Here is a 141383-nt window from a genome sequence, read left to right on the forward strand (position 1 = left end):
TGGTGTAAAGCACAAAATCTTCAATGGAATCCCTGATTGGGTGTATCAAGGTAATAATGCCAACTGATTATTAGTCTTTTTCCATTCTCAAATAAACTTCTTTATCAAACTCTTACCAAGTGTTACTACCTTTGCCAACAGAGGAGGTGTTGAACTCTGACCACGCCCTTTGGTTCTCTCCTGAGGGTAAATACCTGGCATATATTCAGTTCAATGACACTAGAGTTAACTGGTACCAGTTCCCCTGGTATGGACCTTCAAGTGATGCATACACCTCCATGAGAAAGATTGCTTATCCCAAACCAGGATATTCCAATCCCACAGTTGCCATTTATGTGATTGATCTTGCGACTAGAAACCAGGTTGAATTGCCAGAACCTGCTGACTTCATGAAAATGTAAGTATTTGATGTAAATTCAGTACAATAACTGGGACGTGAAGTGGCCTTGGCTAATGTTTTTAAGTGCATGGAATTCCAGATGAACTGGTCTGGGTTTGAGTGGATGCTTGCATGGTCCACTACAATATCTGCAATCTCAATTTGTATCTCGAAATGATATTACTTCGTATCGACTGAGGAATTCTGAGAATAAATTGGCTCTTCCACAGCCCTGCACCAATTATTTAAAGGGAGGTTTTCCCTACAGGGGTGCTATGTTGTGGAACAGCCTTTCTCATGAACTCCAATCTACATGTAGTGAATTTAAATATCAACTTCATCATTACAGCTTTGAGTGAGACATGGCATCCTTGAAAAACAGCTTTAGTGTTACGATAGGTTTTAAGCCTTACATGTATAATACTTTATTAATTATTAGCTTACATGTACCTATGCATACTTAAATATTAAATATATTTTTAAATTATGCTGAAGGAATTTTTACTGTGTATAAATGAAGTTATCAATCAATCAATCAATCAATCCACTGTGTTGTGTTACTGCACAAGACACTCCTTTCGTAGTAGCTCAGTCTCTCTGCCCTGGTGTACCTGCTGGTTCTCTTACTGGCAAAGGGAGTAGAGTAGCAATGGTCCAAGTTGCAGTGGACAAGTTTTTGCAATGTTTCCTTGGTTCTATATTTACTGCTCAAAGCAAGGTATCACCTCTTGTCGTGTAAGGGTCAAGACTTGTCTCAATTGAAGAGAGATACATCTTGTTCTTCTTTAGAGTCATCGTGCTTCTATTGAGAATCTGGGCCAAAAGGTAGACAGTACTGCCAGATTTTAGAAAATGATGAACATGTGATCAGTACATGTAGCTAGGACTCAAACCATTGAGTGTCAAGTGTAGCACAAAGCCTCGTGACTACCTGACCATGCCTCTGCAATGTTCACCATATTTGGAGACTTTTGAATAAAACAAAGACCTGAATTATCTAATATTAATAATACTTCTTCTTACTTTTAAAAATATTGCTCACTTGATCTAAAGTGCTTGGTTATGATTTAATTGTGTGTTTGTTCATTTACAGTGATCATTATGTGGTCAACGTAGCATGGGCATCAGAGGCAGCTGTAACTGTGACTTGGATGAATAGAAATCAGGATGAATCTATTCTTCATATGTGTGATACAACATCTTCTTTATGTAAACTGGTGCGTTTTTCTTGATTACCACTACTCCATCCCTGAACCCCATTATTTATTTACTTGAGCTGGATAGTTCAACTCATGTCAAACCTTTCACAGTTAAGCTATATGCTGATTGCACTTGTGTTTTTTAGAATTCTGTTCTTAGAGTGGAGAATGGCTGGGTAGATGACAAGGTGAGCTGCCATTATGTTCTTACTGACTTACATGTACATATATATCCTCAGAGAGTTTGATTGTAATTTGCTTCAAGTTCCAAAAGGATGGTGTACAATTAAATGTTAGTAGAGCAGCCATTCTTCCCACGAAACTGAGTAATCTGAGTTTGCAGAAGTTTTGAGATGGGCTCAAAAAAAAACACTAGTGAGACAATCTCAGATAGTGCAGAGTGCAATTTACAGCTCTGATGCAGTAGTCACATAAGTCCTCACTCCTGCTGTTCTCTCCCTTGGTAGTCAAATAGACCTTTCCCTCTTGCAGAATATTAGGGAACAAAAACTTGATACAGTGTAAGATATAATCTTAGCATTGTGTATGTTCCATGTTTGTATTTTCTTTCAAGGCCCCAAAATAACTTACTATTACTGTTTGTCAAGATGGTTTTGAATTGTATTGTGGTGTTTTACGCTGAGTTTCGGTATTTTAAATTCAATAATAAGCAAAAGTAGCAAATGTGACAATTTTGCAGCTAAATATCTGATGAAAAATGGAAGAGGAAAGATTTTGTTTTATTCCAAATGCAAATTTTCATCTCACTGACAAACAAGAACTAATCCAATTATCAAATAGTCACGTCACTTCATGGAATAGTGCTCTCTTATTTATGTCAAACTAATATACATTGCTATCGATTAATACAACTGAGGAGCATTTCAACAAGAAGTACTGAAGGTAGAGATTTCAATTATCTCCATGAAAGAGACCAAAAAGTTCATATCTAGCCTAAATTTCCCAATTTAGTGGCAGTAAAACTTGTCAAATTGTAAATTTGCGACAAAAGAAACCAGGAAAGTGTTCAAATAGTGCTGCAGACTCTGTGGCACATAATGACAGCATAAATTAATTTAATCAGTCTTTGAGGGGACTCGTTCACCGATGTAGTGCAGGTCTGCCTTCAATACTTCTTGTTGAAACACTAACACTTTTCAGTTGTATTAATCAGTATCATTGAGGTGGCAACTGTATAAGAACGTGATATTCTGTGACTGTTTGATAATTAAATTACTTGTTTTTCAGTGAAAAGAAAATTTGCATTTTAAATAAAACAAAATCTTTCTTCCATTTCCTCATGAGATACTTAACTTTGTTCCATTTCCTCCTAAGACATTTTATCTCTTAAGTTCTCGAGAAAACAAGGGTTTTACATGTATGTTACATACCTTGCGAGGAAAACAAAAGAATCAAGTTATGAAATTAATGTTGGCGGGAAAAGTAAAATTGTCACATTTGCTACTTCAACGTATTATTGAATTTTGAAATAAACAAAAATCAAGGTAAAACACCAGTGTAAAGTTTGAAAGCTATCTCGACAAACAGTAATTGTAAGTTATTGTTGCACATCGAATAAAAGTGCAGACATGAAACAAACGCACTGCTAAGATTGTGACAAGATTACAGTGTATGTCTTATTGATCAAGGTTTCTGTGTGATCATATTCTGCAAGGGGAAAAGCCCAAGGTACCAAAGTAAATACAGACCGGAAGTGAACATGACACGTGTGACTATTGTTCCATAGCTATACAATGCACTCTGCACTATCTGAGATTGTCTCACTACTGTAGTTCAGACTAATTTCCTTCTGGATATTCTTAAACTCAACTTAAGGAAATTGATGAAAATAATATTTCAATCTTTCTTTGTACCTCTTTATTCAGTACACTACTCCTCAATTCTCTGCTGATGGGTCATATTATATTACACTTTGGCCATTTACACAACCTGATGGTGCTGGAAAATTTATCCATGTAGCAAAGATGAGCACAGATCCACCTCAGGTGTGTATCAAGATCACAAAATGATAAAAAAAAATACATGACTTTGTATAATTAGTGCAATACTGCGATTTGAAGAATGGTGCATGGAGTGTCTAAAGGGGCCAGCCTCTCACTGGCAAGCCCCATATAAAGCACCATCCATGTAACCCAGTCATGGATGACCAACATGCATCCATCATACTAAGAAAGGCTGCAGAAAAGGAGAAAAGGAAGGGGGAGGGTCAAGAAAACACACAGGTGCTGAACAAGTCAAAGTGGGCAGCATTGTGGACTACGTGTCTCACCTGTGCATACACTGCACTGCTAAGACCATCCTGGGACCATTTTAAAACAGCCTGCACTTGGTTAAATTAGCTTCAGTTGGTTAGTTGCTTTTAACCATATACCAGGGCTTGAAATTAACTTTTTCGTTCGGGAGCCAGCTGGTGACTAACGGAAAAATTTTGGTCGCCAGATCGTAAATTTTGGTCGCCAACTTATTTTATATAATTATAACTTACACAAGAACACGATTTTATACGTTACTTTGCATGCAAGAAAAGTCACAATTGAAGAGCGAAAACAATTAAAAACAACACAAGTAACACTTAGTTATAAAGCTACTGTTGCTCTCAGGTGATATGTCTTTGGTCCTAAGGTGATGGTTGTCTCCATAGTCACTTTAAACGAAGCGAAGCATAAAACGTTTTAAGTCCGTGGTTTTCATTGTCAGACAAACACGGGTCCTTGTGTATTTTCCCTTTGCTACTTCTTCGAAATGCCGTTCTTTATTTTCGACTTGCTTTCCTCGCCACCTTTCGCTGCCGACAAACAACACCATGCTTGAATCTTCATTCCCCGCACGTAAAAACTCATGTATATTCCTTCAACTGATTGGTATCTGCTGCCATTTTCGCGGCAAACGAAAAGCACATGGTGTTGAAGTGCGCCTGCGATCCCAGTTTTGGAAGAAGCCGCTGAAACAATATGGCGCGCCGTGAACGCAGTATCGACATGTCGAAATACATTCAATTTTTTCGATTATCTTGTAATATTCAGACATTATTTTACTGGGGACGGAAAGGTGAGTTGTATACTAGCCACCATATCCAATTGATTTCCTAATATAAAGATTTAAAAATAAAGTTGTGTCGTGGTTTTCTTTACTTATCGGACAAAACGCGAGTCACCAGCTGGTGACCAGTTCTGAAAATTTAGTCGCCAGTGCTGAATTTTTGTTCGCATTGGCGACCAGTGAGTCGCAATTTCGAGCCCTGTATACATGTAGATTATTGTCTACTGTTTGTCACCAATATTCCTGTGTTTCTGACATTAGCTTTGTTTCATTTCAGGGAAAAAATGTCCCAGAAGCATTAACAAGTGGAAAGTGGGAGGTTCAAAAGATTCTTGCTCACGACAATATCAACGAGAGAGTGTAAGTAAACAAATTTATTTGTTTTGATATTTACTAGTATACTTTGGAATCCTGCCCAATCTTTTGGTTGGCCAGATGATAGTCTGGGTATTTAGTTACAATTTTGATGAACATGGAACAAATTTAAAATTGTTTTTATTACAATAATAATTATTATTATTATTCTGGGAAACAGGAAAACCCTGCTTCCAATAAAAAAAATCTGATTATGTGCTTGTAGCTGAGCTTCTTCTGTCAATATTTACTTAATTTACTGGATACATAATGAGGAAGAAGTCTGAACTTTTAGGATCAGCAATGTTATTAAGACATTTTTTGGGAGAGCAAAGCATACATGTACATATAGAAAGCTGATAAAATCTTAAAGGTAACATGAAAGCCATATCATGAGTGTGATCATCTTGGGGATTGACACTTCTAAGGTTGTATCTGTGCTGTTGAAAGGGTGTGGAATAATATTACTTGCCTAGATTCAGGTACCATCTGGTGTGCAGATTAGGGCCCTGCTGAATCCAGGCATTAAAGTGATTGTCATTTAAATTCCTCATTTCCTTCAACCTTAGGGTGCTAATTTTTTTAAATGTTCTTTCCTCAATACAGATACTTTACAGCCACTAAGGAATCACCAACCCAGCTTCATGTTTACAGGTTAGTTGCTACACTTTTTGAATGATTTCATGCTATCTTTTTTAAAAGAACGTTTGCACTGGGAGCATGTGGCCCGCATTGGCTTTGCATAAGCATGCAGCAACTGCGCTGTCTGTCTGTCTGTATTTCTGTCTGTCTGTCCAGGTGGGATGTTGCATGAGCCCCACTGCAGGCTTAATCCCGTATTTAATTCAGTGGTAAGCACAGACAGGGTGGTCACCATGGCTAATCATTAGCACGCTGGTCTCTGGATCAAGCGATCTGGGTTCAAGTCCTGTCAAGACACTTTACTCTCAAAGACCCCATCTCTACCGTGCTTTTGCCGGTTTCCATTGATCACTCAGCGAGTTCACTAATTTATTCTTTGTTTTAATTTGCAGCGTGGACATAAAAACAAAACAACTTTACTGCTGGAGTTGTGTACCAACAGTAATCGGTGAGTACTGTGCTTCAATTTAAATCATCATGACTATTGTCAGAATTTAAGTCCATTCAAGTGACATTAATGAAGATTGTATACCATGAAATATCACTGAAGACATTGTTTCGGAATACATACATGTACATGTCTGTTTATTTGTTACGACTTTGAAAGGAAGGTATTTGTTGAACAGCAATGGGAGTGGGGGCAAGTGAAACAGTAAGATGTCTATTAACTTGAAGTTGATAGCTAGGTAAATATTCGTTAACTGTCAACACAAGTTTGTCAAGCTCACATTTCTAGTGGATGTAAAAAAATCATTAGTAAATGGCCTCCAGTACCTCTGGTCTGCAGCCAGTGAAATTCCTTCAGCCATTTATCCAAAGATTTGCCATGTCTGCTACCCATTGCCATTATCTCAGCCTAAAAATATACCTATTCACTTGAATACACAACACGTGTTTCTTCGTGTGAGAAATCAATTCAAAATGGTGGATGCTTATACAATTGTCCCGGATGTACAATTGTTCTGAATTTTGTGATCGTGATCTGTTCAACTTTTTCTTCATTTCTCAAACAACAGGAACTAACTGACTTGTCAAGGCTAATGTAATAAGTTCTCCAAGTAGGCTTTTACATCCTGGGATGCATAACAATTTTGAAAATACACTTTTGAGGATTTTTTTTGGCTAAAAAATGCACAATTTCTGAGTTACATTCATACAACAAGTTACATTCATACAACCCATATTCTCTCAACCTATCTTTTTTTAAATTTTTTTTTCTCCTCGTCTATTGCCCAGTCATGTTATCCCTTCCTTGTGCCCCCCCCCCCTCCCTTTTTTTGTCTCTCTTTTCTTCTTTTCTGTTCTTTAATATTTTATCTCGCTGATTTGTATGTGATGTTCTTCAGAGGGAAACTCTTGTAATTATTATGGCGCAAGTTTTAGCCTGAAGGGAAGCTGGTACATCTTGTATTGTAAAGGTAAACTAAACTCAAAGATAGATCTATTAAATGTATACTGAATTTGCATTTGTTACCATGGACAGTGCTCCAAGACGTGGCTACATCACTATGGTTGCTGTGGCAATGGGAAAAACTTACTGACGTTGCATTCTAAAAATTCACAAATTTGGCTTCCAGTGCCATGCAAAAGATTGACCATGCATTAAACATATCTTTTTGATATAATCACTTAGGGTATTTTCCATTCAACCAAAGATTGCAGATTTTTAAAACAAGGGAAAATATAGTTTTGAAATGTTCTTGTTATCAGTGCTATTCATAGCTACATGAGATATACATGTACAGTTACATGCATTGAACTCATGAGAAGGACTTTATGTTTCACAACTATGCTGTTAGTGCTATTTAAAAACTCTAAATGAGGGGAAAAAGTCAATGAAGAGTTTTCTGTTTTAGAGTTGAATCTGAATTGGAACATGAGATAATCCTCTTTCCCGAGTGGATCAAGCAAACACTTTGTCAACAAAAATTCGGAGATTTTGTTCTCTGTTTTTCCGTTTAGGGCCAGGAATACCTGAAATAACATTACGTAGTACAACAAATCCCGACAAAGGTAACAGTAACTTGTCTTGAGGTTCAATTTCAGGTGTGTTGTTTTGTGATACAGTGAAGAATGTTAACAAATATCAAGCCAGTTCAGTATTTTATCAGGTTTAAAGTGCTTATTCCACCTGGTAAAAGATGCACCATGAAACTATTTAATGACTTTTTGTATCCTTGTATGTCCACCAGTTGATACCCTTCAAGACAACAGTGCCCTACGAAAGAGAATGGAGGGCGTGGTTTTCCCCCAAATAGTTAATTACACGGTTAAAAGTGACGGCTATGGTAAGTTGTTGAGTGTGCTAAAATACTCTGTACCTGTGTGCAATATACATGTACCATTTAAAAGTCGTTGATCAGCTTATTTCAGAATTGACATTAGCAGCTATGAAGGGGTTATATACTCATTTTAAGAAAAATAACATGAAAACGCGAAAATGTAAAAGTTTGAAAACGTGTCATCTTTGAAATATTTCTATTTAGCTGTAATCCTAAACTGTACATGTAGCTTATTTTGCAGTTCTTAGTGCATAGCTTGATGTGGAACATATGCATCTAAAAAATGAAACCTGATAACTTGTGGGGTTGCAGTTTCATGACTTCAATGAGTAGATCTTTACCGGACAATTTTAATAATAATTGCGTTCACGTAGTGTAACGCAGTCCTAATCCAGTTTGTATCGAGAATTTTTCTTACAAATTTTTCTTTGTTCGATGATTTGCCCCCCCCCCCCCCCCCTCACACACACACACACACAGCAGGGGCAAATTTCATCGTGAGCGCATGCACGCAGTCACGAACTCACGTATTCGCCGTATAGATTCAAAGTGTCAGAAGTGTGTATGATTTCTGCAAAGCTGCATGTATTTTGACCCGCTAGCCTTCGTCAGCAAGTAACTAAAGCCTGCGTCATTAGGAAAGAATGTTTTGTAGCTTGGCGACGGCAAATGGCCCTGAGTTGTGGTTAGAAGACAAATCTTCCGTGTAGCTCGGCAAATGACCATGATGACCCTCAGATCTGTGGTCAGGAAATAAATTTTGCGATTTGTAGCTCAGCAAAGTCGTTGTGGTCATAACTGGTTGTCAGAAAACAAACTTTCCGTGTTTTGTAACTCGCCAAAAGGCCGTGTTTTGTGGTCAGAATGGTTAATTCACCTTTTTCATTTGTGAAAACAAGATGTAAATTCAAGCAATGTAAACAAATACAAACACAAAATATAATTTGGCGACGCGCTGTTTTGCGGGGTCGCTGGTCAAAACTTATTTTCTCAAGAAATATTTGTTCCAAGTGTGGGCGATCTGAAATTGAATTCTAAGTGTCGCCAAGAGTTCAAATGCCTTGCCTGGAAAATATTTTGCCCAGTACAAGTAAATACTTACTAACTAAAGACACTTTTACCACAATATATAATCTACTCACCCCTAGTTCAACTTCACGTGCAGATCGTTATCTGTCAATTGAGCAAACTTAGTTTCAAACGTCACCAAAGTAGACCAAACATGCAACGTATATGCGTGAACTCACTGCTCTAATTTTTGATGACTACTAGTGATGATAAATATTTAAAGATATTTATGCAGGATGACCAATTCAGTTATAAAAATGTTATCAACATGGGTCCTGCGTTCTGTATGGCAAAAATGCATTGAATTCTATCAGTTCACAAAGTTGTGTGGAACATGACGCTGTGTGCCAGTTGGTACTCTCAGGGAGTAAAGAGTAAAAGGCATATTACTTTTGTTCATAAATTAATGGGGTTGTAAGTTTACAATGGAGCTTTCTTCATTAGTATTATCATCATGTGAGAGAATGTCAATGATGAGAAGGTCTAGAAGGTTGCGAGAAATCTTTACGTGTAGTTTACTGGTTGTAAAATTGCGTTGTTTATTCTTTCTTTGTGATTTCTGTCATTGCAGTCATCTATGTAAAGGAATACCGCCCTCCCAACTTTGATAACAAGAAGAAATATGCTGTGTTGTTTTCAGTGTGAGTATTTCGACTGGTAAACTTGGTTAAGACACTACACCACAGTACCTGCCCAGTCTGCATGAATTACAGTGTTGTTCCAATATTGGCACTGATAGGGCGGCGTCATAAACATGCTGGCAGAGGTTAACTACCTGCCTCGGGCTAGTGTCCCATCTTGGGGGAATTAGTAATACTCGTAATCGCCTCATGCTCCAGAACCAGGGATTAGTTGTAGCCTGATCTATGAGCCAGCTATTTGTAGGGCTGTTGGCAAACTAAATTCTTTACCACAGCTACTTGCATATTTGCATTCTTTCAGGATATTTTGTGTCATTAATTGGTTTTGAGGTGTTTATCCTAAGTCAACACTTAAGCAGCTGTAAGATTTAGCTACTCTAAAAACATCGAGGTTTGAATTTGTTTACTAAGAAATTCTTAAAAATGGTTTGACTTTTCTCTCGTAATATTATGTATTATTAGGAGCACTGACGTATGGAATTAAACTGCTATATTAATCTTGGAAGCGTTTTGTTAATCTAAACTCTCATTAGTTATTTTAACTAGATTGCTTAAAAAGAAATGTTATCATGTAACGAAACAGTGCAGTTTAACAAAACAAAATATTATTCAAACACATTTTAATTTAATATTTACAGGTATGGTGGACCTGGATCACAGAAGGTATTTCAAACAATTGTAACTACATTCAGTAGCAAAGCCCTATTACAAACTTGTTGAATATCTAATTATTTTAGTTAACCCAGGACTATGCTGTTTAACAACCCTCTTGAGGGATCTGTTGTTGTATGATTTTCGTAGTTTATGTGACACAGTAACGGCTTTTGGCTCGAGTATTGGGGAAGTTTGAAATAATCGAGGGTTGGAGAAATTGGGAAGCCACCGAGTCTATCATTGTCAGAGGATGAGATTGTATTAAATTATTGTGACGTAGTTCAACAGTCATTAGTCACCCAAATTTAAATTCAATTCGATCAGGATAGAGGACCTACTTGAAAACCAGCTAGGGCTGTTGTAGCTTCCTCTCCAAATATTATAATTTATTAATTTATTTTAATTTAACCAATTTTTAATATTCATCTATGGCATCACTCAAATAATAAACTTTTCAAATAAAGTTGTAATAACAAAGATTTTGCAGTATTGTTTTTGTATAATTTGTGTTGTCTTATCGTAAACAGGTTGTGGATAGTTATGGGTATGGATTTGACAGTGGTTATCTAGTAAGCAACTATGACTTGATTGTGGTGAATGTCGATGCAAGAGGAACTTGCTGCAGAGGGGAAAGGTAAGTAATAGTGTAACAGCCCGACTACCCTACCCCACCTTAAAAAAAAGAAGAAAGGGAAAACAATTTTAGTTGCAGCCATTTCGAGAAAGGTTTTCCCACAGGAGCGTACAAGCAACAATGCTGAAAGGGATTTTGAGGATAAGTCATTTCCCAGTTACCTTAGAATCAAAAATAGGCTACTATGGGATAAAATAACTACTGATAGTGCTCATCCCCTTCATGAACTGCTTTCACCCCAGAGATCAAGGAGCCTTAGGAAACTGAGGGGACACCCTTTCATCCTGCCACGCGTTAGAACTGAACGTCATAAACGCTGTTTTGTGAACTGATGCCTGTTCAATTATATTTCACTGTTATTCATACATTTGTAAATAGTTTGTAATTATTTTTTTATGTAGCAGTTAGTTATATGAAATTGTAAGTACAGACATATGACTCTGGGCATGTTTCTTTTGGCATTTACTATTTGTTAATAACGAATTCTTCATCTTCGTTACCGTATGTCCTCGTGCAAAACCTTTCATATGAAAATGAGTTTGATATCCATGAAAATGAACCTGTAGGCAGAACACATTTTCATATGATTGGTTTCGCGTGAAGACTCGTTTTGAAACAGAGGCAAAAGGCAACTCGGAAATGGCCTGTTGGCAGTTGCATGGTGAAAGTTTGACTGTTCACGCATTCTCCTTCAATGGCGTTGAAACAATGAACTTTGGTCAAGCAATGGCAAACAAGCACTTCCCTTAACATCCTTTTGCTTTGATTACCCTTGGACAAGGTTTCTCGAAACAGCTGTACAAACAGTTCTGCTTTAAGCAAGAAGCTTGTGAAACCATGGAATAAACAAAAGCAATCCCATTTAAGTCGAAAAAATCAGCTTGCAGAAATGTGGTTACAGGAATGATTTGGATTTGGTTGTAAGGTTTGGTTTAGTTTGGTGAAGTTCAATTGAAGTGAAGGTGATATTTTATCTGTGTTGTAGTTTTAAGCATCAAGTTTATAAACAGTTGGGAAAGTTTGAGGCAGTGGATACAATTAACGTTGCCAGGTAAATATTGGCTTACTGTAGCTTGTTCCTGTAGTTTTTATTTTGGATATTAATGTACCCAAGGTGTTGTTGTCGTTGTTTTCTGCACTGACTCATTGTTTTGTAATCTTTACTAGGGATATTGCAGCCAGAGACTATGTGGATGAAACAAGGATAGCCATCTGGGGCTGGGTAAGGGTGTTATTGCAGATACAATTTGCCCTTTTTTACAATTTTCAACCATTATTTGCTATGCACACAGCTATAGAATGTGTGATGCGCTACGCTCTGAGTTCAAGCTTGATCGATGTCCTCGTCAAGTGCTCTCTTTACCAGGAGCAAACCTTCAATGACCGCGCGAGTCGAATCAAATCTTCGTGAGTTTTAAAACCTTCTAATCGCTGTGAAAATTTACAGTCAGGGCCGTCCACACTACGCTGGAGGAATTTAAAAACGTAACTTTATTTCTGCGGTTACGCCTACCGTCTACACTCGTAAGACCGTCACGAAAATGGAGCTTTTCGAAAACGCTCTTGAAACCGGAGGATTTGAAAACGGCTTTTCGTTGTCGTGTGGACAGAAAACTTTTTGAAAACGAAGCTTTTCCAAAACGATGACGTCACGATGATGATGTGATTTCCCTGACGGAGTTTTCCCCAAAGATAAAATTAATTCAAAATGAGCGCTGATTGTTGCGTTTTTAAATTCTTCCAGCGCAGTGTGGACGCCGTCTCGGACTCTGTGGCCTCACAATTGTCAGTTTCAGTTTGTCTGTTTAACAAATCGAATGTGGTTCAGCGTGGTCTGTACTCCTATCGAGCGGCCGAGTGAGTCCACAACAAATTTTGACCACTGTGATGACGCATATCGTTGTCGATAAGAGTGCAGACAACCCTAAACCACATTCGATTTGTTTTTTACCACAATATCAACGTCAAAGAAAACGTTTTTTCAGACCGTGACCATGAGCGTGACACATTGACGCAAGCAGCGTTGTCTGAACTCTTATCGATAACGGCAAATTAGCGAGATTAGTAGCAAGTGTGGTAAAGTTAACAAATTGACGTCAGTTTTTTATGCGTCTGACCTCCTATTGGTAATAAATTGCGTCATAACATTGTCAAAGTGGCTGTGGAACCACGAGCCGCAGCCGAGTGGTTCCGCAGTAAACATTGACAATGTTATGACGAAATTTATCATCAATAAGAGGACAGACGCATAAAAAACTGACGTCAATTTGTTTTTTACAATAACAAGACCCCAAAATGGTCAAATGCCGGGAATAAATGAGGGCAGAAGATGCCATAAACAAAGATATGTGACGCGTACATTGTCTGTAGCTTTTCTCGCTTTTGGATTGGCTATTTAAAAAAGTCCATACAATCTCATTGGTTAAAAAGTTGACAGTTTGACAACTGAAAGTTGAAATTGAAAGCTTGCATAAATTAAAATTTTATCCGTCTGTACTCTTATTGGTGATAAAAATGAGCCAATCAGCGCGCGAGAAATTAGACAGTTACTGTAAAATTTAATTTCTACTATAAATTTCCTTCTACGGCCATAGCTATGAATTGCAAATTAACTTGCCACAATTCTTTGCAGAATACTTAGTCTGTCCTAATAATTAAGCGAACATTTTCATTTCTCTTAATGCAGTCGTATGGAGGATTCTTGACATCGTATGTGCTTGGTGTGAATTCTGGTGTGTTTAAAGTTGGGATGGCTGTGGCTCCTGTCACTGACTGGCGGTATTATGGTGAGTGTCACGTGAACGTCATGCAGTGTAGTATGTCCACATCTTCTACTTTGAACAGAACAGCTATTAGTGTGTGTGGCAGGAGGCTTTACATGCATACTTATAATAACTGACCTTAATTATGTTAAAGAAGTATAGTTTAGCAGATGTTTTGCGTTTCTATTTTTAGATGTAAACATTGAAGTTTCTGTGAAGGAACTCATTTCACATGACGTCCTACGTTTTTCAAAATGGATGTCCTGTTATGACATGCTATGAAAACAGCAACATGTTTTTCGTTCCTTCAGTATAACTGTTTATTGTATTTTGCAGATTCTATATACACTGAGCGTTATATGCTCACTCCACAACAAAACCCTCGAGGATATGAGGTAATTTAAATTTGCTCTCGTGGAACAGTTTTTGGTAACGTTGAAAAACTACAGTGCGGATTAGTTTGTTCAACTTACGGCAGTTTTGAGTGTGGACTAGCATTAAAATTCTGATCTATATTTATTGTTAAAATACTGTAGTACTTCTTTAAAACCAGTGACTTGCTGTGGCATGTTGTGGTGTTCGGTCTGTGGCCCGAAATCAATACCCTGGAAATGTTGTGTAGTTTAATGCCGTTAATGTAACTCGCCTGGAGACCAACATAAGTTGATGCGAGACCCAAAGAGCAGCTCAAGACCGAAAAAAGAGGAAGGCAATAGTAGATGTCCTAATTGTGCCCCATGGAACATAGAGGACTAGACGATGATGATGAATGGAACTCGCCAGATATATAGCGTGTCTTTGTTTTCTCCTGCAGATGTCAAGATTAAGTGAAAGATTAAGATGCGTTCTCGCGATAATAAACATCACGATGTCTCCCCTACTAAAAAATGTTCTTTACTGGACATTTACTAGATTTTTTTTTTGCCAAAACACATAATTCTGTCAAATACACCATTGTTGAATAACCCTGTAAAACTCAGTAAACCATATTCGTATTCAAATCTTGCCATGTAGTTGAGCCCCTCTAGGTGTTAAGTTTTCAGGATTAAGTAGAGAATCAAAAGTAACACTCGTCATTAATTTATTTCAGACGTCGTCCGTATTACCTATGACAAAGAATTTCGAAAATGACAGTTTTCTTCTTGTTCACGGGACAGGAGATGGTAAGTTAGGTCGTATTCATAGAGGTTTGATGTTAGAAGAAAAGAAATTTCACACTCTCTTAAGGGTAAAGGCTAAAAATACTGCATAGCATCTGCATAGTTAAACCCGAAATGATGAATTAGGTCTTAAAATAAATATGGAAAAAGCAATTATTGCACGCAGTTTTCGCATTCTAGTAAAATTATCGAAGACGTTGTGTTGTCAGAACAAGAGTAGAAGAGAAAGAAGTCCAGGATTCATACGGGAAAAAGCTACAAAAGTACTGCACGCGCAGAGTTAAGCCCACATGCTTAAAATTATCAAGGAGTCTATGTTGTCAGAGCACTCAGCCTTTATTTCCCTCTCTGTGCTTTGTTTCTTTGCAGATAATGTACATTTCCAGAATACTGCACAGTTAGTTGCTGCTTTGACAAAGGCTGGGGTCAAATATCAAGTCCAGGTTAGTTGCAATGGTAGTGTATATAGAAAAAAGTTGTATTGAATTGTAAGAATAGAACATTGACTCTCAAATCCCGGAATTAGGGGTTTTAGAAAACAACAGACATAATCCCGGGTTCCATGTTTTACGACTCAACAAGTAAAAACGTAAACAAAACTTTTAGGTGTACTGTCTGTATAGTACGACATGAAAGTAAGATAATAAAGTTTAATTCACCAATGTGGAGGTGCGGTGGCCTCATGGTGAGTAGGTTCGAGCCCTGGCCGGGGGCATTGTATTGTGTTCCTGGGCAAGACACTCTACTCTCACAGTGCCTCTCTCCACCCAGATGTATAAATGGGTACTGGCAAATTTAATGCTGGGGGTAACGCTGCGATGGGCTAGCATCCCATTCAGGGAGGAGTAGAAATACTCCTAGTCGCTCCATGCTACAGAAACGGGGATAAGCTCTGGCCTGATGGGCCACTTGGCTCGTATGCAGACTGCTTTTTATTCACCAATACCGAAAAAAGTGCTGCTCTCTAAACAACACTCTCGTTCTTACAAATACTAACTGTACTTGTTAGGTCCCTTTTTAATGACCTATCTTACTATTGAATAATTGTTCCTATACAGTTTTACACCGACAAGAATCACGGACTGTTAGGAGACAAGACACAAAGACACTTGTTCCACCTGCTGACAGACTTCTTGACAACTGAACTTAAAATTTAAAAGAAATGTAACTTAATACTTTCATTGCTTGTTGTGACCTATCAGCTCAAAAGATAACACTTTTATAAATGTGGATGGTGAATGACTAACGGCTAAGTGACCCACTAATTGACTGGCTGACTCCCTCTCTATCTGCCTGCCTCTTTGTCGAATAATCAGTCATTTATTTCCCAATTATTCATTTATTTCCCAGTTGTTCAATATAATTTCGTCGGGTAACGGGGTACAGAAGACTTGATAAAACTCCCAAATACAGATTAAATGTACTTTAATTTTAACAATATTAAAATTCTTGAAACAAGTTCAACGGTGTTATTGAATAAGGTAGAACAGATTTACAACCCGCTTGATCACTTCAGTCTTTTGTGTAAACAAGTATCATGAATGTAAATTTTGACCTTACTAATTTGTTTCTGAACTGGACTGAACTGACGGACGGACGGACTGATAAACCGATAGGGATATGATTACACAGAGACAGACAACTCACTTTTTTTTAACCTGAACAGTTACCCTGCATTTTTCTTGCAAGAAGAAAAGACGAACTCATGGCATGCAATACGTTTTTTTTTTTTTGGACAGTTTTATCCGGACAAAAACCACGGTCTGAGTGGTGGAGGGACATCCGAACACTTGTACCATTTGCTCACAAGTTTCCTGGCTGAAAAGCTCTCTCTGAGCAGTTGATGCTAAGAGAAGACTGAAGTATGCTGAGGACTAATAAACAATTGTACAGTTACAGAAGCTATTAAAGCTAAAACTTAAGGGCTATTGGTAGATTCTATTGTTCAGAAACATCCATCCGACCAGTTTTGATAAGCTCTTCTGGCAAGAGGTTTTAGCTGGTTTGTGACTTCAGTTTTTCTGTTTGTATTCTTAAAACAGACTAGTAGTTAAAATTGCAAACGTCTCACGTTGACTCTTTTAATCCTAGCTCTCTTGACTCAATGAAAAAGAATTCTTATCGTATGTTATGACTCTCGGCAGCTTGAGACCCGAGGTCACATGACCCACTTCTAAACGAACCAGCCAGAATCATTAGAATACCAGAGGTGAAAAGAAAATATTAGCTAATGCAGTCTGTAGATTGGGTAATTTTATGAAAATATTGGAATGTCACCAGGTACAAGAAATTGTGAGAATGAAACTTCTTACATGAGAATTTTAATGTTCCCTTAGATTGAATAATATGATGAGACAGAGTGGGATTTTTTTCTGAACTCTAGGACATTGGTTTAGTTATAAAGTTTGAATTAAATGGTAACAGTGCCAAAGATGGGGCTAAATGAATTTATTTTAACTTCGGGGAAAGTGTAAAGCTTAATTTAAAATATTGTAAAATATTTCACTCTTAACTTAATTACCTTTATAAATATGTGAAAGTCATATGGGAATGCTTTCAGTAACATTTGAGTGGTACATAGGGTATGCTTTAAGCATAGTGTAATTGTTAATTCCTTTTGGAACTTGGAATGTTAAATTCAATGTGTGTTCCTGTAGTCTTGAAAGACTGCTATGCACATGAATACAAATATAATTTTCATTTGCCATTTACCCGGATGTGAATGGTTGAAGGCTTTTCAAATAATAATTATATATTTTTGGTTCATGTTTTTTACACTAACTTCAGATTTGAAGATTTTAATTATCTTTTTCAAGACTTCATATTTGAAAAAGAATTAGTGAATAGACAGTTTATTTAAAGTTATGTTTACCAGTAGGTGATATTTTTGCTGATCGGTTCCACCGATTTTAAATTTCTAAATGTCTGAAGTTAACTTAGTTTGAGTGAGACTGCTGCACAGCAAAAAGAAGTAGCGTTGTAATTTGGGTGAAGGTGGACTTGCACAAGAAGCAGGGGCGTACCCAGGCCCCCCCTTACTGACTGGGAGGAATGGGGAGTACACAAAGGGGACCTAGCCGAAGATGACTGTTTGTCGGTTTAATGGGAAAAATTAGACGTTATTTGTCTTTTCTTATCAACTGAACTTGGGGATCTTTCCTGTAATATATTTATTACTCGTCCAAAATTATGTGTATCAACCCTAGAGTTCAACATAAACTGGGCATTCGGATGTGTGGGTAGTAGAGTCATCTAGCGTGTGTTATGATAAACTGAATAAAATGTTAACATTCTAGTCTGTCTTTGTGAGCCTGTTGGTCCGAGCTGAGCGACAAAGCTTGATAGTGAGGAGTTGACAACTCTCACGGGAGATCTCGAAGTCACTGAACATTATTATTGTAGCGGTATCGTATTTCTTTCCTAGCATACGGCTGCTGCCTCTGTTGTCTATACGGTGGTAACGTCAGATGACCACGTTGAAAATTCACGAAAATGGACTCTCAACGCTAGAGACCGTAATGTTTGCCTGTTTCTAAGGTTTTCTTCGTTACCTCTAGATTGGAGTCAAATCGTCACGTATTTGTAGATGTGGATTATTCCTTTTCCTATTGCCCTCTGTGTGCTGCCCCTTGGGGAAATTTGCTTTCTGAAGCTGCTCGCATTTTGTGAATCTCTTGTTATCTGGCTCTTCTCGTTTATCAAAGGAAGAAAACGTTGAAGTTTTTTCTCGCGTTCAACAATTCATATGAGTCCAAACGCTTTTGTTTTTTGTTTGTTTGTTATGATTTATCGCTAGAAGAAGGGTTATATGCCTCTGTCACTAGCTTATATCATCCTTGAATTTGGCACGCTCATCTACTATGACAAAGTGGGCACAAAGTCACATTTTTCTGCTGTTTAAGCTTTAGAGCTCAAAGCGTCACCGAAGATTGTAATCTGCCCCCCAATAAACGATAATCGAACTTCATTATCCCCGGTGGATTTCAGGAGACTCGAGGTAAAAAAATCCAGAGAATAAAGCTTCATAAGTAGACAACTATTCAAGGAGTTTTGCTAAAGAATTTGTTGATGAGCAAGGATCCTGCTTGACATCTACGGCGATCAGTAATTCAGCTTAAGGCCTGTTTCCAAAGAGGGAGGGTTACCCTAGCAAACGAGTTAACCCTATATCCCGGGTTTACAAGCACAATTTCACAGCTAGGGTAACCCTACAACCCGGGACAACTTAAGGTGGCCGAACACAGTTTTCGCGCGCGCTTTTGCTTATGCAGTCCAGCGCGCGCACAATAAAGTATTGCAGAAAACAAACATGCCGTCAATAGAGTGATCATTTTATTTACTCAACACCCGCACTATCTGTGCTATTTTTTCTCTATAATTGAACGCAGTGTATTGATGGCTTTAGTCTTTAATTACAAAGATCTGTTAGAAAATGTAACGATGCAAAGAACCGAGCAATTCTCAGCTTTTTCTTTGTTACCGAAAGAACCCAGTCAAGTGCAGCGCATGCGTAGTAAGTCAAAAAATTGCGGTTAAATTAAAAATTGCACTGTCGGAATATGCCTATTTCTCGAGAACCACTCATTAGAATTTCACGAAATTTGGTACGAAAATACTTTAGGAAATAAGTAACTGGAATATTGAAAATAATTGAATTCTAACAAGGAAATTCTAGATATTCCAGTGAGCCTTCAACAAGGGATGATTAAAGATCTCTCTGTTAAATTATTAGCAAAATGGTGTTAACTTGTGAGAATCGTTACAAGCTTGTTGCATGCAAATTATAAAGAAAATCTAATGACTAGATTTTCTACAAATAAATGAAATCGATTTTAAAGGCCTGTTTATATTTATTCATGTTGCCATGGTAACAGCACATACGTCAGCTTCACCATCAAGAAACCAAAGTTTGTGTTGTTAACGTGCTTGCTGCCATTCATGGCGACCGCGGGATCAAGGGTTTTAGAGAAAAAGGTGAATGAAACACAGGTATCAAAAACTGTGTTCAGCCACCTTAAGCGTCATGACTGCGCACCAGGTTTTGTAGCTGCGCAATATGAACTCTGCATTCTTTCTCGTGCTTTCTCACATGGCCAGAGAAATGTGAGGGATGATTTTTTCTGAAGTGGCGTCTTTCCCAGTGGTGCAAGAGGATCCCCTTAGTACAGAAGTTTCTACGGGCTGTAGATGGCTCCTACCCAGGTGCCCATGCAGGTACTAAACATGGGCGAAGTCTTAGACAAGGTTGCTCTCGCAGGCAAAGTTGTTTTCCGATGGGCAGGCGGTTGGCAGCGATCTTTTCAGCTCGAAGGCCCATGCTTTAAAAGGGAGCTGCAACCGCCATTGGTGCCGCTCTGTATGTCGATAGACAAAATGCTCGATATGATAGATCTCTAGGTGAAATCTCCCGTTTTCTTAGTTTACGGGAAAATCTTTCTCTCACACATCCAGATTTTCAGACTAACCGTCTTAAAAATTCTCTCATTCAATAAATATCTTGGATTTGCCTGCAACCATACAACTTGGCAAAATGTGGCGCCGACAATCAACAATTCTCAAGCGAAAGGAAAATTTCAAGCGTTCCGGTATTAAAACAAGGTCTACAAAAAACCGGTAAGTGCTTTAGTTATAAAACAAATCGTATTCAAAATATAATGATTAAGACTGGAATTTCTAGGTAAACTCTTAGGAAAAATAGCTTTAAAAAGCTTAAGTCGCCATTTTAACTATTTTTCTTTCATTGCAGAGAGTCGCTTGCTGGTGTCATGTTGGATTGAAGTTTTATGTAAATATTTAAGCTTACTGGAGAATTGTTAAATGTTCTTCTTGATTCCAGAAAACATCCCGCCAACTGCCCCCGACATCAGGTAAGTAGAACGACTGGCACTGCTGTCTCGGTTGCTAGCAGCTGCTGTGTTACTGGGCGGGGCTGAGCTGTTGAGAACAATCTCCATTAAAGTATGACCTCAATCGCTGTTGGTAATTGTCGTGCCTGGGTTAAAACCGGCCAACCTATTCGACTTTCGCTGCTGTTTTTCCAGAGGATTATGGTGTAGCTGGATATGGATTCCGGATTGGTGTGGCCAGTCAGCTCTAAGATCTCCAGTGGGTCGAAATCATCACGGAGCACTTAAATGACTGTTTTGCGACCACTCGAATTTGTGAATTTGCCGTCCAGGGAAGCAATGGACGTAATACTCTGCGTTTGCTTTGCCAGTGTATCTCTACTAATTGGAACCATCTTGTACCAGACGTTGGATTTTGGCATGTCAACTGGACTAACCCTTCGGACGATGGCCAAATGCCCTGTGCGGATCTCGCTGTCGACCATCTGTCCTCTAAATCTTGTTGTTATACTTTCTCGCCCGTTTCGTCGCAGTCGGTTCGTCTCCGTCTATCTTTGTATTCGATGTACTGCTCTGTCACGGTGAAATTACTTAGTTGACAGTCATGTTGTTCTCATTCCTAAGTGTGTGACATTGTTCCACCATACCAGATGGAGAAGAGAGCGAGGATTTTGAAGGCCGATTGCACCTGAAGACCAATCTTTTCAATATCTTCTGTTTCAACTGGTTGAGCGGCATTTGGTTTGCTGCCAAGACCTTTTTGCTTCAAATCTACTTTCTTCGTGGATTGTATCGTTGAAATTTCTCCCGAAGGTTTTTCGAGGTCGAAGTTGTCTACCGCTGGTGGACATGGAGACTCCAGAAAGTACCTTCGTAAGCCATTGCGTTAAGTTTGTAATGTTCCTGGTTCATATTCTTTGCCTTTGTTTTCTTTTGTCGTCTGCCTTTTGTTTGAGAAGCTGCGGTGCTTCTTGCTTTGAAATTGCATCAAGATTAATTTGTTTGCCGTGTTTTTCCTAGAACCAAAACTGCAAACAGTGTACGGATGCATGTAATTGTACTTTTTTTTAGTGTTTCAAACCATGTTGTCCTTAAAAGAGACCAGTTCGTCATCAGAATAGGTTACAATGGTTTCGTTTTCGAAATAGATGTTTGACTTTTTTCCGCGGTGATACCTGTTTGGTTTTCTTTCGTGACTCTTGTTTGGTTTTCCTCGGAAAGAACTGTCGTTTAGCTTTCTTCCCTCATCTCTGCCATTTTGTTTTTTTCTTCAATGCGTTCTCTCGTCCTTTTGAGTGTGAGTGGTTTCCTTAAATTTTCTGAAAATTTCAATTTCAATTCGAAATTTCGCATTCACTTTCTGTAAATTTGTTCATAACCAAGTTGATTTTTTCCAGCACCAGTTACATTTTTTTTTCACAATAGCAACAATTTTTCCTCGCGACTCACGTCAGCAAAATCCCTTCATGCACAAGTCCAATTCCACCCCGAAGACCCTTTCTTCGATAGCCAATCAGACCGCGAGTTTGCCTTTAGCGATGCGATTGTATCACGAATGCCTGTCTCTGGTTGGTTACGCTTCTTACTGCCTATTCTGGTATGGATAGTGAGTAGTCCAGCAGTGTGTGGTTGTTAACAAACTGGTGGCCGCTACTTTCTGTTTTCGAAGTTTCGGTGAAGAGGATTTAGATAAAGTTTTGAACGACCAACTGATTTATACGAAAACAACTTAATTATTCGCCCTCGATTTCTATGTGTGAAAATCGACTCGGGCTGCGCCCTCGTCAACTATCACGTGATATAAATATCAAGCTCTTAACCTTATTTTTACATAGACAACGATCCCGCACGCTGCTCTTGAAACTGGAAGTTATTCTTTATTCTAGAGCTCATAATCTAATTGTTGATTAGATAGAAAAAAATACAAAGTATTATGATGGTACCCATATAACTTTAGCAGTGAAATCGATAACGTCAACGATAAGATTAAACTCAACATTTTGCACCCTCTTCCAAGGACGTATATGAACACAATTACACCGCACCGATAAGCACCGAAAAACTAAAATACACATACAACCCTTGGTAAATAAATTATTGAACACCATCTCACCGTAGCCAAACCTCAGTTCCTTCCGATCGGAACTTTTTCGGAAGTTTTCGCGACATCTTCGGCTGATTCTCACTGCTTTAGACACTGTTTCGGGTGTCATCACCACATATCGGAAATCATCAGAAATTATTTCAATTATTAAACTAAAAACAAATAAATATAATTTAACGCATTTGCTACTGAGTGTTTTGTGAGAAACAAACAGAAGTGTAAAAGTTCATCGGTAAACTAGTAAATGTGCAGAATGTCATTGCTCATTTCAAGGAATTTTGAAAGAGGACAGCATACTGACAATGAGTACTACACAATTCCAGTACCAATGCCAGGCTGTTTGAGTCCCCACCGAAAATATATTGACTAAGATTGGACCAAACATTTATGATCTGAGCTTCGTTTATGATCCGTGATCCGAACTTCAAGACAGGAAAAGACTGGAATTCAGACCAAAATTCACAGTTGATTCGCGATCAGTGGTATTTCAATCTAAATCCACGAATCAGCTCATTTGATCAGCAAAGTCCGCAATCCATGCTCTTTCTTTCACCAACTCGGTCGATCCAAAACCTATCCATCCCCGTCTGGACAGCATGTAGTTATTCAGTTTAATTGCGTGGACATTTCATTGCAAGTTACAATATTTTGCCGGATACCAGCCAAGATGAATACAAGCCGCGTTTCCATTATCGTTTTCAATGTCTTCATAAAATTAAACTTAAATCAACTTTACACTCTAACCTGTTCCACAGTAGTTCCAGCTTAGTCAGAGGGTCATGTGATTCTAAGCATACCACGCAAAAACATCAACACATGTTTTTCCATTGTCATTGTTATGTTCGCTACAGTCGATCCAATCCTGTCCGTACCATATCTGCAACTCCTGGTTGCAGGAAACCGACAACGGGTTAGCCAGATCACGGAAAACGAGCTCTGAAGATGTGTGGTTAGTTCCATTAAGACTGTAAAAGTGGTTTTTGTATTTACATTCACCTGCAGAGTGCGCTTTCAAATCTCCAGCAGGTGGCAGGATGGCTCCCTTCTTTGCATTGGTAATGATAGTCGTTAAGCCGCTGTTGCCATACCTTGGTTCATATGTGCAGCCCCAGTAGGATGCTGGGTCATCTGGGTTGCATTTGATTGAACCAGACTTGTGGACGAGCTTCATTGTTTTGAGAAATCCACTCTTTGTGATGTTAAAGGCACCATACTGGTTATCTCGTGCTCCAAAGCATACGGGTTCTGTGTTTATCCTCTGCCAGGTCTCTAAAGTATTTGAAAGTAGAATGGCATCACTTTCAGAGGAAACCTGAGAGAATTACTTAAAGGAGCTCAATCACGGTGTTTTGTCTTTTTTTGTACAAAATCTCCTTTAAATAGAAGGAAACCTGAAAATAATAGTTTACCAAGGTAGAAAAAAATTAAAGAGATAATAGTAAAGCATAAAGGAACAGTGATGCTCAAGGATGGCGAAGATTGACACGGATTGCAAACGACGAATTTGAAAAATTTAGGCTAAATTTTTCAAAATGTGCAAACCGCGACTGAGCTCCTTTAAGATTTAACCAATCAGTTCGGAGGTGGGTATATCCCAACTATCCTTATAATGATTAAAATCAAACTATCGACTTTGTTGAACCCAAGCGGATCATGGGAATGGGAATAATAATAATAATAATAATAATAATAATAATAGTAATAATAATGATGACGATGATAATGATGATGATATTATTATTATTGTTATTAATATTAATAATAATAATGGTAGATATTTATATAGCGCCAATCCAGATCTGTTTTAGGCGCTTTACAAAAGTAACAGAGCTAAAAAGAAAGTTCTACGAGATAAATACACAGAGTACAATGACAAAATGGCATGGAGATAACAGGTCTGTGGACAATTAGATTTGTGATTTGTGATAGAGAAATAAAAAATCCAATGTTGTCTTTTTTGAATTGTGTTTTCAATTTTTGCTCTACCTTCCTCTCCGCATGACAATAGACCAATTTCGATATATTAAAATTCCGCCTAAAACAATATATATCAGCACGAGGCTCTGGGGAATAAACCCCACAAACTCTGTAGTTATTACCTAAATCCTTGTCTTGAGGTTTATTGATTTGGGCTGAATTTTATTATATCGAAATTGATCTATTTGGCCGCCACGAAAAAACCACTAAGAAAAACACAAGTCCCAATCCCTCCCAGCCAGATCCGGTCGTTTTGTTTTTCTCTGGACCAATCATATCGCAAGAAATCTTGTAAACAAAACTGTCTATTGCCCGCACTGCAGTCGTGACTCGCTCGCACACGTTTCGCCGCGCTTCGTACCAGCTAGATGAATTTGCTTCGAGTCCTGCGTCCTCTGTGAATGGTTAGATTAATCACTTTGATTTGGTTTTATGACGCAAAATTGGATACTGCTCTAATTGACGTAGATGTGCGTGTATTATCCTCGTCTAACGGATTTTCAACGAGACATGTCTGACCATTTTTTTACTGTCTTACAATTGCACCATTTTGAAAAGATGAGAAAGTTTACCTCTTACATATACTCTTCCGCATTAGCTCCTTAAATAACCACCAGAGCAAAAATCATGTTCTTTAAATGCAAAGGTTAAGGTCGTTAGCATTCGCTTCTCCTTTAAAAACTGGAGGTGATATCACTGGAGGGGAGAAAGGCAAAATTTTCACCGCAAAATTGATTCGTTGATTGATCAATCAGTGATGTGCCGACTTATTTATTATTCGTTTATTAATCACTTTTTACGGACGTGCTACGATGTTGATCCAAATGTGCTTTATCGACAAACCAAATGGTTGTACCTTCACAGCGAGCCAGGATTGTCTGACCATTCCCATCAGAGTATATCCAGTAATCCCCGTTAGCCATCTCATTTCCTTCACTGGCCTTGATCTCACTGCACGATTCAGCAGGAAGCACTTGGATGGAACCAAGAGGGACTGCGCGATCAAAGAAATAAATTCCTTATAAGAAAAAAACAGGTCTTCCACAAGATCTTGCCGGAGTAATTTTGATTAGAATTTTAACACTGCTTCACATTCTCCTGGCGGCGCGAACTCTTGCAATCTATGCGAGCTAAGCTGTAGCATTCAGAATGGCTACGTGGAAAAAGAGAAAACACACAGATAAAGATAATTTAAGTGTACCTCTGTTTTTTGCCCGTTTCATGTAGAACCTTGTCTGATCCGGCATGAAGTCTTCAGGTCTCGCTTCCTTGGTTCGATTGTTCAATTCGCAGACTTCATGATCAATGACGTAATTGTAGCTTTGACACGTGACTTCTTCGGCACACCTGAAATAGCAGCTTTCATGCCATTCAATCTTGTACGTTTTAAAGGTGTGGCCTCTGAGGAACATTCCTCTAATGGAGTATTCTGCTGCAGGTTGAGATTGGGCAGCAGCTTGAAAAACACTTATCCGGGACATCAGGAAACCTACTGAGAGCCAGAACTTGGGATTCATATTGAATTGAAGGCGGCAGTGACTTTGCTATAAGCGAAATAAAAGCGTTCAAAATGACATGTTAATAGTACTTCGTTGTCCTTGTTCATGCACGGCAAAAATTAATGACCTCCTTTGTACGAGAAGTAGTAGGTATAGGTAGACTGTTAAAATCTAAATATGTGTGACAGAGACACATCAGGGAGTTTAAGTTACCACTGAGGCAACGCCGAGGACAGCGTCGATTAAAAAATGATTTTATAGTTTACCTACGAATCTCGCGATGCTCTAAAGTCATTTACTTTGTTTATGACTGCCAAAACTATCAGGAAATTGAATCTGCAACACAGCCATAAATTTGAGATAAAAATTTAAAAACTGAATTATCCGTCGTTGTTCACGTTCTCCAGACAACGCAGCATTTGGTCATTTCACATTGTTGTTTTGCAGAGGACGGCAAAGAAATGTACCAAGAATTATGACGCACGTGCACAGCCACTGTTTTGCTCAGCGACGTTCCCGTTGTCGTTGTCGTCATGGTTTTCTTAAACTCCCTATTTTCTGCAAACTAACAAAACGGGAAATTTTAGCTAAGGTGGCCTTCTGGAAATCGACAATGTGAAGTGACCAAGTTCTAGGTATTTTGAAGAACGCAAAACACAACAACTTATTTTTCAAGTTTCCCATTTGGAATTAGACGCTAGCATTAAATTAAACAGAGGAATAAAGCCCCGGCCAAACGATCCCAACATTTCAACACAACATATCGCAACATTGTTGGCCCAACATTTGCAAGCTCCGGCCAAAAGATCGCAACATTGTTGGCGCAACATCTTGCGTGCGTTTGGCCACTCTGCTGCGACATGTTGGGTGTTGGAAGTCGAACTAGTGCGCATGCTCTGGCGCAACATTGTTTCACGAACCTGGCCAAACGAATACAACATCATGCAACATCTACAAGTGTTGCATGAAAAATTTGACCATTTTCAAATTTGAGCCAACAACACCCAACATGTTGCAACATGTCGAGACAAGTCGCAACGGGGTGGCAAAACGCGCGCAACATGTTCCGATATCATTTGCGTTGACATGTTGCGATCGTTTGGCCGAAGCTTAATGGACGGAGTAATGGCGAGGCACGTGGGTTGGGTAAGTCTACGAAACAACGACCTGGAATTACTACGACGGCTAATTCGTCTTGTTTTCAATTGGAATCAATGAACACGGCCATTAATATTTAGCTTAGGCTAATTTCTTGGACCGATCAACGTGCTAAACAGAAATCTAACTTAAATACGGAATTCGAAGTTAATTTACTTACATAATGCCATTTTTATCTCTGAAAACAACATGTCTACTTCATTACTGAAAGTCCTCTCGAGGAAATACTTCTTCCAGGGGCCAGACACTTTTGTATAAAAAGACTTATCACGAAAGCACCGCCATAGATGCTGGACTTCGATTAGACAAAAAGGTTTCGAATGGGTTCTGGAACTGGTTGGTAAAAAGAGCTTTCTAGCGACCATCTTGGTCGTTCCTGTAAGCTTTGGTTAGCATTGCTTTCGCCTGTTAAATTACCAACTTAGTGTGATTTGCGTAAGCATAGCTTGGTTAACAACAACAACATCTATTATTTAAACACGGTGGGTTTTTAAGCTGGTATAGCTTATAAGGCCGTGTAAAAAATGTTAAATGTTAGATTGATTATAGTGTACTGAGGTGACCTAATGTTTTCCAGTTGGCGAAACTTCGGTTAAGGACGTAAAATTCCCAATCTGGAACCAAACATTGAGCTATAATCAAACTCTTAAAACGATTTTCATCACTGAAACACATATTACTCAGCACGTTATTTACTTTCTAAACAAGAGGGGGATTTTAAAAATAAATAATGATGCTAAGTAGTGAAAAGCGACTGGTAGATATTTCTTACCTTATTCGAAGGAAACATGTAAGTTAAAGACCTGATATCCGAGGTTCTCTGTATTGAACTCCGAAAAATATATTGCCAAAGTGATCTTAAATTAATGTATTCATTACCTGCTGCTGTTGAAGCATAACACCATTATCGGCTCTCCATTGTCCCTTCTGGCTTTGAATCGAGATCAACAGTTTCTTTATTATTAAATTAATGGATGACATTTGCAAGACGTCTGTGTTTCACGGGAGAATACGAATCTTTCACCTGCATTTATTCCTTTTTTTCATTTTATCTTTTTCATCTTATTTACCGGACATTAGATCAACGATGCAATAAAGATTGATTGATAATACGAGAAATATCTCAGCTTTTCAATCGCCATGGAACTCTTGACAATAATGTCGAGTGAAATAACCGATCTCACACTTCTCTTATCCTCGCCAATGTTAGCAGTCATTCCGTACCGTTTTTTTTCCACTTTGGGTGCAACATTATTATTCAACTTTTGGTATTCATATCTTTTCCTTGAAGAAGGCAGGTAAAATCCTCTTCCCTGCCGTAAAGGAAACAAAAGTTGTAGCTGAAAACGACAACTTTAGTCTCAGTCATCTTGTGCTTCTTCACTATCGTTGTGAGCATTGAGGTTTACATTTGAGTCTCTTAATTATTAATTAAAGTAATTAAAGTAAAAGATACTAAACATGAGTATGTTTCGAAACCATTTTAGGCGTTGGTTTGTTTAGCAGACTCGGCCTTCGAATACAGACATGCCTCTTCTTGCTTCCACTAATACTAATGGGAGACTAACTACACCAAACACACCGTTCAGTCATAAATAAGTAGTCTATGTATTCTTTTCGAGCGAAAGGAGATAATTTTTCTTAGGTGTTCCTTCACGCGTTTTTTTGTACTTTTAAAGGCAGTTTTAAGATGAATTTGCTTTCTGTAAGCAAGCCTTTATTAAGTTTGTTTAATTTTTGGTTTGTTTATCGGGTACACTGCACTACAGCCCGAGACAACGTTTAACTCGATCGAATATCCGATGCAATTTTCAGTTCCCTCGATATGCGAGGTACAAGCGGAAACTTCAGAGAACGAACACAAAATTGAGATCTTGCAAAAGATATATTCAAACTGGGGATTAAAATATGCGGTAAAAGGAGGTTGAAGCTTAAATGTTAAATTGCGCGATGAGTTAATAGGATCGGATCAATTCAAATGATACAAACAGTAGGCTTTTAAGCTCGTGCCAACACTTAAATTAGTATTGTAAGAAATAATATCGTACCGCGACTAACTTAATGCAAATTTCTAAAATAGTCCATCATTTCTTACTTACCACCAACGCAGGAATTAAAAGGGGTTGACATCCAGGATTTTCCTTTTTTGAAATTCTTAAATTTAGCTTACCACGTGCCAAATTCGTAATGACTTAAGTTTTTTGCAACTAACGTTTCTTTCAGTCAATCTGATTACTTTGTTATTACATGCGTGACGTTTCCATAACGTCTGTATTGGCAACCTACCTTTCTAACTTTAATGAATGTCCGCTCTTTATCGCCTAACTGCTCAGCTCCTCATAGACCTCAGCACGGGGCCCTGGGGAATAGTCCCCACAAACTCTGAAGTTATTCCCCAGAGCCTCATATTGAGGGTCTACTGCCGCTGCAGAGCGAGCGTAGCGAGCGAGATGCAACATAATCAGGGGTACCAATTCTCAAATTCATCACTTTTTATCAGAATGCATTGCATTTAACCAGGGTGCACTGCGCCAATATTTGCATTGCGCCACGAACAACACGAGGATGTCACACCATCTTCTCGCGTGGATTGCAGTGAAAAAGGTTTAATAGTGGTTATATTTTGCTCTGATTTACCTGTATTTTAAAACGATATGAAGGAGATCGTAATTGACTTGACAACTCTTGCTTTTGGTCTTAATGTAGTATGTGAAAATTTGTAAATCTGGACGATTTATTGTGACATCTTAATTTTAACTAAGTATGTCATTTCTTAGCGGTCTCGCCTTCTTGGTCGAATTCTTAAATGAAGAGAAATCGTCGTTACTAAAGATTGTAGAATAATTACAACAAACGAAAACCGTACAACATGCTAATTTCATATATCCTGCGATCTGTTCCTTTTCATCCAAACATGAATTTAAGCTAAAGCTTCAGCATTTTCACACATCGCGATGGACGCGTCCTCGACACAGTCTGTCAACATTCTAGAGACATTTAATGCGTACAAAACAGAATTTATAAGTTAGATTTCTGCTCCTACAATTTCCACATCTTTCGATTTTCGCGATCTGGTAAAGGGGAGGTTCAGTGATGTACATCGTTCCCGGGGGGGGTACCTCCAGAAAAGTTGGGTAGGGGTGTGCCGCCCACTTCCAAAACCCTTACCCTATTTATGACCAAAATCTGCGATTTTTGCTACCCTATTTATGACCTGGCCAAAAATCGAGACCCTATTTATGACCAAAACGGCTGAAAAACCTTGTCTTTTCTGGTCGCACATACCTATATAGCCCATATTAGGGAGTACCCCCGGGGTATCGTTCTATGTCCCAAACATAGTTCAGATCACTATGTGCCGCACCATTGCTATGTTTTAGATACCCTAGTTTTGGACTGAATTTTAATATATCGAAAGTGATCTATTTACAACCCAGCTGATATAAGTGATATAGTTTACGTTGCTCTCTTTCGCGTTCATTTCCCCGCGTTAGCTCCTGGTGCGAAGGAATATATAATTACTCCAATTTACAAATCGGGAAATAAAAATGACATTACCAACTACAATCGCAACTTGGGTGAGTTTTCTGAGCTAATCGCTGAGCGACATACGGTAAGGCAAGTAAGGGACGTGTCGTGCCATGTATTAAAAATATATACCTCAATAAATTGTTGTTGTTATTGTTGCTGTTCTTGTTGTTGTTATCATAAGGTATCAAATATCAGAAATACATCGCGACTCGGGGTGAGTATGGTTGGTGGCCTAGACGTCACGCGTGGCAACTGGCTAGTATTGAAACCTGAAACGGTGAAACGCCGGAACACCGAAACAATACTTAAAGCCGGAACTCAGTAATACTGAAAACAGGAATACTAAAACCAGGAACACAAAATTACTAAAACCCGGAACGCGTAAAAAATACTAAATGGTGGATTAATAAAACCGAGAATACAAAATTACTAAAACCAGCAACACATAAGAAACTAAGAAACCCTAACGCCGCATTACTTAAACCCGAAACTTAGATAAAAACTCTTACTTCCGGGAATACTAAAACACATGGTTCAAGGAGAAGAAATTGTGCACTCATGGTGATCTTTTCCCACCAAAATATACTTATAATAATGTATCTACTGTACTCAGGTGTGCGTTTATACCGGAGGGAAGGGGGGTGAAGGGTGAACCCAAAAGGAAAAGGTCGGGGATGCTGGTTGGAAATTTTGAATGGCTTGAGCTTTATTTGACCCCTAAATCAAAAGATACCACTTAGAACGAAATAACTCGATCACCAGCCGCTGTTCCAGAAATTTATTTATTTCTTATATTTTCTTGGCGTTCCGTGTTTTAGTAATCCTGCGTTTTAATACGCATTCCGGATTTTAGTAATTGTGTGTTCCGGGTTTTAGTTCCTGGTTTCAGTATTCCGGCGTCCCACCGTCCGTGTGGCCACTTGTAAATTTCCTCAGCCCAGTCTCCTCTCTACAGACTTCATTTTATAGTCCAGGTATACCACAACGGGGCACAAACCGAGATGAGGACCAATTTGAAAAAGTAAATCGTTTGCTGTTTATAGGAAATCGAGGAGTTATCCAGTGGCCTAGAGAGGATATGAAGCAGCTACTATCGGGTGTACGTAGTCGTGGTTATAAACCGTACAGAAAGCTTGAAGTTAGAACCTAACATTTCAAGTGCCCATCCTCTCACAAGGTAAACACAGATTCCTTTTTATCAACAAAGAAAACATGATCACAGTCGCCCTAGTGTGATGCTTTAATTGGAGATGTCACAAGCCTAGTATCTAGTTTATTGAAAATTTCGTAGATCGAGTTGTTTCGAATTCCGAAACAATTTTTAAGAGGTTTAATTAATTAACTTTAAGCTACTTTTAGCTTAATTTTTTGTTTACCATCGATCGAGAGCGAATGAATTAAATAATTAGATGGAAATCACCATACCTGGAAGTCTTTGGTTTTTTTCTCAAGGGTATAAAAGTTCAAGGTTTTAAGCTGTGAAATAATGTTTATACTGTCGCTGGTAGCCCCAGATTTTAGTCTAAACTTGACTCGCGTCGATCTTTTTTATCGATCCGATCGTATGATCTCTTGGAAAGTGACATCACTTCATAAAGATAATTTTAAAAATTAATCTATAATATAGCTTATATGTCTAAAAAAAATTGCAATGGATTTGAGCTGTTACCCTGAATAAAGCCAGTTCTCAAAGGTTTAGATTTTTACCCATTATTTTGCCGGCCATATTGAATACCGTGTTTTAGGAACTTGGGAACTAAAGTAAGGCACGTGTCAAGTTTTCTCAATTTTGATTGGTTGCTTCAAAGGAGCTTCGGTTCTGGCGGTTTGCACGAACTGCGCAGTCCTCACTTCGCGATCGTTAGAGGTGAGGAAGAAGCTTCATCTCAATTTCGCGCCATTTCGGTCGACACACCGCGCATTGGCAATGGCGGCCGAAGCAAGTCCATTGAAGGTAAAAAGATTGTCCGATCTCTACTACTGGGCTATAATTTTTAGGTACTGAAGCACAAATACAAGTGTGAAAATGATATAGAAGTTAGGAATGAAGTATAAGTTTGTTCCCAGGGGAAGGATCGAAGAATAGTACTGATATCCATGCATCTACAGTAGTTGACAAGTTGCACGCGTTGTTCGGCGTGAGTTTATGCTTTCTCTCGAAATGATCGCTGGCATTCTTCAAGATATTCCAAATGACGGTTCCTTTGGCAAATAGAAGGCTTTTTGTTTTTGTAGGAGATAATGAGTAATGACCCAAACTCTACCAACAAAGATGCATTTGCTACCAAGAAGAAGAAACGAATGTCGGTGGAGAGAATATATCAAAAGAAGACTCAACTGGAACACATCCTGCTCCGGCCAGATACTTACATTGGTTCTGTGGAGCCAATCAAACAGAATATGTGGGTCTATGATGCAGAGATGGAGGCCATTGTCAGTAAGGAAATAACATTTGTGCCGGGTCTGTACAAGATCTTTGATGAAATATTAGGTAAGTGTGCACTTTTAAATACTGCCGCTGGAGAGTTCCAGAGTTTATATTTGTTGATGGAGAGAATGTTAATTGGTGTTAACTGGAAAGAGTGAAACTGCTTTTTTCCCTTGGGTGACCTACTCTGCACGGTAGATTTTGAAAAATTAAAGCAATAATATTTGATGTGTTTCTTTCCGAGGGGTATTGCCATTTGAAAAGGTCAGGGATGCTTGTCAGAAAATTTGAATTGAACCAATCTGGGGTAGCTTGAGCTTTATTTTACCACTAAAAGATACCACTTAAAATGGAAATGACTGTGGTTTTCTTATTGTTTCTTTGAGCGCACCCTAAAAGACACTTTGATGATTTTTATCCTGAACACAAATGAGTGGGACTTAGATCCTTGATTTACACCCTAAGTGCAGACTTCCAGAAAAGTCCTTCATCTCATTTATTCTTGACCCACCAGACTGCCCACGGTTTCATCATTCACTTGGCCGCTTTGTGACTTTTGAATGGGCACTTTGCAGCCTAAAACCTGGCAGCTTGCTTCACTCACTTGGTTATTCTCTGTTGAAACTCATAATGTTGACTTGCATTTAGATCTTTCAGTGGCAAGTCTACTCTAAGCGAGACAATGAGCATACCTGGTGTTTTCATATGGGGCTTCCCCACCACCCCTCCCCCATTCCCTCCTGAGGTTTTCCTTGATTCTGAGTGGCAATGTGACCCCTTAATTCTGTTAATTAGATGGTTTAATTCATTTGCAGAAGTCTTATACAAAAGCACAAGGCTTGATTTCTTGAAAATTATGGAAAACTCCTGGAATTTTATTTCATTAGTCAATGAAATGTGATAGTACAAGTATTTAAGGATGGGAGCATAAAATTAATGTAATGTGTACTTGTCAGACTTAAAACATAGTAACGGTCTTATTTCTTATTTCTTGATTCATTAGTTAACGCAGCTGACAACAAGCAAAGGGATCCTTCCATGGGTTGCATTAAAGTCACAATTGATGCGTAAGTTAAGAGTTATTACATTTACATGCATTGGATTTGCTTTAGATCCATTAACACATACAATTTGTTGAATTGTACAATTTTTTCCCACAGGTCATATATGTATAAAAGTATAAGTGAACTGTTCATAATTTTTCAGTAGGGGTTGTTCAGAAAAAAAGACAATGTCCTAATGAATATTGTACCACATTTGTTTACCAATGACTGGCATTTGTTTAGTGCTGTTATTGTGCCATGAACTGAGAATGAGAGGTAGAATTGAGTCATCAAAGCAGAAGTGCTGAAAAATGGCAGAAATTACTGTGAGCTGCGTAAATAACAACTTCAAATATAACATACCGTAATTTTAACCTCTGATTAGCGCATGTATTTTTGGCAGGAAAGATTATTTTTATGGATTGAATATGATGACTTAATTGTCTAGATTAACCTACAAAACCAAGGCTGTGGTCCAAGCAAAATTTTGAGGAGCCCAAAGGTTCCTAACCATAAAATCCTGGGTGCCCAGCACTTAAGCTTATATGAAAAAAAGTGAGTTTTTCCAGTCACCCAAAGTCAAAAGTTAGTTGCCTGTGGCACCCTGGTTCTTCTAGAGCACAGCCCTGAAAACAGTTAGAAACAGGGAACAAAATTCCGAGCTTGTAAATGAAACGGTAAACAAAGGCTAACTGGGTAACAACTATTATACAATGTAGTTTAACCACCATGTATACTTAAATTTTAGTGAAAACAACACCATCAGTATTTGGAATGACGGACGTGGCATCCCAGTTGAAATGCACAAGGAACAAAAGGTGTTTGTGCCAACATTGATTTTTGGCCAACTTCTGACATCAAGCAACTACAACGACTCAGAAAAGAAAGTCACAGGAGGACGTAATGGTTATGGTGCAAAGCTATGCAACATTTTTAGCACAAAGTTTGTTGTGGAAACTTGCTCCTCTGACTCTGGAAAGAAGTTTAAGCAGGTAGGCTTACTCCGTAAAATGATCTTCAGCTACATTCCCACATCCTTTCTAAGGAAATACTCTACATAATATGTGTTCAACAAATTCCTTTAGAGTAATCAACATTGGCATGATAGATCATGTGTACTGAAGGCATCCAGCGTTGAGTGTCGATCAATACCCATGATTGACACTTGATCTACATGTATACTTGGTTGACGCTTGATTGACTGTCATTTGAGAGTTGACTGATTTTTGTAGACACGTGATTGAGTGTCAATCCATACATATGAGTCACTAGACATTGGACCAACTGTCGATCAAACAACGATCAGATGTTGATCGAGATGTCGATCATGGTTAATTCTGATTTAGAAATTCAATAAAATATTGTTTGTTTGTTTATCTGTTAACTGCAGTATTTAAACCAAGGCTGTTGTACACCGACCATTCATTTCTTTGCAGTTAACATAGTTTATATCTTTTTGCGGGGTTGCAGACCTGGACAAACAACATGGGAAAAGCAGCAGAGCCAATTATCAAGGATTTTAGTGGGAAGGATTTCACCTGTATTACATTCAAACCTGATTTAGCCAAGTTCAAGATGGAGACCCTTGACAGTGACACTGTCGCACTTTTGACCAGGAGGGCATACGATGTGGCTGGCTCTGTCAGAGGAATTGGAGTGTATCTCAATGGAAAGAAATTACCTGTATGTTCCATCAAAGGTTTTGTTTAGTGTCAACAAGTTATTGTTAATAGAAAGGGATGGTTTTTGTTTTCCTTTACATCTCATTCTCAGCATTCCTTGATTATCAAAATACTATATTTACAATAGTGAAAAATAAATTTAGTCTACACGTAGACAACTTAGGCTGTGTTTTATTGAGACCAACATTTCAACCCCAGCCTTTTTTGTTTTGGTAAAACACTTTTTTAAAGGCATTTTAGTTGAAACAATAAGGTTGACTGTAGGGGTATGTTCTTCTACATGTATGGCACGATATTTTACAATGTAAATGCATCGTTTCTAACAGGGGTTGACCTATCAGCTTCAAACTTGGCACAATAACTCAATATTGCATTGTTAAGTTTTTTCTTACACATAGATCTGTATGTGATTGTTTTCCTCCAACAGATTAAGTCATTCAAAGATTATGTGGGGCTTTATCTGAAAGGCAGAGAGGACGATGAAGGAGAATCAGGGCTGGACTCGGAGAATTCAAAGAAACCTTCTGTTGTACATGAAGTAGTGAACAAGCGCTGGGAAGTCTGTGTCACAACTAGCACGAAGGGCTTCCAGCAAGCTAGCTTTGTCAACAGCATAGCTACATTTAAGGTACACTATGTGTTTGTTAAACACCAAGGAGGCAGCATGGATGAGCAGTTTGGGAATTGGTCAATTATATGTGGTACAGTTCTTTTAACTGTATAATGACAGATTTTTTTAAACATGTACAGGCTTGAAGCCATACAGTTGTAGCCATCCTGTGACCTCTCACTGTTTAGAGAAAAAGGTTTCTTTCAGATGTTGCTATCAAAAATGTTGGCTTGAGTCAGCCCTTTAGCACATTAAAACATTTACTGGTAATGTAAAAAAAAGCTTTTTGTATTTAGTAATCAAACAGTTTCATTTATGGTCAATTTTACAGGACCGTCATTAAGTTTTGATTCACCTGCAGCCTTGATCTTCACACCATGACACCTGAAACAAATTTGTTACTTTATGGGTTAACTGTTTTGAATTACAACCAAGTTCACCTGTAATAACAAGCATACTCAGCCATAACAGGTGCTATGGGTTACAGCCCTGAATTGATTATGTACACGTATGTTAACATCATTGATAATTGCACCCCTTATCTCTGATTTTCTATTTGAGTCCAGTAGTCCAGTAGTCCAGTAGTTTTTAATTTGTTACTAATACTGGTTGGTAAACATTTAATATTTAAATTTGGGTAGTTCCTTTTTTCTGTTCCTCTCACCCTGATATCCTTCTGTAGGGAGGAACACATGTCAATTATGTGACAGACCAAATTGCAGAAAAACTCATGGCAGCAGTGAAAAAGAAGAACAAGGGAGGTGTAGAAGTCAAGCCGTTTCAGATCAAGAACCATTTGTGGGTTTTTATCAACTGTCTAATAGAAAACCCAGCATTTGACTCACAAACAAAGGAGAACATGACACTCAGAGCTAAAGCGTTTGGATCAACTTGTGAATTTAGTGACAAGTTTATTAAACAGGTTTGTAATTCATATGTGTTAGGATAACAATATCTTGAATTGAATGGTCTTTGGAACATGCTAAAAATTTAGGTAACTGTTTTTCTTAACTCGATAAAAGTTTTATGGATACAGGATTTGAAGCCATAACTTTCTTGATGCCTTAGGACCATCTTAAGTTATCAAGCCTTGTAAAAAAGCAAGCCAGATTTTTTTCACTCACTCGTTGATATTTCTTGTTGCCTTATTGTTGTCAAGTTGATAATGGTCAGGATTTTATAGTGATCAAACAACATGACTGTTCATTGTATTAAATGTTTTCTGTGTCTCCTCTGGCAGGTTACTCAGTGTGGTGTTGTTGAACACATCATGAATTGGGTAAAGTTTAAAGCACAGGTATTTAACATAACTTGCTGTACATTTTCAACTGGTTTAAGCTTACCCCAAGGAACAGATACAGAGTAATATGTGGGCCAGTTAGTAGCTCTTGCAAGGTCTCGCATGATTGGCCAGATACCCTTTAAGAGAACAATAGACCAAACAACAGAAACAATGCCCTATCCCCAAAACAATCACAGCTGCTAACAAGCAAGAGAATTACAAGCTTGCCAGAGCTGCTACACCTCTGTCTCACATAGATGGCTTGATACCCTTTAAGAGGACAATAGAACAAACAACAGAAACAATGCCCCTAGCCCCAAAACAATAACACAGGGCTCGAAATTGCAACTCACTGGTCGCCAATGCGACCAAAAATTGAGCACTGGCAACTAAATTTTCAGAACTGGTCGCCAGCTGGCGACTCGCGTTTTGTCTGATAACTAAAGAAAACCACGACACAACTTGTTTTAAATCTTTATATGAGGAAATCAATCAGATATGGTAGCTAGTATACAACTCGCCTTTCTGTCCCCAGTTAAATAATGTCTGAATATTACACTATAATCGAAAAAACTGAATGTATTTCGACACGTCGATACTGCGTTCACGTCACACCATATTGTTTCAGCGACTTCTTCCGAAACTGGGATGGTAGGCGCATTTCAACGCCATGTGCTTTTCATTTGCTGCGAAAATGGCGGCAAATACCAATCAGTTGAAGAATTGCGTGAGCAAAAGGCATTGAGAAAAGCAAGTACAAAATAAAGAACGGCATTTCGAAGAAGTAGCAAAGGGAAAATACACAAGGGCCCGTGTTTGTCTCACAATGAGAGCCACGCACTTAAAACGTTTTATGCTTTGCTTCATTTAAAATGACTGTGGAGACTACCATCACCTTTGGAGCATAGACATATCACCTGAGAACAACGGTAGCTTTATAACTAAGTGTTACTCGTGTTGTTTCTAATTGTTTTCGCTCTTCAATTGTGACTTTTCTTGCATGCAAAGTAACGTATAAAATCGAGTTCTTTTGTAAGTTATATATAAAATAAGTTGGCGACCAAAATTTACGATCTGGCGACCAAAATTTTTCCGTTAGTTGCCAGCTGGCTCCCAAACGAAAAAGTCAATTTCGAGCCCTGTAACAGCTGCTACACTATGATGTTGCTCTCCTGAGTAAGCATGAGTATTGTCATGAGAAAACTTGGATTTGTAACAGGGCATGTAACTGGGTATCAAACATTACGTTGTATGATTTGTTGGATACTAAAGGCATCCACAGTCGATTGTCGATTGATACCCTTGATCAATTCTCCATCGACATCCCAGTCGAGAGTTGACCAAATTTTTTATTAATTCATAAGAGTCACTCGATACTCAGCCGACTATTGAGCGACTGTTGACTAAGTGTCGATAGAGTGTTGATTGAGTATCGATTGAGATGTCGATGAGGGTATCGATCAACACGACTGCAGATGCCTTTAGTACACATGATCTGATTTGTCATCAAACATTTGAAGTTTGGCAGACTGTAATGCAAATTTTTATATCCAAACTGAAAAAAACACAGTAGGTATTGTGTCATGAAGTTTTATATTTTCATTAAATTATTATACAAGTACAGGCAAAACTGCAAACAACATTTCCTTTGTTCAGGGAACTTGTCATATCATGACGTTTTATTCATACCTGCTGAAAATATTTTGACAACTCTACAAAACAGCACCGACTGTTTTTACAGTGAGCATTATGATCTGCCAAGCTTTAAATGATTGACAATGAATCATACAACATTTCATACTCAGTTAGTAGACACAAATCTCCATTTGCTGATAGAACATGATCACACATGTACGCATAGACCCTTTGCATCAATGACACCTAAATCTAAATAACAATACTTATACATGTACATCGTAAGCCTTACATCCATAAGTACAAGACTAAGGATGTATACAGTATTTTCGTTTGCATTTAAGGTCTATTTCATTGGGGAAAATTAGTCTTACCTTTTAATTTGAAAATTATTAAAACTGTAGATTTTGAACTGCAATCCCTTCAACTTACCCTTGTTTTCTGACCAATAGTCAATTCAGCTGCACCTGAAAATCATTTGCCCCTAAATAGACTCTTTGTAGCTTGGCTTATACGATCTGCTTTGCATTAAGAAATTACCAGACATGTATAATATAGGCTATGGCTTTACAAACAGTACCAGAAGTGAAATGATAATGTTAAAATTTATTTACTATTTAACAATTAGACCCATGGCCCTTGAGGGTGAAGGGTCTAATTGTTTTAGTATCACCCAACTAGTCAGACAGAAAAGACAATAATAAAGTTAGCAAATGCAAGTTGAAGAAATATTTATTTGGGAATAAAATGAAAGAAAGCGTCACGCTCAATTGCACCGATTTTGCTACTCGAGGACTATTACTAATAGACCTCTAGTAGCGTAGCCAATTAAAATTCAGGATTTGCATTAGTCCATTAGTTGGGTGATACTAAAGTAAAATAGCCATGATTACTGCAAATTGTATACTAAAAATTGAAAGGAGTATGGAAATGTTTCTAGCGAACAACAGGATTCTCTGTAAGCACTACAGATTACATCATGATTATGATAAATTTTATTGTCTACATTCCATTCCAGACTCAACTCAACAAGAAATGCCAAAAGAGCAAACACAGTAAAATCCGTGGCATCCCTAAACTTGATGATGCTAATGATGCAGGTGGTAGGAATTCCAAGCAGTGTACACTTATTCTGACTGAGGGAGACTCGGCCAAAACGCTGGCTGTCAGTGGCTTGAGTGTTGTGGGTAGAGACCAGTATGGAGTGTTTCCACTGCGTGGTAAGCTGTTGAATGTCAGGGATGCATCGCACAAGCAGGTACATGTATTCTAAACACACATAATAAAGTATCTCCATAATGCAATGACAAAATGATATATAAAGGAGCAGGCTCTTGGGAATGGTAAGATTTGGCATACAGTTGAATTTGGTTGCAAGAACCACCCTGTGTCAAATTAACTGACGATACAGACAAAAGTACATTGTACAAGTATATACAGGGCATTTGGGTCATCTGTTGCATTGACATTAATTTTGTACCTGTAATAAACTTGTTTGTTTGTGGGTGAATTGTATCAGGAACCAGCAAGTTCACCCGTAACATCAAGGGTCTGTCCTGCATAGTCCAGCCGTACGTCACAGGTGTTACAGGTTATTGCCCTTAATGATAGCCCCCCTATATATATCTTAATTGACCACTTCCAATGGGGCTTCTCAGGGTCAATGTCAGCAAACTTTGAAACAAATACTGGAAATGAACTACATGTAACCTGGTAGGAATGCCAGTTGACTATTTATAAAGAGTGCCCAGTATCTTAAAAAAATTTTTCCCGTAGCCCGGGGCTAGTAGATTCTGTTCTTCACTTGCTCACCGACAAGTGAAGCTTGTTGGGGTAACATTTGACAAAATTAATTCATTTTGTAGTTATAATCAATCATGCCAGTGGGAAAAAGTTTTACCAGAAAAGATGGAAAACTGATTTATATGGTCATGTACACATTCTTACAGTACAGGCCACAGGGATTGCAGCAATGTTGCACATATAAAATGTACACAATATGGTAGCTCACTGTGCATGATTTAGGCCCATGATCATTGACATGAGAGTAAATTTTACACATGTAAAAACTTTGCCTGCCTCAAGCTCAACTCAGAGTAGAATTTTGAAATTTGATGTTTTGTGTGTGATTACAGATTCTTGAAAATGCCGAGATCAACAATCTTATCAAGATCGTAGGTCTCCAATACAACAAAAAGTATACATCTGAAGAAGACCTTAAAAGCTTGAGATATGGCCATATCATGATCATGACAGACCAGGATCAAGATGGTTCTCACATCAAGGGGCTTCTGATCAACTTCATACACAGTAACTGGCCTGACTTGACACGCTTGCCGTTCTTGGAGGAGTTTATTACTCCTATTGTTAAGGTTAGTGATCTGAACTACAATGATAATTATTACTGATCTTAATGCGAAGCTTACAAATTAAAAGAATTCTCATGTAGATAGACCTTTCTTTAATAGTGTATGTTACTTTTTGATAAAGGAATTTTAAGTCAAAGTTTCTATTTTAACCATGTGTCAAGCTAAGCGTACCAAAGTCTTCAAGACAATAATGCCTTTCCTTTGTTTTAGACAAATGTGAAACCCAAAGTCTCCAGCAGTGTTAAGTCTTTGTTTCAATAATCAATTGTTATGTTTTCTCATACATTACTTATTGATTCATTTCAAACTAAGGTCAGCAAAGGCAAAGAAGAGAAGGCTTTCTATAGCATTCCAGAATATGAGGAGTGGAAAAACAGCACAGAAAATGCTAAATCCTGGAAAGTAAAGTACTATAAAGGGTTGGGCACAAGCACTCCTAAGGAGGCTAAAGAATACTTTGCCGACATGAGACGGCATGAGATTCAGTTCCATCACGAAGGTGCTGCGTGTGATGAGGCAATACTCATGGTATGTACAAGTAACACTAACTTAATAATGGATGAACTTAGGATGATATACATATATAGAGTCTTTGTATATGAGCTACTTGTACTTGGTGTTTTATCTTAGATTTTCTAAGAACAGATAAGATAACAAATACCGGTACTTAGTCAGCTGGTAGGTGTACAAAAACTTTGATGAGAATAGGTTAAACAATGAGTGACAAAAATGTCTTTGGTTGGGGACATCAAATTGGCAACGTTTTAATATTAGTTACATGTAAGTGCATGTTTCTGTTGCCTGCAGATGAGAATTGGTTGATTACAAAAAGAACTGCTTATAGAAGTTTTTAAAAAAGTGCCATATGGTTTTTGATTGTAGGCATTCAGTAAAAAGAAAGTCAATGACAGAAAAGACTGGCTTAACCGTGCTATGGAAGATCGCAAATGGAGAAAGCAGCAGGGCTTGCCAGAGGTAATTGAGTAAGAGTATCTGTAGCATTGAATGTAATTCAGGTCAGTCACATCATTTTTTAAAAAGCAATCAGTGACAGGTAATGCTGTTTTGTGTTCCTTCCCAGATGGTTTTAAACATATTGTGGGTTGAATGAAACTGTTTTTTATGGATTTTTTGACAGGTTTACCTATATGAAAAAGATACAAAGACAGTTTCTTACTCAGACTTTGTCAACAAAGAACTGGTTTTGTTCTCAAATGCAGACAATGAGCGATCAATTCCTTGTCTGGTGGATGGTAAGTAATATGGAGCTTATATTATGCATGACACCTTGTAAAAAAATGGAATGTTTTACCTTCAAATTTTGCAACTATCTAGATCTGTTCAGTCTGCCTGTAGCTCTTGCTCAGGCTAAATATGTAATAACAGCATTCAATTCCAAATGGAAAAAAAAATTAGCTGGAGTATGGCTGCCATATTGCATGACATCGACGTTGTGTGTATGTGCCCACAAGCAATACCACTAGTCATTTTTACCATGAGAAAAATCATTCACGGGTCCCTATGACTATGGGTCTCTGCTTGGCCACCTTTCAGGTTCTGGAGCCCTGCCATCATATACAAAATACATGTTGGGAAGAGTGGACACTGTAAGAGTAGTTTCTTACTCAGGGCACAGTTATCATGATTTGTAACCTAATGAGCCAGTTTTCCTCCAGTATATTAGAGTTATTCTCAGTCAAAGTCATCCTTCTTTTTGGAATTGCATCATACAAATATGATCTGTTTTATCACCTCAGGCTTAAAGCCTGGCCAAAGGAAAGTCCTATTCACGTGTCTAAAGAGAAATGACAAGAGAGAGGTCAAAGTCGCTCAACTGGCAGGATCTGTGGCTGAACTGTCTGCGTACCACCACGGCGAGGTAATTTTGTATGGACAATTACCTTCCAGTTAATTATTACAACAGCATTTTTCGTTATCTTATTAAGAAACATCAGAGACTAATGTATGTGTCAAAGTTCAAAACTTCATCTTGACCAGAATAAGAATAATTTTTTATTGACAGTTTTGGTGGGCAACACAGACATGAAAATGTCAGGGAAACTTGAAGAGTTTGAAAGTGGTATTCTGTGTCAGGAAATGATCTATTAGAATTTGAACACAAAATTCTGGATTTTGGATTTAGGATTTTTACCTAAGTTGATGGAACGATACTTGTACTTAAAATTAGTAGGTTAATAGCTCAAATTGGAACATTTGCAACAAATCAACAAATTTTGTGAACCATGTATAACAATTATTTAACACTTATCAGCACCTTGTATTGGTATTCTATCATCAAATTATCACAGAGTGAAATCCAATTATTCAAACCACATAACAGAGCTCGATGTTGCAACGGCTGGGGTCGCCAGTGCAACCACATTTTTTTTTCACTTTTCACTGAAGTACTTTTGCTGGCAACTAAACCTGAAACTGTAGGGGCTAGGTGGCCCCAAGGTTTTTTCTCGAAAGTTGAGCCATGCACAGGGGAATTTGGCTTGCAAAATCAAGGGTAAATAAATCTCCTGACTTTATGCTCATGGCACAAAATTGCTTCAAATGATTGCAAGGTTTGGAATATTGAGGGTTTGAAAAATTGGCATTTCACTGGATCTACACTCAAGTCATGGAATTCTGAATATGTTTTCTCTTGTCCCTCATTTAGCAAAGTCTGATGGGAACAATCATCAACTTAGCACAGAATTTTGTCGGCAGCAATAACGTAAACCTACTTCAGCCAGTTGGCCAGTTTGGCACTCGTATACATGGAGGAAAGGATGCTGCTAGTCCTCGTTACATTTTCACTATGCTGAGCCCTTTGACCAAGCTCCTCTTTCCTGTGCATGACATGCCGAGCCTTACCTACTTATTTGATGACAACCAGCCTGTTGAACCAGAATGGTATTGCCCCATTCTTCCCACGGTTTTGATAAATGGGGCTGAAGGTATTGGTACTGGGTACAGTACTAAGGTGCCTAACTTTGATGTGCGGCAGGTTGTCAGTAATCTGAAGAAAATGATCAATGGAGAGGAACCAGAAGCAATGGTGTGAATTTTACAACCTTAATTAGTCATAATTATATATTATTAAAGCATTGGGACCAATGTGTACTAAAGGAATCCGTGGTTGAGTGCCGATTGATACTCACGATCGACACTCCATCAACACCTCGGTTGACACTCAAGCGACGCTCCATTGACATTTAGATTGACAGTCAATTGAGAGTTGACTAATTTTCAATCGATGCATATGAGTCAATCCTCACTCAGCCGAGGATCAACTGACTGTTGATTGAGTATTGACCAGGTAGTGATTGGGATGTCCATCAAGTATCAATCAAGATGTCAATTGAGAGTATGGATCAACTGCGGATGCCTTTAGTACTCATGATCCAAGCATTGTAGGAGCAGGTGAGCCATTCATCTAATAATGTTGACAAAGAGTGCAAAATCAGCCACCTACTCCAACAGTAAAGCAACTTATTCAAACTTTGTGACAGCCCTGTCATGGTTTTGCTCTATAGGATGCTGTGGCATGTCGGATTGGTCTTTCTCAGTTAAAAATTAATATTTCTTGGCATGAATTACACAAGCAGGGATACTGCATTAATTTTGGTCGAGGTACATGTATGTCATCATTTTAGCATTTCCAGGAAAAAGAACACCAAGTCTTAAGACCTGGACACACAGTGACACACTGCATGTAACACCGTTAGCACCATTTATCACTTCTGTGTTTACCCCTTAAGTTTTTGCCCACAATGTTGAAGAATGGGATTGTACTTTACCATGTCTGCGGTAGACACTGGATGCAGTTTAGGCGTTGCACACAATATGTTGTGCAGTGTTGCACTATATGTCTGGGTCTTATGACATGTGATCAGTGTTGGGTAGTCAATTGAGCACAGAGAGAATTGTCTCCTAACTCAAGGTACATTGCCTTTGTGAAGTTTGCTTCAAAAATGCAGGGGTGCCACAGCAACTTCCTAATTTTCTTTCTTTCTATTTTTTTAAATCCACCTTTAGGTACCTTCTTACAAGAATTTCACAGGCACTATTTCCCAAATTGATACCCACAAATTCCTTGTGCAAGGTAATGTGGAAGTGACTGACAACAAAACTGTGGAAATCACTGAATTGCCAGTTGGTACCTGGACCCAAGTCTACAAAGAGAATGTGTTGGAACCAATGCTTCATGGTACAGAGAAAATTCCTCCAATCCTCACGTAAGTTAAAAGGAAATATTTGTGTATTTATTTATTTATTTATTTATTTATTTATTTAGAGATTCCCTTCACTTTTTGCTGAGGAAGAGACTCATAACTGCTCAATCTCCTATTGTGCATGCTTGAACTATGCCAGCATGTTGCATGTTTTGTGCTTTGTCTTACAAAAGTTTTGCACACCATTAAATCTGTAGTTATTTTTTCGGCAAATTACTGGAATTCCTACTTTTCCACCACTCCTTTCTTAGAGAAACAGAAATTTTGAAAAGTTCCATGAAGTACTGAGTAACAAAGAAAAAGAATTAAACTAACATTGGCTTCAAGACCACGCTCTCAAGTGCGTGCTTCGCAAACTGAAACAAATTGTTATGGAATAATATTAATAATAGCTAACAAGCTCAATAACCTACCTATCAATCCTCACATCATGCTCCATTGACAGTGAATAGCTTGTTATAAAGGTGAATTCATGTACAGCAGTAGTTTTAGGAACTGTGCAAGCAGCACTTGTTATTGTCATCTTTCAGTGATTACAAAGAATACCACACAGATGTAACAGTTAAGTTTATACTGAGCATGACAGAGGACAAGTTAGCTGAGGCAGAGCAGGCAGGATTGCACAAGAAATTTAAACTTGAAACCACAATTTCCACCAGTAACATGGTGAGTTACCTAGAAAATAAATATTGATGTAATATATCAAACACGAGAGACAGTGTTTCGTTGGAATATCCAAACAGCGGGAAGAGAGTTGAAAATACAGCGTGCAGCAGAGTATTTTTGACGAAATTCAAGGTGATTGGATAGCTGATGAAGCAATGTCTCGAGTGTTTAATATATCTTCTCAATCCAAACAAAAACTAAGAAGTAAATGGAGAAGTAAAATCGTCAAAATCTATGCTTATTAAGACTGTATATTGCACTATCCAAACCTCCTTCACCGTTATGATTTTCTTTGTTTTAACTTGATGAATTATTAATGAGTTTGAGGAAATGTCATTCTAACAAGAAATAGACCTTTTTAGCTTGGACGGTTTGTTGTCCCATTTCAGACAATGTGATGATACTCTTGCAAGTTCTTGCTTTAAAATTTTCAAACAGTTGCGTGTATGTGAATGAATAATTTTTAGATGGATAGAAAAACAACTCTCTAGAGAATATCATGTGGTCTGTAATGATAAACAATTGGCCCAAACAAAAAATGTCTGTTACAAAGTCTGCTCGAGTCTTCTTGCAGTTTGTGTGTACTTTAAGATGACAGTGATGTTGTGGTGGTGAGAGTGCTGACCTTGCACTGCAACGGTTTAAGTCCTGGATGCACCCTGAGTTTATTTTTGGTTCTTACCCTGACTTTGAGTGTTTTTCTTTGACTTCTCCTACTTTTTCATTTGTTGGCCTGTTTTTATAATCCAATGGTTTTAGTGAGAGAACAACTGGTAAATATTTTTCAGGGAGGAAAACCAGCATTGAATTATCATCCAGTCAAATCATGTGTCTTAAAAGCCACCTGTTCCTAGTGCCAAGACCCCACCATGTGAGAGAAAGGGGCTTTTCTGGGGTCTCATTTGGTTAGGGCAGTGGTTGCAACCATTTAGAATTTTTAGCAGTACTTGTCAAATGAATATTTCAAGTGAACTTTTCAATTTTGTATGAACTTTTACTCTGAGATGCTGATTTTTTTTCATTTTTCTTGTTTCGCTCTTTCCATGTTCTCTATGGCAGTAAAATTACCATGAATTGTTTCACATGCTTCTGTTCAGGTTTTGTTTGATGCTTTGGGTTGCCTGCGCAAGTATGAGTCCCCACTAGACGTACTCAAAGAGTTTTTCGAGCTTCGTTTAGAAAGGTATGCTATTCGCAAGGCATGGCTGGAAGGAATGTTGACTGCAGAATCATCCAAGCTGAACAGTCAAGCACGCTTCATCTTGGAAAAGATTGAAGGACAGATCGTTATTGGTAAGGGCTTTACTTGGAACTCACAACAAATATATGTTGTACAGGTCACGCTTAGCAAATCACTGAGCTCCTAATTATGCGCATGTTACCTAATTATTTCTGGATTTTGTAATGCTTCATGGTTGCCCCTATTGTCAGAAAACAATACTGAATAGTTCCCTTGTTGGGTTGTGAGGAAATAACAACAACAACAACAAAAACAATGATATCGTTTTGTAAAATCCAATTTGGTGGTACACTGAAAATTCAAAGCCCAAAGACCAAATTGGTTAATAGTTGTATTCAATTTCTTTTCAGTGCTAAAAACTTGTTTTTTCTGTATTCAGAAAAAAAAATGTAAATTGGGTTTATGCAGTATGTGATAGGGATAATATCTCTTTTAGTCAGTTGTACCTGAAATTTTTTTCTTTTTTTTTTCTCAGAAAACCGATCCAAACGTGATATCATCACAACCCTGGTACAGCGAGGATACCCCTCGGATCCGATCAAGGCCTGGAAAGAACTCCAGAAATCAAATGCTCCTGAAGACGGAGATGTAGACGATGCCTCCAGTGTAGCGAGTTCTGCCTCTAGTGCTGGTGGCCCTGACTTCAGCTATCTGTTGTCCATGTCAATGCTGTCTCTTTCCCGAGAAAAGAAGGAAGAACTCTTGAAAGAACGAGATAATAAGGTTAGAGGAAGAAAAGCTTAAGCCAATTAGAATCGTATTCCCAAGAGCTAAAGTCCCCCTCGAGCAACGTTCGGAAAATGTGACTATCAACCGCTGGTCAAGATAGACTTGATAGCTCTAGGTATGAGATTGAGATAAAGCTTAAAAGATGTTGGGTTTGCAATGAAAGTAGGTGCGTGGAGGATGCCAGCAGTGAGCCTTCCTCCTCTACAATACAGAAAGAGCAACACACCATATCCCCAGAGCGGCCATTAGCAAGTGCCTAGCAACTCTAAGTTTACTAAAAGAGACTCCTCGGGGGAGACAATCTTGACAAGCTAGAACATTCCTATCCTGGATGCAGAGCATTATACAGCAGAACATCCCCACTTGGACGTTAAAGCCATACCTCTCAATATTTTATTCAACAAAGTTATAAGGCAGCTAACTGAATGTACTCCCCACAGTAATAAAATGCCATGTTGTAATTTAGATGGAGGAGCTGGAGATATTACGGGGAAAGTCCCCTCAGGACCTTTGGTTAGAAGATCTGGATGCCTTCCTGGAAGAACTTGAGGTGTGTTTATTCAAAAATATGTGCAGTTAAGACTTGGCCAAGATCAAACTATATCCATTGACACAAATGGAAAGTTCCTACTGAGAGTCTGACAAATTTCACCATTTCGCAGGTTATGCTTTGTTTCTGTAGGTAACATGACATCTGTAACAGTTGTATAAGCTTAAAATTGTAAAGGCTTTGTAGCCTTCACAAACATATCAGACAATCGCATTTGGAACACTTTCATCCGAGTTCTTTGGGACTGTGGTTTTAAAGGACATGTGAATCTTCAATTTATTTGTCTTACTTTGCTTTTTTCAATTTTCACTTGTTTCCAGCGAGTTGAACAACAGGAGAAGGACGATCAAGAGTTGTGTGTGAAACCCAAAGGTGGCCGTTCACAACAGCAGAAGAAGAAACCTGCAAAACCTGTAAAGAAAGCTGAAGACAAACCTAAGACTCAGACAAAGAAGCCAGCCTTGGATGCTGAAGGAAAACAGAAGAAGGCTGATGGTAAGAGCAAGGGGGCAGCAGCTAAGATAGCAGAGAGGAACGACGACTTGTGGGAATTTGAGGGAGAGGAAGATGCTGCACCGCCTGTCAAGTCATTGGCAGATAGACTGGCGCAGCGTCAGAAAGTGCTCAGCTCGTCATCATCATCATCCAGTAGTGGTACTGAGTCTACAAGTCGCTCTGCAGCAAGATCTAAGAAACAAACTACACTGGAGATGTTTAGTGCAAAGAAGAAAGCAGCTGACAAGGCAAAGAAGGCAGATAGTGATGATGATTTTATTATGCAGTTTAGTGATGAAGAGGATGGGCCACCACCTGTGAAAAGGACGGCTAGATCTACTGCTCCTAAGGTTTGTGCAGCTTTTTGATAAGAGGCTAACAAGCAAAATACAAGTTACCGGTTTTAATACTGTGAAAATTCCTTTCAGTGGGCATCCGGGAAACTCCTTACAATGCATGTACCTCCTCCCCAAACTGTACGAATATAAGCCCAGTGACGTATATTCAACCAGTTCCGATTATTATCTGTGTCTTTTTTTGGTCATTACAATACTCCCTAAACTTGTCACGATGCGCATTTGGCAAAAAGGATGTATTACTTAAGGTGCGCTCATTTGAGATGATCACATCTGGATTAAAGAAGAGAGATCCAAGATCACTCACAACAGTGCATCAACTGATGAATGCAATTTGGACAAGGACTGATCGGTTTCTTTCATGTACCATGATTTGAATGATCTTAGATCATAAATGATGTTCAGATCATCCCAAAGGAACATATCCTAAATTTTCCTATGCAGTATTCCTGTATGAACCCAAACTGTTTCCGACACAAATTTCCATGGAAATATCAATCCAGTCACTGTGAATTGCAAACTCCTTCCTAAAGAATACTTGCCCAAAAAATAAAGCCAACAGAAAACCCTTTAGGACGATATGATCCTATCAGAACGCATACAAAATAAAATTTTTGTACCATAAATTTTACTGATGGAGAGAGAGTTCACCCTTTTGCTCATTTGTTGTTAATATTGAAGGTCTACGCACTTAGTTCTGACGAGGATGATGACATAACCGTTGCATCAGTGAAAAGCGGAAAGCAGTCTGAGACAGCAAGTGTGGAGAGTGACACAGAGTCAGACAAGAGTGATGTACTTGCCACACGAGCCCTGATTCAAAAGCTGTCTCCTGCTAAACCAGCAAAGACTGTTCAATCAAGGGTGAGGGACATGTTTTCATTAACACTTATAAAAAGGAATGAAGGGAAGATAGAGTTATGTTATTTTCCAAGCCAGGCCAAGGCTGGCAGCTAACTCCAATTTTGATGTGACCGGACATCTTGTTATCTTTAATTTAGGTCACTGATTTTCAAAGCATGATTAAGAGGAACCTAGAATGTTCTTTTTCCTTTTTGAAATGTGTTCAGCAGTGTTATCATAAAGTATCAGGCAAGTATCAGGCATTTGAACATTCTGGTCTCGAAAGTCTGACTGAACCCACAATATTTGTCCCGAAATTACAACTGTTCTCCAGTTGATCAGCAACTGCTAGCACCATGATGAGACAAGTTGTTGATTGGTTTTAAATAATAATTGGAACTTTACAAGTGACTTAACGAAGATTTGCAAAAGCGACACTTGTTCCTTTGACTGTAATTGGGACATCTTATGTCCTTGACAGGGCTGTGCTCTAGAAGTGCCTGGGTGCCACAGGTGACTAACTTTTGCCTTTGGGCGACTGGAAAAACTTACCAGGATTTCATGGTTAGGAAATTTTGGGACTCCTTATAATTTTTCTTAGACCACAGTCTTGCTTGAGAGCATACCATTATCTCAGTCATATAAATGTTCAAATGCGTCCCTTGCACTTGTTGAGAAATATTCCAACAATTTAAAACACTAATGATGAGTAGTATAGGGGGTGCTTCTAAGATTCTGATTGGTTACATCTCAGAAGCACTCGTTATACTACTATGATGGTGATGTTAATTCAGATGTTAATTCAGTTTGTAACCTAACAGGCAAAAGAGCCTTCAGAAGATGCTGTACCAGGTAAATCTACCAAGAAACAACCAGCTAAAGCCAAGAGTACTGCAGCAGCGACAAAGAAACCCACCGCAACAAAGAAACCAGCTTCATCTAAAGGCTCCACGGAAGAGGAGAGTTCTGATGCAAACTTGCCAAAGAAACAGGCAGCAAAGAAAGGAAAGCGAGGCAAGGCAACAGTTCTTGATAGCAGCAGCGAAGGATCTGATTCAGAAATGATTTCTGCCAAAAAACCCGCAGCTGCTAAAGGCAAAACCTTAAAGGTAAGGAGGGAAAATACCCACATTGCCATTACCCAGTCTGTGTTTTTGCACGGGTTCGTTGAGTTGGTCTAAGTCTTAGTGTGGCTTCTGAATAGGTTTCAGGAAAACCAGTCTAAAAGGTTCCCATTATTAGCACAAGATTACTTATAAAGGGAGGGAGTCATTTTTGTTGCCCGTGTGTTCATCCTTTATGGGGCCTCTAAATTTTCTTCTCTAATAGTAATTTAAGTTTGTAGAGTAATACACGATGGCTAATCATGAGCTGCTCTTCTCCCTTACACAGGCTAAAAAGTCACCACCGAAAAAGTCAAAACCAAGCTTAGAAAGCTCCAGTGATGAGGAGCCTGTTGTTAGCCGGGCTCCCCGTGCTGGTAGAGCCAGAGCTCCTGTGAAGTATTTTGATAATGACAGTGATAGTGATGACAAGGAAAATGAAAACACACGGGATTGGTCAGGTTCTGATGATGACTTTGATGACGAGGAATAGACCTCAGCAGTGTTGAATGCATGTCCTCAAATGGTTGTGGTTTGTAAATAGTACACTTATTCACTTCCAGCCATTGAAATAATGTTGGGTTTAAGCAATAAAATGGCATGAAAATTTAACATACTGTCTGGACATAATGTTTTTACTTAACTTTCTGCTCTCCATTCCATTTTGTGTCCCAGCTAATAAAAGAAACTGCTGGAATTGACTGACTTCTCCCAGGTTAGTTGAATTAATTACCTGTGGGGGGAATCCTATATGAGGAGTTTAGGGGTATAAATCAAGAATTCTGGTCTCAATCAGGGTGTTCATGACGAAACGCCACTATTTGTTGCTGTCAAAGTATCTTTTAGGGTGCACTTGAAGAAATAATAATTTAAAAAACGCTCTTTTTACATTTTTAGGCTTGTTTTCTGCTGGTCTCTGTAGTCTGCTGTATTAGCGCAAGCTCCTCTCCTGAGCAGCAGAAGCCTATTCCGTTTTACGTGGTATCTTTTAGGGATCAAATTAAGACTGAGCCATGGCCAGATGGGTTTCCTTTAGGGTTTCAAATTTTCCAACGAGCATCCCTAACCTTTTCATATGGGAGTCACCCCCAGGATTAATTACCGTCTAAGAACTCTTGTAAGCGACTGCAACTATGTATACCCGCTAGGCATAGCCTAGGTGAACTATTTCTATGTCTTGTACTACCCACCCTCTGTACAGTAGCAGGGTTTCAAAGAAACAAGTCTTGAAACGATACTAAAATTATGTACCTTTTGAATTCCACCGTAAGCTACATTCCTAAAAATGCTAAAACTTGATTAAGTTAAGTCCAGTGTGTTATGAGTATTCTCAAGAAACGCTCAAGGGTAAGGCTGTTAATCCCCCTTATTATACGACTAGCTCCGTGAGCGGGCAAGATGAATTCAATCCTGCGCTGTGATTGGCCACCCGAGCGGGCAAGATGGAGCTATCTTGCCCACTCGGGACTACCCTCCGTGTCCCGCAAGAAATATTTTCCCGAAAGCAATATAATAAATCCTTTATTGACCAAGCTTGTTTGGTCAAGATGGCTTGTTATTAGCCTCGTTCTCTTTTTGCGAGGTTATGGACCGAGACGGAGTCGAGGTCCATAAACACGCAAAAAAAGAACTTGGCCAATATCCAGCCATCTTGACCTCACACTTGGTCAATAACCCATATATATAATCCTTCAGTCCTAAGGTAACTCAGGGCTCTAGATATTTTCAGATCACTTCCCGGATAACCTGCGATCAGGCGTCTTTTGTTTGGGGGTGGGGGGAGTGTGGGGGAATAAGGGAGGGAGGGTATGATCGCAGGTTACTCCTGGGATGAATGACAGGCCAAGCGGCTTCACGCGCAGTTTCTTCCTCCACGAAAACATCCACGCAACTTGCGTGGTAACTTCTGAGGAACAACTGGGGTCATAAAACTAGTTCAGGTGAAACTCGGGGAAAATCATTTTCTCTTGTTGAAACGCAAAGATTTAATTTTTTAAAATAAAATGCTTTTCGCAAAGCAAAGTAACAGAGTTCTCGGGCTTCCCAAGAGGTACAATGATTTCGAAAAGCATAATATTAATAAACAAGAAATTGAATTTTCAAATTTTTATTCTTAAAGGTTCCTGTCAAATTTGTATGCAATATATTTTTGAAGTGTTTTGCTTCAGCTAGAAAAATTGGTGATAAATAGAATAAAACCCTGAATGTCGCGAAAAGATAGAAGCAGCAGAGGAAGTCTTGAAGCTGCAAGTAGAGAAATACAAATATCCCCAGCAGACACACACATGTAAGTTCTATACTAGTGTTGAATGTCTAAAAACTAGGTCTGAAATAAATACATAAAGGATAATACATGGGCGCGGCCTGGGCGGCACCAGGATTTGGTGAAAGGGGGTTCGGAAAATTGCCTACCGAAGGTGGAACCTTCTAAGGGGTCCAAGGCATGCTTAGGATGAAAGATTTTCCATAAGGCAGTTTTCGCCGCGGCGAGCAATTGTTCATTCGTGTTCTTGAGGAGATTTTTCAACAAGGTGTAACGCTTTCAGAATTGGGCACACAATCTACAGTAACTTGGATTTTTCCTATAATGAGTTTTGTTCGTCGTTTTCAGAATATTGTCGCCGGATATTGCTGCAGAACATCATATCGTTGCTGGTTTATTTTGGTTACCACACATCCCAAACTGCTGTAGGGGCATGCCAGTATAGACAACATTCATACTTGGGCGGCTCAAATTTTCATAAGTTAATAGTTATCTCCGAGATTCCGAGAGACAGGTGACTAGGCTTTTCTATAGTCTCTCTTCTGTTGCTCCGGAAGTGCGGGAAGATGAGAAATCCTGGGAACTAGGTTTACTAGGACGAAGATTGTTTTGTAGTGGCGTTGAAAAGAGCCATTTTTGATTGTTTTACGAAGAGCCTGTTTAAATTTTAAGAAGTTTTCTTGAAGTTTTGTAACGAGGAAGAAATACTTGTTTTGTCAGTTTCTGATCGTACAAAATAACTCAGTGTTTTTGGAATTATAGAGGGTTGTATTAGTTTCATTAGCAGTGGGAATTGTGACCTTTTTTTCTGTAATTTGAGTGCATTGGTATTTAGAGTCACCCATTTGGGTACAGTGTGTCACTTTTCGGGCAAGAAGGTCATTGTTATCTTTCTGTTTCTTGTTCCGAGTCCGAAGGTAGCTGTAGGGTTGCGCTTGGCTTGGCTGTAAGATTAGAATTTACGATTTGATTCATAAGGGAATTTCAAATGAACTTCGAAAGTCACTTGTCAAAGAAATTTGGAAAATGAACTGCCAAGGAACAATTGTTAGTGCAATTATATTTTTAATGTTGGTTTTTAATTAAAAGTCAAGAAAAACGTATTTCTTGCATGGCTGTATCTTGCGGGTTATGTTGAAGAAAAAGGGTAAAAAACGACAGAGTTTGGCGTCAGACATAGTTATCGAGCCTCCATAAAGGAACATTCGGCCTGGGATTTGTAAGAATGTCGAGGCATTAAACACAAAAGATTGATGTTTTTCATGGTTTTAATGAGAACCAAATGGGTGATTTAATGTTACAATTTATTTTTAATATCTTAAAACGGAAATTCCGAAATTTGTTCCGTGTCATGGAAGTGTTCATAACTGCTAAATAGTGTTCCGGTTGTGTTCAATGTAACGTAAAAATTAAAGTAAACGCAACTAATAACTTACGGCGAAGAGTGACAGCTCACTATTCTTATGTGCCATTTAAGAGGGAATTTCGACTAACTGTTTTCGCTGGTGTCAAAGTGAATGCTCTTTACGATTCTGAAGTGTTGCTGCAGTGGAGTGTAATGTTTCGTAGTTGGAACAGTTGTTCATAAATTTTCTTCTGGGAGGACTGGAGGTTGACATCAGTGGATGAGTGGCTAAACATTTCTAGAAGGAGTGGGGTGAAGTCTTTCAGCCGGAGAAGTTGGTGCTTTCATGTTTCGTATGGCGATGTGTAACGGGGCGTTAGTATTGCAGGAAGACGCTGGCTGAAATGCATTGCACTTATATTCGGGGTCGAGAAGACTTGGCTTTTCTGTGATGTTGAGAAGACTGATTGGTTGTCTGAAGTCTTGGAAATCTGCGATGAGGCTTTGCTTGTTAGTATCGTAAGAGACGGCTCGTCGTTTGCGGGTGTCACTAACTTGCAATGAAAAGTTGAAGTAGTTCGTGGATCCTGATCTGCTCTGCATCGTCTGAGTTATGTTATGCACGTAGCCTTTGAGGCGCAGTTGATTCATGGTTTGTGATTGCTTATAGGTGAAGGCGAGTTGAGTGAGGAGTATAGCACAAAGTCTACTTTGGAATGTTTTGTTGTGCTATTGGAGGCTATATAAAAATTAAAATTTAGATCTCCAAAATTTGTTTTGGCGTCTTGACAGTGTTCATAACTGTTAAATACTGTTCCAGTAGCGTTAAGTAGAATATAAAAGGTTGACGTAACTTGTAACTTACTACAAAGTGTGTCGGTTCACGATTCTTGTATGCCATTGAAGAGGGAATTTCGATTAATTTTTTTCGCTGGTGTCAAAGTGAATGCTCTTTACGATGTCTGAGGTGTTGCTGCAGTGGAGGGTGGTGTTTCGTAGTTGGAACAGTTGTTCATAAATTTTTTCTTGGGGGGACTGGAGGTTGACATCAGTGGATGAGTGGCTGAGCATTTCTAGAAGAAGTGGGGTGAAGACCTTGAGCCACAGGAGCTCATGCTTGTTGTCTCGTACGGCGATGCGTACTGAGGCGTTGGTATTGCAGGAAGACGCCGGTTGAAATGTATTGCAATTAGGGCATTTCAGGACGGTGTTTAAAGCGGGTGTTGCTTCAGCTAATAGATTTTGGCATTTAGAGCAGGAAAGCCAGGTCTTCAAAGTATCTGCGAGGCGAATTCTGTCAGCGGTGATCATTTTGGCGTCAAACAAACTGTCGAAGAATTCGTTGGTGGGCGGAGAGTAATGTTCGTCGGCTGGAGTGATGGTTGTGGACGGAGTGGTTGTCAGGTACTTTTGGGAGTCGTTTTTTTTTTTACATGGACGTGCGTAATGGAGTAAGAGTTTTCATTGGCAACTTGCTTGATGAGGTCTCCCCAGAGTGTCAGGGGAATAGTGCCAGAGTTGTCCGTGATGGTGCAGCGGTCCAGCGTTTTTCATAATGACGTCGCGAATGGAATCGGTACGAAGTGTGAGGATTCCTTTGACTGTAGCCTTTGACTGATTTTCGTTTAACAGGCGCACGTTGTCAACGGTGGTTAGGACTGGTTGGTTTTCTGTGGATGCAGTGTCATCGTACTGGAATGTTAGGTCATCGTTGTTGACGGGTTCAATGCGAGATTTTTTTCCGAGAATCATATGTCGTTCGGAGGGGTCGAGAAGACTTGGCTTTTCTCTGATGTTGAGAAGACTGATTGGTTGTCTGGAGTCTTGGAAGCCCGCGATGAGGCTTTGCTTGTTAGTATCGTGACAGACGGCTCGTCGTTTGCGCGTGCCACTAACTTGCAACGAAAAGTTAAAGTAGTTCGTGGATCCTGATCTGCTCTGCATCATCTGAGTTACGTTATGCACGTGGCCCTTGAGGCGCAGTTGATTCATGGTTTGTGATTGCTTATAGGTGAAGGCGAGATGAGTGAGGAGTACAGCACAAAGAGTGTTTTGAAATGTTCAGTTTATTGTGCTATGGGAAAGAACGTTTTATTGAGTGTGGATGGATCGAAAATCACCATTCAGGTGGTCAAGTAAGATGTTTTTGCAAAGTGACCAATGGGAATAGGGAAATAGTAACCAGTGGGATCGCTGTGGTGTAAATTAGATTAGGTTTGGTGTAAACACGGTGCATTTTATCACGTGCTTGGATGTGATAGTACAAAGTTTAATGTGGAGATTAGGGAATGTGGTTAGTGGAATCTAATTCGAACACGTGAAGGGGCGTGGAGATAGGAATGGTTTTCGTGACGTTTGCGATGATAATGATGTTGTAAGAAGAAAGTAAATTACGGAATGGAAAATAAGAGAAAAGAGAATGGAATCAATGATTAGGACTAAGTAGTAGGAAGAGCAGAATAGAACATCCAGAACACCGCTCTTGCTTACAGTGACTTGGCGAAAGCATACGGGTTTTTGTAGAAAGCATCCCTGGTCTTCCGCTTTCGATTCCGTCGCTTCCGTTGGTTCTCAGCACGAGACAGGACGAGTATCTGCTTCTTAATGTCGTCCAGTAGGGTTCTTAGTCCAGCTTTCTCATACTCAGGAGCTTCCTTCCTTCCTTCCTTCCTTCCTGGTTTGTCCGCAGTTGTCCTTTCCTCACCTGCCTTCTGTTAGGTCTCTTCGCTACTCCTAGCCTCCCGTTCTTTGACTCTACCGCACCGAATTTCTCGAGACATGTTTCATATACCACACTACTAAATAGGCTAAGCTGGTTGACCGTACTCCCTCTGAGTCGGGAGCGGAGGATGATACTCAGGTCACTATCTAGGCTTGCCCATTCAGCTTTTGCATTGCCTATAGGCCATTGGATTTTGGCATTGCTAGTGGAGGCACTAGGTGGCTGACGCGAACAGGCTATGGGCTCTTGAGCACTGTGGTTTAAACCCGGGCTCTGGTTCCCATCAATCGACTTATTTCCTTCACTAGGAAGGTTGCGTTGCTGTCGGTTAGCACACCATCGTGATTGATGTGTTCGCAGTCCACGAGCATTGCCAAAGCTCTTACCGCAGTGGCAGGTCGTAATCGTAGGCAGTGTCGGGCCGTCATCAAGACTATCGATGGTGGGTGTTAGATTCTCTCCCCCTGTTCGGACACCCTGGGAGCATATCTCATTTAAGCTGCTAGAAGTCAAAGTTTGTTACAGCATGTGGGGGACTAGCCCAGCACACTGATTGCACCGTCTTTCCGGCTGTCATCTCTTGTGGTTAAGAACGCACCGCCAGTCTATTCCAGGGCGTCACCAGTCTATTCCAAGGCGTCACCAGTCTATTCCAGGGCGTCACCAGTCTATTCCAGGGTGTCACCAGTCTATTCCAGGGCGTCACCAGTCTATTCCAGGGCGTCACCAGTCTATTCCAGGGCGTCACCAGTCTATTCCAAGGCGTCACCAGTCTATTCCAGGGCGTCACCAGTCTATTCCAGGGTGTCACCAGTCTATTCCAGGGCGTCACCAGTCTATTCCAGGGCGTCAGCAGTCTTTCCAAGGCGTCACCTTACTATCCAGGGAGTCATACATAGAGGAATTCAAGTATTGTCATATATTGTGTGCGTTTTTGAAGGAAAAGCAAGTGTCATGTTACCTAGATTTGGAAAGAAAAACAAAAGTGTCATGTTACATGGGTTTTGGAAGAAAAACAAAAGTGTCATCGGCCGTCGATAAAACCAGGAACATGGAACATTCTGGAACATCCCGGAACATTCCGGAACATCCCGGAACATCGAATTATTATCATAATTACGCGAAAAATATGTAAAATTAAATTTTAAAAAATCAATCAAACAAAAATAAACTGGTATTAGCTCGGAAAATAGAAACAAAACAAAAACATAAAAAAAGGAAAAAAGAAAGAAAAATGAAAGTGACTGCAATGAGTGAAGGCCAGCAACTAACAAGAGTAATCAATTCCTTCCAGTCGTTCACTGTCAGTTTAATTACGTGACTGTCCTTTATTCACAGATTTCGTTCTTCACAGAAAGGTGGTGGCGTTCGAACTCCTTAATCAGACCTAAAAGTATGGGTACACGAGTGTGATTTCTTTATTCAATTCATTACGTCAATACAAAGATATGCGTATACACGATTTCTCATGAAAAAATAGTTTCTCCATAAGATAGAAATAGAAACTCTTCGGCATCGAGTTTCTTGTCTAAACTAGTTCGGACTGCTCGACCTCTGATGACAGTGTAAACAAATACAAACACAAAATTTAAAAACATTTGGCGACGCGCGCGCTGTCTTGCGGGGTCGCTGGTCAAAACTTTATTGTCTCTAGAAATATTTGTTAAAAGTGTTGGCGATCTGAAATTGAATTCTAAGTGTCGCCAACAGTTCAAATGCATCTCCTGGGAAATGTTTGTCCAGTACAAGTTAACACTTAATTAATTAAGAATACTTTTATCGCAGGCTATAATCTATTCATCGCTGGTTCAACTTCACGTGCAGATCGTTATCTGAAATTCGATCAACTTAGTTTTCTATCGAGCCATTCAAACACCACCAAAGTAAACCAGACATGCGAAAAACGCGCGTGAACGCGCTGCTCTATAAATCTTTGATTACCACTAGTTTATTAATGATAATTTTCTTGTTACTCGTGCTTCCGGAAAGGCCGAATCTGCAGTTAGTGGGTCATAGTGCCAGGCGTTCCTAGCGGAGCGGCGCGAAAACTGGGGATGATAAATAGCAACATGAAGATGGAATAGGGACAACACTATGAATGCTGACTTAACAAGCAACTGTATGATGCACAGACAAACACCTCAGATGTTGAAGAAATCAGGGATCAAAAGAGGAGACGCAATGAATTACCTGGCATTCATCGTCAGAATCGTCCATGTTTGTGTTGAAAAACAGAGTGCTGAAAAGCGACATGACGCAATTGGCGGGAAAGAAGAGGAGCCTGCACTCATTGTGGTCAGTTGAATGAATACCCAACGCTCCCTACCCCTCTGCTACCGACTCCCCAATCCCCAATAATATCTTCCTATATTTCAAGCTGATACAGTGTACCAGTTTATTTTTGTTTATTTTAGTTTTAAAAATTTAATTTTACATATTTTTCGCATAACTATGATAATTATTCAATGTTCCGGAATGTTCCGGGATGTTCCGGAATGTTCCATGTTCCTGGTTTTATCGACGGCCAGTGTCATGTTACATGAGTTTTAGAAGAAAAACAAGTGTCATATTACATGAGGTTTGGAAGAAAACCAAAAGTGTCATATTACATGAGGTTTGCAAGAAAAACAAAAGTGTCATGTTACGTGGGTTTTGGAAGAAAAACAAAAGTGTCATCACATGAATTTGGAAGAAAAACAAGTGCCATATTAAACGAGGTTTGGAAGAAAAACAAAAGTGACATGTTACATGGGTTTTGGAAGAAAAACAAAAGTGTCATATTACATGAGTTTTGGAAGAAAATCAAAAGTGTATGTTACATGGGTTTTGGAATAAAAACAAAAGTGTCATGTTACATGGGTTTTGCAAGAAAAACAAAAGTGTCCTGTTACACGGGTTTGGAAACAAAAACAAAACTGTCATGTTACATGGATTTGAAAAAAAAGAAAAGTGTCATTTTTCATGGGCTTTCATAAGAGTAGAGCACATCGGGTGTGTGATTGGCTGTGGTAGTTTTGAACTTTGTTCGTCTTCATGGAGTACGTGATAAAATTTAAGTTATTTATTTGTAATGAAATGTTAATTCTGCTGAATGGTTATTCTTATAACATTAAATTTGGAAATACAGTTAACAATAAAGATTAGCGAAAAAACTGAGCAACGACGTTTCGGTGTCATCCTGGCACCATTTTCAAGTTAAAAAATATTTGTGCGAAAAGTAAACTAATTTATACCAATGGTAGAGGTGCGAAGTTGAATAAATTAAGATTAAGATAGCTGTTCAATGTTCATGTTCATTCCAATGAGGTGTCAAACACTGGTAATGAGTTCAGTGTCTGTTCAAAGCCTAAACAAATACTTTTGCGCGAATGGAGTCTGACTGTGTGTTAAGGCTCGGTTTCTTCTTGCGAATCCACAGCATTTCGTGGATCAAGCAATCGAACTTTCCCTGACATTTCTTTAGGATCTTAAAGTTGTTAGTCAGGTCACCAACTGTATCAACTCGGTGTTCATTTTGAAGGTGTTTTCCGATGGCGGTAAATCGGTGTTCCTCAATGCGCTTGTAAAGATGACGGCTAGTGTAACCGACGTATTCTGCATCACACAGATCACATATATAGTTATAAACAACGCACTGTTGATTGATCAAAGGTGGTTTTGGCTCTTGTACTTTGAGATCATCGCCAATTTTACGGCTTCTGAACACCGGCTGTAGTTTGTGATCAAGTTTATTACTCAAGTCCGAGAGATGTTTCTTTACTATGTCCGCTGATTTCTGGTCTTTAAAAGGCAGGACAATGCGGTAGATATTCTCTGTTGGAGGCGTCGATCTTGTGTCTGGTGACATCACTGAATTAACGAAACGGGTGATGGTGGAGTTCACAAGAGAATCTGAGTACTTGAGGTTAGAAAGAAGGAAGAAGGAACTTAACGGAATCTACGTTGAAATACGCCGGAATTGTTCATCGCTCCAATACATGTGCATCCTGAGAACGATGGTTAACCTCCGCAAAAAGCACTATGAGAAAATGATGAGCGGCCATATCAACAAAATCATGAAGCTGCTAAACAAAGATCACGATGTGGACAAACATATCCAGAACATTTCCTCCTACAAGCTTTCATTCTTCTAGAAGCTTGTTCTGTGTCGAGGTTTGAAGTTTTCCTTGCCGCAACGCATCTTTTCAATGGACATTCAAGCTAGCTTCGAGAAAGCGTTCTGGCAATTGGAGCCTTCATTATCCGATGATAAGAAGGAATTAGCTGCGGCGACCCTTCGATCGATCGCGCTTAACTACATCGAGTGCAAAGCCCCCAAACCACCGAAAGCGCTACAAAGAGCTATTGAACAACTAAAACGAAGAGATGACATCGTAATCACGAAACCAGATAAAGGTACAGGAGTAGTTGTTATGGATAAGGCAGAATATGTTCGCCTTTTGAGTGAATCTTCCATCAACGATACAGCTAAATTTACCGCCGTAAGTTCGGAGAGACCCAAGACGCGTGGACGACCGCTCAAAAACTACCACCCTTTACTGCAGAAAGAGAAACACCTTGAATCTGTCGTGCGCAAAATTCTCCCAAAACAGATTGCCGACTCAGTTTGCCCGAAAGGATCACGACTCGCCCATCTTTATGGTCTGCCAAAGACTCATAAAGAAAAACTGGCGATGAGGCCCATTCTATCCGCCACAAGTACTTACAACTTCGCCCTCGCGAGATGGCTCGACGATAAACTGAAGCCCCTGTCGATCAACAGCTACACAATATCTGACACATTTTCCTTCGCTGATGAGATTCGCAACCTGAGCCTCAACGAATCTGACATCCTAGTATCTTATGATGTCTCTTCGCTATTTACGAACGTTCCACTACAAGAAACCATCGAGATCCTTGCTGATAGAGCTTTTGTTGACAACTGGTTCAACAAAACACACCATCTAAACATCAGTAAAGCTGATCTAATTGAACTGTTGTCAGTAGCAACAAAGGACCAGCTATTTCAATTTAACGGTCAACTCTACCAACAAATTGATGGAGTAGCGATGGGCTCTCCCTTGGGTCCCCTAATGGCCAATACTTTTCTTTGTTCTATCGAGGAAAAGCTACAAAACGAGAACAAGTTGCCAGACTTCTACAGACGCTACGTGGATGATACACTAGCCACAATGAAAGACATACCAACCGCAGAAGCCTTTCTGAAGACTTTGAACAACTGTCATCCATCCATATCTTTCACCATGGAGATCGCATCTAACGGTAAGCTACCATTTGTCGGCATTGAAATATGCAAGAAGGGCTGCATGCTGGTAACAAGTGTTTACCGTAAACCCACAAACACTGGTCTCCTCTTACACCACCAAAGTCATGTCGACAACCGCTATAAAAGATCTTTAGTTAAAACCATGTTAAACCGTGCTTACCGCTTGTCCTCAACATGGGAACTATTCTCAACAGAATGCGAACGCCTTAAACTGATCTTTTCTAACCTCAAGTACTCAGATTCTCTTGTGAACTCCACCATCACCCGTTTCGTTAATTCAGTGATGTCACCAGACACAAGATCGACGCCTCCAACAGAGAATATCTACCGCATTGTCCTGCCTTTTAAAGACCAGAAATCAGCGGACATAGTAAAGAAACATCTCTCGGACTTGAGTAATAAACTTGATCACAAACTACAGCCGGTGTTCAGAAGCCGTAAAATTGGCGATGATCTCAAAGTACAAGAGCCAAAACCACCTTTGATCAATCAACAGTGCGTTGTTTATAACTATATATGTGATCTGTGTGATGCAGAATACGTCGGTTACACTAGCCGTCATCTTTACAAGCGCATTGAGGAACACCGATTTACCGCCATCGGAAAACACCTTCAAAATGAACACCGAGTTGATACAGTTGGTGACCTGACTAACAACTTTAAGATCCTAAAGAAATGTCAGGGAAAGTTCGATTGCTTGATCCACGAAATGCTGTGGATTCGCAAGAAGAAACCGAGCCTTAACACACAGTCAGACTCCATTCGCGCAAAAGTATTTGTTTAGGCTTTGAACAGACACTGAACTCATTACCAGTGTTTGACACCTCATTGGAATGAACATGAACATTGAACAGCTATCTTAATCTTAATTTATTCAACTTCGCACCTCTACCATTGGTATAAATTAGTTTACTTTTCGCACAAATATTTTTTAACTTGAAAATGGTGCCAGGATGACACCGAAACGTCGTTGCTCAGTTTTTTCGTGAATGTTTATTGGTTTGTATTTAGCAGTGGTGATTGGTTGGTTTTCACTTAAGTTGTGTTTTCTTTGTTCTTATTGGCTAATTTCGATCTGTACATTGTTTATAAAGGGTTGTATCGTGAGAAAAAGTTAAGTCAAAGCATTCAGGTCATTAGTTAAGATGTGTGATATCAAGGAAGGTAATATAAGTAGGACATGAACAATCAGGTGCAGTTGAAAGGAGAATCAAATTATGACGCTCGTTATATTAGTTTAGATTTATAATCATAACCCTCATTAGAAGGAATTCCACGAATTTCCACAGGCGGGAAGTTTTTGTTTAGAAAGAGGTGAAGTTTGAGGTCCTTTTACAGGTAAAAGCTACGCAACGTAATTTTCGCGTATTTGAAGAACTTGTTTTGATTGGTAAATTCCAGAGTCCGGATTCCAGGTTCCGAATACCGGAAGCAGACAACTGATCGGTGACCATCTAAAACGATGTATGCTTAGTTTGGTGACTTAACTTCAACATATTACAGGTTTCAAAGTACATGCCAATTTGGTAAGCTGAAATGTTGGATTATGTTTTAAGTGTTAGTTTATCGTTTGTAGCGAACTTGAATTAAATAGGTAGTGTTAAACTGGAAGTTGTGGGCGGCGAACTTCGACGAACGTAGCACATTTTCAATCGAATTGTTCAAACATTTCGAACGCTTTTAAACGTAAAGTTTATATATTCAATGTGAGTTTAGGAAATAGTTTGTATCTTTTCAACGCTGGATAAAAGAGTTGTTAAGTCGTCCGGGAGAAGTAGAAAGTTAAGCTCAAGCTTATTAAGGTTGCGTTCCTTTGGGGTGATTTGGATCAGGATCGGTAATCCAAGATCACTCGGATCATAGTGTATCAAAGGAATCGATGAATCCACGCACTCTGATCACGGATTCATCGGTTCCAGATTATCCCAAAGGAACGCATCTTACGTTTCTCATTCTTACTTGCCCGGGTTGGACAATTCAAGTCCAGGCAAGTTATCTGCGATTTAAATCGTAGTTAAAGGAAACTAAAATTTGCTCAAGTCAAGCAGTATGTTAGAGTTGATTGTGTGAAGGGCAAGTTGGAATTTAAGTTTTTTTTTCGTGTTTTCGTGTTGTAAATAATTTTTAGCTTACGGTTGAGCAGTTAAGAGGTTTGTGGAGAGCATAGGGACCGTTCATTTTTTATAAGGTTGGGGGGGCTGGTGGGATTTGGGGGGGGGAGTCCATGCGAAAAAAAATGGCTTTCGAAGGGGGGGCCATCCCAAAAAAAATAAGGGAAAAAGGGGGGGTCATGTGAAATATTTTAGTGAAACTTTAAAATGGCATAATGTTTGAATATCAAAAAAATTGCTATAGAATAAACATAGAAGGCAGGATACAAATTTATTACAAACTCTCCTTCTGCTTTAAAAAAACGTTTGGCGACAAAAAGCATTTGTAGCTACTGAAAAGAAGTATTTAACACTGTTATTTTCGAATGCAACTTTCACTGGCACTCATCTTCATCTTCGCTGTCGTCGAGTTCTTCGTCGCCGCTTGTGCTGCTATGGGAGTCTCTTTCACCAATGCTGCAAGAAGCAGCAATGCTTTCCGTCAGAGTGTACTCTTCAGGGTACACGAAGGTGTAAACATAATCTCTGACTTCCTGCTCAAGGTTTGTGGTGATTCTGCTTCTTGCAGAATTGGTGAAATAATTCCCTTCCAAGAGCTGTGCGATGTATGGCCCATCTCTTCTAAATAACGACGTGGCAACATCCCCAACTTTAATACACTCTTCCGGGACGGCCGTTCTAGGAGGGTACACAAGGCATTTTGGAAAATCATTTCCTAGCAGGTTTCCAACACAGATTCCATAAATTCGTTGGACGTTGTTTTCAGTCCGCTTCCTCTTTCTTTCATTTGACTTTCTGCGGTTTTCTTTTTTCCTTGTCCTTTTGTTGATGTGCTGTTTAAGTAGGCCCTTGAATATGCTGTTATAATTGCTCTTCTTATTTTCTAGTGCTTCCATGTCCTGCGTGACCTTCGTCAACTTAGCTTCCATACATTTGATCTGTTTTACATTAAAACTGTGGGCAAACTCTTCGCCCTGCTTTAAAGCAAGCCCATTGGACTGAAAGAGTGTGGAATCGTGTTCCTTTACATCTTTCAATATGACATTCAACTTTTCCACCACTGCTCTGTGCTCTTTGATGGCGAAGTTCAGTTTTCGTCCATCACTGGGCTTCAACTGGTACCCTGGCATGGAAAACTCACTCGCCCTTTCTAAACAGCCATCCGCACTTAGAAAGATTGCTTCTTTTGCTTGTAAGGTGTCAAACTGCCTGGATCGTTCAGCTGTAAACCTTTTCTTAAACGACTCGTCGCTTTCGCCATTATTGCACATTTTGGAATGCACACAACACATCAACAGATTTCCAGTTTTCTCACAACACTTTGTACTTGGTTCAGTATCACAATGCAGGAGCAAGGAAAGACTCTGTTCCAGGCCACTGTTACTTCCGTAAGATTGAGAAGTTTATGAATGAGCACTATGAGGAGGGGGAGAACCACAGGGAGTTTCTAAAGTTGTCCTGTCAAGAAAATGAAGGAGAAATTTGTTCTTTTTGTTGTGAATGGACTGGACCACCCATAGAAAGATACCCTAAACCAGTTCCTGACCATTCCTGCCTACCGGAATACCACTACCTCTCCTACCAGAAGACCCAAAAGAAGGGCGTGATGCAGATGACTGGTAGCCAAGGGTCCAAGCGAAGAAAGAGCATGGAAGTGGCAGGCTGGTTTTATCTGACCCAGAGAGCGTTGCTCTATTTGCAGATAAGTTTATTGTCAAATCAAAGTTTGTGGTGGATTATCTTCAGCATCTTGAAGTGCTGGAATTAAAAAGGAAAAAGAGAGCAGAAGAAAAGGCAAAGTTAAGTAGGGACGCAAAAGATAAATCATCTGAGGATTATCCTTGGACTGAGTTGTGCGAAGATCTAACCAAGCTTAAAAAGCTACGTGTTCCAGAACTAAACAAGTACTTGAACCACCACGGGCTGAAGCAGCATTTGAAAAGCAACAAGAGTGAGAAAGTAAAGGCAATTGTAAGACATTCATGCTTGCAGCAGAAGAGTCCTCTCAGAGCTGGCCAACCAACACTGAGAAATGCTAGGACATTGACACAAAATGACAACAGGGCAAGTGCTGACAGCAGTGAAACGGATGAAAGTGACAATGATGAGTATGACAGTGATGCCATTGACTCTGGGGGAGGAGATGACTCAAGTGACGTCATTCTTGCATTCATCAATTCAGATGAGGAAGATGCCAATGAGAGGCCAAATGCCACACGCTCAGGGCAAGCCATAATTAGGAGATCCGAAATTGACTTCTCTTTCTTTTGATTTGTTTTTTAAACAACAGCTCACTGTAGTATAGGGATTCTAATTTTGTCTTCATAGTGAGCACAATAACGTGAAGTAGGGGGATAATAGAGAAATATTAAAAAAGTTGAAATCTAAATATTGTTTGTTCAATTTTTTTTTGGGGGGGGGGTCATCCCAAAAACTGACCGCTATAAGGGGGGGGGCATGTGAAAAAAATTGGTAAGCTGAGGGGGGGTCATGCAATTTTTAAATGGTGCTTCCCAAATCCCACCAGCCCCCCCTCCCTCATAAAAAATGAACGGTCCCATACATACGTGGAGAGTACTTTCTAGTAATATCATTTATTTTTGATCTGCTATTGGTGATGAGATTTTATTAATAACTTACTGTGATCAGATGATGTGAGTTTTTTCTTAATTTCTTAGAATTAATAAAACTATAGTCAGTGACTCAAGTAAGGTACAAATAGTTTATTTAATTATCATGTTAATGTTGTAAATATAAATTTTGTATTACTCTACAATGAATTTCTAACCCAAAATTGAGGTCTGGAAAAAATTGTAAGAAGAGATATTTACATATTACATTATTTACATACTCCAACTTGCTGGCCTTATTTTCAAATCAGTTATAGTAAATCAGGATGTGTGTCAGAAATATATCATAATATTATAGTACGAGCACTGCACATAATATGTATTTTATGTGGTCAAATAAGGTATGAAATATATGGAAAACAAAACGCATGGCAATTAATCACTTCGACCACTTGATGGATTAGTAATACCCATCTGCCCACCTCTTAGTTTTTGTGTGTAATAGTCTGTGGGGGTCAACAAATAGCAGTATGTAAATTTACTTAGATTAAAATTTTCGCCTGAGTTAATAACATAATAATTATATTGAATCCAGTGTGCTTATAGATACCATTTGAGGGTATTGAAATTATGCAATCACACAATGCAAATTTTAAAATGGGTGTGACAGATATTTTTTTTATTTGCTTGATTGAATCCACGTGGGATCAATATATGAAAAAAAATTGGTTACATTGTTGTAATTTTCTTTTTTTCAGTCCATTTTAGTTATCTGAAAATGTGAAATTTCACTTCTGGTTGGGTTAAAAATGTGACCTGAAAGTAAGAATGTAGGTCTATAGGTCTTTTGTAAATGTTTACAATTTTGAATAAAAATTGGAATTATTACTTTGATTGTCTGATTGCTAGTATAATTCTCTTAGTTTTTTTTATTTCTATTTGTTTGGTTCAAAAAAATATATTGACTTATGTATCTTTTTGACATCACGGCATGACTTGAAGTTCATGTCTCCATTTCGCATGCATTGTGACATGCTGGAAGTGGAATTTCTTGTGTGCAGTTGGCTAAAATGTGTTGAAGAAACAGCAATATCCAATTTTATTTTTTGATTTCTATACGATAATCTCGTATAAATTCCATTGAGCAAATAAAAAAGATTTCTTTCATAGACACTTAAAGGTAGTAACAGTGTATGATTTATTTAGTAACAGTGCATGATTAGATCTCTTTTCTTGAAACAACAACAACGACTGTAATTTTCGTTAAGCCCTGGTGCAGGTTGTTAAAAAGTTGGGTAACATTATCCAGCAGATCAAATACAGTCTAGTGAATAGTGTTCATAGTTTGTTTACGCTTATCCACTGGAGAGTGATTCATCCAGTGGATAGTATTATCCAACCTTTGAACAATCAGAGCCTAAAGTCTAAGAAAGTATTTAAAATATGATTTGATCTCTTTTTTTTAACAAAAATAAAACTCAGTAACTTCTATTTGTAGTCCTGAAATCTAAAGGCTAGTTTTCACTAGCGACGGAGTCGTAGTCGGAGTCATAATCAGAAGTGTAAAGCGATACGATTTAGTGAAAATCAAACCGACAGAGTCGGAAGAAGAACACCCATTCCGCTTATGACTCCGTCACTTACGATCCAGTGAAAACTAGATTGTTGGAGTCAGAAGCAAAAGCGGGAGAATAAACCAATCACGATGCTCCATTCTGGGCCTTGTGATTGGTTGGTTCTTCTGCTTCCGATTCCGATAATCTGTTTTCACTCGATCATAAGCGACGGAGTCGTAAACGGAATCGGAAGAAATGGAAACGTTCTGATTCTTCCAACTCCAATTCCGTCGTGCTTATGACTCCACTTACGACTCCAATTCTCGATTTTCACTCGGTCGTAAGCACTCTTATGTCTCTGACTACAACTCCGGCTCTGACTCTGTCGCTAGTCAAAGCGAGCCTTAAGACCCCATTTAAATTTAGGAAGTATGATTGTTTATATGTAGACTAAATGTAAACTGTTTCTATTACACAAGATGATATCACTCATGTGCCCTTTTAGTTCTGGGTACATGTATAATAGAATGTTTGTCAATCGGCCTTTGATTTTCAAGTAACTTGTGATAGGTTACTGTGTGAAAATGAAAATAAATTTGTAAGGGGAACTCATTTTGATATAAATGGTTCCACAGAAAGACATGTTTTGATGCAGAAGTAAAAGGTTATTTGAAAACAGCGTATTGAGTATTAAAGGTAAACTCAAAAAATATTCGGTTTAATTTTTTCTTGCTGATCAGGCAGATGACAAGGAAAGTACAGGGCAGAGTACTTGAAGGTTAACAGGCTAGGCAAGTCAAGTGAAAGATATGAATCAACAGGAGGTTTATGAAACAAGTTGAGGAAGCAATGTAAAAGGAAGAGTGGGGGAACATCTAGAAAATCATTGAGTTGTTCTGTGGGAAATATAATGGTAGTGATAGAAGCCTGCATCATCAAGATTGCCCTGTAGTGTGTAAGTTTTCCTTCACTTTTCTATTGGTTGTGACAAAACCATTGGCCAATGAATTGTGAGTGTATTTTTTGTTGAAAGCTGTCAGATTGTATGAAGGGGTATGAGGGGGTATTATGTTCCATTAATTGTATTTTTAAATATCATTTTGTTAAGGTGTTATTACTAGATATACAAAAATATGGAACTAGATATTCTTTGGGTGTTAATTTCGGACTATAGTTAATAATTAGACATGAACTTTGTTGTACAAAATTGTATGGCAAATATTTCTGTCAGTGTGAAGTGTAGGAAATGGGCAGTAAAATTTTCCTTTAAACTCACTTTAGTTGTTTTATTGTAGTTTCTTTCGATTCTACAGCGTTGAAGACGTCTTAATGTTGAATTAAGGCTTTTAGTGAGCAAAATTGACATGCTCACAAATGTTTTTAACCCGCTGCCGAGATGTTTTTAATGCTGTAAAATCATAAGAAACGACAAGAAGAGAACTTCAATGAAAAAATTCACTTGCCAATTTTGAGTAATTTTAAGTGACAGAAGTATTTTTCATGCAGTTTCTTACAATGAAGGTCATGTCTAATTATCACGTACACTACAAATATTTAATTAGGGTTGAACTCTTACACTATATGTTGATGTTGTGATGCTCACATACTGAGCTTGGGCTACCTGTGTTTACACAACAAAAGTTTACTACTAGACTTTGGTCATTTGCTGTTCAATATTGTGGTCCCTCATAGAAATTTCATGTTTCCAGCTGGTAAAAAGACAGAAAACAAAGGATGTTAGTTGAACAATCATGTTTCATTTTTTTCAGATGTGACCATTCACACGAAAAGCCGGGGGCTCAAGAGTTTGAGTGTGAAATGTGAGATTTATTTCATGGTCACGCCAAATTGAATATCACACTTTGTTATTTGGAACCCATATGTTGCGTAAAATTGTTGAAAGTAATGAAGAGAATTTTTTTTGCTCATATTCAATGCAATGAATTTTGCTGTGTATGTGATGAAAAAGAAATAATGGTCTCAAAGTTGTTACAGCAGACATTTGTCTGTACCGGCTTCTCCAATCCAAAGAGTAACACTAAAAAAAGCTGTACACGTGAAATATTGGTATGCAAATTTCAAGGTCCTGAATTTTCACAGTAGACATAGTACTGGCAGCAAGACATGGAAATAGTCATATCACAGGCAGTTTTTTACATCATGAATTCAATAACAGAAGAGTTAGTTGTTAAAAGTTTCATACAAACTATCAATTTTTTCATGTATGTTATTAAATGAATTATTTATTGTTCCCTGGAGAGATTTCTAGAGTCAATTTAAATTGTAATGGCATTGTAAAGTGGTCAAATGTTGACACATGTATTTTGTTATAAAGCTTTTTTGTGTCTGAAATATGGTACATGAAGCTCTTATCTAATTTCAATTCGCTCAATATTTTCTTAATGTAGTTGTGGAGTGTTTTTCTTTTGTTTGTATTGCATTGTTTCAAAGCTCTGTTGGTGTTCTTAGCAAGTTACATTTTTATTTACAGTTGTAGATGTAGAAGTTAAAAAAATACAGATTTTAAATCAAGTCAGATAACACAGTATTGATTTTGTCTTTCAGGTCATGCTGTTTGTTCCTCACTTAGTTTGTGCTAGTGGTTGAAGCTTATGAATGCAGGTATTAATGAGACTGTGCATACAACATAATTTTATAGTACCCGGATTGCATCTGGATTTCCTCTTGGGACAGCAATCTAGAGTGTAGAATTTGGATTTTTATTTAGATGTAGATTAAGTTAATGTGTAGTTCCAGAAAATATCCATACCTCCAGCACAGAGGGAATTTCGTGTAAGCCCCCCTTCTCCCCGGAATTTCCATTTTGTGAACACAGCAATAACCCCCCTCTCCACCCCTCCAGAATTTCCACAAGTATTATTTACACGCCCCATACCCTCTGGAAAAAATAGTTTTGGTAAGAAAGTGTGTTAAAAGTTAAACTTGACACTCCGAACTTGTAGCCGTCTACATTGCACGTCACTGCTGTTTATTCTCGATTGATTGTGGCATTTGAAGATACACTGCATGCAGTGCTTTCAGTAAGATTTGAAGTAGGTCTCTCCCTTTTGTTAGCACCTGCTGGAGCTGATAAAAGGGGCTGAAGGCCCCTTCTCCTCTAGGGGGGTATTGGGACATGCCCCCCAGAAAATGTTTGAAATCGAGAAGCTTGGAAACACGATTTCCAGTGATTTGAGGCAAAATATTAACACTCAAGCTTTCATTATTTTTATCAGCTTACTAGCCCAATTTTTAAGATTTAGTATTAATTTTGTATTTTAGTATTGTTCAAGATGCAAACATCGATACCGATACTAAATAGTGAGGCCCGAACACAACAATGAACTCTTCAGAAAATTAAGTTACATACTGAAGTCAAGACCTTTAAAAACAGTCACTCGTGATATATAAGATTTGGCTTGATGTTAACTTCTTGAACCATAGTAAAGACTTACCTGATTGTGTTTGTGAACTTTTTGAAGTTGAACTAGAAGCAGACAGAAACGACACCATGGCCTGTTGCCGCTTCATCGTGGAACTGACGATGTATGAAAATGAGGCTTTTTAAAACACAAGGTACATCACTATGTAATGTGCTCTGGAGTGTGACCTTTAGTGACGATGATGTTTATGACAACATTGCGTTTAATACGCAAATGAAAAACGACTACTTGTGGCTTTTAAAGTGGTAAAATCACAGGGTAGTGTATAAATTAACTATTTGGTTGGTTTTTTAACGTTTTTATTAGCTTTCCAATAATAACTAACTATTTAATAGCCTAAGGTGAATTGCTAGTTCCTTTTTATTTGACTCCATAAGCACATTAATGCCGGAATACAGCTGGCGATTCCCAAGAGGGTACCCGTCGGAGCTCCGGCAGGAGCCAGATCTTACTGAAAGCATTGTGCACACAAAGAAAACACACAGTAATTTATTCAAACATGCTTTAAAAGAAAATAGATAAAATAATGACTTGTCAAATTACCTTCCCATTTGACTAAGTCCGTTTGCAAATGTGGTTCAATTTCATTTGAAGGAATGATAAGATGAATGTAAATGAAATTGACACCATACTTTTATCATGAAAACAGTCGTTAACACACTTGCAACGAATGCCAATTTTATAACACAATTACGTACAAATGGACAGAGATAAACAAGAATGAGAAATGCTCAAGTTTGTGAAATCATAACATCATTTCTGCCTTTAAAAAGAAAGCAATTTTCATGAAAGAAATCGACTGCCACTCGACAGCTTAGAAGACCGACGCAAAACAAACAATCTAGGCTAGTCACCAGTGCTTTTCAGTCCACAAAGTTATTTCATGTGATTGGTAACAAGTAATGGCAGCCATTTCCACGTAACAGCACATTCTTTACATTTCTTAGCTTCTAAATTGTTTTTTGAAGAAAGAAAATTTATTTCAAATATAATGCGATTCACATAAAAGTATTCAGACAAGCTTCTGTTTTTCCATGTGAAAGATCTATTTAATAGGTAAGAAAGGACTTTTGAACAGTTAGATCGATATTTGAATCCATATTGAAGTGAAGGACGTCTGGAAACTAAATTGACCATCCAACCTCTTACCCCTCCGGAATTCCCTGGGTCTTTGACCCCCCCTTCTCCCTCCAGAATTTCCAATTCCCTCTGTGTCGGAGGTATGGATATTTTCTGGAACCATACAATACAGATTTTAAATCAAGTCAGATAACACAGTATTGACTTTGTCTTTCAGGTCATGCCATTTATTCCTCATTTAGTTTGTGCTAGCAGTTGAAGCTTATGAATTCAGGTATTAACAAGACTCTGCCTACAACATAATCTTAAAGTACCAGAATTCTGTCCGTTTATTTCTCCTTGGGACAGCAATCTACAGTGTAAAAGATTTTAACCAAGCTGTATTATCATTTTGGTTGAAAATGTTTTCATTTACGATAACTGATGCAATAAGAGAACACTTGCAGACCTTATCTTTTCACTATTTATTAGATAGTATTATGATAGTTCACAAGTTAATAAGTGGAACTTGGATAATTTAAAAGGAGACAAAGTGAAGTATGTTTACCTGTTCCCACAACAGCTTGTGTTCTCTCAAAGAAGAACTGATATTTGTGGTGACCTAGATGTATAATTGAGAGATACCTGTAAGAGTGTTTTGTTAAATGTAATCGCATCGTTTTCACAGTTAAATTAGGCTATTTTTTGGATGGTTTAGAATGGCTAGTTTTATTTATTAGACACAGCTACAAGGAATTAACTAAAAGCAAGTTTAGTCTTCAAACTATGTCCAAGAATTACAGTGGTGTAGCACTGTTGAATAGAATTACTGTGAAAGTTTAGCATTTCCTTGATGGTGATTTGAGAATTAGTTTAATGCCATCTATGAAAGCTGCTCTGTACTAACCACTCTATTGCTTCAAAAATTTAGTTTGGTTGGTTAGTAGGTTGACATTTCTGTACAAGAAACATTGAGCTGTGAATCTCCCCTCTTTCTTGGGATGGAATCAGTCCTCTCTTTCTTGGGATGATAATGAGTATTGAATGATATTTTGTGTATTTGCCTATCCTATTTCCTGTAATTCTAATAATATTGCCTGAATTGTTTGGTTATTCATCATCTGATGGTAGTAAATGCTTTGATAAAGTACTGTTAGGGTCATAGATTAGAAGTAATGAATAACTTACATTCTGGCACAAGTCTAGGGTTGTGGTCATACTACATGCATTAGTGCTTTACTTTCTGCAGAAGTCTGAAAGATCTGAAAGAAGAAGACCCTCTAGTTTGTTTTAGAATTTTTTTCATAATAGAGGTATGATAAATGTTACATTTCATGATTACAAGAAATTGAGTTCTCTTTTTACCATAGTGTATGTTGTAGCTGTAGCGTCTTTCAGTAGTTTGACAGCTGTATCCATGAGGACTAAATTCTTCAACGTATCGGTATATAAATTTTCCACCCATTTTCCTGAAAGATAAGTTGAATAAGCAATAACCTCCGTTTGGTCTGAAAATATGCCAAGATCTTTGTCTACAGATGTTGTATAGACATGCTCTGAGAACCAAACAGTTTTCTAAAAGCACTGGCTCAAGGAAAAATATGAGCCTTGAGGGACAGATGATGTCCAAGAGCAAGTATTCAAACATATGGTACAGTGCAAAAGTAGTGCAATTGAAATGCGGAAATTTTGGTTTTTGTCTTTGTCAATTTTCATCGAATAGTTGCCCAAATATTTGAGAGAAAATTCAATGCGACTCGAGCGATATTTTGGTTGAACAATAGGGGAAATTTTGTGGGATTTTCAACACCTCGATGAAAATTTGCAATGAATAACGTTCTTTTGCCAGTAAGTATGCAAAATTTTGCTATGCATAGAGCAGAAGTTTGACAGTGTTCAAGGAAAGTTAATCACGTAATTGATTCAATCGATTGTTCATGTAATTTACATGAAATATATTTTGATAATTGTTGTGAAAAGCTTGCTGTAGTTACTTACCGATACATGTAACTGATTAGGAGGGAATTATAACATACTACTGACACAAAGTTTCTTTTGTCTTGTGTATCTTAAGTTCACTAATTTTGTCAACTTGAATTCAGCGTTATAGTTACCTAATGTACATGTAGGACTCTGAGTTCGTTGTGGGAATGAAGCCAACACACAATTTCAGCTTTTTGAAAAACTAATTCGGGCAAATTAATTCTAAATTGGACTCAAAACCATATGATTACCTATTACCTATATTTTTTGTAACAAGTCATGTGCAATTTCGAAAATTGGGGAAAATCACTTGGATATTCTTTAGAGGATGGAATTTCGATAGGTAACTTAACTTACATGAGATTTTTATGTACGAGGAGGGGAGAATAGTGAGAATTGTTGCGGTATTTTAATTAAATTGTGATATTTACCGTCTCTTTTAGCTTGCATACCAATTGTTGCACATGATGGTCTTGTAGAAGTTTGATGCTCTGTTAGATATAAGTTGTATATATAATAAGTTGTAGAACATCTTTATACATCTGCAACAACATTAAACTATAAGCTGTTTAAATATAATGTTTAAGATTTATGTACACAATACCATACTAACATGACAAAAACAACAAGACAACAAATTTTGATAGACTGGCCATCATCTGAAGACTATAGTTACATCTATATTAACTGTTATTTGAATGTTACAAGATGAAGTATCTGACCCGGGCAGGTTTGAAAAGTGGATAAAGTATCCTCTAGATAAACCACTATCTAGCACATGGTGTGGTTTGTTTTGCCAACACTTATCCACTGGATAGTGATTTATCTGGTAGAAAAGTGTTATCCAGTCTTTGAACAGCTAGGCCATGGGGATTATTGCAAAACATTAATGTGGATACTTTCAGGTTTCTTATTTTATGTTTAACAAACATCTTTGAATCATGAAGGGACATTTAAATTGCATAATACTGTATTTACCTAGATGGGATGTTCTTGTAGTTGTGGATGACGTGCTTGCAGGTCTGTGTTTGTATTTCTGTCGACATTCTGTAAACAGAAGTTCAGTATTGCTGTTATGATGGGGAGGTCACTGCAAAAAAGCTTACTGTACTTTTTTGTCGCCACTTGTGACAAGTAAGCATTCATTTGGCTTTTCCCACATATTCAAGTATGAGCCTCCAAAGTGCCAGCTATTCTGAAGAATTATTCATTGCTAAAGAAGCTCAAAATTGGACTTCAGACACCACTTATTTTGAAACTGCACTTAGCAGCCAAGTTGCGTGTATGTGATGTTATTCCGTCCAACTTGAAATTGGTGAGAAGCACAAAAATCTGCAGATGACTTGCCCTCTTTCATAAGGTCAGCAAAATGCAATTTTTTTCCAACTGATTTATCCACTTCTCTATCTTCATTGCCATCATTTGCGAGGTTTTGAGCATTATTATTTGGCTTGAAATAATATGGCTAAAGAGCAGCCATTAAACCAAGAGTGGTAGTTGTTGGAAGTCGTGGACAAAATCCCTTAGATGGAATGTTGCCACAAAAATGCGGCCTGGTTGCTGAGTGCCGTTCAAATTGGTGGCAATAATGTTGAATTTTGGGCTCCTTTGAAGATGAATTTCGTAAAGAAAACCTGTATTTTAGAGGATGAAACTTCGGTGAGTAGCTTAACTTAGTGTGAGGTTTTTTACATGCATTGACCAAAAAAAACTTGTTTGTTTTTAGGAGTGAACTTCTCATTTAAATTAAACTAATTCTGCACTTAATATTTGAATAATGAATCTTATAAAGGTAAAGATTTAATGTAAGTCAAGTGACCACTTGAGGAATTCATAGAAAAGTGTTATTGTTGTGTTTTAAATTGCGGTATCTCTTTTAAAAACAGCATGTCCACATTTCTAACTTGTAGATGTTCTTGCAGAGATGTTCTTGGTTTGGTGATTGGTTAGATATAAGTTACATTTATATATACATAGTAGGGTGTAGAACATCTGTTTCAATATTAAACAATAAAACTTGTTTAAATATAATGTGGAAGATTTATGTACATAATACCATCATAACAAAACAACAAGACAACAAATTTTGGTAGACTGGTCATCATCTGAAAACTATGTAACTGTTATTTGATAGTTAGGGGCGAATCGCACTAGAGCCAGAGATTTCGAATATCCTGCAGCAACCTCCACAGAATTTGGCCAAAGTTTGTCTTTTGACACTTTGACTGTTATCCACGCACCATTGCACTAACATTTTGTTTACGTTTGACAAGTCGGAAATGTTTTCATTTCGTTGAACAGGTGACCTTTTCAGTATTTGGCGGGAAATCATATTTCATAACAACAAAATGATCCCAAGACATTTTGTCCTACAATTTCAGATGTATGTTCAGTTGAGGATGATGCTGATAATGTTGTCTCTTGCTGAAATTCAACTAGAGGGGAGAGCTTTTCTGATGCTGTATGAGGTTCGAAGGCAAAGACGAAATCAGTGTAGACATCCATACTTTTGGGTTCTCCCTTGATCTGCCGATTCATGTTCGATATTCATTATAATGAGCCAAGAATCCCAGACAAATATTTTTAATTAGGAAACAGCTACAGATGAGAAGAACTACTTTCCATTTGCTTTTGGATGTCCTTCGCCTATACATCACAAGACAAAACACTTGTTTTAGAAGGTGTATTGAGCCAGAAAAGTATTGACAATTGGACTGACACTCTTAGCTAATGAAGGAACATACATTTCAATTGGGCCTAGTTTTAATATTGAGACAACAACAGTAATCGAGGCTGTCAAAGGCATCGTTACAGGACTGATTTCTGTAAAAAAAGGATTATATCAAATTCCCAGAAACTGAAGCACAAGTTGTTGAAATGGGGGAAACTTTCTAACAGCTTTCCAATCTTCCAAATGTGGCTAGTGTTATTGACTGCACACATGTCACAATCCACCAAAGTTCCAGCTGACAGCAGAGTGGATTACTTCTGTTGATTGCAGCGTTACGATATAATTGTCCAAGCTCTGGCTGATGGCAAGAAAAGATTCCTTGATGTTGCAGCTGGTTTTCCTGGATTCCTGCATAATGAACGCATGCTATGAAACAGTCGCCTTTACAGATGATGCGAGAACTAAGAATTATTGAGTGGTCCTAGTATGCACATTCTCAGCCGAGAGATTGGTCCATATTTGGTGGCCGATAGTGCTTATTTTTTGAGCTCCCTGGTTACAAAAAGTTTACTCTGAAGGAAAGCAAGATCCATATAAAATTGCTTTTAATGAGAAACTTTCTTCAGCCAGAGTTTCCATGGAGTGCACCTTTGGAATTTTCAAAAGCCATTGGCGTATTTTGACAAAGCAAATCGAAAGTGGAGTTGGTTCTGTGAGTGATACAGTTGTGGCATGTGCTATTTTACACAATTTCTGTATTAATGCTGGTGCAGATGAATGGGAATGAGATGATGGCGACGATGACAGAGGAAATAATAATGACGGAAATGTTTTCAGGGATGGCGACGATATCAGAGAACTACTAAAAGAGTACATTGCCATATGATTTTATTTATCATTTTTCTGCACAATTATTGTTATGACCTACTTATATTTTGTTCATATTTTCTTGATAATATAAACTTTGTAAAAAATGGCAACGAAAATTGAGAAACTCTGTTATCTAGGATATAGCATTGCTTTGAACTGCTACGTTACTTGACAAATGTAAATAGATTATTTATTTAATATCACAAGCAACTCTCTTGCAGTTCTTTATGGTTAATGTTTAATATAAACAGAATAAAATGTTTTAGTCTCTACTTTTTCTTATGGCCTTGGCCAGGTCTGCGTGGAAGTTTGGAACTACAACTTGATAAATAAAAATAGGTGGTTCATGTTGCATGCATTTTCAGAGTAAATGTTTAAATACAGGATAAATGTTACCTTTAATTTTTATTTGTGGCCTTGGTCAAAGCCGTGAGGAAACCAATCATGGCCTGAGCTTGCTCTTGTTGTATTTCTTCCATTTGCTCTACAGCATTTGCCAGTCTATCACCCTGGCACTCCACTCTCTTGATGAATCTAGTAAAATCCTCAGAATCGTCATTCTCCAGGCTTCTCTTGTACCCTTTCCCTTTTCCTTCCCCTTTCTGCCTCTTGCTTCTGCTCTTGACTTTGATTGTCATCGCTTGAAGGGCTTCAGCTGCCTGATCAGAGGTGTATCCCTCCTCCTCGTCGCCAGCAGACAAGTCAAGCAATTTCTCCTTATTTTTCTCTAGTGCATTATTTTGCAGTTTCCCGCATGTGCTTCAGAGTAACCACATCTCTCCTCCCAAGCATGTGTTCAAGAACATCAAAATATTTGCAGGTTTCGTTATTTCCTCCTATCTGCGATCGATTCCAGTTTTTGGCCTCTTGAACTTCTTTTTTTAGTTTTTTAATTTTTCACTTGTACTGACTTGGAAGACACGCAAGGTATGTTGAAGTGCTCGTTTGATTTAGAGGCGATTTGAGTTCACACTCTCCTTGACTGTTAGCTCTCCAGCCTTGATATATTGGCCTTCCATGGATTTACAAAGTATTTCATCTGGTCTTTTGTCCATCAGTCTTGTGTTGCTGTAGTCTTGTCCCTTTGCTTGTCCTGCTTCTTGTTTTCTTCAGTGGAAGTGGAAGTGCTGACAATCTTGTTGGCTGGAGTGCTGGTTCCATCAGCACTGCTTTTTGACTGAGAAATGCCACTGCTTTGTCCTGGCTGAGAACTACCAGTAGGTAGCTTGGGGCATTGGGGTGATAGAATTCTGATATGGGTATCACTGGTAAAAGTTTTAAAACAAATAGCCTGGAAGGTAGTAAAAGGGAAAGCTGTTTGGGTCCGACATCTTGCAAACTGAAGAACAGCGCACGAAAAACGTAAATAAAGGTCACATTCTAGTGTAAGATGAGTATGGGAATTAACCCCGCAACATGTCATTTTTGACATTTTAATTACAACAGAAACACCAGTTATTGTATTCTGGGTTGTTTGGCCCCATTTGTTCTGCCTCGGAGCAGGACACTGAAACCTTAAAGTTTGAAGTTTGGCCATCTTGTGGAAGACTCAAAAATTTGTGATTGCATTAGGGCAAGTCAAACGACTACAAATTTTTGACATTAAGTAAACAAGTTTTGATTTGTCTGGCTCTAGTGTGATTCAGCCCTTACAGGATGAAGCATCAGAGGATTAATTAGTAGAGAATTAAGTGTGAATCTTTTCAGGTTTCATATTTAATTTCATGTTGGACAAATACATTTGAACCAAAGAACTAGGTAACATAACATTGTATTTACCCTGAAAGGATGATTTTCATGCCCTGTGCTTGGTTTTGCTACCGGTATGTGTATGGCGATAGTCTGTGAATAGAAATTCAATGTTGCTGTTAAAACTAATTCTGCACTTAACATTTTTATAATAAACACTTAACAGAGTTAAAGTTCTAATGTAAGTGACCTGCATTTGGGAAATTCAAAAATGTGGTACCGTTGTTACTATATAAAGCTGCTACCTTATCACTTATAAGAATGAGATTAGAGGTTGAGGACCAGGGTTCTCCCGAAAATTTGAAGTAGAGGGAGAATAACTTTGAGTAGGCGGCAGACAATGCCGATAAAAAGACGTGGAGTAGTTTTATCGGAGCCACGTGGAAGGGGGGGGGGGGGTTTGACCGCAACCTTTTATTGGGGGGTCTGGGAGCCTCCCCGGGAAATTTTTGAAATTGGGGTTCTAGCTAAAAAGTGCATTTCAGTGTATTTTAAGCAATCATGGTTTTGTTCTTTCGTTAAAGAAAAGCAATTTCACGGAGAAAAACATACATGTAATGTATTGTGTTAGTTGAACAGGTTAATCATAGCCAACCGTATCAAATTTGAAAAAAGTATCAAAAACGTCAAAAACGTTCTCATTTTGTGGTCAATCACGCGTGTAAAAACAGATGAGAAAGCCAAACGAGAAAAGAGTTTTGCTGGCATTGAAGGTACTAGATTGAGGTTTGAGATTTATTTTGTTAAAAGACAAGTTTTGAATGGCTTTAACACAGTGCTAGGGGTGGAATTCATTGAACATCATGAAGCTTGTGATTGGTAACCGTTGCAATTGCAAGCCGGCCTGTAATACTTGGTGAAGTTTCCCGCGGATTTAAGCTCAGAATTTTTTCTGATTAAGCGTGCAGACCATCATCAACGTTTTGAACCTTTGCGGTAGTTTGGCTTTTTCGTTCATGATTTCAAAAGTGATAAAATTAACACAATCAAACTTAAACTTGACATATTTTGCAAATGTTTTGCTTTATACAGTCCGGAATATCCCGATAAATTAGGACAGTCATGACGTTATGAAGCTATTGTTAACAGGGAAAACGGCGGACCTTTTATGCGGACCAAGAAAATATGTTGTTTCCAGTCTCGCATAGAGTCTGGCCAGCATTATCCATGACTTTTTGCGACCAAACGTTGAGAAGGAGAATAAGCGGCCATTTTGGTAGTGGGAGAACGTTGACTGTCTCCTAATCATTGAGTTTTTTTGGTGTCAAGCGACGATGTAGACGCGATTTTGTGGCCAAATATTAAGGTTAGTAAAGTGTACGCGTTATTTTCTAGTATTCACGTATTTTTCATTGAGCTGTGTATATTTTTTACTGGTTCTAGTGTTGTTAAAGTTTCATCATGCCAAATTACACGGTTGTAAACAACATCGATATTTTGTAAACTCTCTTTGAATTTGAGGCGTTACAAGTCTACCTGAACCACTGTTGTTATAAGGCTTGAGTAATGTATCGTTCCTTCATTTTTATGACAGTTGTTTTCAATTTCTCTCTCTTAAGTACATGGAAGAGCATACTCGACTGCTCGAGGCACTTTGCCGAATCTTTGGGGAAAAAACAAAGGGAAAAGAGAGGAAATAAGACGTCGCTAAGTATGCGGACGAAATTAAACAAATTTGGGAGGTCTCTGTTTTGGTGGATTCACCGAATGTGCACCCCAGTTTTATCACTGGAGAGCCAGTAGCCTGATGAAAACCACCTACAGCACAGAAGTGGCTGCGAAACTGACAGGCCAAGGGGTTGTGCAGTGATTCCCTGTAAATGGATGCTATCAGTATCCCAAGGAATGGCACAAAGGGTAGAGAGATTGTTTGTGCTCATTTACCAGACGTTGAGGGCCATGCAAACATGTAAGTTCAGGTTTGTAGGCAGCATTGTACTCTTTTTTTTTTGGCATTTTTTAAAAACTGTACACACTGCAGCTGTTCCTAGTAGATGATGATTCTTTTCACCTCCCCATGAAGCTTGAATGTACCAGAAAGTAATGTTTTTGAAAAATAATTTTTATGCACGCAAAGACTGAAAAGGTACGAGAGTTTATAATGTAGTGTCGAGTGTTGAACATTACTAATTGTGAAACTAATGCAAAACATTAATTGGTTGTGAACAGGAAACATATCAGTTTGGTTAAGAATATGTAATAAAAAATAGAAAACATAAGAGTTATCACACCACTTGAGGCAATCTCTTATTTAGTGAGACTAATGTGGTAACTACATTCAAAATAAATTCATATGTTAAAACGAAAAATATATTTGTAATAATATTGGCATCTGTAAGCAAGCGTTTGTGATTTGTTTCAGGTCCTGCATTCTGCTAAGAGGCAAATTCAAAGTCGAGAGTACCTAAATAAATATATAATAAAACCTTGGGACATGTGGATGGATTGTGATTGCTCCCTTGTCAACCTGTCCAGGAATTATATTTTGATATTTTTGGGTAAATAACTTGTGAAAGTCAGCAATTATATGTAAGTTTTCATAATTTAAATGTGGAAATCAGACATGATATCTTTTAGCACAGTAACAAATAGATACAAGAAATATTTGAAATAAATACCAAAATGGAGAAATTTCAGATTTACAAAGAATATATTAACAGAATTTTCGACTATCCCTGCATCTGACAACACTAAAATTTTGGATACATTTTTTCTAGCTTAGTTTATTTTGTATAAAAGAACAAGAATTTCTCACTCGCATGCGTTATTGAAAATTCTGTTTTAATGATGATTTCATTTCCTCGATTTAGCCAAAACGTATAACATTTTGGACATCTACAATTTATCTTTGCTGGCATATAAGAACACGCGCGTGCTGTCGATTTCGGCCCGATAATCCCTAGATAAGAGGAAAGCCTCAATTCTCATATCGATCATTACTGTGCTTAGAAAAATGCAGAGTAAAGATGCTTACCGATTGTACGGTCTCTTTCCAAAGAATGATAACAGCAGCTCGTCAAACGTGGCCCGCATTGCGTTCTGTGGTGCTTCCTTCGGTCCGAGGATAATTGTTATCTGGGCAGAATTGTCTGTGACATGGAACGCGAACACAAACTTTCCTTTTATTTTATAATTTCGACAGTATTTAACTAATTCGAGATAAATATATACCTCCCGAAGGCCCGCACTCATGGCATTGGAAAGTATTCGCGACTCGCTTTGTCCGCCATCTTGAATCTCTTGGTTTGTTGTGAAACACAACACTCCAATCAAAACACGCATTCTCATTGGTTGAAACGTGAGTTTCGTGACATGACAGATGTCCTAATTTATCGGGATATTCCGGACTGTTATAATGAAGCCTTGAAATAGTGCATGTATTTATTCATGCTTCCCTGCTCGATAAGCTCGCCAGTTTTATATCTCACTTTCAATATTTATAATGGTAATTGAACTGAGTGGAGTGCAATTTGGTCTGAAATCATACGCGTGATTTCAAAATCGAACGAGCGCGCAGCGCGAGTTCGATTTGAAATCACAAGTATGATTTCAGACCAAAATTGCATGACACGAAGTTCAATTGCCACTTTATTAGATCCATTTTGAAATCGCACAATTTTATCGCCTTAATTTTAGATTTTTGGTGTATTGTTCTAGTAGCCGGTTTGTTAAAAAAAAAAAAGCGGAACCGGAAACGCCTTTACGTCTCATTTAGTATGCGAAATGATGTCATGTGACGAAAACTCATCCGAGCATGACAAAGAAACAAGCGGTTTTGAAGTGAGAACGAAAATAGTCTACCTCAGGTATAAAAGTTCAATTCTCGTCGCCTGAATCAATGATGGAAGGTCTTTCTTTCTTCTGTGGTTGAGGCTGAGACTTTTCATTGTCTTTGGAGAAGGAATTTGAAGGTACATCCTGCGTAATTCTGCGATGGATTTCTTTTGAGTTGTGAAACTCGAGTGCACGATGCTCAGTGGATGGTACGTTTTTTTTTCTTTCATACCGTTTAATGGCATGATTTTAAGGGAGTCCAGCTCGTTATCACCTCCGTTTCTTTTTGTGACCTCGGCGAAGGACTCAATACTCAGGACCTTGTCAAGTTCTTGCGGCGCCATTTGTTTCAAGATATTTCCAAGATGGCGGGACTAGCACCAGCTTCATAAGACGTTCATTCATTCATTGTTTTGTGGGTAACCGCGGGTTTCGCCCATAACGAGTTTCGCCCATGAGGCGCTTCGCCCAGAACGAGAATGGTTTCGCCCAGACATAAACTCGATTCGCCCAGACCGAGACGTATTCAGAATTCGCCCAGAACGAGAATGGTTTCGCCCAGACATAAACTCGAGACGAATTTTGTTTTCTGTTCATACGTGGGAAAACTCCCAGGCCTCTGGCTGTTTTGTCTTGGAAAAGCCAGGCTGCTATTCCACGCGCGCGCACTCATGAACTATACTAGTTTTAATCTCATTTCAAAATATATGTTGCCATTACCTATGTCAGAAATACAATCTTTAAAAACTCTCGATTCCTCTCGTTAGTATTCGCGAATCCGTATTCGCAACTTATCTTTCGTGTACGTTTCAACAGTGAAAGTTATAACTTGTTCGTTTCAACAGTGAAAGTGATAACGTGTTCGTTTCAAAACCTTCATTCTGTGCATACGCACGTTTAGATTGACGTTTTTTGAGTTAGATTGTAGACGTTTTACTTCTGGGCGAAACCATTCACGTTCTGGGCGAAACTCGTTATGGGCGAAACCATTCACGTTCTGGGCGAAACGATGTGGGCGAAACTCGCTATAACCCCTTTGTGGAGCGGGGCACATTTTGACTATGTTTATTCACAGCGACAGAGTTGAGCTCTTTTGTTGCTTCGTTTGAAACCTGGAAACATCTAACTTCTTGAGATGGCCCTGAATTTGTTGTTGTGTGGTTTTCGTTTGTTTATGTTTTACTGGACTCGGTATCATACGGATTTTGAGCAGACGTTGAAGAAAAATCGCCAAAATATTCGTCAAAATGGACACTGAAAGTTGGAAACTTCCATTAAAGTAGGTGTTCAGCCTGAAGGAGCTCATAATCGTCATTTAGAAACTGTAATTAATTACATTCGTCAATTTTTTTGGAAAAAAAACAACAGTAACAACAAAGTTTTGGCAATAGTAGTTGCTAAATTCTCCACACAATGGCTTTTTGCCTCTCATTTTCCTGAAATTTTATTGTTTACTTTAAACTAATTTTGAAATCTGATTGGTTGTTTTGTTTTACTGTGCCATTCTCAATGGCTGAGAAAAAGATGTGATTTAGAGCAAAAAATAGTGCGATTCGTGAATAAATCGCACCATTGAGAGCCAATCAGATTGCAAGGATAACCAGTGATTTCAAAATGGATTTAATAAACACAAACATCTTACAGCTGCTGAGTTTAAAGATTGTGTAAGATTGTCCAAAGTTTGTTTCTCTTCTTTAAAGAAATCTTTACAGTTATTTGTGATCGAAAATCCTCCATGTGCGAGCCAAGCACTGGGTTGCACGTCGTTGTGTTTAAAGAACTAATCAAATTATGCGTACATTCACTGGGAATAAAAGAACTAATTTTAATTATATTTTTCAAAGAAAACGACTTATGACCTTCGTTTGTGCCATCTCTATTTTCTTTTCAATTTATCCCTGGCACTGAACAGCGATTGCTGGGTTTTTCACTTCATTTTCAGAGGAAAAACTGAGCTTCAACTCAAAGTGGTACTATGATCAAATTTTTACCCCTTGATTTTTCATGTGTATCACATAGAATTCCATGAAAGAATAAAAATGCCGTTTGCCGTTTGCAAATATCTGCATCAGTTCCGGAGATATTTAAGTTTGAAAAATGTGTAAAATATGCAAATGAGATGACTGATGACATCATACACTCAACCCAATTTTATATCAACTATATAAATAGAGCTATCTTGGTCAATTTTCAGTGCAGACCATTGAAACTTGGTAGGCTAATAGTTCTACAGGAAACGCACCTACTGCTATAAAAAATTCTCTTCCCATGGCAACTCACTCTTTTCCAGTCCCCACTCTCTTGATTTCAATATGTTAATGATTTTCAGGTCGCAAAACATTAAACAAGGCCACAAACTTGAGCTAATATATTTATATGCTTGCTGGATCAAGCATATGAGGCACCATATGCAAATATCAAAATGGAACGCCAAAGGTGGCCAGAAATGCCTTTAACATTGGGGAGGTCTGGAACCCAGTATGTTGCCATGGTGATCAAACTGTTAAGCTCATATTGTGGAGCACATTTAGTAGAATCTTACTGCAAAGAATCAAACATTTCTGATACAAATTGGCGGAGATATCTTTTTTCATCATATTTGATCAAAATTTGGTTGAGTGTATGACGTCATCACTGGGCTAATTTGCATATTTTAAAAACTTGAATATCTCTGGAACGAAAAGAGATATTTGAATATAGTAAACAGCATTCTTCTTCTCTCACAGGCTACTTGTTTACAATGGCTGCGATAGAAAAGATGAGATTTTCGTCATAGTACCAGTACCCGTCACCAGTACCCGGCTGTCAAATATTTCAGTCCTGCTGTCACGGCTCAGTGCATGCCCAAGTCACGTTTTTTGCGGCAATTCTCACGGCCCGAATGATTTCAGATTTCTTTTATCTTACAGCTATAAGAGTTGTATTTTTTAATCGCTACGTATTTGTTGAGAAAATTAGACATTGTTTTTATGCTTAATTTTACTTATGGAGAGGCTCACATTGTTACTAATAAAATTTTTTCATAATTTATTTTATAAGTAGCCGGCGCGCCAAGGACGACTAGACGGCGAATTTCGCCGGTCACCAGAGCTTATGGAGAACCCTGCTGAGGACTGGAGAATAGTGAGAATTATACTGTGCATCTTGAAGACTTCAATGTATTTTTCAATAAACTTCAATAAACACATTTAGACCATGCAAAGAACTTAAAAACACAAATGATTTACTCTGATGAGATGTTTGATGTAAGATTACTTGTTGAGTTACACGTAATTTGCACTGCATGCATTAACCTGATTTTCAGTGTTTTTGCTGATTATGCTCAGTTAACCGCTCATGAACAATTTACTACTACATTCACTTGCAGTCTATTTCTGTTGTAATTCTGGAGAGCATTCAGTGATTTGAGACTTTCATAAAATGGGTTCAAGTTATCAAGAACTCTGTTTTGAATTGTTTAGAAAATGACTTGAAAGGAAAAGAAATCACTTTAAGTTAACTTGTAAGAAGTTCAATTTAATGAGGATTGAAATTAGCTGAGGGAAAATAATTGGATGGTTTTTCCTCTGTTTATAAATGCTTAACTAGTATACAGTACCTTTCTTGTTGTCCTCATTTGCAAGTGAGTCTACAGAATAAATCAAATTTCATTGTTCATACAGTGTTACAATATTCACATTTGAAAGTATATCAAATGTCAGATTTTTTGTTTAAACAGTTTTTTAATGTACCACTGTTTTTTCAAATTGCAAGTGGTTTTGGAATGTCTAGATTTCAGCTGTTAGAATTTCGTCTATATCAATGATCAGTAAGAAAGTTATCAGAACGATTTGTACTTTTTTTTAAGTGACAAAATATAATTCTGAATTCTGAGGTGCTGTTTGTCATTTATGATTCTAAAAGTGTCAATTTCTAAGGTCAGCTAATAATAAACACTTAATAACTGGTCCAAAGGGAAACAGTGAGTTTTGTTTCCTGGAGATCCTCAAATGTTCTTTGAGGTAAAGTTAAGGTGAACTTAGGGGTCGAGGGGAAACAAAACTCACTGTTTTCCTTGGGGCTGGTTATTAACTGTTATGTTATATCTTGACTCAACTCAAAAATGGAAAAAAAAGTGTGAAGAAATCCTTTGCCTGACAGTGGCTGGCTGACACAAATTTGCTGTGCTTTCAGGAGCACGTTCTGATCATGTATGAGTCAGAAGTCCAAGTTGTTGTTTCTCTAGGGAGTTAGTGAGTTTTGTTTGCCCTAGGGAGTTAGTGAGTTTTGACCCACGACACGTGACACATTCTGCTGCAATCAGAAAAGGTATTTGAGTTAGGAGGTATAATAAGGGCATTTATTTAGCTTTTCACATTTTAAAGGAAGAATGCCAAAAAAGGAAACTAAATTTCTGAAACAGCCGTTTTTTCAATATTTGTTTGCTTTACTTAATAAACGAAAATATGCTTACAATAGTTTACAATGTATGGCATCTGATCTGACTCTTCCTGATATGTTGTCAGTATAGCATCTGTGGGTAATAAACAGTCGTGAAATTGTTACAATATATTCAAGGCTAATCAATGAGTGTGCTAATTAAAGTTACATATATGCAAGAAGCGGGAGGCGCGGTGGCCTCATGGTTAGTGCGCTCGTCTCCGGATCGAGCGGTCCGGGTTCGAGCTCTGGCCGGGGACATTGTGTTGTGTTCTTGGGCAAGACACTTTACTCTCACAGTGCCTCTCTCCACCCAGGTGTATAAATGGGTACCGGCGAACTTAATGCTGGGGGCTAACCCTGCGATGGACTAGCATCCCATCCAGGGGGGGAGTAGAAATACTCCTAGTCGCTTCATGCTACAGAAACCGGGATAAGCTCCGGCCTGCTGGGTCACTTGGCTCGCATGCAGACTTTACCTTTCTGGCCCTATACCCACATAGGGTTATGGTCGAAGAAGATATGCAAGAAGCAACTGGAATCAGTTTTATGAAGCTTGAAGAGGGGTTATCATGATAGAAATATTTGTAGAGTTCTTTGATTCTACTTAAATGTTGAAAAATATTGTAGTCTCTTCGCTTTTCACAGTGAAACTTGTCAATGGATGCTGACATTGACTACATGCCCGGAACACTTACTACAAACTCTGCTGCAATATTTAGGTTTCAATACAACATGGAAACGATTTGAACCTGGTCACAACCTCATCAAATTTCCAGTAGCGCATTCTGCTCCCCTAAAATACAATTGTTCTTATCATTCACATCTTAAACCTAGTAACAGAGCGGCTAAGACTCATTTAGTCTAAAACTTTATCTGATGGGAAAAGCTCACCCTTCATTGCATGCTCGTAGTTATATGCCAAAAACTATGTTTCATTGACTGATTATCCAATTGCAAATGTTTATCAAACCCGCCCACAAAATCCTCGCCTCAGAAGATGTCGAAGTAAGTCCAATACATAAATAATTCCTCCTCTTTTATAGAAGAATAAATATGGCTGTTCTGAACTGTATCGGGATCAAATCTCCTCACATACCATTTACCTTCACAACAAGAAATTCGATTGGCTGTTTATAGTAGATCCAATCTGATTGGTGTGACATACATCTCTCACTCACTCACTCACTCACTGACTCACTGACTCACCCATTGACCCGTCCATAACATACCCGACGTGCCGACTAAGCGGTATTTTTTTTACAAAAAAAATAACTCAAAACCGATTAATTTGCTGCTGTCTTTTCGACATAACTCTGACGTACTTCAAACTAAACACTGACTCCTTTGAGAAATGTGGTTTTCCATGGGCCTTTGCGCACTGCTGACAGCTGAATCTTTGTAAACGATTAATTACACAACTGATTGATGAGCTGATTAACAAAGAGGCTAAGCTTCTGGCCTAAGTTATGGCGCCTATCTGTGAAATCTGTGGATAGAAATACTGTCATTTTTGGCGCCATGTAGAATATAACAGGAACATGAATCACCTGTCATTTTATCAAATAGACAAATTAAAAAAAGGCATTTAAACACAGGATAAGACTCTCGTTAATCAATATTATTTTTGCTCTTTTAAAGTTAGTCTTTTTTTTTTTGAGAAGATAAAATATTATATTTGTTGGCGAAGTTTGCCCACAAAGGCTTTCGTCAGAAACGGCGCGTATTAAGACGGAATCCACCAGAAGTTCGAGAAACCTATTACCAAGATTATTTACATCGTATTGCAAACCTATCAGATTTCGTCTTGAAGCAATTTTTCATCTCATTTAGGGGGTTCGACTGAGCCACTCGAACCACCCCTGAATCCACCCCAGGCCGTGCGCGTAGATGTGGAATATCTCTTGGAGTGTTCAACTCGTTATCTCATGAGTGAGCGCAGTAACCGAGTGAGGTATAAAGTTGAACACGAGAAGGGATATTCCATATCTACAAGCAACCGTGTATTTAAAGTATAATTTTGTTTATTATATAAACATACTGATAACGACGTTTTCGACGATTTTCCAAAGATTTCCGACTACTTTCCGAAGATTTGCCAGGATTCTCCAAAAATTGTCCAAATGCCACAGGAAAGTTTCCGAGCATTCTGCGAAGATTTCCGAAGATTACCGAAGGTTTCCGAAAATAACCGAAGAATGCCGAAGATTTTTGAGGAAGATCTGAAGATGTTTCGATCATACTCCAACAAATATAACTATAATTTAAGGGTCAAACATGATATCAGTGAAGTCATCTAATATCTTCACTAGTGAGGAAGTCCCGGATGTGGTTTCGTATGAATTTTACTAGTAGTTTATTTTCCAGTAAAACATCTGTGTTTATATAATCATCTCCTGTCTGTAATGTTCAGTTCCCCCCTTTTGCTATGCAGGTAAAATTTTATTAACCTTCCCAAAAATATTGCTGGTCGAAGATTGAAACTGTCTTACAGAGAGAATTTTCAGTTAGGTCATCTACTACAAAACGTACAAATCCACTTCGGGCCAGAATTTTCACTTCTATTTAAAATTGTAATTTTCTCGAAATCTCTCAAGGTCTGTAGTGGAAGTGCGGTGGCCACATGGTTAATGCGCTAGTCCTTGGATCAAGGGGTCCAGGTTTGAGCCCTGGCCGGGGACACTGTGTTGTGTTCTTGGGTAAGACACTAAACTCTCACAGTGTCTCTCTCCACCCAGGAGTATAAATGGGTACCGACGAATTGTTGGGGAAACCTCGGGGGGGTTACTCCCTTATATGGGCTATATAGGTATGTGCGACCCCAAAGGGTATGGTTTTTCAGCCGTTTTGATCATAAATAGGGTATCGATTTTAGCTGATTTGGCCATTTTAGTCATAAATAGGGTATGGTTTTTGCACTCTAGCTTGATATGGGTATGTGTTAAAGAAGCCACTTTTTCGTCATTATCGAAAAGAAAATCAACAAAGGCCCTTCACAAATTATGTTTTCGGTAATTTAGCATTGGCCTGAACTAGGGAGCTAATTATAATGCAGGTCTGAGAGAGGGTTTTGATATTAGGGTCAGGTCATAAACAGGGTTTCGAATTTCTGGTCAGGTCATAAATGGGTAGGAAATATTGCAGATTTTGGTCATAAATAGGGTAAAGGTTTTGGGAAGCGGGCTGCACATCCCCACCCAATTTTTCTGGGAGTACCCTCCTCCTCCTCCCCCCCCCCCCCCCCCCTGCCGGGTGGAAACCTAACAAATTGCAGGGGAGTGACCTGCAAAGAAACTAGCATCCAGTCCAGGGGGAGTAGAAATACTCCTAGCTGCTTCATGCTACAGAAACCGGGATAAGCTACGGCAGCTATGAGCCAGTGGGTTCCAAGGCATCACTTTCTCAAGGTCTGTAGGTGCTAGTTAGAGTTGAACCAGTGGATAAGTTTGGAAAAGAAAATGTTGAATTAGGGAAAATCTCTGTCCAAGATATCCCACCTTTATCTTGTGCCAAGGCTCTCCTGGCTAGAAGGGATATGCGACTCTGGGTACGAGAATGGTTTGACATGAATATTACTACAACCTTGTTCTGAGGTCTGTCGATTAATAGCAGGGTCTGCCAACGACTTAATAGCTACATATGTCATGGTTATGTTTAAACCGTTTTAAAGAGAGCAGTGTTCATGCTTACATGACAGATGCCATAAATATACAAGAAACCAGTAGATTGAAATACTTTATTTATCTATGGTGGGCCATTCAGCTTAGTCAAACAAGAAACAGCTGCATATACCTTCTAACGCCATAATTTTATTTTACAGAATAATAAAGTAGCAAACCATGATTGTAAATTTCAAATGCTGCTTCATCGTTGTGGATATCAAAAATAACTTATGGACAAAAACTCTAATGTACTTTTAAATAGTAAACTTACAATATTATTACTCAAAGGCATAATTATTAATATGGCATAATTCACACATGCAATATGAATGTAATAATATGGATTTTAAACCCCCGGGGGGAAACTCCCATATAGAAAGGACGGGGGTGCTTGTCGTATCTTTGGGGAGTTAAAAAAGCGATTTTGGTACCTCAGGGTGTTCAGCCTCAAAAGGTTCACTGCGGGAGCTTTTGTGATACCTTTTAGGGTATTGCCCCGAAAAAATATAACAGGAAATCACGTGTTGGTACCTCTTGGGGGTGAAAAAAATATATATCAGCCCACGCCCAGCCTACAAAGCAGGATCTTGGAACCTCTTAGGGGTTCTTTCCAAAATTCTAACAAGCACCCCTGTTCTTTTTATATGAGAGTCCCCCTGGGGTTAAAACTAGTCAAGCCTGATTGACACTAGCAAGTTTACACAGAGAAAATGTAAAATTGATGTAACCTGTAGTTCACAATGGAATCATTGCAATAATTATTGTTTACCGTTTCTTTGGAAAATCTTGTTCCTGTTGTTATGTCACTAGTGTGAACCAGACATGCTTCTAAATTTCAAGGTCACTTTGGACTTAAAAAATACTCGATTGCTTCTCTTCTTGAAAAAAAAATGTATGTTTAAAATGTATGTTATATTTGACATGTCATTGTAAAAATCTTTTATGTATGTTCTTGGTTTTTTTCTGAATGAAGGATATGAACTCCAAATGGTAGTTAATGAAATTTAGCAGAGATGACAAGACTGGAAACATAAATTGACAGGTAGATTCAGCAACATGACATGAAATGATAACACAGTGCAGTGCATAGTCAGGACATTATTCCACTTGAACCTGTGAAGTACGTGTTCCTCAATGGCATGTTTACAGACAAACAGATATGTCATTGCTTGACTTATCATGTGCAGAGTACAAAATCCACCTTACCAAGGTGAAATGTTGAAAGAGATCAGCAAGTAAACTGTCCTTACAATATCAACTCAAATGTAAGCAAGAAGGCTGTGGCAATTTAGCAACTGATCCAAAAGGGACTTAATGACTGGCCCCAAGGGAAACAACATTGAGGTCGGGGGAAAACAAAACTCACTGTTTCCCGCGGGGTCAGTCATTAAGTGTTTTGTTACACCTCCCAACTCAAAAATAGAAAACAAAACTGCAAAAAATCCTTTGCTTGATGTCGACTGGCACACAAATTTGCTGCAGTTTCAAGGAGCACGACCTAATCATGTGCGAGTCAAAAGTTCAAGTTGTTGTTTCCCTAGGGAGTCAGTGAGTTTTGTTCACCCTTGGGAGTTACTGAGTTTTGACCAAATTGGCAAGTGACATGTTCTCCTCCAATTGGAAAACGTGTTTGAGTTGGATGGTATAACAAGGGAAAATAATCATTGTAATTTATGGCTTCCTCAGATGGAAAAAAGAATTTCCTGATGTGAGTATTACATGTAGATACAAAACACAATACCAGTAAGTTGTTTACAAAAATGCAAAAATAAACTTAACCTAAAAGACCAAGTTGAAGTATCCCATGGCAAAAGTGATCACATGACTAAGTACTTGATAAATTTTACCAATACATAACAAAATTAATTACAGCAAACCCAAGTTTAACATCTGGGCTTTTATGATGCACTATACTCATTGACAATACTTCTATCTTCCTTTGAAACTTTTGCACTGTACTTTATGAAGATTAATATGAGATTCCTGACTACTTTCAGAAGATCAAATATTTTCCAAAGGTCACTCGTATCATCACAATGTTTGCCATTGAATTTCTGATCATCTCCTGGATCAAATCTTCTATAAATTTCCAAGGAAAAAACAACTGAAACTTGTTTTGGGCCTTATCCCCAACCCAATTTATTGTAAGCTCAATTTACCAAGTGAATCTACAGAACTGCAGTTGAAGAAATTTGTTTGTTAAATGCATCAGCATGCAATAAATATGACAATCCAATTACTGGAGTCCTGTTACATTAATCCACTCTTACAAATTTGGACATAAACTTAGTTTAAAAAAAAAAATTGAATTCTTGAGTTTACGAGTTTTGACATAAACCTTGATTAAACCCCGACCTATAATCTTATTTATGACTTTTAATGGAGCATAATATTGGATCAAGATGACAGCAGTCCTTCTTCAAGGTGTTTCTCTTTTTCAGGGCTCAAGACCAACCTTTTAACACTCTGCTCTGCTGGTTTGTGACATTCGATTTTACAAGTAAAAAGTATTTTCAATAGGACATATTTTCCACTAGTCACGTTTTGCTATGAACAGTATTTTAATTATTTTTGCATGTCTCACTTTGAGGCATAATTTATTAGCTCAGTCTACATAATTATGTTACTTTGTGAAAATTCAGATATCACTCAAATTTGCAAAACTATATGGGATTGCTTAGTTTGATTTGATCATCAATTATTGTGCCCTCTAGCTAAATTTTAATTAGCTACCATTGGTCTGGAGCCCTGACGATGAGGGAAGAGCTGGCCAATAAACTGCAGTTTACACACTTCTTGTTTCTGTCTTGTGCACTAATACAAGTAATACTACTGCTGCCATCTAGTTTTAAAATACCGCTTGCTACTCAAAAGTACCTTTTTCAAGTACTCTAGTCTAGACTTACTCCAAATTTGTGGGATAAAATTGAGTTTCTAAAATAATAAATTTATCTAAAAATCACAAGGCATTAAATCTTCAGTCACTGGCAGATCTCTTAAGAGAAAACCAAATGGGACACAAAACAAGAACTGTCTTCTGACCCACAGTCTAGATTCAATGATAGGAATGTCTCCTTCTCCACCACATGGAACTTTTAGTTCAGTAAATATATTACATTACTAATCATAGTCCATACCATTAGAAGCTGCTGGACGCTTCGATGGTGGAATCAGATGAGAAGAAAGTTCATCTGGTAGATCATCATCATCTAGCTTGATTTTGATCAAGTACATTGCCACAGCAAATTCATCCTGATCTAGCTGTCCATCACGATCAATATCTGCTAGAGTCCAAATTTTACCCAAAACTGTGTTTGGAAGTTTTGATTTAACCATCTCCCTCTTTGCAACTGCTCCAGTAAGCTTTCCATTCTTCGGGCCTAAGCTCTTAAAGATCCTGTCATACTCCTCTTTATACTCTTCGACAATCCAAACATCAGATCCAGCACCAAGTAGAGCACCCTGGCAAGCTCCTGCTGCAAAGGGATTGTTGGTTGAATGGCTGACGGAGAAAGCCCCTCCTTTTACAGATGCATCATAATCAGTTTCCTTCTCCAATGGTATCATGCCCATAAGTCGTGGAATGTCGCTAGCCAACATGCGGTCAAGTGATTCAATCAGCTTGGTTCTTAATGGGTTGAACTTAGAGAAGTCATACTTGCGCAACTGCTCTTTGAACTTCAAAACAGGAGGGAAGTCACCTGGTGAGATGTTGTGTTCTCGTTGGATCTTCATGTACACATCAGACAGCTTGTTAAGCAGTTGCTCCTTTTTCTTATCTTTGCCAAAAACAGATGGCATTTGGTTCTTAAGCTCAGCAATGATGTAGGCATGGACCTGCAGAAAATAAACAAGTAGCATGTTCTGTTTAGTAACTGGTATATCCTGAAATTGTTGACCTGAAAATCAAAGGTTTTGATATCAGCAAATCTGGCAGTAGACCAATAGAATTTTCTATATTGAAGCCCTGTTAGAGTAAACTCATGACATGCAACAGAGAATTGAAACAGTGACATAGATGCCAATAACATGATGACAACTGATGTGATTGTAGTTGAAATTCCCACTACAATGTAGGGAGCTTCTCGCCTGTGTTTCAGCTTCCCTCCCGGAGAGATAAAATTGGAAAGCGTCTGTGTGTTGCTGTCGATAATCGTGTTCTGTGCATAAATCATCTATACATTAAAACCATTTCAGTGTCACTACATCTGATGTGACATGCAGAGACAACAACAGATAAAAGATAAAAAATATACCACTCATGGAATAATTCTGTCACCATAAAGATAAATTCTGATTTCCTCCCTTACTCTGGCTTGTGAACTTAGCACTAAATTCTTAATCTAAATCTCACTCAAAAGTGTAACAAACTTCCAATGTGGTCTCTATGGACAAATCTTGAGATAGTTGTCAGTGCTACCAACTAAATGCAAAGTCCCGAGTTCCCCCCAAAAATTGCAAATGTTATTCTTAATTAAACTACAAACGAGCGATGAATCAATCAGGTCCTTTTCCACACATTCTAGGAAAAATCACATGGCCTTGAAAACGATTATCAACCATAACATACATATGCTCTCCCCATTTTTTCTTTCGGAGAGAGAGAGAGACTGTCATAAAGGCCAGGAATTCAGAAGTTGTCACATGCAGATATTGAAATTCAGATGAAGAATATGCATACCAGAGGTTTACGCCAGTTTTGCTACCTGTCGAGTTTGCTGCATTCAAGTTCTCTACATGTTCGCTACCCACAAGCCAAAAATGCTACCTCAGCTATCCAGGTTTGGCTCTGCACTGGATGAAAGAATGAGGAATAATCTGTGTGCGTGAAGTCTTAGATCTATATTTTTTGTTTCACAAAGTTTTAGTTCTGTTGATAGTAGAGAATGTGAATTAAGTAGGTAGTGAACTGGAATTTGTGGGTAGCGAACAGGTAGCGAATTCGACAGGTAGCGAAACTGACTTCCTACATCTGCTAATCCACTGCTACTTCTCTGTAAGTGTATCGGATGTGATGTGGGGGGAGGGGACGGGTGGAGGGCCCAGGAAGGGGATGTGTATCACAAAGGTTAGTTCCTCTCCCCACCGAATAAACCTCCATTTAAAATTGACTTGCATAGTTTTGAACTCAAACGGTTTCCACGACAAGTTTCAATTACCATGGTTTCAAAACTACTTATAGATGAACTAAAATGCAAATCTAATAAAGTAAAAACAACGGGATGTAGATCGTACGAACCTTAGCCAGACGTGCTCTCTTGATGAAGTCATTCAACTTTCGTAGTGCAGCATTCCTGGGCAGGGTTTGAATATCCGCAAAGAGATCGTTGGCTTCGTACTCGAACAATTTTCGATTTTCATCCATTTGCAGCGGCTGATCCCAGAACGACCCGATAAAAACACGAGCAACTTCAGGAGTATTGATTACCTTGCCAAGAGACCACATCAGCGCTCCATACACTCTCATCAGCTGTTGAGTTGTGACCATATCAGCCTTGTTCAGCACAATTCGAATCTTGTCATCGTAGTCGCGAAGCACTTCGATGCCACGCTGAAATTCGTCTGAAATATCGAGCTTATGCGCATCGAATAGGAGTATTATCCGATCGCAGCGTTCGGCGAACCATTTCAGAATTCCAGTGAAATCGTATCCGCGAGAGACACTTTGCTTCTCACCCGAAAGAATACCTGGAGTATCCACTATTGTTATGCTCTCAAGGACACCGCTTGGAAGTTCCGAACAGCAGAATCTGTTCAGAAACGCATTCCCAAAGGAACTGAGAGTACGGAACGGTTTCTTGGGGTCAACAATCAACGCGTTTCCAGGAATGACTTGTTCGTTCTCACCGTGCATCACAGCAATGAAACTATCGGTGGTGGGTTCAGGGCCAATTCGGATGCCTGGAAAGTCTCTTTCAAGCAGATACCGAATGAACGTTGTCTTGCCAGTAGAGTACTGACCGACTAATAACACCATGGGCTTGGCCACAAAGTCAGGCTCGGACATAACCGGCGAGTGAAAATCATTAAAGAGGTAAGCCTCCTCGAGCGGTTTCAAGTTCTTGAAGTAGAGTTTCTTCAAGCCGTCTACAACGGAGTTAAAAACTTGCGGGTTCTTGTGAGCATCGTTCTTTTTCATCCACGTAAACATGGTGGAAATATCTCAAGGCAGAAGATGGTAGAAGTCTGTTGAATGAATGGCCACGAGAAAGTTTATGCTTTTGATTTGCTTTCAGGTGAAACGTGTGAAAAGAAACGCCGCCCAGTCGCTCCCTTCCAATCTCAAAGAAAACTGAGCATGCGCACTGACCACTCTTTTTAGTCATTTCCTATAAAGTGACGTCACGAGTCTATATTTAACAACTGGGGTGTCTTTGAAAATGCTGTCATCTCTAAAATAATGCACATTGATATATTTTATTATTCTGCATGTATAAACGTAAATTCTGGCAATTTTTCACGAATGGATGGCACACCAAGGTGGAACAACTGGGACAACAGGTTTGCCCTGGAAGAATTTTGAACCAAAAAAATTGTTATTATGATATTCATTATGACACATTTATGGTCATTTATATTGACATTTCCCCATTTTTAACATTGTTTTATATTATCAGAGGGCTTCTGCTACTCCGTAACCCAAGTTTCTGCATGTTGATGTTATTAATACGACTGACTAGCGCAACGTAATTCGAATGCATTTCAATATACAATACTTCTTTATAATTTATCAAATACTTCAGACGTTTGTAAGTTTATTTTAAGATGTACAACGGACACAAGTTTTCAGAAATGAGCTGGCGAGTGACAGGACAATAGCCAACTTATTGCTGGTTTAAATTCCTTAAAAAACATTTCTTGATCTGATTTTAATGGATCGAGTCGGAAATCGAACTCAAAAGTTTCGTTTTCTCAGTTGTGATAACTGAACCCTTGGCTTTCATTTGCTCCACGTCTCTAGAAACTCTAAAATGTTCAAGCTTTTGTTTCAGTTCCCCCTTAAAGAACGTCTGGCGTTCATCTAACACAGTTGTTTATGCAATGGTTCAACATGGCCAGTCTGTGAGGAAAGTATTCTTCATTCGACCGGACAACTTTTGATGACCAGAAAACGTCTGCTCCGAATAAGAACAAGAACCCTTAAGAGACGAAAGGCGCGGTGCATGAATGCAATTGTAGCTCGACCTTCTATTCCAGGGCTTTTCAATTGGGTTGGCTGTAGCCACGGGTAACGGTCCGCCTCATAAAGTAGGCGTGCCAACTAACTGGCTTTGCTGTTTAAACTTCGAAAGCTACGACGGCAAGCCCGGTAACTTGCCGTTTCTCTGAGTGCTGCTATGAAAAGAAATTAGATAAAGATAAGGCAAAGTCTGCGTCAGGCCTAGTGGCCCATACTAGCTTGCAACACACTAGGTCCATACCGCCCCTCTGGATATCAGCCTCGTCGCTGAATGGGCCACCCTGGCTAAATAAAGTTTACCTTTACCTTTACCTCTACCGCCGGAGTATATCCTGATTTCCGTATTTCTAGCGCCCCTGGATGGGATGTTGATGCTAGTCTATCGTAGGGTTCCCCCTCCACCTCACATTAAGTATTCAATGTTTCCCCTTTTTCCGCTTCTTGGCGCGTTATAAGAATATTTTTTTAAGTGCTTCTCATTCTTCGATTGAAGATTAATAGCCTTATGAAAAGAAGGATAAATATATCATGTATGTGTGTTCAGTTCATGCATTTCACTTCAAGAACAAACCTTTTTCAGACTCTTATCCCAAAATCTTAATGGACTAGTTTCGGACTAAAATTTGTAATAAACGGACTCAACAAAACAGCCATGAAGTTAGCTGTTCTTAGAATTTCTTATGAGCCACAAATTTAGTTAACAATACAAACTATTGTTGAACACCAATTTTACTGTAAATTTCTTAGTATTAGAAAAACACTCCAAGAAATACAAAGTTGATAGAAATCAGCAATATATCGTAACATGTAAAAATCTATTATCACACATTTCTTTTTTTGTATTAAATTCACAACCTTATAAGGAAGTGTTCGTAGAAGGTTGTTAGTCTTCACAATATAATTATTTCATGGTAGGGCAAAGCATTTAGGATATAACTTTTCACACACTTAGAATAGTAAAACTTACACTAAGCCTTGAATAAAGTATATTTGGAAACTAAATTATAAATTAACTTTGATGTTATGAATACAAAATTTTTGAATTCATTCGTGGTTACTTCCTGCAGATAATGCCCGTTGATGTCTACTGATATTCGCATTCTGTTCATTCCACAATAGACCGTGCCTTGGTTCAAATAGAGTCAAGATGATTTAGGACGTCAATTTTGTAGCCGATTAGATCTCCTTTTAGAATAACCATAAAGCTCCCGCAAATAGCTCTGATGACATATTAAAAACACTGCAATCTGTACATAAAATAATTTGATTACTTATGTGTTTGCTACGACTGTCAAGGAAACCTCGAAAGACAGACTGAGGAAAAAATATTATTAACAACAGTTCTAAAATAGGACTCAGCTTGGAGTGATGGAGGCCATCATATCCATGCATGGAACAGCTCAACAGAATTCTATTATGTGTTTGTTACAATCCTTAGCATTTATGCCCCAGATCGTTCAGCCATATTTAGGACTGGCTATTTATTAGGTTTGTTATGAAGGTCTTCTTCAAGCTGTTTAACTTCGTCCAAAATATGTTGGTGTTCTTCAAGAAGTTCGAGATACTCTTTCATCTTTTTCTCTCCTATTTCCTCCAATTCCTGAGAAAAAGCAAAAGAAATGTTTACATGTCAAAAATCCCCATGTCGCAGTCTAAAAAATTGTCAGTAACAAATTCGGATTTCAACTTTTCTATAGGTTGGCAAGTCGTGTGTGCATTAACTAACACATATGAAATAATAATTCAATTCCTTTAATTTGTTCGCTCTACTTAAAAAACTGACGTCAGTTTTTCATGCTTCTGTCCTGTTATTGGTCATGAATTTCGTCATAACATCGTCAGAGTAGCTGTGGGAAATTCATCGTCAATAGCAAGGACAAACACATGAAAAACTGACGGCGATTTGTTTTTTTTACAAAAACAAGAAGGCAGAAAGGACAAATTAAGTCGCATAAATTATAAATTCATGTGTCTATCTGCGTATTGACAATAAAAATAAGCCAATGATCACACGAGAATTTCTGCAGTTATTGTAAAAAGTACATTAAAGAACTTATAACACACCTCAATGTGCTTTGCAGCCTGTTGTTCACTCTCAATGTCTATGTAAAGCAAAGATCACAACAAAAATTTTTAATCAGAAAGCAATTTTGCTCAGAGAAGTCACTGGTTAGTAAATTATTATGAACGTTTTCAGTTCTATTTACGAAATTTTTTCCGGATTTATAGCGTCCCCAATTCGCACAGCAGTGCTGAATACCATGGCGCTTTTTTGAAACAGCAAACGAAGTACTGGTATAGAATGATGATGATTCGCATTTGCCTTGGTTTTGCATTTCTGCGCTCAGCGATTGGCCTCAGAAACTCGTGCCACTCTGTCATCCAATCAGATGTAAAACCAGGACTCAGTCGCACACGTTTTCCCGCGCTCCGGGTCAGTGACGTATGTTTACTTCGAGTTTTGATTGGTTCATTGGATTGAGTGTGTCTTTTGTGATAAGCTACAGTGATAACTTTGGTTTTGGTTTTACGACACTACATTGAAAGCCGTTCTATAAGCAATGATAAAAGAAATAACCCAAATTAAAAACTATTATATACCTACCTCTTTTCGAATAATCATAAATCTCCACACCACCTTGAACGCCTCCGACTGTAGTCAAACTCAACCGAATTCCTCTTGTTACAATTACTTCCATAACATTTTCAGTATTGTTATTTTCCTTCTGATCCACAGGATTCTCTTCTCCTTCTGCTTCGTGTTTATTATCCGGAGAACTGCCAGTAACACCCCTAGAAGGGGAGTCTGTTTCGGAGTCAACGCTTTCTCTATCTAGTTTACCACACAAATCAATCTTGTCGTCAACCAGTGCTGGCGTCTGGCTGGGCGTGGTCCCTTTATAAGGACCAGGGGAGACAAATGGTGCAGGTATGGAATTTTCCGTTGGACCATCTGCAGCAACATTTGTTGTGGTGTGAAGTAGAGTGATTGCACCTCCATTCAGCGGACCATTCTTTGTTCCTGGACGACTTAGCTCTGGAATGTTCATCGGATTAAAGTTTATAACAGCTGGTATAGCTGTCTTATTGGACGTGTGGGAATGCCGCATAACTGCTTTAGAGTTTCTATTGCTGTAGATGTATGGCACATGGTAAGCTGGGTTTTGCTGTTTAGCGGGTGTTGTCAGACCAATGTCTGATCTGATGTATGGAAGTGGAATCAATATTGGTCTAGAGTTATTCCTAGGCAGGAATGAAAAAAAGGACAAATGAGTAAAATGGGAGCCACATATACATGCTTTAAATTATCATTACGCCTCTGTACAAATTTCACCATGCCCCACCCCCCACCCCCAAGATGAGAAAGTTGGAGTTATCTCAGTAGATAATACATTGCATGCAGACTGTTCCATGTTGAAAGACTAACTATAAACTTCAGTCATCGATTTTTAAGAAACAAAACATTTTCTGTGTTTACAACTAGGTGTTTAGTATAAATCTACTAGCATTCTATCATGTAAGCCATTCTCGCATTGGCTATGCTACTTACTATGAGTCTATCTGTTCTGTTGTAGATAGTGAGTAGCCCAGCAGTGTGTGGTTGTTAACAAAAAGACTGCCACTTCTTCGCATTTTTGAAGTGTCAGTGAATAGGATTTAGATACAGTTTTGAGCGACTTGTTGATTTAAATTAAAACAATTCTGGATTATGTGCTCTTGATTTCTATGCATGATAAACATCTCGAGCTCATAATTTAGTTGTTGAATAGAAGTATGGCTTTTGGCGGGCACTTTCCTGAGGTTGTTTTCTAATAAAAAATGGAAAACAATAGAAGTCGGCTTAATTGATACAAGAATTGAAACAACAACAACATAATGCAGACAAAGCAGATTAGTCAACAACTGGCCAATAAATGTTAGCACTGACACTTACTCGATTTGCTTCGCCTCTGAATCAGATAGGAAAGGGGATCCATTGTCCTCATTCTTTGTCTTCTGGACATCATTTGTTTCATCTGTTTCTGCCTTGACAGGACTTTGTTCTTTAGTAGGCTTCTTGACATGGTAATGTTGATTAATCTTTGGAGTTCTTTGAAAAACAATGACTTGCAATTAACATTTGCAAAATAAAATTTTGTACATCAAAATTGTGCAAGATCATTTCACAGTGTAGACCACTAAGTCAGGGAAGAAGCTAAGAGCCAGCTGATGGCTAACTTCACAAGCTGAAAGACAGTGTACTGCCAGCTGAATTTTGGGTAATTCAGAAGGTGCACAGACCGGTACACTTTCAGTACTCTAAGAAACCAGCAAAACACTGCTCATTTACCTCAGAGGCACTGGTGCAGAAGTGTTGATATATTGAAATGGTCCCCGTTTTGCCTCTCTTCGGCTTGGATACAGCAAACTGTATAGTGACTCCAATTTCCCCTATATGTATATAACAAAAACAAATTTCAACTTTGGTGAGCCATTCTAACAGAACATCACATGAACATAATATTATATACAAGGAGTAAAACATAAAAAGCACACAATACAAGTTCATCAAGATATATAAAAAGTTCTCAAAGCTAAAGGGCTTAAGGTGGCCGAACACAGTTTTCCGGCACGCTTTTGCTGATGCAATTCAGCATGCGTACAAGGACTAAAGAAAACAAACATGCCGTCAATAGAGCGATCATTTTGTTTACTCAACACCCGCAGTATCTGTGCAATTTTTCTCTATAATTTAATGCAGTATATTGATGACTTAAGTCTTTTATCACAAAGATATGTTAGACAAGGTAACAATGCAAAGAACCTAGCAATTCTCAGCTTTTTCTTTGTTACCAAAAGAACCCAGTTAAATGCAGTGCATGCGTACTAAGTCAAAAAATTGCGATTCAATGAAAATTCGCACTCTCGGAAATACACCAATTTCTCGAAAACCACTCATTAGAATTTCACGAAATTTGGCATGAAAATACTTTAGGAAATAAGTAACTGGAGTATTGAAAATTATTGAACTTTAACAAAGGAAATTCTAGATATTCCAGTGAACCTTCAACAAGGGATAATTAAAGATCTCTCTGTTAAATTATTAGCAAAATGGTGTTAACTTGTGAGAATCGTTACAGGCTTGTTGCATGCAAATTATAAAGAAAATCTAATGACTAGATTTTGTACAAATTAATGAAACCGATTTTGAAGGCCTGTTTATTTTTATTCATGTTGCCATGGCAATGGTACATATGTCAGCTTAACCATCAAAAAACCAAAGTTGGTGTTGTTAACTTCCTTGCTGCCATTTTTGGCAACTGTGAGATCAAGGGTTTTAGAGAAAAAGGTGAATGAAACACAGGTATCAAAAACTGTGTTCAGCCACCTTAACATCATTAGAAGTTTTGCATGCATATGCTGGAACAATGTGGTATCCTGACACATTTACAGTCAAACTTCAATCATGGCCAAAAGCAGTTGAGACAGTCGCCTAAAAAAACCTGTTTTGTTGAATGCCTGAGATTTTCGATCTCCAATTTTCACATTTCCACCCCCTCTCCCCTTTTCAATGTTGTAACCACATGACAGTGTCCACAAAGCGTATTTCAACATTGAAAAGGGGGAGAGAGGGGTTTGGCTATCGACAAAAAAAGATGTTTTTTTTTTTTTCAGTTATGGAAGGACACTGCTAGAAAGTGTTTGTTTTGCTCAAATGTGTCAACATTTTTGTCTGTCATTGTAGTTTCACCCAATAATAATTTTAACCACTTGCAACTTGCATCTAGCTACATTTTCATACTCAGGCTTTCCGTTCACATGGGCCAAAATTCAGCCCGCATCATACTTTGTTGGTTTCATATTTCTTGGTTTCAAAATTGCGATTCATTTTGTTGCTCACATGGCCTCTGACGGCAATTCACAGCAGTGACCCATTGGAACAAAAAGAAAACCATTTCTAGGAGAAGAAAATTTAAAACCCTGGGAAGGCAATTTGCCAAGATAAAATAGAAGAAAATTGTTGCAGCTGCAATAAAATAGTATCATGCAAATTGATCAGCATTTCTTGAAACCATGTCCCAATCCCATCTGGAGCGGCACTGCAGTTTGGCTGATGACAACAGCAATGGCATTGGTGTTGGCAATGGCGAAGACAATGACATTGATGATGGTGATGAGGATGGGAATGAGACCAATGACGTATGAAGTGGGCTGATTTTGAATCCTTGTTGACAATGGATGTCTTATACCTTGTTCACACTAACATGTTAAACATGTTTAAAAGTGGTTTAACAAAACAAGGTTAAAAATTAGTTGCTAATACGGTGTACACCCCACAACTTAACAAGGTAAAAACCTGTTTGATTAAAATATGTAAGCAAGGTGGTTTGAAATTTGTCCTCTCAAAATGACTGCAAAGCATAATCGACAAATTAGACGAACCTAAACCTGGTTTAATTAACCTAGTTTAGTTGGTGTGAATGGGGTATTAGATTAATAGTAAAACTAATAATATATAGATTTAGCCAAGCCTAAAAGCGGAGCTCCTGGGCCAGGTTGTTCACAGCCCAATTAAGCTAACCCAGGATATGCGAGAATTTAACGGTGAGGTTTTCTGTTTCTGTTGTTTGGCCTTCTGTTTTGAGTTTGAATAATCTTGAGGTTCTCAAAATATACAAAACAAAAGCAGCGAAAAACATTTGTAGACAAGAAAAATTATACTTCGCTTAACTTTTATAATCCCGGGTTAGCGTTAACTGGCTTCCGAACAACCCAGCCAACAGGTTAACGTGACATGAGCCTGTGATCCAATCGAAAACCAGCACTTGGTCAGCGGTCAACTTCAAAAAACACATGACCTCAATGAGCTCTAAACTTGAGCCCACGATATGGTCATGTGATACTGGTCAGCGGATACCTTGTTTTGACAGGTGTCAATTGACCATAACATGGATGTCCAATATCAAAGAAGGACGTTAGAAACTGAGGGTGCATGTCTCTGTCAGCCCATTAGCTGGAGTATGGCCGCCATCTTGCATGACTCCATCGTCATTGTCGTTGTCGTGCGTAGGCGCCCACAAGCAATACCGCTAGCCATGATAACTATGAGAAAATCAATTCATGGGTTTCCTTTTCTTTCCTATATGGGTATGGGGCTCCGCTATTACACACTCAATCAGATTTGTTCTTGTTTGCTTACATGACACACTCGCTGGTAAACTTCCCCTAGCCCGGCAAGCTCTGCTTGAATACTTTCTTTCTCAACATCAGATATAATTTTGCTGTTTTTGGACTTGAGTTCCACTGATGGTGAAACAATATTGTCTTCAAAATCACTTTCCAGAGGCCTGTTTGGTGGGGTTGAATAAACTGACCTCCTGTCGTTAATAAAAATGTAAATAAACATGAATCAAGATGGCTTAAAATAGGCCAAGTCACACATCCTTACATATACTTCAAATCAAAAGTCATGTTTTGGAGCAGGTAAGTACTTGACCTGAAGAATGCAAGTTTGAAACAAGAAATGAAAAAAAATTCTATTAATATTAAATGAATTCGTTGGTAAAGATAACTTATTGTTGGGTCAGGAATGCTTCATTTTGATTAAATGTAAGATCCACAGGCTAGCTGTCCCTCAATTAATAATTTGCTTCCTGAACACCAGTTTATTGCCAGGGGTAACAGTGAATACATTATATTTAGTATAATTCAGTCAACAATGTGTCCAAGGGAGTGGCTGTCAGGGTGCAATATAACCAGCCTTACTAGCAACAAGCTTTCGCAACACCTACCTTGCCAAATTTTTCAGATTGTACATAGTTGAAGTTCCTGGTGTAGGGGATGGTGGCTCAGTTGAGCGGCACAGTCGTATCATTCTGGGCTGGGCACGCTAATGAATAATAACATACAGCAATATCAGATGGACAATTCACAGATCAGTAGAATATTGCAATTATATACCTGCCAGTCCTCAGGAATTATCAAAATTATTGATCTCAATTTAAACTATCAGGCCAATTTCTCATGCCTGAATATAGTCTAAATCTACAAGTAGCTGCACTGTACAGGTAGTCAGAGTTCTCATGAGCAACTCAGTAGGCTATCTCCTGCAACCTTCAGACACTCTCTGTTGGTATCATTCTTCAATAACATTTAAATCATCATTGATTTACATCTTACAAAACCTTGTAATTTATATGCCTTCCTGCACAAATTAGATCTTTTGTTGTACTGTAGATCAAGACTGCACAACATCTTTTGAAATCCTGGTACTCCAAAGACAAAAACCTAACACTTTTAACTCAGAAATTATTAAATTGATGTTACTTCAATTTTATGGGGTAGTTTTAAAGTAAGGTAAGATGTGAGGGGTATCTCAGACACATCAAAACAGTGGGAATAAGGACAATAACATTTATGTGTCATAATTATTTTGGCTGAGGTTTTTACATTTAATTTTGCTACAGACAGTCCCAGACATAAAACACTGAGTACAAACCTTGATTTGTGAAGCAGAAAATCCAGTTTTCTCAGCAGCCTTAGGCAATTTGAAGGGATCTGGCCTCCTTCTCTGTATTCACACAAAAAATTAAACAAAGTTAGCAACTAGTGAAACTGTGGAACCATCAGGTCAGTCTGATCTTGATCTAAGAATTGTAGGTGTGTGGTGGAGATAGAGCAGAGGCGAGGGGCCATCCACCACTCCGGAAACAATGAACTTTGCCAGTAGAGGTGTGTGGAACAGGGAGCACATGAAAAATTCAACAGATTCTTAAGAAGCACATGGCTTCTGGTGAAGGTGACTGAAAATCTTTGACTTATGCCATGACTTCAATATCAGTAGTTGATAAACATACTTTCATGCAGTCAGAGATTTAAATTGGTCAAAGAAAATCATGCCCATCAAAGAGACTGTGTGAACAAGATGCCACAAAGAAACTTTAACAGTGACAGTATTATAGTGAACATCTCTTTAAAGTATGTTCTTTAAATTGAGTCATACTGAAAAAAAATGTAAGGAGAATCAGTCTATAATAATTATGTGGCTTACATATCGATCATCTTCTTGTCTGGCTTTCACACTACAGAACTGACCACGCCCCTTAGCAAGGGGTGGAATTGTCTGATGTGTCCTTCCCACTCGGCCAGGCAATACTTCATCCTACAGAGAGACAAATACATGTTACAAATAAGAAACATTGCCAGTTAAAAAATAACAAAAATCTGTTGGTGATGAAATTGTTTCTAATCAATTACACCTCGACAATTTCAACATCTCAAATACCTTAATATTAACTTTGATACCATTATGGTACAACTTCAGAACTCAAGTGACTGTGAATGCCTCATACCTTGGTCAGCGATAGAGTTCAAAAAAAGTTTAATAATAAGTTTGTCACAAATCAAGGAAGGAGTAAAGGAAGGAGTGAAATTTGCCCACATAACTATACAATGTGGAAAAGCTATATTCCAAGTCAAAAACTAACTTACCATGTTATGATAATTTAAAATATCCCTCAACAAAAGTGGAATTATGTGCAGGGCTCAAAACTGTGATTTACTTGTTGCCAATGCGACAAAAAATCAAGTGTAATGGCAAGCAAATATTAAGAACTAGTCGCCAGTGGGTGACTCACTTTTTCTTCCGTCAACCATTTAACTTCAAAGGAAAACTCATACTTACTTTTAAATTAATTAATAAATTTATTGATTGAACGCTGTATGCCTTACACCTGCACATACCAAGCTTATATAATGCCCTGCAGGTGATGTATAAGATGACTGTCCATATGGAACAGCAGCTTGTACCAAACCTTTCGGAGGGAAACCATTGGCAAAGTGTACTTGTCTAGTGGCGTTTGTTTTGTTGTCCTTCATCATTGTCAACTGACAAATGCTGTAGCTGTGCACTTGTTTGTCTCAATCATTTTAAAATAATGTTGCATCTTCTTGTTGTCTGTGGAAGTAAACAAAAACTGCATGCAATGACCAAGCTGATTCACTGTAGACTGCAAGAAATCAACTTCCTCTAGATGACAACTCTCTGGATTATCAGGGAGTCTCCCAGACACAGACTAAATCTCCCAGTCTCCTGCATGTAGTTGTATGGGTAACAGACCTCCTGGATTTGACATTTTGGGGGAACATTTTGGAATATTTGATGTACGCTTGTGGCTAAAAACAATATTTTTCAGGGTTGGGAAGGTAAAATTGGTGACCTCCTGGACTATTTTCAGGTTGGCATGATCTCTGCGTCTTCCACCTGGAAAGGTGCTTAGTTGTACATGCTTTGGATCTTAAGTGTCATCATTGTCAGAGAAAACTAGGCAGGACCAAAACATTGACTCAGAGGTCGGCTGTTTACCTTCATCTTCTCACAGTATAAAAGCTATCTGAAAAGATAAACAACCATGGCATTTGCCAAGGTAGGCATTCGTCTTTCTTCGAGATATCACCATATCATGATTTTGGCCTCTCAAGCAGTCTAAAATGGCCGAAATTTTGGACATCTTTAGGTGAGCCTAAAAGATACTTCGTACAAATTCCAGAAACTCTTATTTTCATCCGATAGTATTTGTCTCTTTATTTAATTAATATTGCTGTAGTTGACTATGATATATTTGAGGTCTTTTGCTTTATTCTACAATTTTCACAAGGGGCCAAATGAATATTGCCCCCGAATTGTTAATGAGCATGATCCAAATTTTAGCCATTTTCAGCAAGTCAAAGTGTGGCATTCTATTTCCACAAAAAAACATTTTTGTGATAGTCTTTTACACTGTTATCAATATCCAGTTTAGTTAAAATTGGTATCTACAGGCAAATCGGAGTGATAATTGGTCTTGCAAAGTGCAATAAAAATCATCAGTCAGAAATATTTCTAGACTAGTAGTAATCAGAGATTATGAGAGTGTGTTCGATGCTCTCACTTTAATATACAATCATATATCGTAAATAAATGATTCCACTAGCTGACTTTCAACCTTTGTCTACTGCTAAAATCAACATTTTTCACCAGCAACCAAGGTTTTACAGTCAGATATGCATAGTGTCAAAGTCCATGCTAGCGAAGAGGTCACAATTTGTTGATATGTTGCGTGACGCTGCCAGTTTCTGTAGTCTCTCAAGTTTCATAGAATATTTTAATTACGTACATTATTCTAAGCTAGCATTTGCAGTCGTGTGCTCGTTTCGCGACTAATTCGAGTATTTCCCCTGATGAATAAAGTAGTCTTATGGATCTTGCCTTCAGAGTACTTTTCCACAGATTCCAAACAATAAAATTTCGACCGGATAAAGACTGAGCTATCTGTCGTGGCTGGAACTAATCAACAAATGCAATCAAAATGTAACTGTTCCCACGGTTATCATCCCAAAGCCAAGTCGTGTTAATAAACAAGGACAATTCCGTCAGATTGTGATAAATGCTGCCGTCGAAGTGTTTAAATTCGCCAAAATCTAATGCTGAGAGCACATAATAGCGAGGCGTACAGCGACTGAATGGAAAGAAGTCAACAAAGGATCCATCGGAAAGACGAGCTCACATGGCCTGCTCACATACTCACATGTTCGCCACATGTCTTATCACATGTCTTAGCTACACATAAGACTATAAAAGCCTTGTATTGCAGTACATTGATTCATATAATATATGTTCAAGTAAATCCATGTCCACAAAAATTGTTTGATAAGGCTAATTTTGTTTCAAGTGACCTGGTTCAAGTAGCCACAGTTTGTGACGACACTGGTTTCTGAATCCCCTACCACTGAAATCCCATGTTAAAGTCCTGGGCTTATATAACTTAATAAGCAGTTTTGGGTGGGCTTATAAATGGGGGGAGGCTTATTATTATTATTATTATTATTATTATTATTATTATTATTATTAGCATTAGCATTAAACGGTACCAGTTTACTGGCCGTGACATGCCCCTGCAAAAATCAAGCGGGGTGGCCATTTTGGTGTCCTTACAGGAATGTGGTTTTTTTCAGCATAGAACTGTGCACAGGGAAACCAACTCTGAAAAGCCACAGGTCAAAATTAGGTTTGCGTTCCACTTCGTCGAACGCAAATACACTCCAGGCAGCTACACGTAAGACTATAAAAGCCTTGTATTGCAGTACATTGATTCATATAATATATGTTCAAGTAAATCCATGTCCTCAAAAATTGTTTGATAAGGCTAATTTTGTTTCAAGTGACCTGGTTCAAGTAGCCACAGTTTGTGATGACACTGGTTTCCCAATCCCCTACCACTGAAATCCCATGTTAAAGTCCTGGGCTTATATAACTTCATAAGCAGTTTTGGGTGGGCTTATAGATGGGGGGAGGCTTATATCCAGGGGTATACAAACGGAATAAAAAAAATGTTTCAGAACGACAAGATAAAACATATCTGAGAAATGAATTAAAGCTAATTAACATACCATTTCATCTAGAGCTATTACCCTATTACTACTTTATTACCCTATAACTTTCGATTAAAAATTTTGATGTTTGGAAAGGAATGCACAAGTGTATATATTAGATGGGCTTATATCCGGAATAATATCTTTGTTGACAAATAGAGGGGCTTATATCCAAGGGGGGGGGGGACTTTTAACTGGGGGGGCATTAAACATGGGATTTTATGGTGCATGAGTAAATGGTATCAGTGATCATTGCAAAGTGCCTCTTGTCAACCCCCCCCCCCCCCAAAAAAAAATGGCAGGTTCAATCAATAAAATTGTGTAAAGAACCACATATTTGCACCCTACCACACCCTTCTTATCTGGGCTCAGATTTCAAAACTACTCCAAAACACCTTGAGCTTTAGTCTGTATCCAGGAGACTCTCAAACAATCAGCTGCCAGTAAAAATCACCATCTACTACATGATCTTGGCTACCCAGCAAGGCATTTGTCTACTTCTTCAGAAAAAGATGGAAACATTGGCTGTTCACTCTAGCAAGAGCTGCCTGCATAAAAACTGAGTGAAAATTCTGCATCTCTGCAGTAAGTCTGAGCGATTAAGAGCATCCAAACACTGGTAAACTGAGAAATTTTTTTTTTCCCACTTGTGTTATAGACCGGATTATCTTTCTTATATCAAAACAATGCTTTATATATAACATCATCTCTACCACTTGTCCCAATAAAACTGAACTTTCATGTTTTTTTCTTAATACCAAGTAAGCTTAATTAACGAATGAACGTGATTTCGAACCTGCATTGAATCGACAAAAATTTGCTGCCCTCTGTATTCCAGAAAACAGAGCACACAGAGATAAGGTGTTACAGCGTTACAAATAAGCTCAAGTGTAACCGTCAAAATGTTCTTTTGGTCAAAACTAATTATTTTAAGCTCACTGTTTACCAAATCGTAATTAAAACAATCGCTGTGTGTATTTCATGAAGTTTGTTTTTAGCACTAAAAATTAGTCCAAAAGACTATAACTCACAAAATAATACTACAAAAAAGTTTGGCATACGAAGCCTACCAGTATTTAACTAAGTAACAGCATAATTTTCCCACAAAAGGTCTTGAAACACTGATCATAACTTACCTTAGAGTTTTTTTTGTCGCCAACCAAGGGCAACGTACCAAAGCCGAAAAACAAGTTGAATGTCAACAAAGAGACTTAACTTTCAACCGGAAAAGATTGCCCCGATGTTGCACAGCAACATGAATGGTTATTGGCCTTTTCCTCCCCAACTGACAAATTTGTGCAGTTTGACTTCTTGCACCCGACAAAGTGGGTAAATCAGCTAAATAAATTGACAACTGCATTGACTTCGTGATCTTAGTTACCACGTGACGTCACGAATTCGATTAGCTTCGACGCCAGCAATAATAAAATATGCGGTTGTGCGCCATAACACCCTCTCTGTTGTTTAAGATTACCGCGGAATTATTGATGAACTTGCACTTCACACTCATGGCGGGCGTTTTAGTCTTCGTAACCTGGTAATGGAGGTTTTGCGCTCCAGTTTCCTTCAATCGCTCCCTGCTATCTCTGAAGCGATAAATTCAGCTTCCTTACTTGCAATTGACGCGGAATTTTCGGGCCTGAACGTGAAATGGGGAGTCGAAAACTCTTTCGACACGCCACAGGAACGCTACTCTAAACTCAAGGAAGGTTCTAAAGAGTTCATCATTATTCAATTTGGATTATGTACCTTTACTTGGGATAAAAAGCAAGAATTGTACATCGCAAAGCCTTTTAACTTTTACATCTTTCCAAAGGTGTGGAATAGGCAATGTCCAGATGTGCGCTTTTTGTGTCAAAGTTCCAGTCTTGATTTTCTTACTGAGCACGGCTTCGACTTCAACAAACTTTTTCGTGAAGGAATTTCCTATTTGCGACCGTATGATGAGCAGAAATTGAGGGAACATTTTCTCGCGAGGAACACGCAAGATTCATTTGTTTCAACTTCGTTAACCTCCCCGGATTCCACTACTGAAGCAAGTGGGGGATCTTCTCAGAAGAGAGCAACTGTTCCCCCGGAACACAAGGAGTTTGTAGAGAAAGCTTGTGACAGTATAGAAGAAATGCTTAAGGATCCGGAGGGGAAGGTCACTCAGTTTCCACCATGCAATGGTTATCTAAGAAAGCTGATTTACCAAACTGCTAAACAAAGATTTAAGTCTGGGATCCACATGGAAGCAGCAACAAACGAGAAGAAGGAACGATTCATCGTGGTGACTAAGGTCAATGAGGATGAAAAAAAGAAAATGCAAGAAGAAAAAGAGGCAAAAGAACAAGAATTGATTGAAAATGCTGTTGGTTTCACACAAGTTGTGAAAATGATCTCGCAGTCTGGTAAATTGGTTGTGGGACACAACATGTTTCTTGATCTGATTCATGTAATTGAGCAGTTTTTGTGCCCACTGCCAGAACAATTTGATGACTTCAAGGCTACCATCAGTGCAGTATTTCCAAGGCTTATTGACACAAAAGTCATGGCAAACACACAGCCCTTTAGAGATCTTATTCCTTCTTCTGTACTGGCAGATCTTGTTAAGCAGGTCTCAAAGAAACCATTTCAGAAGGTTGCGGTGCAATTTGACGAGGGGTTCAGTGATTATGGAGATAGCAATGAGAAACCTCATGAGGCAGGTTACGATGCTTACATCACCGGACTTGCATTTATTTCCATGGCAAACTACCTTAGTTCTTTCCAAGAACCTCCAAAGATCAACATCATACCAGATTCTTCCTTGGTGGTTCCATTCTTGAACAAACTTTTTGTCATGCGAATGGAAGATGTTCCTTACCTGAACTTAGCAGGGGCTGACCTGAATCCTCCCCGTGATCATGTGTTCTATTTAACATTCCCAAGTGACTGGAAGCAAGGAGACATTCTTGACTTGTTCAGTAACTTTGGTTTCGTTTATATCTCCTGGATCAATAGCACCTCTGCTTTTGTCTCACTGGCTCGAAGGGAGAATGCCAACAAGGTGTTAAGTACACTAGATTGTAAAGGAGAATGTTTTACTATAGTTTCCTATGCTGAGCACAAGCGTCAGTTACATGGTGTGCATGACGAAGGCTTTGAATATGAGAGGCATACACCTCTTAAAAGACCAAGGCACATGGAGGTCACTTGGAAAACTTCATCACCCAAAGAAATCCAGGTAGGCAAGACAGAAACCAATGAAAGCAGTGAACCAGAAGAAGGGGAGATAGTGGATGATGAAGAATCTCCAGAGCCTGCCAAAAAGAAGCAAAAGAAAGACGAAAAAGTATTTGAGGAACCTGCTGATTGGTGAGGACACAGCACAAGGGGTAGATGTGCTTTCCATTGAATTATCTGTTGAGTAACTTTACCTTCTTTTCTACGATTTGGTGTTAATATATGAATGTTTTTAGTTAGGCCAGTGAAATGGCTGTAGATCACTTTTTCATGCAGAGTCTGTACATACTCAGTGATTAATAGTGAAAAAGTAATAAAATAATATAGATGTGTTAATGATACATGTAAAAACGATCATTTTCCAGTCACTGTACATAGTGTGATGTAGTTTAACTTGGTGTTGGCTTGTTAAGTATTTAAAGAAAATTGATCAGTACAAATATTATGGACATCAATAGAGTGGTAAAATTTAGTCACTAAATTTTGGCTGTTGCTGTGTCATTCTTGATCACGTGAATTAAAATTTTTGTCACATGGACACTATAATTTCATTGGTGAAGCCAACACAATGCTGGTAGTCTATATTACACTCAAACGACATGTGCATACACTATTATTGATTTTAATCTCAGACAAAAAAGTAAAATTTACGATCCAGTAGTTCAGTCAAAATCACTTGATTGCTACAACTTAGACCACTCACAGAGAAAGTTGTAACAGTAGTTGTAGGGCACTGCACTTTTCCAATGTCATGAAATACTGTTATCATAATTTACGAATGAAACTGTAAATTCAACAGACTAATAAAACTGCACTGTGTACTTTACAATGTAAATTGGTACTGTTTGTGTCACAGGATGAAACTGTTACAATTTGATATTAATTGCATTTGGTCTTCACTGGGAAACTACATGTAGGACACAGGGTTTGTGTCCTGGTTTTTGTTCAAAAACATTAGGCCCACTTTCACTACACCCCTGCTGTCTTACATAAGGCCCCTCTTGACTAATCCCCCCCCCCCTTTTCAGCACTAACAGCATTCCCATGATGCATCTTGAAAGTAACTGCTATTTCATTGATCAACTTTAAGCAACAGTCTTTATTATATGTATCTTAAAGGAAACCTCAAATTAAGAATACAAGAGCATCAAAATGGTACAGTGATAGTCAAGTAAGAAAGATTAAAATCAAGCTATCTCCAGTTGAAGCTCTCATAACAGGCTGCAAGGAGAGCCTCTTTTTTGGTCTCTTGTTGAGCAGAGAGGAGTAGCCGTAATGAGAGCTGGTGGCTTACGAGGCACACTCATAAGCAACCACATAGCCATTAGAGGTTGGTCACTTTCCTAGGGCTTTTAGCATAAAGATTTCAACCTTGCTTTCAGGGTAACACTCCTTCCTCAACAGTATATATCACCTTGAACTGTGAATTTGAGATCTTTAACAACAAATTTATGATCAAAGTGATCAAGTAGTTACAGTGTATAAAAGTTCAAGTAGTAATATGAGTCAGAATCTTTGAGTAGTCACTTATAAGAGCTTAAACGACAAAGAAAAAGACCAATGGTAATTTTAAGAAGTCGTTGCATTCATTTATGGGAGCAGTCACTTATGACAGCTTTCAATTACAGAATTTGAGTAACAGTAAGGGTTTTACAAAAAGAGGTTATAACTAGAACTGGGTTGCTTGCAAGAGTGGTTGCAACGAGAGCTTTAGCTGTACTAACAACTGGCTGAAAAAGGTAAAAATAAGCTGATGTAAGTGATATTCTGTGAAATTTATTTTGCATGCACACTTGGGGAACCTTTTCTTTTACCTTAAGCATTGTAATGCCAAGGAACAAACCATTGCATGATGTTTTTGCAACTCATGATCTTATTAGTTAAAAAAAGTCATAAAAGGTCGAATATTCATGCTGCTGATCTGTCAATATGTGGACTATTGTCACTTAAATAAGAGTCAACTAGGGATTGTCATCTAGGAAGTCCCATAGCCTTATGCGTTTTCTTCCACTCGTGGCCTCATCTTCTCCTTCTGCACTTTCCTCCAATTCACTTGATGTAATTAGGTTCTCCATGACCACTAGAGATAGCACATTGCAGCCCAGGACAGGAGGAAATTTTTCTTGGAAATTTCTTGACACTTGGGAACTGAATCTTTTTGTAACAGCCTGGACACTACATCAAACAAAAGTAAAAAATGATCAAGGTGTACTGTTTATCAGAAAATAGCAAATGGAAGGTTTTTTTTTGCCATTTTCCAAAATGGCACAAGGTGGGAAGAAAATTAATCAACTTTTGTCAGCTCCTGGTGAGCTACTCAAAGAAAATGGAAATTACCAAATATGGAAAGTTACTGTCCCTGTTCCATGCAAAACACTTTGTTCACACCTCACTAGTTTTATCACTGATGTCTCTTCCCAAAGGAGGCTAAGTGGTGCTACAGATCACACTCGTAGGGCTGTCATTAAGTTTTTAGTCACCTGTAGCCTTACTCTCCACACCCATAGCAAATTTGTTACTTTATGGGTGAATTCTATCAACGACAGGCAATTTCACCTGAAGCATCAAGGGAAAATCAAGCATACTTAGACATAACAGGTGTTATGGGTTACAACCCTTAATGACAGCCCTGCATTCATACAGGATGTATGAATGCAGGCTGGATTGGTTCCAAATTTATCCAATCCAAATTAACATTGCAGTGGATAGGCTTACCTCTCTGGCCATGCACACGGTGTTGGTGTACGGAACCGTTACAAAATATGTACCGCTCAAAAACACGGTGGAGTATAAAATTTAAGGACAGTTTTAACGATCTGATGACATCAAATGAAAGTAAATTATATGTGCATTTATCCCCTAATGAGAAAATCCCTGAATATCTACTTACTTTCACTTGAAAACAAAACGTAAACACCATACAGGAAATTGACGATAAAAACAGGAGTGAACGAGTTTGAAATTTTTGACATCCTTTCCGTTGCCCTTAAAATTTTGAGACGAAAGTCATAAAAATTGAGGTGCACATGAGTTGCAGAATCAAGTCAAAGAGGTACTTTTCATAGAAATTCAACAACATCAAAGATACAAGTGATTTCCTAGCGTTACATTCATATTTTTGAACCAAAGTTTTGGTTTGAATTTCAACATTAAACATAAGCGTTTGGTCCAGCTTGTGAAAACGTTTGCATCATTCGTTTGGTTCGTTTCGTTTCCATCATTTGGATTGTTTCTATCGTTTGCAATGTTTTTATCGTGCGTTTCGTTTTTATCGTACATTTGCATCATTTCTATCATCCATTTGATTTCTTCTTTGAGCACCAGTATCATTTAGAACCCAGGTTTTGAACTATCTTTGGCATTGTTGTTCTTGCAATGCGGGGAAACGTTCATGTGTCTGGTACTTGGTGACTTGCCACATAAATCTTGACTTCAGCTTCAATTGATGCTCAGGCACAGTTTAGGCATGAATTTAGTGCATTAATTTTCGCACAGTTTAGGCACAACAAATGCACATTTTACATATTTTAAGAATCTTCCAACGTGCAGATCATTTAAAATGTTCATCAACATTGTTCAAGGATGGGTTAAGAGTTTTTTTACTGAAAGGATTAGCAAGCCTGCTTTCCCAATGCATTCTAAAAATGTGCAAAATATTTGAACTAAATTTACAATGCTTGAAAACGGTACTTGGAAGACTGTTGGAGTATCATTTTTGTTCCTAAACTAGACCAGAACCACGCTGCTCTTCCTAAATTTATTGTGTGACGAGCCAGTGCTATGAGAGGTTTGAACTCCGTGAACTTGGGATCACCTGAAAGTTTTGTGGCTTTCTGTGGCAGCATTAAATTACTCATGTCATGTCAATTTCTGTTACATTAAGGCATGTTTAACATGACAACTTGTTTTAAGCTACAAACGAAACTTCCAGTGCCTTCGTAGACGAAACGATTGTGTTGACTCTTTTTGTTGACTTTTGATAAAATACAATTACAGGCTGGCCAATCAGAATCTTTGGTTCTAACAGCTAGTAAAATTCTAGGTTGAATGAAACAGAAAGGTTTTCCACTGATTTATCCATTTTTTTTTATTTCACAGCTTTAACAGTTGATATATCTTAATTTTTGTGACATTATATTATTAGGTAATCGAGCACTTTAGCAGAAGATAAGATCTTTCAATTTTGACATGCATTTTCTTGTCTGCATGAAACAACCTGTTAGAAGTTTTTTCGACATTTCAAAACACTACAAAATTGGTTGCAACATCCCTCGCGATGTCAACCGATCATGTGGGTCTTTGAATAAATAAACTTGAGGTGAGCAATTAAATGTTCGAAACAAAGCGAATGATAGAAGGAAAACAAACGATAGAGACGATAGAAACAGAACGTTTGACACGATTTAACATCGGGAAACCAAACAAATGTTAGACACATTGTAAACGCTGCAAATGCTGCAAACTCTGCACCGTTTGGGATTGAAAATGTAACATCGTGTACGAGAATTTCAGTGAGTCGTGTTAATTTTTCTCCTTGTTACTGGCTAACCTGGCAAAAGAGAGGAGATTCAAACAACAACACCACAAGCTGATATAACAGAGAATCTATAACTACAATTGTTTTCGTTCACATTCAGTCCATAACCAAAAAAATATTTGAGTAAAAGTCGGACATTTGTCAATGATTAGCAACTGTTCACCAACACTGTGTGCATGGCCCTCTCTTATCTGTCATGTGCACCACCTGTTGGGTCTAGATTAGGACCTGGGTCAGCCCCATGAAAATGCCTAGTGGACCGATATGCTACTTTGAGGTAAGGTAATGGTAAGGGTAACACATAGGGTTTTTCAATCTTGCATCCCACCACTATTTTTGGTTCAATCCTACCATCCCACCCAAGTAAAAATTTTTATTCTGATCCTGCCTGGTTAGAGCTGCAGTTCTCTGTGTTATGTCCGTAACCTGCGATTTTCTGCTTTTCATCCTGCATTCCCCCATCAATTTTAAAACTATCCCACATCCCACCTGTCAAAATGAACAAATCCCGCTCTAGCCAAAGTATTTCTATCCCACATCCGCCAATAAAATTCATTTCATCCCACATCCTGCCTCCATTTTCACTCTCATCCCAAACCTTTGTTGGACCCCCTACTTCGCTAAACTGCATAACTTTAACAGGAAAAGGAACTCCAAAAAGAAGCAAGGAATAAACAATTGAACTAAAAATCACCAAAATGGCGATAAACATACACCTCACAGGAAACAAAGAAACAAACGAATGGCGTCACTTAAGCCTCTAGTTCTACAAAGCACTGGTTTTCCATTATACAAATCCTGGTAATTTTTAAAAGTAAAGAACATTTTTCATTTTTCATTTTTGTCATTTTTTGTGTTTTCACTGTTGCATTACATAAGCTTTCACAGCTTGCGCTACCTGTGGTAACTGCAAATCAGCTGTGAAATGAAAATCGAGGATGATCACGCGCTTTCAGTGAACAAAAATATCCTTTGTGGATCCAAAGCATTTCGAAGACAAAGTCAATTGAGAATTAAACACGTGTATACTCACATGCTAGTTTTACTCGTCTGCTGTAAAGAAGCAGGGCTGCATATCGTCCTACCACATTGAGCCGTCTGAGCTAAGCAGTTCTTCGATTTTCTCTACAAGATTACAAGACAAGTAAGCGGAAGATTCCTTTAGTCAAAGGGCAAAATATTACACAAATTACCGTTATTAAACTCGCAGATTTCCGCAGAGAAACCAGTGAAGAACGACAGCGCGATACAGACGCCATTTTGAAAATTGGTAGGCATGCCTTCAAGAGTAAAAGCGCTGTTTCCTAACTGCAGTTTGCTGGCTCAATGACGTCATAACATCGTGTCCAACATGGCGGGAATTGTGAGTCTCCTGTTTGCATTTTTCTTGTTAATTTGTCCATGGTGCTTGGCTAAAACGCCAGTAATCCCTCCAAATCATCAACTTAGAAATGAAAACTGGGATCGCATTTTGAAAGGAGAGTGGATGGTGAAATTGTAAGTAGAAAAGTGATGGAAATATTAATTGATAGGTAAGCTTATTGTATAGTCGCGAGGGTTCCGTAGGCAAGGCTCTGTCTGTTCGACTCCCAGGGATCGGAAATGTCTATCAACTGTTTATCAACATCAGTGCTGGAATTTTACTGCGGCTTCTGGAACTTGGAACGGTTAGGAATATTGCTACACCCGCTGAATGCGATGCATGTCCAGAACCAACCCCTAGCACCTTTAATTAGTTCTCGTGTTACACCCACAATGCCCCTAGGGAGGGAGGCATTCTGACTCTGCGACACACACACTTGCAGAATAAATATCTGGAGTCCGTTTATTGTAAATATACCCCTTAATCATATTGAGTCTTGCCAGTTTAAAAAGCTACAATTGTCTTCTACTATGATGGAATCAAAATCAAAGTTTGAAGTGTTTCCTCTTTAATAATAACAATTAGATTATGAGCTTGAAATTTCCATCACGCATAGAAATCGAGCATAAATTTAACAAATTGATGTCAGTTTTTCATGCGTCTGCCCAGTTGTTGATCATGAATTTCGTCATAACATTGTCAAAGTAGCTGTGGATCCAAGAGGCGAAAGTGGAGTGTATCTGCAGACTACTTTCAATTGACAATGTTGTGACAATTCGTTGTCAGTAACAGGACAGACGCATGAACAACTGATGTCAATTTGTTTTTTACGATAACAAATTGTCAAATTCTGTGCTCTTGCTCGTTGATGCAACGCATAAATTATGAATTCATGTGTCTGTCCACTTATTGACAATGAAAATTAGCCAAGGAGAGCACAAAAATCTTTTCAGTTATCGTAAAAAATATGATTGTTAAATAAATGCTTGACATGAATGACGATATTGATGATATCTTAAAAACGTGAGATAACTTGTCAAGGCAATCTCCATGACCACTTAATGTATGATACTTAGCACCAAATTCATAAACGAGTGACTGAAGAATTTAAATGCCTCTCTCAAACTACTTCCCCTGATTGGTTAAAGAATGGCTGTTAATACAGTAAAACAACAGTCACAAATACATTTCTCTAGCACCAAGCACACTGAAAAAGGTCCTGACCTTGTTATTTTCTCATCTTTCATACAATATTTGTTTAGTTTTCTTGAAAATTGGTTCTCTGGCATTACTATAGATAACATCTGATGCAGATTTTGGGAATTAATTTAGAGACTTGCATCAACAAGGAATTGAGTGTGAAAACTATTGAATTATATTATGTGATGTAATTTGGCTACTACTGCTGCTGGTGCTTAGCTACAGGTTTTCTGTGACCCAAAGCAGTTAGAATATTTATAATATTATTGCTTCTCCCCTGGGTGTGATGCTTGTCCATAATTTCCAGGTTGGCCCACCCCTCCACCCACAGTTTGCCAGTCACCTACTCCTTGGGTGAGAGAGGAACAGGCTTGAAAAAAAACTGAATTCCAATATTCCCTCCAGACAATTTTTTTGGAATGGAAGGCTATTACATTAACTCTCAAATTAATCCTGGCTAGGGTAGTGACATGCTTGTTTGTGTGAAAGTCATAATTTAGTGTGCAGATTGCTTGGCTTATAAAGGACAAGTGGGTATGAAAAGCTACTTAATGACCAACAGTAAAATATGCTTGCCTCAGATGACTGGAGGGGTCTTTTTCCAATTAGCTACATAAGGATTAAAACTGTTGATCTTGCCTACATGTAGTTGAGAATAAAGCACCATTACCTTGGCCAGCATGGAGCTGGTCAGGACCATTCAATTTAGAGTATAACGCAGTGGCTTCATGGTTAGTGTGCTCTACTCTGGATCGAGTGGTCCGGGTTTGAGCCCTGGCTGGGCACATTGTGTTGTGTTCTTGGGCAAGACGCTTTACTCTCTGAGTGCCTCTCTCCACCCAGATGTATAAATGGGTACCGAATGCTGGGGGTAACCCTGTGATGGACTAGCATCCCATCCAGGGGAGAGTAGAAACACTCCTAGTTGCTTCATGCTACAGAAACCGGGATAAGCTCTGGCCTGATGGGCCACTTGGCTCGTATTCAGACGTTACCTTTTACCTTTACGTTTGTTCTTTAATGAAGCTTTGCTCCCTGGTGTCCTGCCTGTAAACAAGTAGGTCCAGTGTGGAACACACTCGCTCTTAAAGCTGAAGGACTTGGCATAAATGTTGGAGAAGTTGACACAACTGAGGAACCCGGTAAATATTAATATTAATAATTCACAAGTTTACATTTGTTTTGTATTTGTTGTGGAAGTAAATTCTACAAGGTGGTAAAGGAAGTTCTGCTTGAGAAATCTATTGAGATTTCACAGAATCTTTCCGTCTTCCTCTTTTTTTACTGGTGTAATTTATACTTTAATTGCATCTTTGGAAGAGTTTTTAACAGTTTTTTCTCCTACTTGTTAGTACTTAGTGGAAGATTCATGGTCTTCTCTCTGCCAACTATTTACCAGTAAGTATGTCAAAGAAAATTGCTTTTTTTCCATAAATTTATGAGTTAGCATTGCTATAAAATCTTGAGTTCCAGCTTACCCTTGGAACAAGTAGCCTTCAAATTTTGCTGGCCTTTGGCAAGTCTTAAATATTTTGGTTTGCAGACGACTTACCTTATCCTTTGCTCATTGGGCAAGTGAGATTTAAATGTTACTTGTCCAGAAGGAAACTCTACTTCTGCTGGATGACAGCACGGTACTTTTTTCAAGCCCTGTTTATTGTTGTTAAGATTATTGCTTCATTATGACACCGTTTGAAGTTATTATCCTGAGAAATAGTCACTGGGAATATTGATGTTATTGTCAGATACTCTGTACTGGACATAGTGAATGGTAACGAAACAAGATGGCAAGTCAAGTTTGATATACATTTTGTTGCAAACCCAGGACTTTTACAGCATTGCATAAGAAAAAGGACTGCAAGATAGTGCTGTAATGAATGAAAATATTTGAGATGGCGAGATTCGTTATTTGACTAAAATTCTGCATGTTATGTATCTTTTGAGGGACTACAGTTGAACGTCACTATTTCAAACTCTAAGGGGAAAAGGAAAAAAGTTTGAAACAGTAAGAGTTCAAAATTGCCTATGAATAGTAAATGACTGAAGGGCAAATCCAAGGGAAATGATTTTGAGTTTAAAAAACAGGGAATTGGAAATAACTGAGTTTGAATTAGCGGGATCCAAATGTGATTGTCACCCCAGTTATTGTTTAGGGAGTAATAATTGCCATGCAAATTGAAGCCAAGACAAACCTACCCAAGCCTTGTGATCCTGCTTGCAGGCTACATATCATAGAGTCTGTAAGGAGGGTCTCATGTGCTGTAGCACCTGCTAGAGATGAGTCCCCATAATGCGTTGTTTAGCACACTTAAGTTATATGGATTGAGTGATGAGAATGGAATAATACACAACCAAGAGATTTAGAAGGACACATATTGTACTATATGATTCAAATTATTTCAGCACAGAGGTATGAATTAAGTGGATGAACATGGCACACTAAGGTACATTATGTACTGTAATCAAATTAAGTTTGATTATTGGTATTGGCTCAATAACATCATGGCTCTATCGATCTTCAGTGTAAAAGATGGAGAGTTTCGAAAATATGAAGGGCCAAGGTCACTGAGAGGATTTATGGATTTCATTAGCGGTCAGAAATGGAGAGAAATTGAACCAATCCCTTGGTGGAAGTCTCCAAGCTCTCATCTGTAAGTAATATCAATAAATAAAAATTAGACTGGTTTGAAAACATTTAAGGCAGCTGAACCATAACCAGGAGTTTCAATAAAAGCTGGTTACCGGCAGTCTACCACCGCCTGTAGGACCTCTTACCACCCTCTGTTTGGATTTCATTAATGAAAATAAAAATGATATTTATTTAATAAAAAAAAAGCAAATGCAGCAACAACGACGACGACCACTGAAATTTTTAAATGCTACAAAAAAGCGGGTAAACTAAACGTTCCAAAGAAATAGCGTACATGTTGTTTGTAGTCGCTGATCAGTGTTATCACTGTTCATCTCAGGATACCTAAGACATCTGAATGATTTAATATGATTTAATTTTTCATTATTTTATGATTATTGAATGCCTTAATAATGAACCGTGGGAGAATCAATGAAAAGTTGAAAATGAGGTTTGGTTTTGTAAGAATATTAGTAGAAAGAATTTTGTTGTAAAGTTTATCACATTTCATTTTTTTCTGAAGAGTTAAAAATCAGTTTGTTGCCATGTTGGTACATTTGCATGAGTGGCAGAGAAGTTGTACTTGTTTTAAGAAAGGACTTCAAAGACATAACTGCCTCAGTGGATATCAAGTATCACTGAGAGATATCTGCCTAGAAAGGTATTGAAAATGCACCTCTTTGCAAAAAATTAATAGTTTGTCAAAAAAATCCTGCTTTGTAGTCAATAAAAATACCCATCAGCAGCACGCTTTTTGATGCCCAGAACGCTGGAAATCGCATTTCTGAGCTTCTAGATTCCAAATTTTGATGGGGGGGGGGGGGGGGGGGCATGCCCACAGACCCCCCTACGGGAAGGGGTGGTCACAGCCGCCTATTACACCTTCAGTGGCTGCTTATAGCTAATGTTATTGAAGGAAATATAATGCAATTGTTTTATAGCAGATGTTTTCCCCCAGCAGTGCACACCATCTCTTCATAGTCACATGACAATAGGCCATATTCGTATTCCTGGCATTGAACTGGCACTAGCTTGCAACTGAGGCTAATGACATTTATATCTTTTTAATGATATTCCCCCGCCTGAGCGTCCATTGCAAGCTAGTTCCAGTCTAATACTGGGAATACGAATATGGTTTATTAAAAATAAAACTGTTTCCTGTCAAAAGTCTATGACCAGGCAACATTGTAAAATCTATTGTGATGTGAAGTTTCGGTATACAGTGCACTGTTATGGGTAATTAGTGGCTAAAGATTGTCGTTGCACATGACTTCATGTTGGCAGCAGGTTCAGTAGTAATACTTAAGTCAGGAACACAAAGACATACTAACTCGTTTTTAGCAAGAGCTGCAAGACTCCTACTGTTATGATCTGTTTTTCACATACCTTACTAGTAATTTTACTTAATAGTAATTCCCTATAATATATGTATTCCCCTTTAAATTATGTTAATCCTTTGTATGATTATGTTTCTTTTGAAGATGGATGAATATAGCTTATTATTAGGTTGAGCCACAGAACAAATCACGGTTCCCTCAGGACAACAATGGTTAATTTTGTTTCTCTCAAATCTTAATGTTTCCCTCACGACAAGTTATCAAGTGTTAATTTCATTATTGGCAAATTTAATACTAAACCTAATGTTTTATTGTCTGTTTTGTGCAATAACTAAACAAGAGAAAAATAGTATGCTCATTAAGTGCAGTTACTGTAATATGGCCCATGTTGATCATTTTTGGTATGACCAGCACATACATGCATTTATGAACTGAATTTTGGTGAACATTCTTTCTACAAACACAGCATGGGAGGTCTTGGGCTGATATTCAAGTTATCGGTTTTGATGAAGGTAATTAATAAATTATACAAAATAATTTATTAGAAGTTGATTTCAGCTTAAAATGGAAATATCAGAGTTTAACTTAGTAACCAGGGTCATGTTCACTTGACATGTTCTTCAGATATTATATAAGACACCCTACAAAATGGCTTTTGGTGCAATTTTGGTGTAGCCTGGCAAGTTGCTTTCAGTGACAGACTAGCATCCCACTTGGGGAAGTGGCAATACTCCTACTTGCCTTTTTATAAACAATAGCCTCCATTTGGCATGAAAATATGCTTGGATATTTGTCTGTGGACATTATCTGTTCCGAAAAGCGAACAGTTTTCCGAGAGTGCAGCACGAGGAAAACTGTGAGCTTTGAAGAACAGATAATGTGCAAGGACAAATATCCAAGCATATTTTGAAAGTCAAATGGAGGCTATTGTGTTTATCATCCTTTAACTATTTTTCGCAATACACACAGTTTTGAAAATCGGGGAATATTCTCAGATGTTCCCCAGTTTTAGCTGGGGAATATTTGGTCACGTGATGTGTTTAGACCAATCGTGCACGAGCGAAAATATTTGATGGATTATAAGCTCCAATATCTGCAGAAGATGTCAGAGTTCAACTCAGTGATCATGATGAGTTAATGTTCACTTGACATGTTCTTGGATGTTTTGTAAGACGCCCTATTAAATAGATACTTGTGCAGTTTTGGTACAGCCTGACAAATTCCTTTCAATTGTGACAGATCCCATCTAGGAAAGTACAGTGTAGCAATACTCCTAGTTGCATTTTGCTCGAATCTGCAGGAATGGAATAGATTGTGTTGCTCCGATACCCTCCTCTTGGAAATTTTTGATTTGAGCCACAGCCCCCACTCCTCTGGGAAATGTTCCAGTTTGTCTTGAATGACCTTCCATGGGATGGGTGTGGATATTTGCTGAGCTGCACATTTTATCCTTAACTAAACTGAAAAGTAATATGGAAAAAGGCATTTATGGAGACTGAGGGCTACACATGGAGAAGGATGATGGTAAAGACTCTGGAATGAGCTACTTAGAAGGCAGTGGATAGAGATGGTGATTTCTCAACATATCTTGTGATCAAGTAGGTCTTAAGAGATCTGAAAGCTTTGACCTTATCAAGGATTTATTTGTCCTTGTTGCAGGACCTTCATGAGCTACTGACGGTAACATATGGCCTTCCAGTGTGGGCTTCCTACACTATATTTGGAGTGTCAACAGTTTTAATAGGAATTCTACTTGGAGTGGTGAGTTTTGGTGAGCCAAGTCAAATTTAAGTGCAGTTGAAGAACTTGATTAAATACAGACATCATATAACCTCAGTACAATACTGTGGATTCATGATTTCTCAAATTATTGATTTTTTGACCTTGATATCTTGAAACAAAAGTTGTTTCCCTCCCCTCAGTCAAGTAATGTCATTGTACCCCAGATTTTGCAAGCTACCCAGTTTTTAAACTATTTTTCCTTTCCCTTAGAGGTTCAGAAAATTGGGCTTAGATACTGTATAGTGTTAAGACACGGTGGCCTTATGGTTAGTATGCTCAACTCTGGATCAAGCGGTCAGGGTTTCAGCCCTGGCCAGGGACATTGAGTTGTGTTCTTGGACAAGACACTTTACTCTCACAGTGCCTCTCTCCACCCAGGTGTATAAATGGGAACTGGCAAACTTAATGCTGGGGGTAACCCTGCGATGGACTAGCATCCCACCCAGGGGGAGTACAAATACTCCTACTTGCTTCATGCTACAGAAACTGGGATAAGTATCGATCAGCTCTTGGACCACTTGGCTTGTATACCTACTGTGTATAATTTCATTGTGCAGTGTACTTCACCTGCCACTGATCCATTTGTTTTATGTTTTTACTCTTTTTAGGGAATAGTATTTCTGTCAGACTGTATATTTGGAACCCCTTTCCAATCCACCAATGTCTCTGCTCGACCAATAAAGAAAGAGTCTGAAGTTCAAAAAGGGTCTGGTGAAGAGGATAATGATGAAAATGATGAAAATGATGAAGAAGAAGCAGAGGAAAAGCAAGAAAATAAAACAGACCAGAGTGGTGTCAGGAAGAGGGTATGTATTTATGGCATGTGTTACAACTAGTTTAGTTACTGATGCTCACTCTGCACTGAGCATGTTACAGGGTCAGTGAGTATATTTGTAGTAGTAGTGTTATAGTAAAAGATCTAAAAGCTTTTTCTCCTTACTCATTGATGCACATCTCACTTCAAATTAGGTCTGAGAAGTTGGTGTTACATCAAGAAAACATCCCTTATGTGCAGTGCAGCTAGTTGACAATATTTCTCTCACGGGAAAATTAAAAATCCTTTGTTTAATTCTTGCAAGTAAATCTGGATAGTAATTTCTTACTTGTTACTAGAACAATTTTCTAACTTCATGTTATTTCCTTCACAGTTGGTTTTACGTGTTAACCTTATGTTTTTTCTCATTATGTTAGGTGACTGCAGCAACTGACTAATTATAGTACCGCAATTCCAATTTGTTTTAATTACAATTTGAACACAGCAAGCCTAATTTTTTCAGTGAATTAAATTGTCAGTGCTAAGCTGATTCCACCACAGCAAGCAGCTTTTCACAAATCCAGAACCTTTTGGGCAGCTGTTCTTGGCACTATAATTTGAGTAATATTGATAAGTAACATGCAGTTGATGGTTTCTAAAGGTAACCAGTGGGCAATCAAAGTTTGTGTTAGCTGCTGAATGATAAACAATGCTAGAAATCATGCTCCTGAAAGCTCCATTTTGTTTTCTATGCACAGTCGTTTCGAAGTTTCTGGATTACGTGGTTTTAAGACACTTAGTAGTATTAAAGTATTCAACATCAAAGTATCACAAGACCCAGGGAAGTCACTTTCACAGCACAAAGTAGGAGTTAGTAAAACATTGCATGCATAATTATTAGTAGAGAAGGAAGAAGGATCAAAATCAGAGAGGATAAACAACAACAGAAATAATTCCCCATACAGGCCTTATTCTCAACTGAAGGTTCATGTAATCCCTCAAGTTATTTTTTGATCACTCCCGATTTCAGAAATCCCATGAAAGTCTAGAAATAGCCGAATACTGTTTCACAAGTTTTCCTCATTTCGCAGCTCAAGCAGCCATACAGGCTCTGTATTAGTCCATTTTCATCCTTCACTGATTAACATTATTTGCAAAAGAACTGGGCACTATGTCTAAAAATAACTTAAAAGGGTTAACCTTGTCAATAAGGCCTGTAAGGGGATTATCTCTCTTACCCTTCATGCTCTCTTACCAAATTAAAATAGACTAACTTTTGAGTAAAACGCATGAGCAAACCTCAAGTGCTTACGCTACAAAAATTGAATGTTGCACCCTGGTAATAATTTAATACAATTGACAATGTAATGAATTTTCTTATTTTATACCTGCCAACCTTCCCTGAATCAAATGGGTCAGCTGTTTAAATCCTGGGATTTTCATGACTTTCAAGTACATCCAAAGATTTCTCCAGTCTTAATGATAAATTATGTCCTGAAGATTTCCAATCTTTAAAACTGGCCGAAAATAATGATGAACTCCAGGCAAAAGTTAACATTTTGCATCCAATGTTCTTACTGTTCAAAGAGTTGCTCAAAGAGTAACTGAGTACTTGGTTTACAATATTATTACCTGTGAGATGGCATGAGTTTAAAGATGAAGACTCATGTAACAAATGAGAGTTGGCAGGTATGCAATTCCCAGGAGAATTTTTTTTTGAGTCTACTGAAGGAGCAAGAAAAACTCAATTTGGAAGTAACGTTTTTTTGTACATGTATTTATTAAGTCTAATGATCTAATTTCATATTCATGACCATTCATAAAGAAGTACAATAGAACATGTGATTTAACAGCAGTACAGTTTGAATTGTATGATCACTAAACAGTGATATGATTCATCTTTGTGTAGATAGACTGTATTGTGGATGATATAACTAAGTTGCTCACGTGTGTTACCCATGTTTGTATTACCATCGTAATAATGTATTTCCACTGGTCCTGGTTAGTGGTTTTCAACCAGTGACCACCATAACATACATATACATGGAGTATCTTGTTTATTATTTTCACAAAGTTAAATTGATCTGATGCAGTGCTTTGAAACATTGTTGTCACATCTAGCTATCAAATTTACAGAATTCTGTACATCACAGACAATAGATCTGTGGCTGCTTAATACGTGGTATTGCGTATAATGCGGCTAAAAACTTCAAGACAGTCTCATTCATGTAGACTAAAATTTATTTTTCTGAAGTCCTCTAGTTTTCTGTATGAATGCACATTTTCTATCTTTTTTAATGAAATTCTTGTTAGCGCAAGACTACATTGTTGAGTTAGTAAGCTCAGGAACAGTAAACTCAAGAGAACTATGATATAGAGAAGTATTTCTGCTCATCTGCATGCTTCTCACTTTGCAAGTGACAGTGCTTGTCAAATATATGATTGTGTAACTTAACAAAGCACAGGGAGCAATTTTTTAAAATCTCCTTAAAATGTTCAAGAAAAATGTGTTGAGCATTCCAACGGGAAATGCACAAAATAAAAGAATATCAGAATAACTGAGTGGAGTTTAATGTCATTGTGTTTTTTATTTATTTTGATTTCAAAATTAACATAAACAATACAAAGTGATTTTTCAATGTCATACTGGCATCGTTTTAAAGTTTTAAAATTGCAATTTGATTGATAGAGGTTATGGGAGGCATGGTGGCCTCCTGGTTTGTGTACTTGCCCCCGGATAGAGCAGCCCAACTCTACAAGGTCTATATGGGGAGGCACTACCCTGAGGTCCAACCCCTTACCTTTTGTATACCATTTTGACAGAAAGGTAGTCCTTTCGTATACCTTTAATTGAAAAAGCTACCCCTTGTACATACATTATAACTGGCTCAAGTTATGAATAAAATTGCCTAAAAAGGAAGTCTTCTGGTTATGTTCAGGTAGTTCCCAGTAAATGAAATGACACAGCCGTAAACTAGGTAAGTCTGTTTGAAATATTTTAATTAAAGATCCTTTAAGTAACTAAATGACAGATTTCCCTACCCTTTCATATACCTCAACTTGTGAAATCCCTGCCCATATTATATACTTGTATACCTTATAAGCCTAAAAACTTTTCCCCTTTTGGGTGGAGCCTCCCGCTATAGGCCATTATAGGGAGTACCCCCTCTCAAGGGGTTTGAACCCTGGTTGGGAACATTGTGTTGTGTTCTTGGGCAGGAGACTTTTCTCTCACAGTGCCTGTCTCCACCCAACCAGGTGTATAAATGGATACTGGCAAATTTAATGATGGCGGTAACATTAAGATGGACTAGCATCTCATCCAAGGGGGTGGGGGGGATAGAATTGCTCCTAGTGCTAGTGGCTTCAAGTTACAGAAACGGGAGATAAGTGCAGGCCTGATGGGCTACTACAGTAAAACCCGCAGATAAGATCCTAGAATTTTCGAGGTCATGCTGAACAGTATGGAGGTATATCTCTGACAAAATTCAATACTCAGTAATCGATATCAAATCATCCAAATTGTACATGCATCAATCCAACTAGCCGATTCTATAAATAGTCATTACGCAAACAGGCATCACGCTAAAAGGGCTTCATGCTAAAAAGCATCACGCTAAAAGGCAATACGCTGAAAGGCATCACTCAAAAAGGTATCACGCTTAAAGAGATCATGCGAAAAGGCATCACGCTGAAGGGCATCACGCGAAAAGGCATCACGCTTAAAGAGATCATGCGAAAAGGCATCACGCTGAAGGGCATCACGCGAAAACGCATCACGCAAAAAGGCATCACGCTCAAAGGTATCACGCGGAAAGGCAGCCGCTAGGCTCGATTACCAGCCGCTGTTCGGGAAAGGAGCCCACAACATAGAAACATTCCGTCTTTGCCCCCTCGCGAGGTCTTAATTCAGTACAGGAGGCATACCTTGAGAGAGTTAATACAGCAAATGAGCAATGGAATTGAAAACGATTGCATTTCTTTCCGATCTGTGAGATCCGAATATTTTTCAAGATGGCGGACAAGTGCTGGGCGTTCTTCGCATGACATTGGCCATAGTACAATTACCTCCTGAACATGAATTCACTACTGCAGCTACACCTCTGGCGCGAGAGGGAGATTGCGTGTAATCTGTGTTATATTTGAGGGATGTGGTCAATTGGGCAGTTAACCCCCAAAAAACTTGTGCACAGGATAATTTATTATGGACAGTAAAGCAGCAAAAAGAGTCGTGCTCGACAAAGCAAAGGAAGACTTCCGGAGCCGGAAACGGCACCCTTCCGGGGGTCTCCCGGGGCAGAAAATGTTCCAGTAGGCGATCACCAGTCAGCGGTTGTCAATAAAAGTGTGATTTTGGCGCGAAAGAGGCGCGAAGAAGTCAAAATGGCGGATACAGAAGGTTCTCAGAACAGTCAGAAATCTTCCCAGTTTAGTCAATCAGATCTCCCTGAACTTCTGAATCAGTACTATAAAAGGTTATTTCCCTACAAATATTTCGTCCAGTGGCTGTCGTATGGAGGAGGTAAGGATATCTATGGATTTATCAGAGATAGATTAAAAATTCGAGATAGATTTAAAAGTCTCATAAGCTTATGTTATGCCGTGTTGATTCCTTAGTACCCAAGACATATTTTGTCCACCGAGAATTCTCTTTCACGCTGAAAGACGATGTTTACTTGCGGTATCAATCGTTTGCGGATCAGCAAGAACTGGAGAAGGAAATATTGAAACGAAACCCGTACAAAATTGACATCGGAGCTGTATTCACGCATAAGGTACCCTCCAGTGTATTCTCTGCATTTTCTTCACTCTGTTATGTTACATCAGTCAGTTTTTAACAAGCTAATGAATAGGGTCAGAAACTCTATAAATGTGATACAAACTGAAACTCAAAACAAACTTTCGAGTTCACCCCTAGTCCAGGGTAAAACAAGACTTCAGTGCAGTCCTCCTATATTCCCCAGCATATCCCTATTTGCCCCCATTAACCTGCGAACAGGCTCTTGTGTTAGTTGTTTGCACCACCCTCTTGTCTGGATTTCACGTCAGTCTTTTGTTCAAGTGAGTTACAAGCCAGCATCGGAGGAGGAGGAGAGCCATTCCATTGTAGATCCATATCCTATATCTCCTTTTGGGGGGGGGGGGGGGGGGGGGGAGGAGGGAAGACTCCCATATAAAAAGGACAAGGGTGCTTGTCGTACCTTTTAGGGGTTAAATAGCGGTTTTGGTACCCCTTAGGGCGTTCAGCGTCAAAAGGTGCACAGCGGGAACTTTTGTGATACCTCTCAGGGTTTTGAGCCAAAACAAATATCACAGGGGTTCTTTTCAAAATTTCCAATGAGCACCTCCGTCCTTTTTCTATATATCCCCCGTCTAATGACAATATTTCTTAACCCATTGACTCCCGTAGCTTTTTACCAAAAACGCATGTTTTGGACATTTGGGAGATTTTCAGGCTGGATATGGGCCAAATTAACTGCAATCTACTCAAAAGGCATTTGCAACATGACAGCATGCCTTTCTTTCCAGTAGCATCATGTTTTACGACATTTTTGCTCGGGCACGCGCAGAAATCAAAATTTTGAGATATGTCTTTAGGCTTTTCGAATTTTTTTATTTCTTTTTTTTTGCCTTTCCTTTTTCTCCTTTTCTTTTCTTTTTGCTGCAGTGATTGACCCTCTACTAGGCTTGCTTCCAGTTAAAAAGATTCTGAGAAAGCATCATCGAGACGGGCAATTTTTACCATGAAGGAGCACGGGTAGTCGCAGGAAATTTTGCTCTGAGTTTCTCACTCAACTTTCTGAGCATTTTTGTGAATATTTCAGGCTCCATTGAGCCAATCACCCTGATCTGGGTATCATTGGAAAGATCTTTTCCTCCTGCAAAAGTTGAGCATAAATGATGCCAAGTTTGGCGAAAGGTGATGACGTCAGAAGTGGAACAAAGGCCAAGGCTCGTCACAGCCGGTTATGGGCAGCATGGGAGTCAATGGATCAAAGGGGCTACAAAAGTAATATTTGGGGGGCTTACTCAATCCTCCATAGGAAAAAAGATGGCAGCTGTACATTTTACCACAATACCATGCAAGCCTAATACAGCCCATAAAGTACAAGGAAAGCCAGATTTTTGCAGTATTTGTCCCTGTGCTATCGATATTGTGTACGTTAGGTTTGAAGGTTTTAGAACATTTCTGTAAGTTTTTATGAGTGTTGTTTAAGTTTCCATGCGCTAAGTAATTATGGGTAAATGTACCAGTCACCATTTTTTTCTTACAGCGGATTGGCATCATCATTTTTTGTGGGAGGTACTGTAGCCTTGTGATTAGTGGGTTGGACTCCAGATCAAGGGGTTGGGCTTTGAACCCTGGCCAAGGATAGTGTGGTGTGTTCTCCTGTGATATTTGTTTACTCTCACAGTGCCTCTCTCCACCCAGGTGTATAAATGGGTAGTGGCAAATTTACTGCTGGGGGTAACCCTGTTATGGACTAGCATCCCATCCAGGAAGGAGTTGAAATACAATTAAACCTCTACTAATGGCCACTTTTTTCGGTCCCGGTGGACAGTCCATACATTCACTCTTATTTTAACCTCTCTACAACAACCACCTCTTCACAATGGCAACAGCCACAATAACTTGTCCCAACTGCCAAAATAACCTTTCAAAAATGGCCAGTAATCAACTACTAACAAACAGTCCACACAAAACGCCACTTTTTTATTGTAAAAGGTCACCAAACTTGATCCATACCGCACGTCATTGGTCTCTGTTTCTGTTAAATTTCTGTTTTAGTGATACACTTTGATTTAATAATTATATATGCTAAAATAAGCATTTTTTGAAAAAAAATGTTGCACCCCTGAAAAAAAGTGTCATAGCAGAGCTCTGGCGGCCCAAAGGGCTGCCAAACAGAGCCCCATGCTCTTATAGGAAAGAAAAGGAAACCCATGAGTTGATTTTCCCTTGGTTATCATGGCTAGCGGTATTGCTCGTGGGCGTGTACACACAACGGCGACGACGACGGAGTCGCACAACATGGTGGCCATACTCCAAATAATAGGTTGACAGACATGCTGCCTTGGTTTACCGTGTACTTCTTTGATATTGGACAACCATATTATGATCAATTAACACCTGTCAAAACAAGGCATCCGCTGACCAGTATCATGTGACCATATCGCGGTCTCAAGTTTACAGGTCATCAAGGTCACGTGTTTTTTTTTTTGAAGTTGACCACTCACCAAGTGCTGGTTTTCGATTGGATCACAGGGTCACATCAGGTTAACTTGTTGAAAACAGGGCAGGATTGTTCAGAAGCCAGTTAACGCTAACCCAGGATTAAAAGTTAACCGAATTATAACTTTTTCTTCTATACAAATGCTTTTTGCTGCTTTGTTTTGTGTATATGGTGATTACTAAAACTCAAAACAGAAGGCCAAACAATATACAGAAAACCTCACCGCAAAGTTGCATGAAATCAAAATTCTACCTTTTCCTGGGTTAGCTTAATCGGGCTCTGAACGACCTGGCCCAGGAGCTACGCTTTTAGGCTGGCCTAAATCTGTATATTATTTACACCTCTATCTCCCCATAATGGCCACCTCTCTACAATGTCTGGCCACTTTTCTCTGTCCCTAAGGGAGTTCGACCGTACTCCTATTTGCTTCATGCTACATAGAAATGGGAGATGGGAGATAAGCACCAGTCTGATGGGTCACTTGGCTCGTACAGTATGCAGACTTTTCCTGCGAACTTTTTCCTGTGCAATTGGCATCATTTTTCTTTAAGGAGGTTTGAAAGAAAAATGGCTTTTTCATGAAGGAGATGTGAACACTTTGATTTTTTTTCCTCAGGGGTTAATATTGCTGCTTTTCATTAGTACTTAATAGTAATAATAATAATTTATTTAAAGTCGTGACACAGGGAGTGGTAGCTTATTTTCCCGAGCCAGGGGTTCGTGATAAAAGTGGTCAACAAAGAAAAACTACAAAATTATGGAAAGAATATGAACATAATAAAACAAACGACTACACTTAATTTAAATACTAGGTATAAAAAAATTATTGGTTCATCTTCTAATGTTTTTTTTTTTAGTCAGCCTTACACCTGCCACCCTCGTCAACCCTCACTCAACAAATAGATTTCATTTTGCCATCACTGATGTTCTTACCATATTTTGATGTCTTCTGTGATCAATGACTGAACAGACACATGACAACATGGAATGCTATGTGTTTTATATAATAAAGAGGCAAAAAATGTTAATGGACAGGCATCAGGTGTCATCTATAGCTATGCATCTATCCTCCAGTTTTAAGTAAGGACCAATAAAATGTGAGAATAATACATTTTATTATATAAAAAGCTAATAGCACTCCCTTTACTACTGACAATCATTTTTCCTTTTTGTCCTTCCTTCCAGCCAAAAGATCACAAGATGATTAAACCTGGAGCCTTTCAGGCTGAAGAAAAGGAACTGGTATTTGATATTGACATGACAGATTATGATGAAGTGAGGACATGCTGCAAGTGAGTTATCTTCTTGAGCCTTGATTGTCAAACTTGATCAAACTGTAATCTCTCCTTGCATTGTCAATACACTTGTGAGCTTAAAGGTAAACATAATATTTAATTAAGATAGGAAAATTGTCAATAGAGGACATTGTCTTCCTGCATGACCAAACTCTCAGAACTGTATGAAAGTTAAAAGGCAATAAAGGAATCTTTGTTTACATTGGATTTGCCTGATTAGCAGTTGGTGCCACTTACATGTAGTAGTTAGGTGGGCGATTGATTGATTCATTGATTAACATTTTTTCTGATTTACAAAGGGGTGCAGATATTTGCAGGAAGTGCTGGTTGTTTATGGTTGTAGCTATGAAGATAGTAGACTCAGCTCTTGAAAGTAAGTTCAAGATTACAGAAACACTTTTTTTTTTAAGAGGTGAATTGTTCAGCATGTCACAAGTGTGGGGCTCTTTAAGGTTTCTTCTAGGTTCTTCATCATCATTTTCATCATCATCATCATCATCATCATCATCTTTGACTTTGTCATCATCATCAACAATTGTTAAATAGAAACTGTCGATATTGGTTCAAGAGTTAAGATTGCAACTAGGCAATTAAACAATTAACAAAGTTTCCAAATAAATCTTACAACTTTCCCCCAACTATGGTAGTTTTCAGATTTGTTACTAATATAGAATGAATGGTTGTTTTCCCTCTTCGTTGTCATGGGTTCATTTAAGAAGAAGGTTGCCATCCTTTGTGTACTATCCACTGTGTGGCAATTAATTCAACATGTTTGTAAAGAATAGTGTGTTCTGTAAATGACTTACAGTATTAATTTCAAAACTCTTTATCCACTGAAGCCATTTAAGGCAGTTAGTTGTGTCCTGACTACTTCATTGCATTGTGTTTGCTGTGATAGACCAGAAGTTGCTTTTAGCTTTATGATATTCAAAACAGAACTACAGTTTAAGTATAGTTAAAGTTTCCATTATTTTGCCTTGTAGGGGATTTTGGTTTCAAACACAGACTTTGGGTGTACAGTGGTCGCCGTGGTGTCCATTGCTGGGTGTGTGATGAGACTGCTAGAAAACTTTCCCAGAATGCTCGTTCAGCTGTTGCAGAGTATCTCAGTGTAATTAAGGTATTAATATGACTTAATCTTTCTTATCTGACCCTTTACCAAGTGTCATTAAATTTGTCCAGATTTTTCTTCCTATTGAGGAGACAAGTCAATGAATGCTTGCGGGGAACAAGTAGGATAAGTACAATTTAGAGATGCATATGAGTCGAGAGAAACACAAGTGTTTAGTCTCAAAAAGTCGATTTTGATGACACCTGTCTTGACTGATTATTCTTTAAGTACTTGGTGATGTAATTCCACCTTCAATAGTCATTTTTATTTTATTTGTTTATTTATTTATTTTCCTTTTTAATGACCCCCCCCCCCCCCCTTGGCTAGACAAATTTTAAAACTCTGTAATCCTAAGAAGACAAGTCCTAGAATATTGTTGGATTGTCCCTGAAAAGTCCTTAAATAGTCGTGATACTCATGTAACAGGGTCTGAAGTCACTGTAAACCATGTAATGCATTTGTTCTTCTCAATTTAGGGTGGAGAAAATCAAATCAAGAAAGTGAATCTGCGTTCATCGTACCATCCATATATCAGGTAATAGTAACGACAATAACCTTTATTTAGTTTAAATTCCCATTTTTAAAGTTACATGTACTACTACCTGTGAGGTGGTGTTCAAGTACATTGTAAAACAGTATGTAAATTTGAAGACCCAGGCAACACATGCCCGATCAAGTACCCCTCCTCCACCATGACTTTGCAAAGAACCAGCTGAGTTGACTCGCTTGAACCTGATATTGCCCCTTTAGCATACTATAATAAATTGTAAAGCTCTCAGCACGGCATGCCAAGTAGCCCAAGTCAGGTGCATTTTTGAGGCAGACTACTAGATTCTTTCTTAGGCTTGCTTTGTTTGCAAGTGAAGTTTTTTGGGGAAATGTCTTGAGGAAAATTCAAATATTATAGAAGTACTGTAAGTGATTGTGTTGAACTCAGCATTTCAATTAAATTGTAACTTAATTGATCATCCTTAGCTTGTGCTAAAAATTTAGGGGAAACTAGTGAGAAGGCTTTGACTTTCAGGCTAGTCCATCATAGTTACCTTTTCCCGGAAGGCAGTCTAAAAAACTGTTTTTCTTTGCAACCTGCCTAACCACTCTGTCACCCTTTATGAGACTTTTAGGTTATGTAACTTAATTTCTGATGACAATTAGCATCTCATTTGTTTTCCAGAAAATCATTAGAAATTCTCAAAGCCCACTTTGTGGACCTCGTAATTGAGAAACAGGACATTTTGTCCTGCAAAGAAAGATGGGATGGAATGCTTGCTCTTATTCCTGATAGTATCCTTTAACAAAATGCATTTATGTTACCTCCTCGATACAAACCTCTTCCATTCAGCTTACGCAAACAAGATTTTATGGTATTGTAGCAACTAATAATAGAAAACACCAGTGATAGTTTGTCTGAAACATTTACCTCTTATTGTGAGATATGCAAATAAATAAGAACAGAAATTTTGTCTCCAGGTAACTTTTTGAGGTTAAAAATGTCATGTAAAAGGGACGCTTCCAATAGTTTATACTGTTCTTCTTCAGGCTGTCAGTTGCAAGATGCCAGATTGTTGTTCTTTTGCACTTGTGGTCATATTTTTTGGTTAACTACTGTAGGTTCACAATTAACAGGGTTTCTTGGCATGGTTCATTGATTATTAAAGCTGATCCATTACTTTACATATAGGAATAGCAAAACTAC

General features: G+C 38.4%; 11 protein-coding genes, 3 long non-coding RNA genes and 2 pseudogenes across 22 annotated transcripts in view; 9 read left to right on the top strand and 7 right to left on the bottom strand.

Moving 5' to 3' along the window:
- The window catches only part of LOC110053088 (dipeptidyl peptidase 4-like), a 25827-nt gene extending 7697 nt beyond the window's left edge, over positions 1–18130 (top strand). The window contains exons 7-27 of the mRNA XM_089297221.1: positions 1–50; positions 142–397; positions 1473–1596; positions 1725–1766; positions 3465–3584; positions 4916–4998; positions 5599–5646; positions 6027–6082; positions 6981–7052; positions 7597–7647; positions 7827–7922; positions 9556–9625; positions 10264–10288; positions 10807–10913; positions 11899–11964; positions 12081–12135; positions 13600–13699; positions 14012–14070; positions 14766–14838; positions 15205–15278; positions 16575–18130. The exon at positions 1–50 is cut by the window's left edge and continues 71 nt beyond it. Of these exons, the coding sequence (XP_089153347.1) occupies positions 1–50; positions 142–397; positions 1473–1596; positions 1725–1766; positions 3465–3584; positions 4916–4998; positions 5599–5646; positions 6027–6082; positions 6981–7052; positions 7597–7647; positions 7827–7922; positions 9556–9625; positions 10264–10288; positions 10807–10913; positions 11899–11964; positions 12081–12135; positions 13600–13699; positions 14012–14070; positions 14766–14838; positions 15205–15278; positions 16575–16679 (1732 nt within the window). The 3' untranslated portion in view covers positions 16680–18130. The remainder of the gene's footprint in view (positions 51–141; positions 398–1472; positions 1597–1724; positions 1767–3464; positions 3585–4915; positions 4999–5598; positions 5647–6026; positions 6083–6980; positions 7053–7596; positions 7648–7826; positions 7923–9555; positions 9626–10263; positions 10289–10806; positions 10914–11898; positions 11965–12080; positions 12136–13599; positions 13700–14011; positions 14071–14765; positions 14839–15204; positions 15279–16574) is intronic.
- Positions 18131–22562: 4432 nt separating this feature from the next.
- LOC149106998 (uncharacterized) lies at positions 22563–26432 on the bottom strand. Its single transcript, XM_089297223.1, has 3 exons — positions 25964–26432; positions 25619–25756; positions 22563–24054 (listed from the first exon to the last, which is right to left on the bottom strand). Exons 1-3 carry the CDS (start codon positions 26277–26279, stop codon positions 23573–23575), a joined length of 936 nt encoding a protein of 311 aa, XP_089153349.1. The 5' UTR covers positions 26280–26432; the 3' UTR covers positions 22563–23572.
- Positions 26433–31899: 5467 nt separating this feature from the next.
- On the top strand, positions 31900–52816 carry LOC110053092 (DNA topoisomerase 2-alpha-like). Of its 2 annotated transcripts, none has more exons than XM_089296811.1 (24): positions 31900–32127; positions 33186–33441; positions 34382–34445; positions 35170–35413; positions 35892–36104; positions 36531–36731; positions 37396–37635; positions 37954–38010; positions 40649–40888; positions 41766–42002; positions 42312–42527; positions 42882–42974; positions 43138–43252; positions 43757–43878; positions 44665–45045; positions 46026–46225; positions 46753–46888; positions 47986–48181; positions 48604–48851; positions 49324–49407; positions 49728–50252; positions 50940–51122; positions 51923–52210; positions 52494–52816. In XM_089296811.1, the coding sequence occupies exons 2-24, from the start codon at positions 33192–33194 to the stop codon at positions 52695–52697; spliced, it is 4737 nt and encodes a 1578-aa protein (XP_089152937.1). In that variant the 5' UTR covers positions 31900–32127; positions 33186–33191; the 3' UTR covers positions 52698–52816. The 2 variants fall into 2 exon arrangements, with proteins under 2 accessions (XP_089152937.1, XP_020614938.2); XM_020759279.2 differs by lacking the exon at positions 31900–32127 and adding an exon at positions 32769–32904.
- Positions 52817–57094: 4278 nt separating this feature from the next.
- Positions 57095–58002, bottom strand: LOC149106999 (uncharacterized; annotated as a pseudogene).
- A 4704-nt stretch (positions 58003–62706) lies between these two features.
- LOC149107000 (uncharacterized) lies at positions 62707–64734 on the top strand. The gene has a single exon (XM_089297163.1). It carries the CDS (start codon positions 62722–62724, stop codon positions 64582–64584), a length of 1863 nt encoding a protein of 620 aa, XP_089153289.1. The 5' UTR covers positions 62707–62721; the 3' UTR covers positions 64585–64734.
- A 506-nt stretch (positions 64735–65240) lies between these two features.
- On the top strand, positions 65241–72683 carry LOC149107001 (uncharacterized). The gene is made up of 3 exons (XR_016209338.1): positions 65241–65326; positions 70778–70992; positions 72603–72683. It is a non-coding gene; the product is annotated as an uncharacterized LOC149107001 (long non-coding RNA).
- On the bottom strand, positions 68615–86194 carry LOC110068954 (uncharacterized). 6 transcript variants are annotated; one of them, XR_016209337.1, is made up of 9 exons: positions 84787–84898; positions 81843–81905; positions 77501–77569; positions 76954–77013; positions 75905–76008; positions 75728–75801; positions 75108–75161; positions 72700–72735; positions 68615–71746 (listed from the first exon to the last, which is right to left on the bottom strand). XR_016209337.1 is itself a non-coding variant. In XM_089296646.1 (8 exons), the coding sequence occupies exons 1-2, from the start codon at positions 85928–85930 to the stop codon at positions 81881–81883; spliced, it is 342 nt and encodes a 113-aa protein (XP_089152772.1). In that variant the 5' UTR covers positions 85931–86194; the 3' UTR covers positions 68615–71746; positions 75108–75161; positions 75728–75801; positions 75905–76008; positions 76954–77013; positions 77501–77569; positions 81843–81880. The 6 variants fall into 6 exon arrangements, 4 of the variants coding, with proteins under 4 accessions (XP_089152772.1, XP_089152774.1, XP_089152773.1 ...); XM_089296646.1 differs by lacking the exons at positions 72700–72735; positions 84787–84898 and adding an exon at positions 85614–86194; XM_089296648.1 differs by lacking the exon at positions 72700–72735.
- On the top strand, positions 78050–80460 carry LOC149107002 (uncharacterized; annotated as a pseudogene).
- LOC149107003 (uncharacterized) lies at positions 82247–89459 on the top strand. Its single transcript, XR_016209339.1, has 4 exons — positions 82247–83118; positions 83372–83721; positions 84175–85795; positions 88629–89459. It is a non-coding gene; the product is annotated as an uncharacterized LOC149107003 (long non-coding RNA).
- A 4268-nt stretch (positions 89460–93727) lies between these two features.
- Positions 93728–99958, bottom strand: LOC110069051 (EH domain-containing protein 3-like). The gene is made up of 2 exons (XM_020776496.2): positions 98907–99958; positions 93728–97504 (listed from the first exon to the last, which is right to left on the bottom strand). Exons 1-2 carry the CDS (start codon positions 99816–99818, stop codon positions 96788–96790), a joined length of 1629 nt encoding a protein of 542 aa, XP_020632155.2. The 5' UTR covers positions 99819–99958; the 3' UTR covers positions 93728–96787.
- A 1600-nt stretch (positions 99959–101558) lies between these two features.
- Positions 101559–114631, bottom strand: LOC110060168 (uncharacterized). The gene is made up of 11 exons (XM_089296710.1): positions 114374–114631; positions 110571–110784; positions 109879–109989; positions 109327–109398; positions 108620–108717; positions 108028–108205; positions 105178–105278; positions 104782–104937; positions 103453–104090; positions 102912–102949; positions 101559–102447 (listed from the first exon to the last, which is right to left on the bottom strand). Exons 2-11 carry the CDS (start codon positions 110706–110708, stop codon positions 102325–102327), a joined length of 1653 nt encoding a protein of 550 aa, XP_089152836.1. The 5' UTR covers positions 110709–110784; positions 114374–114631; the 3' UTR covers positions 101559–102324.
- Positions 114632–114727: 96 nt separating this feature from the next.
- Positions 114728–117279, top strand: LOC110060162 (poly(A)-specific ribonuclease PARN-like). Its single transcript, XM_020766915.2, has one exon. The coding sequence runs from the start codon at positions 114778–114780 to the stop codon at positions 116578–116580; it is 1803 nt and encodes a 600-aa protein (XP_020622574.2). The 5' UTR covers positions 114728–114777; the 3' UTR covers positions 116581–117279.
- Positions 117280–117523: 244 nt separating this feature from the next.
- LOC110060165 (uncharacterized) lies at positions 117524–122282 on the bottom strand. Its single transcript, XM_020766918.2, has 3 exons — positions 122175–122282; positions 122015–122106; positions 117524–118619 (listed from the first exon to the last, which is right to left on the bottom strand). Exons 1-3 carry the CDS (start codon positions 122238–122240, stop codon positions 118406–118408), a joined length of 372 nt encoding a protein of 123 aa, XP_020622577.1. The 5' UTR covers positions 122241–122282; the 3' UTR covers positions 117524–118405.
- Positions 122283–122286: 4 nt separating this feature from the next.
- LOC110060164 (thioredoxin-related transmembrane protein 1-like) lies at positions 122287–132608 on the top strand. 2 transcript variants are annotated; one of them, XM_020766917.2, is made up of 8 exons: positions 122288–122478; positions 124571–124686; positions 124897–124942; positions 126067–126195; positions 127977–128022; positions 129170–129271; positions 129901–130098; positions 130484–132608. In XM_020766917.2, the coding sequence occupies exons 1-8, from the start codon at positions 122333–122335 to the stop codon at positions 130502–130504; spliced, it is 804 nt and encodes a 267-aa protein (XP_020622576.2). In that variant the 5' UTR covers positions 122288–122332; the 3' UTR covers positions 130505–132608. The 2 variants fall into 2 exon arrangements, with proteins under 2 accessions (XP_089152893.1, XP_020622576.2); XM_089296767.1 differs by lacking the exon at positions 130484–132608 and having other exon boundaries at positions 122287–122478; positions 129901–130465.
- Positions 132609–133902: 1294 nt separating this feature from the next.
- The window catches only part of LOC110060167 (DNA primase small subunit-like), a 20073-nt gene continuing 12592 nt past the window's right edge, over positions 133903–141383 (top strand). Inside the window, exons 1-7 of the mRNA XM_089296763.1 lie at positions 133903–134568; positions 134664–134821; positions 138467–138573; positions 138876–138949; positions 139560–139696; positions 140164–140222; positions 140862–140971. Of these exons, the coding sequence (XP_089152889.1) occupies positions 134430–134568; positions 134664–134821; positions 138467–138573; positions 138876–138949; positions 139560–139696; positions 140164–140222; positions 140862–140971 (784 nt within the window). The 5' untranslated portion in view covers positions 133903–134429. The remainder of the gene's footprint in view (positions 134569–134663; positions 134822–138466; positions 138574–138875; positions 138950–139559; positions 139697–140163; positions 140223–140861; positions 140972–141383) is intronic.
- LOC149107004 (uncharacterized) overlaps positions 138378–141383 on the bottom strand; it is a 5353-nt gene continuing 2347 nt past the window's right edge. For both annotated transcript variants that reach the window (XR_016209403.1, XR_016209404.1), the window contains one exon: positions 138378–141383. This exon is cut by the window's right edge. This is a non-coding gene — a long non-coding RNA (uncharacterized LOC149107004).

The sequence above is a fragment of the Orbicella faveolata genome, unplaced genomic scaffold (assembly GCF_042242905.1).
Source record: "Orbicella faveolata isolate gen_17 unplaced genomic scaffold, um_ofav_v1 contig_27, whole genome shotgun sequence".
Classification (NCBI taxonomy): Eukaryota; Metazoa; Cnidaria; class Anthozoa; order Scleractinia; family Merulinidae; genus Orbicella; species Orbicella faveolata.

Coding starts and splice junctions, on each gene's coding strand:
- LOC110069051 (XM_020776496.2), bottom strand. CDS start 99,818: ATGTTTACGTGGATGAAAAAGAACGATGCTCACAAGAACCCGCAAGTT. Junction 97,505..98,906: donor AGAGAGCACGTCTGGCTAAG/GTTCGTACGATC, acceptor TATTTTCTGCAG/GTCCATGCCTACATCATTGC.
- LOC110068954 (XM_089296646.1), bottom strand. CDS start 85,930: ATGGCGCCGCAAGAACTTGACAAGGTCCTGAGTATTGAGTCCTTCGCC. Junction 81,906..85,613: donor ATTGAACTTTTATACCTGAG/GTAGACTATTTT, acceptor TTCTATTCACAG/ACTATCGCCATACACATACC.
- LOC110053092 (XM_020759279.2), top strand. CDS start 32,878: ATGGCGGCCGAAGCAAGTCCATTGAAG. Junction 32,905..33,185: donor CCGAAGCAAGTCCATTGAAG/GTAAAAAGATTG, acceptor TTGTTTTTGTAG/GAGATAATGAGTAATGACCC. Junction 35,414..35,891: donor CTGGAAAGAAGTTTAAGCAG/GTAGGCTTACTC, acceptor GCGGGGTTGCAG/ACCTGGACAAACAACATGGG.
- LOC110060165 (XM_020766918.2), bottom strand. CDS start 122,240: ATGGCGTCTGTATCGCGCTGTCGTTCTTCACTGGTTTCTCTGCGGAAA. Junction 122,107..122,174: donor AATCTGCGAGTTTAATAACG/GTAATTTGTGTA, acceptor GTAATCTTGTAG/AGAAAATCGAAGAACTGCTT. Junction 118,620..122,014: donor CAGACGAGTAAAACTAGCAT/GTGAGTATACAC, acceptor TGTTTGATGTAG/TGTCCAGGCTGTTACAAAAA.
- LOC110060162 (XM_020766915.2), top strand. CDS start 114,778: ATGGAGGTTTTGCGCTCCAGTTTCCTTCAATCGCTCCCTGCTATCTCT.
- LOC110060168 (XM_089296710.1), bottom strand. CDS start 110,708: ATGATGAAGGACAACAAAACAAACGCCACTAGACAAGTACACTTTGCC. Junction 108,718..109,326: donor TTTCTGCTTCACAAATCAAG/GTTTGTACTCAG, acceptor ATTATTCATTAG/CGTGCCCAGCCCAGAATGAT. Junction 104,938..105,177: donor TCTGCACCAGTGCCTCTGAG/GTAAATGAGCAG, acceptor TGTTTTTCAAAG/AACTCCAAAGATTAATCAAC.
- LOC149106998 (XM_089297223.1), bottom strand. CDS start 26,279: ATGAATCCCAAGTTCTGGCTCTCAGTAGGTTTCCTGATGTCCCGGATA. Junction 25,757..25,963: donor GAAACGGGCAAAAAACAGAG/GTACACTTAAAT, acceptor TTGATCGCGCAG/TCCCTCTTGGTTCCATCCAA. Junction 24,055..25,618: donor AATCCTGGCTCGCTGTGAAG/GTACAACCATTT, acceptor CAAATACTTTAG/AGACCTGGCAGAGGATAAAC.
- LOC149107000 (XM_089297163.1), top strand. CDS start 62,722: ATGGACATTCAAGCTAGCTTCGAGAAAGCGTTCTGGCAATTGGAGCCT.
- LOC110060164 (XM_089296767.1), top strand. CDS start 122,333: ATGGCGGGAATTGTGAGTCTCCTGTTTGCATTTTTCTTGTTAATTTGT. Junction 124,687..124,896: donor TGACACAACTGAGGAACCCG/GTAAATATTAAT, acceptor CCTACTTGTTAG/TACTTAGTGGAAGATTCATG. Junction 124,943..126,066: donor TCTCTGCCAACTATTTACCA/GTAAGTATGTCA, acceptor ATCGATCTTCAG/TGTAAAAGATGGAGAGTTTC.